This window comes from Ciconia boyciana, chromosome 11, assembly GCF_034638445.1.
Source record: "Ciconia boyciana chromosome 11, ASM3463844v1, whole genome shotgun sequence".
NCBI lineage: Eukaryota > Metazoa > Chordata > Aves > Ciconiiformes > Ciconiidae > Ciconia > Ciconia boyciana.
The window spans coordinates 22,398,597-22,521,992 of NC_132944.1; the positions used below are offsets into that span (position 1 = coordinate 22,398,597).

The following is a 123,396-nucleotide window of genomic DNA, read 5'->3' on the forward strand; positions in this document are numbered from 1 at the left end:
GGCTGCGTCCCCTCGTGTGAGGGACACCCCGTCCCCGTGTGAGGGCTGCGTCCCCTCGTGTGAGGGCTGCGTCCCCTCGTGTGAGGGACACCCCGTCCCCATGTGAGGGGTGCGTCCCCTTGTGTGAGGTCACCCCTGTCCCCGTGTGAGGGGTGCGTCCCCTCGTGTAAGGGCTGCGTCCCCTTGTGTGAGGGACACCCCGTCCCCATGTGAGGGCTGCGTCCCCTCATGTGAGGTCACCCCTGTCCCCGTGTGAGGGGTGCGTCCCCTCGTATGAGGGACACCCCATCCCCGTGTGAGGGTGCGTTCCCTCGTGCGAGGGCTGTCCCCATCCCCACGTGAGGGTCCCGTCCCTTTGTGTGAGGGTGGTGCCCATCTCCGCGTGAGGGACGCATCAGCCGTGCCAGGCACTGCATGGGGTTGCTGCCACCACGTGTGGCACACCTGCCCCGGTGCGCGGTGTGCCCACCCTCATGTGAGACGTGCCTGCCATTGCGCAGAGCGCGCTGGCCCTTACAGGAGGTGCGCCAAGCCATCGCGCAGGGCGCAGGCGCTGCCAGGCAGGGCACGCCAGCCTGTATCGGAGGGGCAGCCGGCAAGCTGCCTGCCGGCACAACCCGCCTCCTCCAGCCGGCTCGTGACCCCCCTCCATGGCCACCCCTCCAGGCACGCAGAGCCCAGCGGTGCCAGCTCTGGCGATGGCTGCCGGTGACACGTCCCAGCCTCCCCTTGCCCTGGCACGCCATGGTGCAGGCTGGTGCTTGGCCGCTGGGACGTGATGAGGGGCCGCGTTCCAGCCAGCCCCTAGTCCCGCCTAGTGCCGCAGGGACGCTCGTCTGTGCCTCAGGTGGGGGTCCCGCGGCTTCTGGACGCCGGTCCTCAGCGCACACCTCCGCTTACACCCACCGCCGCCCCTGCTGTGGCACCACCGACGTGCCCGGTGGCAAGCAGCGCCCCTGTGCCACCGCCAGCATCCCCAGGGCCAGGCTGCTTCGCCAAGGCCACCAAGAAGAGACCGTGGGGTCAGCCGTCCTGCCGCTAGCAGAAAGGGCGAGGCAGGAGAGCACCAGCGTTTTGGCAAGAGGCGCTGCCGATGCTTTGCAGCCCTAACGGCTCCCTCTGCCCGCTCGTGTCCATCTGCAAGCGGCACCAAGTTCGGCGTCTTCAGGGGTGGCTTTTTGACGCGTGCATGAGAAAGGGCTTCTCCTTGCCCCACAGCGCCGGGCGGTAGCTCTCCCAGGCGCTGCCCAGGCACCTGCAGCAGCGTCACAGCCCCTGCCGCTCGGCTCCACCACCCACGGGCACCCGTCCGTGTGGCAGGGATTTAGCTGGCCCGCTCCTGTGCCCCGATGCAGACCTCAGCCACCAGGTGAGGCATCAGCACTGGGGAGAAAGCTGCAGGTTTTTCTTCCAGCATCCATGAAAAAAACCCCCATTTTTCCAAGGAAAATTCAGTTTGGGGCCCTTGCATCGGGATGGTTCATTAGTGCATCAGCCTTGCAACTTAGCCGTTGGTTTGATCTCAATCAACTCATATCGCAGTCTAATCCACCGAAGCTTGTAATAGGTTTAGGAATAACAGGGGTTTACGTCCTCGTTAGCCTTCAGTGCGCTGCAGCGGCGGAAACGTCCTCACCCGCGTCCTGTTGAAGAAGAGGGGAGCCCGAGGCACGGCGGCTGGGGGGCGTGCTAGGGAAGAAAGAGCCATGTCGGGGAGGAAAATAGAGTAAATCTGGGAGATGGGGGAATTTAGGATGGGGTAGGGAAGGCAGGGAGTACACAGGACACGCAGCGCCTCCATGCACATCCCAGCTCCAAGGGGGCTGCGGGAGTCCCCCGTGCCGCTGTGCTGGAGGGACTGCGGTTTAGGGTGGGTGGGTTGGGGAGCAGGGGGACACCCCCTGCCAACACCGCAGCCAGGCTGGGCACCGCCAGCACCCCTTGTGCAGCACCTAGGTAGCTCCCAAAAAGACACACGGGTGAACAGCAGGATGGATTCGCACCGGAGACGGCGCTCCTCTGCTTGCTCAGCCCTCGCTCCCGGCACCGCAGGAACCACGCGTGCTCTCCGACACTCCTGGGGAGCCGAACACGCTCCCACCCTGCGGGAAACCTAACGAGGCTGTGCAAGGTCCCTCGGCAGAAATTTGAGTGGGTGCTTTGGACAGCGCAGGCCATCTGCATAGCGAGGAGGTCAGAGGAGACGTGTTGACCCCTGGGCACGGCGGGTCTGGGGACCTCGAGGCGGTCCAGCCACCACTGCTGCGGCAGTGCCAGGGCATCCCAAACGCTGCTGCCGCAGCGCTGAATCCTGGCATCACCAGTGCTTTGCCTCTGCCCAGTGCCCTGTGTTCCTGTGCTCCCCCGCCAACCGTGACCGCCACCGGCTCTCACCCGGCTTCGGTTCCACCGATGGTGACAGACGGTCCCCTATCAATTATCGTTAGTGTAAACCGGGGTGGGGAGAGCGCATGCTGCCTACTGATTTAGGGTTTGACTGCAAGCAAGCTCCCACTCCCACGGAAACGGGGCGAGCACGGAGTCCAAGTGCAGGGTGCGCAAATGCACCCGACGGGTCCCCAAACCACCTTGCGCCATCCTCCTGGCCGGTGCCTCCCTTCCATCACCGTCACCCGTGCAGGAGCTGAGGCCTGGCCGCCGCCTGGGCAGCGGCAGGGTGGGCAGAGCAGGCAGGGCTCATCCTTGCCCCGGTGCCTGGGCTGGGCACACATCTCAGGGTCACCATGGGAAGTAGCAAGTGGGCCCTAAAGCGCAGCTCGGCACGTGCCGGAGAGAAGTTCCCGTGGTGCCTACACAATGCCGAGGGCTGACACCTGGTGGGTGTGGATTTCTAAGCCTCCGGAGAAGCTGGCGTGTTAATTTATAAACCCCGTAGGATTCCTGAACATCGATAATCTGCTGTGATTAACTCCTCAGCCACCACAAAACGCCTCCGGCTTGGCCGGTCCAGCACCAGCACCGATGGGGCTGTGGCTGTGCCAGCCGTGCCCTGCGGGGATTTACGTTCTCCCCCTCCAGGCCCTCGTGCACCCACCTGAGCCCTCCCGGCACCGTTAGGCTAATGCCGACCGGCAGAGCGGCCTCAGCCCTGCGCGCAGCTCACCCAAGAAACCTCATCTAATAAAGGGCAGAGCAGCACCCGCGTGTGACAGGAACACGCCGGCTTCGCACGAGTCCCCGCCGCTGGCTGGGTTATACATCCCACCTCCTCAAACTGGGGATTTGCCGTCAAGAAACCCAATCAGGAGAGAGGCGATGCTTTTAAAAAATTATGAAGGCTTTCAAGTTTATTTGTTCTAATTACCCATCTGACAGCTCAGAGGAGGAGGAGAAAATCATCAGGGTATTACTGCCACAAAATAGTTGTAATCGAATCATTCCAGACAATAAAGCAGAGGCGCAGGTCACAGGCAGCGCATCGCTCCCCCCGTGCCAGCCCCCCAACACCCCTCACTGCCACACCACAATAAAAACACACCGATACAGGGAGATACGGCTCTAATAGCGGCCTGTTACGGCTAACGGCAACACAAGCGTGTTATCTGTGCCTGTCACCCGTGCGCAGAGCAGGAACCGCTGAGCAGGCTTGGGGATAATGAGTTTACACGCTGCAGTTTGATTCCCTGCGACGTGCGAAGGCTTCTCCTGGGCAGGGGGTGCAGCTCTCCCCCGGGACCCCCCACGGCAGGCTGCCCCCCAGCTCTTCCAGCCCTGGCTGCGGTGACAGCACAGCGGTGGAGCAGACGGGGTGACGCTCACTGTGTAGCTGGGACGTGGGGTGAGCAACCCCCAGGGACAGCGATGGCTCAGGGATGCTGAAGGGAGCCGCCAGCTCTGCCCACCCAGGTGCAGCCCGGCCGGGGCTCTGCCATCCCCCCGTGGCACGCAGGGTGCTGTCACGAAAGGCTTTGCTCCCGGCTAGCAGAGCCACGGGTCATGCCCGCTTGCCCCAGCCTGGCACAGCGAAGCCTGGGCTGCGTCACCGAGAGCAAGCGCCGGAGGAACATCCCACCGCTGCCGTGGGGCACAAGCCGAAAACAAGCCCCGGCAGCACGCAGAGGCAAGCCGAGGCTGGCTCGGGGGGATGCGTAACCACGCACTGCACAGAGCGAGGGGCACAGGAGAGCCACCGCAGAGTGGGCACCCGTGACTGTTGGCAGCCCTCACGTAGCGCGATTCCCCCCTTCAGGTGTGCAGCCTGACACGCTGCAAGGTCACAAGCCCGGCCTCTGAAGGACACTGGCCAAAGAGGCAGGAGCTGGGACACAGCCCTGGCCCCGTTTCTGCAGGCAGCTGTGCTTGATGCAGCCCCCATGTCTGCGGGGGGCACAGCCTGTGCCTGGCATTTACGCCCCTACTCTTGGCCGGGGCTGTAGCCCCCCGCCCGGCTGGCTGCCCCCAGCACGCAGCCAGGAGCGGAGACCGACTTCCCGGCTCGGCACAGGGAATCGTGCTGACCGACTCAGTGCTTTACCAAGCACCCGCTGCCCTGCCACCGTACGCACCCCCCGGCCATCCAAGGGAACCCCCAAAGCAGCACGCGCGGGGCTGAGGTTTGGGAACAGACATCCGCAGCCAAAGCGTGATTCATTAGCACTCGATACAGACCGTTAAACCCTTGCCGTGGGGCTTGCTGCCTCGGCAGCTCTGCTGGGAGCCAGCCGAGGCTGCGCGTGCCTTGCGGGAAGCAAACTGCTGAGCCCCGCTCTGCCAGACCCTTAATCTGGAGCAGCAACGCTGGGCAGGCCCACGGCGGTGATGGCTGTGCCCCTTGCAGGGGCTGCTGCCCTCCAGCACTCCTCGTCTGCCAGCAACGTGGTAGGAAAATGCAAGGCAAGAAGCTGCGCGTGGGAAAACGGCTGCGTTGATCCCACGCGAGGGCCAGCACCCAGTGCTTTGCCTTCGTGGGTAGCAAGCACCCGAGCCGCCCCCACCCCTTCGGTCCCCCCACAACAGGACGGGGCAGGCAGGTCTACGTTCACAGAAGTCCAGTTTAAGACATCTTTATTCCTCTGCACGTTACACTTAGTGTTTAAGAAAATACAGGATCCCTTTTGCCATTCATACATTTTTACAGGGGAAAAAAAATAGGTTTCTCTGCGAGGGCGGTTATTAAGCTTTGGGTGTTCCCAGGCGGACTTCAGGGGGTCCTCGCCCCCTCTGGCTGCCAGGCCAACCCCCTCCGTTCCTGAGCATCACTGCCCCAGTGCCCAGAGCCCAGGCCTGCAGAGCAGAGCTTGTGTCATCGCCTCAAGCTAAAAAAAAAAAAAAAAATAATACAGTGCCCAGTATTTCCAGTTCCACTTTCCAAGAGCTCCTACACTGGATACTGCGAAGGAAGAGCTGGGGACAGGGAGTGAGCAGACTGCGCGCACGAATATCTAAGAGACCTACGTTAGTGTGTGACTACCTGTAACAGGGAAACAGGTTAATCCCGTTTGCTAGAAACCTAGAGGAAATATAACTAAGGGTTCCCCACACTCGTGCATAGTCACAAACAGCTACTGGACACCAGGCTCACGCTGCCTCTGAGCGCTGCTACGTGGAGAGGGAGGGCAGCGAGGCAGAGCTACTATGAAGCTGAAGGCAAGAAATCCACACGCTTCACGAACAGAGCGCGCCTGCCCGCACGCAGCCCCTCGGCTCGGGGCCCCAGGGCAACGCTGCGAGAGAGGTGGCGAGCGGCAGCTTTCGCTTGGCAGGACAGGTCTTTGCGCCGTGTCCGGGCCAAAGGCTTCCTAAGGGCAGCGTCACCCACGCGGTCATAACTTCTAGGCTGCCACAGTGTGCAAGAAATTCGGATTTAAACGTCACTATAGAAAGCAGATTGATAAAAGCAGCTGTTGGGATAAGACCTCTGTGACCCTAGGTGGGCTGCTACCCAGAGGCAGAGCTGAGGGCCAGGAGGGAGCGAAGGGCTCACTAGACAAGGCGTTAGACGGCGAGCGAGCTACCTCCCCTTGGCAGGGCTGCAGCACATTGGCACTAGCAGCAGAAAACAAAACGGATGTTACGAAAGCTTCTTCCAAGCACCAGCGGACTCCACTTGGTCACTGCGGGGAGAGATGCACATGGAAAAGAAGTGATACTCTAAGGCAAAGGCCTTTCGCTTCGGGACCTCGGGACACCAGCGCGGCTAAACACCCCCTCCCACCCCGGCTGCTAAGTCCCTCGCAAGCTCTCTGCCCTTCCCGCTGACACCAGCTGCCTCAATACCTCCTGCCCGAGTCTTGCAGGCAAACCACGCGCCAGCGCCCACCCCCTCCGACTTCCCCCGAGCACCAGGCCCCGGGGGCACCCCTGCCCTTTCTGCTGCTGGCCTCTCTAAAGGGCCGGTGAACGCTGTCCCAACCTTAGGCCTCGCACGGAGGGATATAAGGTATGAGCTGTACTGGAAGGGAATGGGGAGAAAGTGTCAACAAGAGACATCGTTGATCCAAGTGGTTCAAACTCCAGTCCAAGCCGAGGGGCGGTTAGCTGGTACCGGGAGAGATTTCTGGGAACTCCTTATAAATCTCCAAGATGATCAGTTTGTCCATCTGGCACTGCTGGCCCTCCTCCTCCTCCCCCAGGATGCGCTGCAAGATGCCCTGCAGGTCGGAGAGGCGGTGCTGGTGCTGCAGATAGGGCGTGGAGCGGATGATGGCGTGCATCAGAGAGAGATACTCCATCCTCAGCTGCCAAGTGGGAGGGGAGACAAAACACAGAGCACAATGAAAGATTTAAAGTGAGATAAACAAGCGTGCCAGCCTCCATTACAGCATGAGCGCAGGAACAGCTGCTGCTGCACCACCAGCCAGAGCGCGACTCCGGGGGCACCTGCTTTTCCTTGAGGCTCATTAGTAGCTATGGAAAACTCTGCTTTTCCCACAGCAACCCAGTGCTGCCCTTCGCCTGCTCTCAAACACGCGCACGTCCCCTGCCTCTGGCGATACCAAGACAGAGAGATCCCTCCTACTTCTGTTACTCACAGAGGGTCCCTCTTCCCAAAGGTCCCTGGACAGAAGGGTGCAGACCACCAGAAGCCTGGCAGATCTTTCTTCAAACACGCCTTTCTACTGCTGTGTGGCGGCCAGGATAAATCTCCCCTTCCTCCTCAGCCCCCAAGGTTGATTTGAGCACCCAGAAATGTCATGCCCACCCCAGGACTCCACTCTTGCCTGCACCAGCAGGCCCCATGGAGGGCCAGGAGAAAGACCGCTGCTTTGGGACTGTGCTCCCTTCCCCAGTGCCTATGGGTTACTGTGAGCACCTTATCTCCTGGGGAGAGATCAGCAATCTGCCGCACCAGGATGTCTATCAGGACCATCATGTCCGTGTGGTAGAAGATGCTGGCCGTATCCTTGCTGGCAAAGATGTCCTGCAGAAACTTCAGCACTGAGTGCGGCGGCTGAGGCTGGTGCTTGAAGATACAAACTGGATCATCTGGGGGAGGCAGAGAGACCGTGCTAAGCCACAAGCTCCCCGCTGCTCACCTCCTCCATCCCTTCATTACACCCTACAGGCTTTGGAGAGGAGGGCTGCCCCTGGCCTCGGCCAGCCTCTCCCTGCCCGGGGCTGGCTTTTGTGCCTTGCACAAAGCTGCGTAATCAAGACGGCAGCTCTGCAGGGTACCAAGCAGAGACCAAACTCATTAGCATTAGCATTAATCATTGTTTATGTTTCACCTACCATCCCAGGTGAGAGCTCATTAGCACATTGCCTCTCAGTGCCTCTCAGTGCCTCCCCTTTTTGCTCAACAGCTACCACTCGTTTTCTCCCTGGTTTATTAAGTCTGGTCCAATGACCCCTCTGAAAAGCCCACCAGAGCCTGTACCAGAAACGAGCTTTCACCACAGAGACCAGGCTAGTACCATCCCGGAAACAAGGAAAGAAACACCTCCAAGTTTAAATGAGCCATCACATCCTCTTCTCTTCCAAAACATGTCCCTGCAGACCCCAAGAGGGGCTTGGGACACTGCAGGCCCCCCCAGCAGTTGTCAGGAAGGCGGGCAAAAGAGAAGCATCTTCATTAGGTTGTGCCCCCCCCCTTTCTTCCCCTAGCCCCTCGCAGTAAGGTGATCCCTGCAGGGAATCTGGCAGGGAAAGGGCTAAACAAAGGCTTTGGGAGGAGGCCAGACCGAAGAGCACTGAGATGCCGGCTGTCCTCGAGCTGATACAGTGTGGAGACAGTGATTTGCAACCCCAAAGAGAACTAAAGCCAGAGTAAGATGAGCTGCGAGCATCACAGGATGAGTTATTTACCAGCAAATCAACAAAGTGAATCTCAGGCAGCAAAGCTCCTGTGCTCCAGAAGGTATTAGAAAGCACAATAGTGGCATGCAGCACAGGCAGAAATACCTGGCGCCGCTCTTCCTGCGGAGATCTCCAGCTTTCTAGCAATCTGCTTTGCAAAAGCTCTACACATACAGTGGATTTCATTCTACGCCTGGAGCAGACACAAAGCTAACCCTCTGCCGGCAATTCTGAAATGGGAAGTTCCACTCTAAGCAGCATTTTGGAAGGCAAGACCTCCCTCCGGATCCGTCCCCCGGGGCAGATAATTGCCAGCACAGGCTGAGGTTTGTGTGCCAGCGCTGATGGAGCCCTGTCTGTCCAAGGACAGAAGTGGCCCAGGACCAGCTTTCCCCCCAGACAAGAGCTTGCCTACATTGCAGCCGGCCATGCCACAAGATGGGGCTGATCTGACCCAGAAGTACAAGGGGACCAGTTTGCATGGAAATGCCAACCCAGAGGCCCCTTCTCTCTTCCTAGATGCCACCAGCATCACTTTATTCTTTGTGCAGCTCCATCCTCAGCAATGCAGCCTGTCACCCCCACAAACTCACCAGGAAGCAGCACGTCCTGCCTGAGCCGACAGCTCCTCGGCTGCCGGCATCCCCGACACATCCCAGCCCTTAACTCCCCGAGCCACCATTAGCTGCACCCCCTGCCAGGCGTGTAACGGTGCTGCAAACACTCACCTCCCCTGTTCAGCAGCAGCAGCAGCTTTTCTGTGAAAGTCTTGACATTCGAGTGCTTGCTTATTGTAGTCATGATCACACTGTGTTCTGGAACTAAGGGAGAAACCTGTTCAGCACATCCCTTTGTTTCCCAAAGACCACAGTAAGAAGAAATAGCGGAGGGCTCCTCTTTCCTATCAGTGCTCTGGGGAGTTTTGCAGAACCACAGTCTTTAGGGCTATGAAAAGTTTCAGCCCCACAGAGTGGGTGGGCAGGGAGAGGGAAGATGAAATAAATCGGGAAACAACACATGAAGCACTTGGGACTTCGTGCTTTCTATGTGCATCTGATTGACAGGCAGGATCCAGTCCAGCCAGCCAAATACTGCGAAATACCTTACAAAAGCTTTATGTTGTAAACTCCACTCTCTAGTATCTTCATACTTCGTATCGGCAGCGCCCTGCTGGAATCTACTACCTTCTCACAAGAAGGGACGGCCAGGTCCCAGGAGCATGCCAAGTTGTTCTTCTTGGCACTCGGGATGGGGCTGTGCAAGGGGAGGTGCTGAAGACTTCTTCTAGGAGATGTCCCCTAGCTGCTTTGGGGGTGATTTCTCGTAATTAAAATATGTTCACCGAATCAGGCTTTATGCATGTGTGTGAGTGCGCATGCTCAGAAACATCCAAACAGCACAGCGTGGCTATTTCTATGGCAGAGGGTTGGCAACCCTGTGATATTTCACAGGGTGTGAAGTGCTTTAGGATCCTTCACATTGAAAAGCATCAACATAATATGTTTTTAAGAGAGTTTTTGAACTAACGCTGCATCACCGAACTGTACGATAGATGAATCTTGCAGACAGAGGAATAAAAATTCGATCCACTAATAAGCAATCTGAACATCATTTACCATGTTCTTAGCATCAGAGAACAAGTCACTGCTCTCGGCTGCACCCCAGGTGGGCAATAATCCCCCAGAAACACACTGCCTGTCATGCGTTATCGCCTAATTACTGCAGCCAGGAGGTATATGGGTAACTGTGAGAAGGGGTAAGGAATGAAAGCAGCAGAGACCATACTTAATCTCTGTGCAATCAACTTGCACATGAAATAAGAAACTTTCACATAAATTTTAATGAAGCGCGACTCAAAATAACAGGTAAATTATTGGACACGTCCTTGGTGCTTTATCCTCCCCTCTCTCCACGAAGCCAAGGATAAAGCCATGAAGCAGAACAAGAGGAAGTAATTAACTAAAGACAATTGGCGCAACAGGAGATTTGGGGTTAAGGAGTGGCCTCTCTCAGCAGGACCTGGAACTACTCTCCAGTCTTCCAACAACAGGCTTCAAAACTCGCAGGCAGCAAACGCCCTTCTCTGGGGACCAGCCGTGCGGTCTGTTCTCAGGGAGCTCAGCAGGGGAGGGAGGACAGAGAACGAGGGCGCTCAGGAGAGAGCCCAGCTCAAGCCAACACTGAAGAGCCTGGCCCCAACACATGGGCATTGAATGAGCTTCAAAAGGTGCAGCTGGGAAGCAGAAGGTTTGTCAAGACCTACAGAAGGCAGAGGACTTTCCTTCTGGACTGGTACCGAGAAATGCCTGCTGAAGCATTTTCTTCTCCCAAATCAGCTGTGCCTACGAGTTAACCCCACTCATGTTCTGCAAGTGCAGCCCAGCAACTGCTTTGATCCAGGCAGTGTGGAAGTACAGAGAGAAATCCGCTGGGCTTCACCGAGCTGCTGTGCCCCAGAGGGTCAGCTGGTTGAACACAGGCTCTCAGGCTGTTTTTTTCCCCAGGGTTTTGCACAATATTTAAACGCAGTGTATTGCCAGAGGCTAGGGGAGCCGGAGAGGTTATCGCAGCACCATGAAGTTCCAGTGAGATTCTCCCTCCCCATTCTTCACATCGTTGCTGCTCAAGACCACTGAAATCCTGCCAGGGCAGAGCAGCACCAAACTGACCTGGAATGTGGAGATTGAAGGCCAGAAGGACGTTGACAAATAAGTCAGGCAGCTGGTCGGTGGTGTCCGAGGGCAGCCCGTCCTCAATCACATCCAGCAGGAACTGCACAAACTGAGAGTTGAGATGTTCTGCGCAAGGAGAAAGAGGAGCATTTACAGCACAGGGAAAATAACCCCAGCAACAAGGGACCACGCAAGCCACTTCTCTGTGCTTTTATGCTTAAAAACCATTAGTGGAGTGCCAGTGTCAGCCTCCAAGGAGTTAAAAACCTTGCAAGCAGACTAGACAGACCACTGAAGTGTCTTTGTGCAAGAGACAAGCGGCTCGGAGAACTATCCACAGTGCAGGCGAACGCTGAAAGTTGGTCCCCAACTGTCAATGTTTTTTGGAGACCAAATCCTGCTCTAGCTGTTGTTCCAGCACCACTGCTGCCAACGAAGGCTTCAGGTAGGAAGAGATTTGTATTCTTGACCACTGGTTTAATCCATCTATTTGAAAAAAAAGTAATCATCCAGATCATTAGTAATAACCCATTTTTCAATTCAGCTATTAGGAAAGCTCAGGAGCTCATGCAAATAAGTCCACCTGCAGGAAATAATGGCCAGGGTTACATGAGGAGAGAAAAGCAGGCGGCATGGCAGGCTCATTCCACAGTCTCTACTGCACCGGCTTAAATCTTGTATGTGTTTACCAGGGTGTTACGGTGAAGCTGCTGAGGAGATGCTTATAACAATCTCCACTGCATTTCTAGGAAAACTGAGCCCGGAGTGTCCCAAATATGGGGAATCCAACATGGCCAGGGGAAGCAGCAGGCAGGCAGTGCTTTCTGGCTGAAGGTTGGAATGAAAGGACAACGGATAAACGAGGTAGGTCTGGCACGTCCGCACTTCCCTGTTGACTGCAATACCCTTAATCACCTCCACCTTCCTTAAGAGCTTGAAATACACAGGGCTGCACCGTCCCGTTAGAAAGGAGACCAGAAAGAGGCCACATTATACAGCTGATGGCTTTAGTGGGTGTTCATGGAGTGACCTGGGCTCTCAGCCTCATCGGCAGACAGAACGTCTCCGAGGCAAGTAAGAGGTGCGTGCTTTCACATAGGGCAGAGGTAAAACAAAATGCCCCTTAGCCACGGCAATGGGCAAATCCACCTCTTCTGCAGCGTGCCATCAGTCCTCCACCGCTCTAACCCAGATCTGTGCTGCTCTCTCTGGAAATCTGGCATCTCAGCCCAGTGTTTCAGCAGCCAGGCTCTGTTGATGAAGAGCAGACCCTACTCTTGCCCTGCTCATGCTGGGCTTTCCCCTAGCTGTCCCTTCCCTTAGCTGTCCCCACCTTGGCCACCAGGAAAGGTCCCCTCCCCAGGTGTCCCACCATCATGTCTGCTGTCCCACCAAGCCGTAAGCATAAGCTGCTCTTACCATAGTGATGATATGGCAGGGGCTCCCCCATGGAGAACATCATGGCCAGCACCAGTGCGGAGTAGCACATCTTTTGATGATCTGCAAGATAAAGGTCCTGCCATTAGTTCTTCTGAGGATGCAAAACACTGTTCCCCAGCTGCAGCTGGGAAGTCACACATTTAATACAGACATTTAACACTGGTTAGACTGCTCCTCGTTTCTGTATTTACGGAGCTATAAGGGTGGTTTTCCCCCTGTTTAAGCACACGGCACACCTTCTGTGCCATGCGTTTCCAAAGCGATTTAAAAATAATCACAACAAGAATGCTCGATGATTTTTTTTTTTTTTTTCCCCCCTCCACTTATGAGGATGTGGGCAAACTTGATCTGAATGATTAAAAGCCTCCCCTGCGCAGTCCCAGGACACATCCCATAGTTATGTAATTACTGAACCCAGAAAAAGCATCCATCTGGCCACCTTGAAATACCGCCTGTTCCAACCTACACCACCCCCGGACAGTTATGCTGCTTGTTACCGTCTCTGCACTGCTCTACTTTTGCTACCTCAGCTCTGCCTGGAGGTAGAAGAGGTCTCTGGGGGGACCAGATCCCTGCTCATGACTCAGGCCGTGCATCTGCCCACCTCCCAGGCCACACGTCTCCAGCATTAATACGTCCCGCAGCCTGCTAGTCCAACACAATTTTTGCTGGCAGCAGCTATACGTGAATACTCCCCAGAACCACAGCCGGTGCCTTTCCTGAATTTTAATTAATGGATACACCTCAGTAGATATTTGCAGAAGAAAAAAAGAAAAAAAAAAGTCATGGAATAGGATCTATGTCATAATAAAATGTAGTCTCTGTCCAGTTCGGCAAGTCCGAGGACAATAGGAAAAGGAGTATTATTTTTATGAAGTAGGTTACCACACATACTGGGTAAATAAAGTTCCAGCTACATCCGCCGGAAAGAGCGTGGGGGCACTCGTTACAAGAAACTGAGGGTGCATTTATAAAAGCCTGACCACTTTTCATTAGAGGAGAAAGTCCCTTCAACGTACGATGCTTCTCCCAGCAGTACTGCTTCCCTGGACAACACGTGCTGGTTCCAGTTCCCCCTCCAACCCTTTAAGACATTTTTCACTTCTCTATGCACAAATCGATCCATCTCTAAGCACCTGCACCCTGCAGTTTGCTTTTACTGCACAGGCTGACGCCTTCGCTGTCACCGGATACTCCCGGACTTGGCCAAAGGGCTTGTAACACTTGGCAGCTCTCAGGTTTACTGTTAGCGCGGGGGAAAAAATGCTAGAGAATCATTCCAGCCTCGTGCCCCTGGAAAGTCAGCTCTGCGAGCAAAGCCTCTATAAAAAAAAGAACATGCAGACTTTGTCAGAACTCCTCAGATGCCTGAGTTTTCAAACAGCAAATACTTTGAGTAAAAACAGACCATTTGGGGCTTAACTAGAGATACTACAGCATTAACAAGATTAAGAGTTTGTAGGAGAGCACTCTAGACCATGTGGCAGCAAAGGAAAGCTGGAAACTGCTGTTTACTCTTGGTAAACAAAGAGTGAGGATATTCAATGACTTAAATATAATTCATCCTTATATAAGCAGCTCTCAGCTATAAGGCGTCAGTGATGCCAAAGCTCACTGTAACAGAAAAAGAACCTGACAAACTGTTCACCCCACGATTTCTTCATTCTTTCCTCCACAGCTTCAGGAGCTGGGTATCAGAGGCAGCGTACTGCGGTAGGTAGGCATAGGGCCCTGCCGTTCCCACGTTCCTAGAAACCCTTTCGTGAACAAAACATTTTCTCTCATCACATCAGGAGCAATGAAATAATGGTCTGAGAACCAGAAGCCAGTGAGAAACATGGGGTTGTAGCAAATACGGAAGAAGAGGTTAGAGATGGGAGGGGGGAGGGTAGTTTTACACACCCTTGGCCCATCTGCCGTGAACTGATGTCCGTTCATCTTGGTTGACAGCAGACTCCACTACGAGGTGGCAAATCTTGTCGGATTTGCCTAAGGACGCCAAATCAAAGGATGCTGAAACCAGTCAGAAAGCTGAACTCGGCGAAAATCTGGATTAACCCCATGCACTCGCTCAGCACAGCACAAACTCTACAAGCTTTTGGAGTCTCCCGCCTGCAGCCAGACTCATCCAGGACTCACCATGCTGAAGAGCAGAGCAATTGCCAGTCAAAGCACAGCTTTTTTTCCTTCCAGAGCAGCACCAGTGGCTGCAAAAAAGTAAATAGCACTAATACAACTCTCCTGAAGCAGAGGGACTCTGCTGACGACAGACTGATGAGCATCACTCAAGTGGCCGTGAAGGGCAAGAGAGATGCGGCTGTTTGCTCACCAGCCTGCATTTCCGAAGCCTGCTGAGGTACTGGTAAGAAAGCTGCTATTATGTATGAAAGGTATTTCTCAGAGGCCTTCAAAGACCTTCCTTCCAACCTCTAAACACAGCAGTGCAAAATCTGGGCACTGGGAGCAGACACAACTGTCTACAACTCAAGTAAAAAGAGCCCAACAGCTGACTTGCACGTACACTGAGCTGCGACAAGGGAGAAAGTCACGATTACAGAGCGGATTATCCCCGTCTGTTTTCTTTGGAATTGTTCTGGCTAATTCTGCCTCGCTGTGGCTTATTATAAGCTCTTCTAACACTGATAGATGTGCAGGCCGGCCGCAGCAGAGGGAAGTGGCTGCCCAGAAGCAATAAGACCCAAGCATCTGGCAGAAGAACTGGCCAGCAGCCAACACGCCTGCATCAGCCCCAGGGTAAAGCGCCTTCTCATCAAAGGCGCCCAGCATCCACAGACAGAGCTCCTGCCTCGGCTGCTCTTCAGTAACAAGCCAGGAGGGATCCCACAGAGCTGCTGCAGCCGGTTCAACGCTCCCCAGTTGCTGAGTGCTGGCACCAATTGCTCTGGCCCCTGCCACCCGTAGAAGGGATTAGCTATTCCACGGCATGTCACGGATCAGCTGCTATTCCCCAGTTTCTAGTACTAAAATAAGCTCAAGTCATTCTAGGATTCAAGGTCATGTTTTCACTCAAGGTACCGCTTGCCATTTGCTGGCAGGACATGGAGCAGTAAGCACCGGAATGGCAGGAGGGAACTACTAATGCCCTAAAACACCTCTGAAGGACAGAGGCGTTTGGGTCAAGGATGGTTACTTCTCTGCAGCCCCGCTGCAAAGGCCAAGGGGACTGGATGCTGCACAGACGACATTTGCGCAAGCGCCTGCCATAAGCTGAGCACAAGGAGGGCAGCGTGGGATCGGGACACGGATTTGGGAGGCTCCTGTAACCAAAAGCAATCTGTCAGCAAAGGAGGAGCAGCTCTTCACCCTTCAACTGCACTACCTACGTATTACAGCAAGGAAGGAAAAAAACCCTCACCTTGAGACGAAGCAAGGGAGAGAAGGGACGCTGCAGAGCTGCAGCTTGGCCGTTCAGAGGACGTAGCAGAGCCACTTTTCACTCACTTCCACCGCGATGCTTTTTAGGTCCCCAAAGCAGAGCTAGCACTTGGTGGGAGATAGCCCTGCTTCAACCAGAAGCGCTACGTGGAGATCAGCAAAGGTGTGCTGAAGTCACCTAAGTCAGGGCTCGATGCCCCGCCGCGGGCAAGAGGCCGAGTTAGCTGTGCTATCTGGGACAACGCAGCACCTGGGAAAATGCCCTGGACAGCAACACGGCGACAGGCAGGGAGTGACAAGGGGCCCCGTGAATGCCCAGGACCAGCCCGCCCTGCCTGCACAAAGGCAGCTCGGGGAACAGAGCCGGAGGCTGAAGCCTGTTTGAGCATGGTGCAGAAAACGCTCACCAGAAGACAATCTTTATGAATTAGTGATGGATGCACAATTAAGTTTATTTTTGGCAGCACAAAATCAGGAGTAATGTTGTCACAGAAGCACAGTCATAGTCCCATAACCAAGTATTATTTGCTTCTTGGGCAGTAAAACCTCAGCCTAGAGAAGAGGCTTCTCGTGCATAGCCAGATGAAACACCATCAGCGTGGTAAGTTCACTGCATGGAATCGATAAGCAGCGGTAGCACAAAGAGAAAGCGTAGCCAACACAGGCGTAATGCGCTCAGTCCCTCTCCACACCACAGTGCGTTGCCCTGCCCTGAGCTGAAACATGATTTTTCAGGCACTCCCCACCTTTGAAATGCCCACACTTCAAAGCGTCTAAGCAAAGGCGAGCGCAAAGCCTTCTGCAACAGGCTTGATTTTCACCTCTCGCACCCCCTTCCAGACACCAGTTGAGCCCCATTAGTCCTGTCCACCACGCAGTCGGGCTGGCACAGTCTGTGGTGGGATGCTGGGGACAGGGACATCTATTATGCACGTCCAAGGTTGTCGTCTTGGACATTTACTTGGCTCACATGAAATGGATGTGACGGTCCCTGTTCTGCGCAGACTTGTCAATCCCTACACGATCTCATCACCAGATTAAGCTTCTCCACAGCTCCACCACACTCACAGCAAACCAACAGGCTACAGACTGCAATCAGGGCAGCGAGGCTCCAAATACGGGGCTCCAGATATTGGGATTTGATCCACATGGTCACTCAACTGTAGTTGTTGGCTGTGATTAGCACAAACCAATGGATTTTCAATATCCCTTTAAGAGAAAATGTAGTGTATGCCACTGCCAGCGCTGGTGGCTACAGGTTGACTTCAAAATGGGAAGCAAAGCTGTGACTGCTCAGGGCCGGGCACGCACGGGCGGCTGGAAGGTAACGGCAGGGGATATTACTACATGTTCACCTTGTCCTTAGGTTCTTCCTCAGCATCTGCTCCTGGCTGCTGGGAGATACAGGACACTGGGCTAAGCATGAGCTCTGAGGCACAGCGCTAGCAAAATCTGACGGCACCACCACCACCGAGCTTTCGAGTACGTGGAGCTCAAAGGGCAGGGAGGATGTTCCTGTTAATAGCAGGGACAGGTCATCCTAACAAAAGGGAGCAGGAGCATGAAGTAGAAGGAACGTGAGGGCAAAGCCTGGGTATGGAAAGCAAAGAGCAGGAGAAAGCAGGGCTGTGGCACTATCCTGCAGAGGACCAAGACCGCAACTTTGTTAACAGCACTACCATCTCCCTTGGTACAGTGGTGGAGAGAAGGTCCTTTCCTTTAACCAGCACACATCTCATTCACCAGCAACAAACACTGCAAAGATCTTGTGTAAAGTATCAAGAAAAACTGCCTATAAGAGGCTGCAGAGATCTTGCGATCTGCAGGTGTCTCCCGTCAACATCATGAAACAAACTAGAACAGCTCAAAATGTGCTTTAATGCATCTACAAGCAGCCATGCAGATCACTAATGGCATGTTCAAGAGCTAGAGGGCCTTGCATCATTGGACTGAAACATCCCCTCCCATGCGTTCTCCACTTACAGCTGTAACAACCCGGATAACTTCAAAACCAGACACCCTTCTCCCCAGCGCACTGGGCAAGCAGAGCAGTCAGGCAGCGAGGGCCCACCAGTGCCGCTGTAAATCATCGAATGGAAAGACGCGTCCCTGGGGACCCGGGTACAGCAGCTCTGGCTCACCTTGGGTGTGAGTCTGCATGTCCCGGGCCAGCTCCATCGGCAGCACAGAGTTTACAAGCGTTGAGATGACTGCAGCATCCAAGTTGCACATGGCTCCAAAGCACTTCAACAGCAGCAGCCGTAACGGCACCCTGTGTTCCTGCAAAAACAATTTATTAGATCGAATGATGTTCCCGATGAGGGCTTGCTCTATGGCAGACACATAACTGGCTAAAAGTTCCCCCTGTTGGGAAGCTACAGACCCTCCCAGGGTGACGGTGAACCCAGCAGCTCTACCAGCTTTTAACAACAGCGTAGGAGTCCTTTTACAGTGACTTCACAACTGGGCTGGCTACAGGCTGTTAGCACGTGCGGTCAGATGGCAGGCGGCAGCCAGAGCTCAGATCTGAAATGCCCCACTTAATATAATACAAATCAACAACCTGCACCCATCCCCAGCAAACAGAGATTTAATTTTCTGGGTAGCCAGGATTCTCTGAGCACACTGAGTTTTGCAAACGCTGCTCTGAAGGATGTTTCCTCACAACACAATATTTGCAAACCCTCTTCAGCACGTGATGGTTAACGGGCAGGATGGGAGCAGCTCCTCCACTGTGAAGCTGTCGGGTTTGTGCTGGGAGCAGAGGGTACAACCAGAAAGTTTTGGGACATGCAGGGATTCCAGCGAAGGCAACGCTCATCCTGCAGCTCCCACGCAGGAGCTCTGGTGCTGGGGTAACCTTCATACTCCAGCCTCAGCCAACAGCCCCAGGGTTCAGAGCAGGAGTGAGCCAAGCCCTGGCACTGGACATGACCAGCCAGGACAGGAGACCCAACTGCTCTCCACCCGGCCAGGCTTCCTTGAAACGCTGGTCAGAGAAGAGCAGGCAGTGAAAGCCAGCAGGCTGCGTTAAGCCTGCCTTTCCACTGCTCTCAGATACGCTACAGCACCCCGATGCTGAGCTCTGGGTTCAGACACGCAAGTGCCAGATGAAAGCTAAATGCCACAAGGCTTGATGTGCTGTAGCTGGGGACTTAGGGACAAGATGGGGACAAGTTTCCAACTCCTGCAGAGTCCTACAACAGCGAGTTCCAGGAAGGAGAGGGGCAAAGCAACGCTGCGTAGGCACTGCAGGCAAAAATTCCATTTCTTCCTCTGAATACTGATTTCCTTCCTCATTCCCAGGGCTTCTACTCACAACCTACTTTCCTAAGCAAAGCTATTTACTAACGCACAGGAGTGCATCAATTAGAAGAGCAGCAGTCACAGCCTGTCAGCTTTCCCAAGGCATCCTCGGAAATCCTTCCTCTAGACATTACCGATGCCGATTCTGTCCCTCAACGGAGCTAATAAAAGCAGCAAGCTTTATCCTCCACAGTGCTAGCTACCGCTTCCAAGTCTACAGCATCCTCTGCTCTTCCGTACAGCTTGCATGCATAGCACTGACATTAGCCACCATGCAAAAGGGATGTGCTGCAACTCCGCCTCGTTCACAGAACTGCCCTATCCAGCGGGAACGTCTTACATATTCATCATAGCACCGTTGCTCTTTTACATCTTCATGGAAACCTCAAAAAGAAGAGATATTAGATGCATTCTGCCACCTTACCATCTGATAATACGCCACAAGGGACAGGACGGATTCAAACTCATTCTTCTTGCACATTTTCTTGCAAACTTCTGGGTCTGCATCTGTCTGGAAGCAGGAATGAACAGGTCAGCCCAGCGGCACATCAAAGCAGCAAGGTGCCTGCTGCAGGGACCTCGAGGGAGGCCAGCTGCTTTCAGATCTCAGTAGCCCCAACCCAACCATCTCACAGAGAAACTGAAGGCAGAGCACAAAACCAGCTCAATAACAGCTACCCTGCAGATTCTGCATCAAAGTGAATTCTTGAGAAACGTCTCTGCCATACAGCATGTCTTGGGCTGAAAACATCTAAAAAACAGTGCCCATGACCCGAGCAGCAGCTTGATCAGTGCATCACGCAGTCGCACGCGGCAGCTCCAGCGCCGTTCCCACCCTGAGAAGTATTGTACATCTCCTCCCACCCCTAAACTATGAGGAAATGGTTGCACAAAATCCCCCTCTGCCTTGCCCTGCAGGCCCACAGCGAGGTGGCAGGCCATACGTTGACTGACAAAGACACTGGCATTTATTACGCAAAAAAATATCTGTTCCGCTTATGCCAGAGCTGGAGAGGAATATGAAACGAGCGCCAGAGCAAACCTCACACCAGCGCTCATAACACAGACCACGTCACTGCGCTGAGCGGCAGCTCCCGTACCATCACGCTCCCAGTACACGTATGGGACTGGATGCGCTAGTGACAGCACTGGGACAGGATCTCCCACTGCTGCGCTACGGGGATGTACCTCTCCTACACGCACAGATGTGGTGAGCCACTTTATACTTGCTCACAAAAATAGCTCTGAAGCTCACGTTCAAGACAAGCAAAGAGTTTTCTTTGCATTTAATGGGCCTCACCCCGCAGGTACTTCCCAGCCACAGAGGACATTTTAAATGGAAGACATTTTATATGGGCCTAGGAGTGCAACAACACTCCCAGCAAACTTCTAGGTTTGCTGCGGGACGACAGTTTTTAGTTTTGGAGGTGAGGGTTTATATTCTCCTGTGACAGGTAAACACCACAGCTACCACGAAGAACAGGCCTACGACTGTTTTCAGAAGAGCTCTGCAAGGTGGAGCGGAAGGCAGTTCAAGAGCACTGCAGACCCCGTACACGAGGGCAGGGCTTCACATTGATAGGGATGCACAAGAAACCTACGCCCTCCGAAACAGCAGATCCGATGGCAACGCAGCGGCGAAGGAGGTCAGAAAAAAAGAACTTCACTGGGACCGCCTGCTCTGCCTATAACGGGAGAAAGGTACTCACCAGGATGCGCAGCAGCTCCTCCAGGTAGCAGCAGATGACATTCTCATCCTCGTAGAGCGCCCAGCTGCGCTGCTGAGCATCGTCCTTGTGCCTGGCCAGATCTGCGAAGATCACCTCCAGCCGCTGCTCGTCGTGGCAGATCTGTCCCGAGGGCAGCCCCGCGCTCAGGTTCTGCACGATAGCAAAACCACTGGTTAGCGGGGCCCTGACAGCTAGCTGTTGTTTGGGTGCCCGTTTCCTCTAATCTTTGTCTCGGGACTGGCAGTTGGCCTCATTCAGTCAAGAGCTGGCAGCAAAAAGACAGCAAGTTTAAGACACATGTGTTATTTCAGCTCTCATACTTTTGGAGCCTCTACCCGCCTCCTTTCCTTGCACAGCTAATGCAGTGAATGAATGAAAATAGGTGCCAGAACTGGTGCGTGGTCAGAAAGTCTTCAAATCCAAGCTGCCACCATCCTGCTGGAGCATTAACTGTCTTCTGAGGATGTTGAAGAACCCAAGAAACCTCACTCAGACAGAGCTACACCCCTTTTTTCTTACTGCTTTTAGTACCTTAAGGCTGATCCTGGCAAACCGATGATCCCGAAGCTGCGGGAATTTGTACCTGAGTCTCTCCTAGGTCACATAATTGTAACCTCTTAGCGCACACGCACACCGCAAACTTCCCCACCTCCCTTCGCAGCAAACCAGAGGGCGTTTGCAGAACCCCACCGGCTGCCCGCCCGCCCTGGGGAGGCGAACGCTGCGGTAAGGGAATGCCCGTTTCCTGTAAGAGAGGAACTTAAGGCGAGAAGCCAACTCAGATGACCACAGCCCTCTGCACATTTCAACACACTTACAGGAAAAACCAAAATGCTTGGCCAGAGAACTACGCTCGGTACCAGCTAAACCCTCATGAGCCCTTCCCACAGGGCAGCCAAACACGCCACATCCTTCACAAAAGCAGCCCAGCACGCCAAGAGCACGGGGCGACCCAACCTCAGTGAGCCCAAAGGTACTCTATTACCTCCCCACAAAACAAGGAAAACCCTGGTTTTCCTTCTGGGTGCGGGCATCGGGCAGGCGTTCAGAAGCCCTTCGGAGGACACACTGTAGACTCTGAAAATCATCCTGAGAACAGGGAAAGCCAAACCAGCCCGGCACGGGCCAGGACCGCTGCCAGGCAGCGGCCGAGCACAGCTCCAGGCTCACGTCCAGTAAAACGGATGTGTGCTGGGACGCAAAACCACCACGCTGCACAGCTGCCTCCAGGAAGGAGAAGCTCCCTTCACTGCCCCGTCCCTCCAGCCTGAAAGGGACAGATGTTCCTTTAATCCTTGACTCGGAGCAAACACTTGGGTGGGTGCCCTGGTTTCAGCTGAGATAGAGTTAATTTTCTTTATAGTGGCTGGTATGGGGCTGTGTTTTGGATTTGTGCTGAAAACGGTGTTGATAATACAGAGATGTTTTAGTCGTTGCTGCACTCGTCAAGGGCTTTTCAGCTCCCCGTGCTCTGCCGGGTGCAGAAGAAGCTGGGAGGGGGCACAGCCAGGACAGCTGACCCCAACTGCCCAAAGGGACATCCCACACCATATGGGGTCATGCTCCGTGTATAAAGCTGGGAAGAAGAAGGAAGGGGGGGACGTTGGGAGCGATGGCGTTTGTCTTCCCAAGTCACCGTTACGCGTGATGGAGCCCTGCTGTCCTGGAGATGGCTGAGCACCTGCCTGCCCGTGGGAAGGAGCGAAGGAATGCCTTGGTTTGCTTGGCTTGCATGTGCGGCTTTTGCTTTTCCTATTAAGCTGTCTTTATCTCAGCCCAGGAGTTTTCTCACTTTTACTCTTCTGATTCTCTCCCGCATCCCACCGGGGGGGAGCGAGCGAGCGGCCGCGTGGTGCTTAGTTGCCGGCTGGAGTTAAACCATCCCAGTGGGACTCTACGTGCCAACTGCTCAATACTAGGTCTGCCATCTTCCGCAGCAAGGATGGGAACCAATTCATCTTGGGCTGCTTTGGTTCTGCTTTCTTCCAAACAGCAGAGCTCAACCACCGTTCACAGCAGCTCTGAAGCCTGTGGCTACGATGCAGACTAACCCAGCAAATCTTACTGCACGTACTCCTTTCTCAAATTGCTGTCATCTGCATCCCCACCACTTCCACCTCATACATAACCCTTGCCATGCAGGCTTCACTCTTCCGTTGTCTTTCTGACACTTCTCCTCTCCTTGGAGAAAGAGAGAGGAGTAGTCAGGCAGCAGTTAACCTGCCCCGGCAGCTGCTGCAGCCTGCGATTTAGGATAACCCTCTAGGACCTCAGTGTATCATATGAACTACCTGGTTTCCTGAGATCAGGGCAAGAGGGGGGACCAGCACAAGGAACCAGGCTGATTACAGGTGACGAGGCCAGGCACCATTAAGAGGACTAATTAGTAAGGACTAATTTGGAGAACTTAAATTATATACACGAGGGTTTGGCAGCAGTGACAACAAGCAGCAGGAGATCAGCAAGGTGGAAGAAAACGGAGCTGAGAAATTCAAGCAAGAGGGAGAACCCACTTACTGAGACCAAGCCCTTACCAATTTTTGGATGAAGCCGTCTTGCAGCGTGCAGTGACAAGTCACGATCACTCAGTGTGAAAACGCCTTTACTGCTACCAGCCAGGACACCCAGCTACTGCACAGTGTCTTCTCCTCCTGGAAACCTGGAGAAGACTTAGCTCTGTCCTGGACTTCCAACAGGCCGGCTGTGCGGCCGGGGGCAGCGAGCCTGTAAGCAGACCCTCACATTACAAGCAGAGCAGAATGCTTTTGTTCGGAGACACAAGCCCACGTCTTGTGTCAGTGGCGATGCACACAGTCGCACACCCGCACCGCCAAGTGCGGGAGCAGCACCTGCCCTGCACATCTTCAACCCTCCAGCCCTTTCTGGGAAAACCACTGCAGGTTTAACATAACGTCTCGCCTGCTTTATTAGAGACAGAATTGTTAGTAATTTGCTTTGGGTGTGAACTAATTAGGACTTCAATTCAGTGCTTCAATTATATAATTAAAAAAGTGTTCTTTTTGTCGCTGCTCATTACATCATCTTTGTCAGGCAGGTAACGAAGGAAGGAGCGTGCTCGTTTAACACAAGCCTCTGTATGCTCTTAAAATTTTGGGAAGCTGTGGATGGCCAAGGTAAAACCAGGCAGAAAACCAGGTAACCAGCTCTGAGAGAGGACGGCAGCTTTCAGGAGCTGAGCACAAACGCAGGAGAATCTCCCACTGAATGGTGATTTATCACGTTGGTGAAAAAGACTCCTTGGTCTCGCCGTCTCCTCCTCTCTTCAGGAGGACCTACAACCCTGCACCATCGCCTGCCTGTCCCCACGTGTCCCAGCTGCTTGGGAGAGGGTTCTCCGTTTATGTACCATACTCACATCCCCCTCACCGGAGCAGCACAGGGCTGGTCCTACCTCTGTCCACTGCTGGGATGTCTTTTTGGATGAGCATTTTAATGAGTACTCATTTTAACGATCACTCTATTCAGCCTCTTATCACTAATCTGCTTCCTCCAATCCTTCATCTGCAGCCGCTACGACTCCACCGAGCATCAAGCTCCTAATGGACTTGGATGAGATCAATCCATTAAGAAGCCCTTCAATCCGACTGCTGTAACTACACCGCGCACCGTCTCAATGCACTCTCAGCACCATTCTCAGCCCGCCCACCACCGGGGTCAGGTCTCTGCTTATTAAACATCCTGGCAGCTACTTCAACCTGCAGCCTCGTCATACGGTCGTTTCCAGGAATCTGCTGGAGAGTCCATAAGCAGGAGGATGTTTCGGTATTTCTAACAACGCCACTTTGCATTATCTTGCTGCTTCAAATAGTTCCCTCCCCTCAGCCCAGCACAACAAACTGCTGCAGGGATTTTGTTCCTCCTGAGCCACTCAAAAACATTCTGGGAACCTCATCGCACCGACACCGCTCAGAGATGGTCATGTTTGCCATGCAAACCCAGCTGCCGTCCTGCCGAGCTCTTCCTCCTATTTCTTCCTCGCCCCCTTCCGATGCCTCCCTCCCCACCACCACGCCAGCAAGCACGGCAGACCCGCAGTGCCGTGGGTGTGCACACCTACCAGCAGTCTCCCTCCAGATGAGCCCAGATCCCCCTTGGGTAAACCCTACAGCAGGTTTTTATGCACATTTCAGGGGGCTTCCCTCCTCCTCTGGGGCAGCAAACTCTTCCCAGTACAGCAGCATCTCTAAAAACCAAGTGGCTAACACTGCTCTCGACACACGCAGACTGCCAGGCACCTCGGCGGCCGCTAAACCACATTAAACGTGGTGCAAGAGAGACACCTGACTTCAGCCCAGCCAAGCTCCCCAGGGCAGGCCCTTCGCATGAACTCCTTCCGCAGCGGCAGGTCTGCTGCTGGCTGGGCACCCCAGGGACACAGCCCCATCGCGGGGCAGGTCGGCTCTGCAGGGAGGCAACGCCTGCCCTGCACAGACCTGCAAGGTGTCACGGGGAGAAGAGGAGCGCTTGGCTTTCAACCACCATGTTAGCTATGCTTCAGTAAGGTCTCCAAAGCCTTCGCTTTCCAGGTGTCCCGGCCATCTGCAGCCCTACGCATGTTTGCTCTGCCGAGGTACTCAGCAGCAGCTCTCTCTGGATGAACGTGGCCCATCTACAGCTGCGCCGAGATGGCTGCCTGTGAAGACTCTGGCACAGACCTTCATAAAGGTTCCTCAAGCAATTAGCGAGCAAAGGACTTGCCTAAGCACTAATGCATTCCTCCCCGCCTCCAGATTCACATTTCTTACAATATTTCACGCTAAGGAGGAGCCCTACGTAGGCACGCTAACAGCCCAGTCAAAGGAGTCAGCCTTGAAAGCGCTCACCCTGCTGACCTTCCCATTGTCCCAGGCGAGCAGAGGGACAAAGCTCCCACGGGGAAAAGCCGAGCCCCAGAGCAGCATTTGTGTCTTGTCAAAAGCAATTCTCCTTTAAGCAAAGCCGAATCAATGAATGAACGGGACCTGCACGCGAGAGGCGGCCTGTGTGGATCCGGGGGAAGCAGAGGGAGCTCGGCCACGTTAGCCACGAGGTTGGTCAGGGCTCGTTGGTGACAACAGGCGGCCATTGGGCGCTGGTGAGGGGCAGCTGGGAGCCGGTCACAGCCCAGCACTGCACAAGGGAAACCCCCTCCAGAAATCCATCACCTCCCACACCAACTTCCTAGCTTGTTCCTCCATCTCCAACACATCCAAGAACCGTTCGACCCCACCCAGCAGCCTGGGCTGATCTATAAGACTGAACTGAATTACAGACCTTTGTCAGCAGTTTTCAAGCTTAAATTTAAGGCAACCGGAGATGGTCTGAGTCACACGTGGAACACAGCAATGCTAATTTAATAAAAAGCAGATAAGTGATTTCTGAGCGCTCCCTCTCAAGGTGTAGCTAGCTTGCGTATGAGGCAATTTTTCTTGCCTCACACTCAGTTTAATAAATCCTGAAGTCGACCTCCCTAGACAAGACATTTTCAGTGCTACCCCCTCCTCTCAGATGGGAGATAATTCAGCAGAGCTGAAGGCAATCACATATCACCAATACACACTAATCCAAGTGATTCTCTAGATGCTTGAAAAGCAGGCAGCATCTATATTATCTTCAGTTACGTCCAAATTTCAAATGAGTTCCCATGAAAGCCAGCTCCAGTTTAGACGGTCGCTGCAGCAGCTCCCTTGAAAAGAGGGTTCATTTCCCTTTGCACATCTTGCCCGGTCACCATGCCGCTCAGCAGAACTGGCTCAAGGACAAGAAGAGGGGCCATTTCCAAGGCCAGACCAAATCCTGCCACGGGGAAGCCAACTCAGCACATTTCCTCCTGCAGATCAGGCTTCCCCAAGCACTACGGTACCTCTGAAGCATCTTTCCTAAGGCGTGAGCACCTCAGCACCCTCCTTGTCTTTGCTGTTCCCCCGGCGTAGCCTTATGTCACCTCTCTAAAAGCAGGAGCATGACGCTGTCCCAGCAGAAGGGTCTTTTGTCCTCTTGAAACCACGTGCCTGGGCAGACTCCAGGCTGGAGGAGCAGCAAGGTAGACAAGAGGGAAGTGCCACTGCAATTCAACCTTCAGAAGGCACTGGGGACAGGAGCGAGGTAATGGATTCCGGAATTGATTTTGTAAACTGGTGATCTGACTTCAAATTAAGACTGGAAGAGGAATAGAAAGGATATAACTCATTAAAGAATTAATGTGATACAAAAGGTTGAAGCAGGTATGATATGTACTATGAGCAGACCAACGCTTTAAATCAAAGCTGATCTCTCGCTCTGTTTTAGGAGGTGGAAGAAAAACCTTGAAAAATATGCAAAAGAAGAATTGACCACGTATTTGCATGGATTGGGGTCTAGAGGGATTTCAGAAGTTACAAACTAAAGAAAAAAAAAGCCCTTGGCCTAGAACTGATGACTCAGCAACAATTCTACACAGAAACCCCTGAGATCGTGGAACGATTTGGTATAACGAACAACACAAAGTCAACGATAATAATTTGTCCCAATAAACTATGCCAGCGAAGCTACGGCAGTACAGCCACCCTACGACCACACGTGACTGCCCTTATAACTGTTAGAGCTGGTCGTCTACACCAGGTGAACAACCTCACCTGGGACCAGGCACCCGCGTTATCAGCAGAGCTACGTCTTCCCCGTGGGACATTCTGGAAAAACGCACACCACAACCACAACATTTACACCTGAGCACCGTGCAAGTCCACCCAGGCCCTCCGGAAAGCAGTACCGCTCAAGACAGGTAATGAGGAGGTATTAGGAGATGGGACAGGACCACCTTCTGTGTCTCCAGACTGTACCAGGCATTTTTAAGTCCTGCGGATGTCCTAGATGACGGACACCGTATCAGTTGTGGGTAGATCCATACTCGCCCCTGCACCAGCATCAGAATTTCTTCCCATCTTTTTCAGGCTGGTCTGCAGCAATGGCCACGAAATTGAGGTTTTCAAATCCCCTCTGCAGAAACCTGGCACTAAATGACTTCTGTGGAATTAAGCTTATTGTATCCCAAGAACAGGTATTAAAGACAAAAATAACATTCAAATCTCATCCAAGGTCCAAATAACAGAAAACTGCACTTCCTAGCATGCAAGGCAGAGCCAGAGCATTTGCTTGAAACAGCTAAATTTTTGTGCTGAATCTAGATCGCACATCGACACGGTATTGTTACAGAAGTAGGAAGCAATTAACTGTTGGGTTACGGCCACAAACTGAGACTTGATGATTGCTTATAGGACCCTCTATTCAGCACAAACAGTTAACCAGATTATGATTTGATCTAAAATTTGAATGCCATTAGTTTTCCATATTCAAATGCCTCTGAACAGTTCATTATAATCTTGCCATTAGCAATGGAACTCCAGTCTTAGATGTTGATATGAAACGTACTCCTCGGGGCTGTATTCAGCAAGTGGGAGCTGAAATGTATTATCCCTGGAGCTGAAGCGGAGGGCTGCCCAGGTGCACTTTGCCATTTCAATGACTGCTGCAAGAAGCATCCTTTTATCTCCCTCCTTGCGTATCTGCAGCAGAGGAAGAAGGAATATACGACCGTTTTGGCATAAGGTTTATTTAGAACAAGCTCAAGATAATGCTCTTCCTCCAGTGGCTGAAAAACTACTTTTCCATGATTTTTTAAAAAAAGACAGGGCTGAAGCGTGTGTTATAGAATAGAGAGGTTTGCATCTATGGAAAACTATTTTTCCTCACTTTGATGAAAGACCAGGCCAGACATACAGAAGTCTTGGAGGCTCCATCGTCAAAAGGTACGAGAATCCGTGCAGATTTATAGTGTGCGTAGGCATGCTGAATCTACATGGAGGACGTGCAGCACCCCAGAAGAAAACAAGTTTATACAAGGCATTATTTTATAAAAGGTTTCTATAAAGAAGCACTTATTGCGAAGCCTCCATTTTCCTCAGCTTCTATTTGTCGCATTCATAACGGAAAATACCTCTTTAAAAAGTCACTATTCATTTCTTTCTCTGATTCTATGCTGCCACAATGGTTCTCCGCCAGCCTTCACAATCAGCGGTCAACAACTCACGTCAGAGCTTTCTCAGCGTGCCTCAAGCCCCGCTGCATCCCTTCCCACCACTGCTCTGTCACCAGCGCTGTCCTGGGGACCTGGAAGGCCGTCACCTCCTACCTGATGGGCTCCCTGGTTCCATTCACTGCCGTCCATCTCATCACCCTCTCCCCAAACCGCAGGCTCATCTGAGACACCCACCCCTCCACCACAGCCCACCAGTGCTTCCCAGCACCAAGGGCCCTCTCAGCTGGTCTCGCCTCTCACCCCCAGCTCCAAACTCAAGGTTATGCCGTACATCCGCAGCTCACTCGGGGAAGAAACTCACCTGTTTTCCACTTTCCTGCTACCAGTCCTCGGACCTGGTTTAAACCCCTGGTTCCCTTGGCTAGACATCTACCCCATCTAGCATCCCTCCCCTTTCCTTTAGGATCCCACTGCACTTCTCATCCCAAACGTCAGGAGAGCTCACTGAGCTCGTAACATGCTCTGCCTGATGCTAGGAGGTGCTTTGCAGCAGCCCCCCGGCCCAGCCCCACACGTGTTACCTTACTCTCCACCACGGAGATGAGAATCTGCTCCATGATGCTGCTGGTTGCTGGAATGGAGGTCTGGATGTGGCCGATGACCACGCCGATGGCCACACGGGACAGCTCGTAGCTGAGGTGGGTGTTCCTGCGCACCAGCTCGATCAGTTCGGCACCTATCGTCTTGGGCACGGACGCCGCCAGACCACTGGGTTCTGGTGGCACCGGCTCCACCACAGCCACGTTCTTATCCTCCAGGCAGAGGGAGTTGAAGGCATCCAGGCTTGCAGGGGGGGCCGGGGCAGCTTTCTTCACCTGAGAAGTCTTCTCCCCATCCACAGTGTGGGACCTCTGGGTCCCCCCTTCAGCCGGCGGTGCCAGGGCAGCCCTCTTGGTCTGGGGAGATTTGCTGGCCCCATCCTTTGGGGAAGTCCCGTAGCGGGAGTGGGCCACAGAGCCGGCGTCCAAATTACGCGTTATCGTGGTGTGGACACTCCGGCTGGGGACAGGGGGTGGGGTGTTGGCAGGACTGGAGGTGGCCGTCGGGAGAGCAGCCTCCGACGCAGAAGAAGCGGTGTACAAGGTATCCAGGGATGTCGTGCTTATAGAGGAGGTGCTAGAAGCTGACCCAGGGATAATTTCAATAGCATCTGAAAGGGAACAATTAAAAATGCCTTAGCAACAGCATCAAAGGAAAAAAGAAAAAAAAAAACAAGCCCAAAACAAATTGCTACAGTGCAGTCCATTAAAAGGCTCATTGTGCATGCGACCAGAGCAGTTTAACTCCTCTTCCTGCCTCGCTTATCTCAAAGCAAAATTGTACCAGTTCTCTCTGGAGCATTCACGCACAATCACCTCTTTAGAAAGGGGAAAACTACTCTATTGAGATGAATACCCTTCAAAGGGCTCAGTGTTTTACCAGGGGAAGGGAGGGAGGGAGGGACAGGACTAAGGGACAGGAAAGTCTTTTCCCCCTGGCTTAGCAACGGCCTTTTTCTGCATTCAGGATCTAAGCCCGCACTTTTGAACGATGGTGCCTGAGAATTGCAAGACACCGAAGGCTTCACACGCCAGCCCACGCCTCCTTCTTGCACGAACCTCACCGACTGCACACCACGGTTAGCACCAACGGTGAAGGAAACATTTGGCTGACAACAGCCCTAGTCTCTCCCTTTCAGCGCTCTCCAACATTTGATCACGAGCCCCGCAGCCCTGCTAGCATCCACCGCTTTCACAAGCCTCCACGTTATCTGCTCTACTGTATTTCTCCCCCCACATCTAGTTCCGACTAGCTCTCGCAGTGGTAGCTGCCCCACCTTCCAAGGAGAAAAATCCACTACAAGCAAAGAGGTGTTAAGATTTTTTTCTCTCCTTTTGCCTGGTCCAATATATATTTTTGGTAAACCTTATCCATTCATTTCTAGGGGGCAGAAATGTATCCAAGTCCTTCCCCGACTATGAAAACAGCTACTTGGGCAAACACTGGGCTACCTTCATCTAGAGCTTCACGAGAGGAGCTGATGTTGGTGCTGGAAGAGAAGGCACGCACCCCACGGGGAGCCCAGCTCGCGGGGAAGGCAGCTTCCCCCACACCCAAGGAAGGGCCGGTGGGACAGACGTGCGAAACGCCTCTGCTGCGCCTCTGCAGGCAACTCCAGCCCCTCCTGCCCCACTGGTCCTGGGAGCCCTCCACCGCTCCATCCACCGCTCCATCCACCGCTCCATCCACCGGCAGGCACAAGCTAGGCAGAAGAACAGGGCCCTTCCCTCCCACAGTGGTTCAGCATCCCGCTTTTTTCCTCCTCCTCCTCCTCACAGAGCAGCATTCACAGAATCACAGCTCCCACCATGCTTCATTAAATCAAGATACGGAGTTGAAGGAAACTAACCTTTGCGAATTCTCACCACCACAGTGAAAAATGGCTCTATACCATTACGTACCATTAAGCAAGCTGGTGCCAGCCCCAAGTTCCAGTTGACTCCCTGCAAGTCAACAGCTCTGCCCTGCTCCTCGCAAGGGGACACGGGGGGGGCTTGAGATGGGCTGTGTCACTAATGGCGTGACTGTCACGGCACGGGAGAGCACTTGGGCAAGCTGACAGCAGCTCAGCAGGACGACCGCTGCCCCTGCCAGCCCAACCGTGCCGAAGCCGGAGAAGCTCCTGCCTTGGCCTGCTCTGCTCTGAAGTGCCCAGGACCAGCAGCTCCCCTGCCTGCGGGCAGTGTATACACGGCCGTGCCCCTGGTATTATTTCTGCTCCTTACAGACCCCAGCCACCGATTTTATGGAAACCTCATCCGAGCACCGTACAAAGAGAGCACCTGACAGCCTGGGGGCCAAAAGCAGACTTGGGCCTGTCCTAAAACTGCTACCAGCGAGCTCCCCCAGTGAACTACCGCACTCTGCGCTGCCAGGGAAAACTCCCTCTGCCTTGCTGGGAGACGGCCGTGGTGTCTGTGGGAGTAAAACACCCGCACAGATCTTAAATCACCAAGGTTGCGTGCTGGCCGGATTAGCCACACGAGCAGGCAGAGAGTTTGCTCCCAGGAGACCACCACGTTTCCCAGGGCCACAGGCACCGGAGGACCAGGAGGATGCTGTACCTGGCATCCCTCCGCAGGGGCCAGGCTGCCCAGACCCTCCCGGATCAGAGAGGACATGAAGGAGCACTGGCCACTAGCCCATGATCATAAGTGTTAAAACCTATAGGAATTTAGGATATATATAAGGATGCCCTTCTAAGCACAAAGCAAAAGCATCCGGGCACCGTGACTTATATTGCCCAGCGTCGGTTTCACGCCCGAGATCTAGACAGCAGTTCGTCCTTACTTTTAACGGGAGCGGCGATCTGCGCGTTCTTGCGTTTCTCTGGAGGTGGGGGGGTGATAGGAGCAGCACGCCGGGGCTGTGGTGGGATCTATAAGGAAAGATTTCAGAGCAATCAAAGGAGGTTGACAATAAAGACATTCTCTGTTATGAAACCTTCTTTCTCGCGTGCACGTGTAGATTTGTCCTTACATCTCTCTCATCATTCAGGGAAGTTTTCTCAGGAGGACAGATATTAATAGGCGGCTTCCTAGAAGAACAAAGCAGGACTCAAGCTTGCTTCATCCCCTCCCTGTGACAGGCAAAGCAGCCCTTGTTTAATTGCTGTGTTCAGCAGCACACAGCACACACGTCGTGTAGACCTGTCAAGCAGTTACTCCTCCTTTATTCCAAATGCGATCCCACACACTCACCATGACTCCACATTACTCCCAACAGCTCCACAGAGGCTGCAAACACAGTGCGTATTTAGACACTCTTCTGGAGAGATCCATTACATCAGCTACAAATACCCTTGCAGAAAGACAAAGCCCAGGACTGGAGACACGTACATGCCTTTTACGTGCTTTCAGAGCTATTTCTGCTCATGCAGGGAGGGAGAAAATAGGGCTAGACCCTCTGTGCAATCCCACACTACCTGCTGCAAGACCCGCTGGGAAAAGCTTTTGCCAGGGAGTTGCCCTGACTCTCAGCATCCGGGATCTCTCCTGAAAGTCTCCTCCACTAGGAATGCCGAGCCAGCCGTGTATGAGCTACAGACCCGGATTCCCGCACTCATCTTTTCCTGTCAGATCCAGACAGCACGATCGCCGACATCGCTTTCACCCAGAATTACGCGTAACCTCAGGGTTAACCTCTGATCAGTAGGACACTGCTGAACACAGCGGCCAAGCTAGGTGGGAGCACGTTGCATCAATACTCTTCTCCTCACATCCCACCGGCTCGGGGCCAGGAGCCTCTTAGGGGTCTCTTAGGACTTCTGCGGTTCAGAGCCCGCTGCCTGAAACGCACCTCTGTTTTTATGGGATATTGCAATCGCTGCCTGCAGCAAAACCGCCCAGGGCAGCACGGGAAGGGAAAGGAGGTGATGGCCTGAATGTCTCAGCCAGGCTGAAGCCAGCTGGAATCTACCTACCACAGTGACATCCAGACCATCACATGGTGCCAGCTTCCCAGGTTTCTTTAGCCCTGGAAAAGAAGTTTTGCTGTGACCTGTCAGTGCTGCACAGCCCCATAACGCTGCACAGAGCGCTGCCAGTCCCCGCAGCGAAAAACTGAGACAGGCCCCTGAAAGCTCTCTATTTTAAATAGCTCAGAACAAGGAGAATGAAAAATGTACTTTTTTTCCCTGGATCCAGGAAGGGCAGAAACTTCCTCTGAAATGGGAGCAAAGATACTCCTGGAAATAAGACACCTTCAGGAGCCACCTCAAATGTTCAAGACCCGATGCCATAAGCTGACAGTACGGTGCTCACAGCCCACGTCTGGAGCCCCCCAGACAAGTGAAGACACAGGGGTTTGCACAGCTTACAAAGACTCATAAAAAGGGGTCTCTCAGTCCCTTTCTCCCACCCAACACCTGATACATCCAACCTTTTACCATGTCCCATAACAAGTCGCTTCTTTACAAGCGCCTTCAGCTGGTGGATTAGTACGAGATACCGCTGCAGGCTCCCAGCCTGAGCTCTTCTGCTCTTGTCAATCCATCCCACATTGTTCTCTGGGTAAAACGCTATACGATACTTGCATACAGCTTCAAAAATGATCCATGTCGGTCCAAAAAGAGACTGCACAGCTGAGAGAGGCCAAAGAGATCAGGAGGGGTCTCTGCATCGCGTGGCTGGAAGGCTGGTCCCAAATCCGGAAAGCTCAGCTGTGCTAAAAGCAGAGCCCTCTCTGCAGCGCGACGGAGCTAACGGCACGAGTCGGAGCTGCTTGGCACGGCACGGCCACGGTTACCGAAGCAGCAGGATTTAGCAGACAGGCAGGCTCAGAGCTTAGAGCAGCAGCACGACGTTATTTGGAGACAGCTAGGGCTGGGTCATTCCGAAGTATTTCCATGGCTTCATTAGCCCTTCCAAATTTACCATGCAAGTTTAACACAGCTATTACAGACTAGTGCTTAAATTAATAGATGTACAGCTAATGTTAGCTCAGAGCCCTGCCAGCCTCATTTAGACATGAAGCATCAGATGAATTTCCCCGTGCTGGTGCCTGCCTGAGCTGTGAGCTGCCCCACGGTCAGGAGTTGCGACGGCCATCCCCTCCCTCCGCCCCACGTCCCAGCCGCTGCGTGGGGCCAAGCGGAGGACGTACAACATCGAAACCCCCAAGGGAAGGGCAGGAAAGGGGAGAAAACATCCTCTGTCCAGCTGCCGTGGGGAAGGTGACCGTGCAGGAGTCCTTGTGGCTCAGACCCCTCCTGGCCAGAGGGGAGAAGAGGAGGGACCTTACCAAGGGTCCAGAGAGAAGCGCCTATACATGTGTCGAAAGCTCCCTTTCCCCAGGCCTCTACAAGGGGGCTGTGAACTTCCCCAAATCCACAGATTTTACCGTGTGCTTCCTCTCCTTTTCCATTCTGCAGGGACTGCTAGCAGGGGCTCTGCTCCCCGCGCTGCTTGAGACGAGAGCCGACTCCATCACAGCGCTCCCATCCCCTTCCCAGCCGGGCAGGCAGAGATCACCACCACTCCTTCAACTCTAACTCCTGGGAATTATGCTAGTATAGTAGGAATCTTTAAACAAACAAAAAAGCCAAAACAAAAAACCAAACCAATAATCCCACACCCACCACCTCCTCTAGGCAAACTCTGCCAAGCCAGACACACACTGGTCTGCAGCAAAGGCTTCTGGAGACGAGCATCACAAACCCACTGAGCACACACAAATGCAGCAGACTGTGACTGAAATACTCTGAGAGCCCAACCTCCTCCCCTGGCAGCGGGTACGTAACTTCCCCACCTTGCCACCTCACGCTAACTACGGAGGAGCTGGGGAGAGGCTCGGCACGGGTGCCATCGCCAAGTACTTCAGCCCGTTCAGCCCCGGGAGCAAAGGCACCGACAGGAAATTGGCACTTCAAATTTTACTTAAGTTTTCAGATGCAAACATTGAACGCACCCGAAAATCCCAAGCAGGGAAAAGCACGTCCCGAGACCTCTGCTTCTCCGGAGTTGGTGAGGAAGTTTAGATTTCAGTAAGTCTCTTAGGCAGCTGCATAACCAATGGAAGAAAGCGCTGCTGCTTCCTCTGGTTTAGATTCTCAAAGCGCACAGGAAATCCCTCGACTGAGCTGTTAAAATCTCAAGGAGCCCTTTCAGCATAGGGCAAAGCTGGAAGCCCTTTGACTCCGTCCTCAGAGCCACCCGGACAGAAACTGTTCTTTGTCAGCCAAGGAATCTGTCTTGCTCCTTTTAGGCAAGCGACCAAACCACAGACCAGATAAAGACAGGGAATCGGCACGGAGAATGGGCCGTAAGGGGCTCCATCCTCTTAGCCTGTCATGCATGGGCTTGAGAACGGAGCTGGTTTGGCTGCCCAGAAAAGAAAACGAATACCAAGGAGAAAAATGGGGTTTGTGAGGATTGCTGTGTTCCGCATGAGCCAGAGCTACCTTTCATCTCTGCAGACTCGCCGTTCTTCAAGTGTAAAACAAGCCTCATCTGCTAGGACTGACAGGGTATCAGTACCCTATAAACACTGCCTCCGCTTATCCCAGAGAGATGAAGAAAAACTACAGTGCATGTGTTCATCTACAGGGAAAAAAAAAAATCTCCGTGCTCATCCTTGCTTGGCGCCTTTAGCCCCAACACCCAGCTACGCCTACACAGCGTAATCGGCCGCATCAGTCATCCCCAGCAACTGCTGCATCTCTCCCGGGCCGCTACATTGAAGCCTCGCTGGCGCCGCGCAGTAACCTTGGAACTGCGTGCCGCCGAGAGAAAAAAAAATCTGCTCTAAATCATATTTCCTGCAATTTACCTTTAATTCATCATGACAAGCAACATTCAGACAAAGCAGGATCTTTGGGTTTTGTTTTTTTTTTTAATGTTTTGAGTAGTAAAAATAGGCAGCCACAGCAGATAAAATGCTTCAGGACCAAAGATTTTGTGCAGATTTAACAAGGGGGAAACAAAGCAGTGCTGAGTACTCGGAGGGAGTTCTGCTGCTCACGTCAAAACTGTTTTTCAAAGTATTCTCTGGGGAGCTTGCAACTCTTCTAGAAAGTTGTCAAGAGAGTCACACAATATAGAACGGATCTCCCACGTCACCGTAAAACCACGGACCCTCAAGCATGCCAAAAAGCATCACAAGTGTAAACGGCAGAGGGACTGTTCCAGACTTCTTAGAGACAGCATCAATTTACACTGCAGTAATCCCAGGTAAGCAGCACAAACACGCGATTTGTGACTTCAGCTGCAACGGCATTTTATTAAACAGGACAAGTGACGTCACACCACCAAAGCAGGAACCTAGAAAGCGTCCAGCTGCTGTTACCTGATAGAGACCTTCATCCTCCTCCTCAAACTCGGTGTTTGGAAGACTGTGATGGCGCTCGTATCCTGTCCGGCACACCCCGTTGGGCTGCCGTGCCACATCCAGATGGTGATCGCTGGAGGACTGCGTCATAACCATCCCCTGCGGGGTGGGAGAGTGACCTTTGCGGGACACGGTCTCCTTCCGGTGATGGATCAGTTTTCTGAAACGGAACGACATCAGGAACAACAAAGCTAAAGGAAGGGAGCGACTGCGCCGCAACATTTAAATTATATTTTTAAATGATTTATTGCATTTGGGCTATATATACCAGAATGGGTCACGTTACTCTGAACACCAACTCCAGTTTCATTAAGAACTAAGGAAGCACTTCTGGGGGAGGAAGGAAGAGGCTTTGCAAGAGCCCATGATTTATTCATCAATTCGCTGGAGAAAAATGCCTCTTCCTTGGGGGAGAGTCACATATTGCATTGCGAGCTTCAGAAATTGCCTGCGCTTTAGAATCGCTGTTCAACTGAGATTAAACCAGCGTGCCTCAGCGCAGAGCGTGAGGTGTCAGAGAAAAACAAAAAATCTCCTCACAAGCAATTATTTGAGAACGTATTAAGGACCTTGTGCCACGGGCCAACAACCTCTACAGTTCCTGGCTGGTAGAGAGGAGAAAATGCATTGGGAAAGGTTTTGGATTTCTCCTCCAAGCCTACAGAAGAGAGCTTTCTCTTCTTTGCATGCGCAGGGATAGAGGGGGGAGACCGAGGCACCGCTTCGCTGGACCCAGTTGACAGAGGAGCAGCCCCGGCTACCAGCTCAAACGCTGGGAAGCTCTCCGAGTGCATGAGCACTCTGCAGCGCAGGGACTCAAATCGACGACGTCCAACTTGACCCCCAAGAACAGAAAAGCCACCAGCATCACACGCTGACCACCCTCCATCTGCCATCTCTCCCAGACGCCCGTCATACTTACTGGAGGACATCTCTCTGCTCCAGGTTGTACTTTCCCCCGTTCTTCATTGCCGCGTTGTGCACAGCTTCAATGGCACGGTCAATAGACTGGAGAACCACATCTTGCTCCAGCACCTGAGGAACACAACATCCCGCACGTTATTGCGCTGCTTCAGCTGCGGTTCTTTTGCACCAGAGCTTACGGCAGGCGAGCCCGCGGTGCGTGAAACCCGCAGAGCAGGCACCGCACGAGCCAAACGGCCAACAAACAGCTCCCAGAGCCGGAACCCCATCTCAGCACCATCTCACTTTTCCCTCCTTCCTCCAAAGGAAGGATATTTGAAGCTGTGCTTCAAACTGAGCCTGCCCATTCGAGGTTTACGTTTGGAAAAGAACGTCACTGTTACAAGCACCCAAGTCCAGCGATCACTACAAGAAGACCAGAGGCAGAGCTTCAGACCCATGCAGCAGCTCTGAATATTCAGCCTGCTGCAGGGAGCTTTCAAGATCCCACTGCAAAGCCCAGCTTATCCCAAGCTCAAGTCTTTCTGCTCTCGATGCCCTGCTATGGAGCAAATACACAGCTGTGAGTGTTACAGACCTAGTCAAAATCTGGTGACCTTCAGAGTCCGTTGGCTCTGGGTTTGCATTTTTGCTCACTTTTTTCTCGGTGGTTTTTATATTTGTTTTGCAACTTGAAGTGCCTTTTCCAGATCTCCACCCAAACTGTCATAGCAACATTTATTCCTCCTGCCAGCCAGTTTAGCACTCGTAACTGCAGCTGAAATAAACACCAGCCTTGAAGCAAGAAATACCAAAGACGTCATTCCCCGGGCTGACACAGGAGGCTGGGAGAGCTGTGGCGAAGGGGCACGGGAAGGTAAAGCAGGTTTCCATGCTTAGGACATTCTTCAAGGCTTTGTTGATCGACAGCGGACATGCCCTCAGAAGAAAAGACCTTTTTACAGGACGAAGGCTGAAGGCAAAGGACATGCTACCGAGCCTTTGCCCCGGATCCAGCAGACCCACAGGTCTTCCATAAACTGCTGCTGGTGCCTGCACCGTCCGTTCGGTGCCACCGCCGGCAGCCCCAGCCCGTGCACGCCGGGGAGGAGCAGGAGAGGAGAGGAATGGTCGGACTCCAGCGCTCACCGCAGCTGTTTGAACGCTAAAACCCCCTTCACTTTCGCTCGCTTTTCCCCCCTCCCTGCATCAGAGCAACCATTTATCCAGCCAAGGAGCGGCTGGAATCTCATCAAGGATGCACCTTAATTGGCCTTCGGAGGCTGCAGAGCAGCAGAAGGCAAGCCCTCCCCGCCGGGGCTGAAAGTGCCTGCCTCCATCGCACCGGCATGCAGTTTTCTGATAACATGCTATGTATTATTTATATCCTGATTAATTACTAAACCAAATGTGAATTAACAGCAACTGCAGACTCTGGGGAAAAAACAAAACAGAACAAAACAACAAAACCCACCTCCAAACAAGGTGAGGATGAGAGGCCCCCTCTGCAATACTCAGCTTTAAAAAAGAAAAATTTAGGAGGGTTTTTTTTTTGTTGGTTTGTTTTCCCAAGAAAGAGAGAGAGGGAGAAAAGCAACTGGGAACAACTTTAAAAATAAAACCAGGTATGTTAAAATACATCTACCGAATTCATTAAAGTATCAGATCAAGGACAAAACCAACGCTCAGAGCCCAACTTTGGGATGCAGCCTCCAAGCAGCCCCGCATGGCCGAGGGAGCGTTTCACCAGCTCCAACTACAGACCTGAGTACGGAAATGGAGCAAAGCTCATTTGAACACCTTTAAAGGAGCACTGGAAGGAAAGGCAAGTTACTTCAGGGAACGCACCTCATTTTCTGAGGAAATAAGAGAAAACTATGGCAAGCTGCACCCTTTCTCTGCAAAAGGGGAGCAGCGCAGAAGTCTCCAGCGCTGCTGTCCCCAGGGCAGTGCCCGCGCCGCCTGCCCGCCCTCGTGCCGCTCCCACCCCAAAACTCGACACAGCTCCTGCTACGGCCTCCAAACTCCCGCCCTGGCACGCTCCCCGATCCCCCGCTTGTAGTCCCCCCGCATCCTCCACCGTCCCCTCCAAAGCCACCCCTCCGCAAGACGCACCCCTTCGTGCCGCCTTCTCTCACGCTCCCCAGCCTGCCAGGCTTTCACCCATATGGGTTTCCACCTTTCTCAGTCTGATCTTCCCAGGGAAGATCACGGAACGGAGCGCCGAATCCTACTGAACGGCTCAGCGTCTCTCCCCGAGAGCCTGGCGATGTCATCCGCAGGAATCCACGGGCTGGAGCTGCTACTCGCTGCGCGATGCCATTTGTTACGGAGAGGGCGCTTCTTTTCTGATAAAACACAGCATTTTCACACTAACACAGCAGCGCTGTGACAACCGGCTTTTAGCTGCTGTGAGCCTTCCTTTGTCGCCGCTCCCCAACCCTCTATTAACAGGGCCCTGTCAAAAGGGCTGGAATAAAAAAAGCAGCGTTAACTTGCCACTTGCACTTTATGACATTGTGGACGCTGCTCATAAATCACCTCCTTCTCCCTTGCTCAGCTGAGCTGGTCAGGGGACAGGGTCTTCAGCACAGGGGCCGCCTCGCATTCGGGGTTTGTAGGACGTCCAGCATTGGGGATCCCCTGTGCTATAGTCATAAACTTAAAAAATTAGAAATCAGTATCCTGGATAAATCATGTGATTAGAAGGAATCCGCACGTTCCTTGGGTTAACCAAAATGGCACTGTCTGTTTGAAGAGATGGACAAAAAAAAGCACGATGCGGTTAAAAGGAGCATGGGTTGCGCGGGGGCAAAAGTCAGGTTTGCCAATGTCTCCCCTACAATCTCACAGAATCACAGAGTTGTAGAGGTTGGAAAAGACCTTTAAGATCATCGAGTCCAACTGTAAACCTAACACTGCCAAGCCCACCACTACACCATGTCCCTGAGCACCTCATCCAAACGTCTTTTAAATCCCTCCAGGGATGGCGACTCAACCCCTTCCCTGGGCAGCCTGTTCCAGTGCTTGAGAACCCTTTCGGTGAAGTAAAATTTCCTAATATCCAGTCTAAACCTCCCCTGGCGCAACTTGAGGCCGTTTCCTCTTGTCCTATCACTTGTTACCTGGGAGAAGAGACCGACCCCACCTCTCTACACCCTCCTTTCAGGCAGCTGTAGAGAGCGATGAGGTCTCCCCTCAGCCTCCTTCTCTCCAGGCTGAACAACCCCAGGTCCCTCAGCCGCTCCCCATCAGCCTTGTGCTCCAGACCCTTCCCCAGCTCCGTTGCCCTTCTCTGGACACGCTCCAGCCCCTCCATGTCTCTCTGGGAGTGAGGGGCCCAACACTGAACACAGCATTCGAGGTGCGGCCTCACCAGTGCCCAGCACAGGGGCACGATCACTGCCCTGCTCCTGTTGGCCACACGACTTCTGATCCAAGCCAGGATGCCATTGGCCTTCTTGGCCACCTGGGCACACTGCTGGCTCATGTTCAGCCGGCTGTCGACCAACGCCCCCAGGTCCTTTTCCGCCGGGCAGCTTTCCAGCCACTCTTCCCCAAGCCTGCAGCGTTGTACGGGGTTGTTGTGGCCCAAGTGCAGGACCTTGCACTTGGCCTTGTTGAACCCCATACAATTGACCTCGGCCCATGGATCCAGCCTGTCCAGGTCCCTCTGCAGAGCCTTCCTCCCCTCCAGCAGATCAACACTCCCGCCCAGCTTGGTGTCATCTGCAGACTGACTGAGGGTGCACTCGATCCCCTTGTCCAGATCATCGATAAAGATATCGAACAGAACTGTTCCCCAGGGCTCTGTGCTGGGGCCAATCTCTCCTCCCTAGGACTCAGGGGAGGACCAGCTCACAGCAGTTCAGGATAACGCACGTGCCTCGCCGTTCTCCCCACGCAGCCTAGGGAGAGCAGTCACTCCGCAGCGCTGGCAGGGGACCCCTGCCCGCATCCAGCATCCGAGGATGCTCGCGGCTGGGACACGGGCGGGCAGAGATCCCGAGCGGCGCGGCCGGGCAGCGCACGCGCTCGCAGGCAATCCTGGCAACGCGCGGCTCTACGGCCCGCGAAAGAGAGGGGTCACAACCCGGCACCAAGGTGACGGAGCTGAGGCAGGAGAGGTTGGTGCCCAGAAGCCTGCTCTCGCCCCTGCGCTGGGATCCAGCCCCTGCCCCCTCCCACGCCCCGGGATACAGAGATGAAACCCTGCTCATGGCGGGCTAAGCCGAGGCTCACACGGCAGCAGGGGAGCGCATGAAAAGAGCATCGCTGTACAGCGTGCTGTCAGAGGAGACGTACCAAGTAAAGCCCAGGAATTCGGCGGGATTTACTGAGGCTGTGCCGGTAACCGCAGGGGTGGGGGCTGGCAGAGCCCCGAGCAACCACTGCAGCACACTGGCTGTTAACTACCTCCGTCACCAGTTACCAGCTCGCCGGCGGCACAGCCACGCCAGCGGCTCCCGAAACGTGGAGAAGGCGGCAGGGAAAGGGTAATGGCGGTGGTGGAAGGTGCCGGCCACGCGTGCCCGCCCTTACAGGGCGAGGGCAGGGGTCTCCTGGGTCGGTGCGGGGTGGCACAGGTACCAGGCTGCGGCCAAGAGGCATCAACGGGACACCAGCTTCTGCCCAACAGTCCACGAAAACAGAGGGGTATTTTGGTGAGGTATTGATCCACGTTCACATGGCATCTCACCCCAGAAAGGAGTGGCCGCTACTCCCTCTATCAGATATTTCTGGTTTAATCAAATAAAACGCTGCAGCAGAGAAACGCTGGGCTCTATAAACAGCCCGTCACGGCCAGCCTGGCTACACCAAGAGGCAGGGGAAGAGCAGAGCAGCGACCCGGACGATCACAGGCTAGGCTGGCTGTTGGGGTGCCATGCCAGAGAACCGGCGGCACCGCCGGCACCCTGCAGGAACACGTTACAGCTCAATTAGAGCCATGCATATCAGCCGGGAAATAGAATTTCTTCCTTCATAGCCCAGTGTAGGAGAATCACAGAAGCATCAATAAATCATTACTTCCTCCCTCCTTGCTAATAACACGAGCAAACAAAGGGCTTCCCCAGAGCCCGCTGCCGATTTCCTCCTGCCCCTGTCCGCAGGATGGGGCTCCCCACCCGACGAGGGACAGAGCCAGACCGCAGCACGGTCCTGGGGTGCTCCGCATGCCCCCCGGCCCGAGGCAGGCGGGGAAGGGACGCCTTTCCCAGGGCCAAAGCCAGGCTTTTAAGCAGCATCCTTCTAGGATGTCTCTAAGCATCTAAGGGTACCTAAGCGTGGCCAACGGGAGGCACGGCCGTGCACAGGCAGGAATGCATTCACCCCCACGGCTCACATTGCTCTCATCTTCACTGCCGCGAGAGCAGCCTCCCCAAAGAGAGCGCGCGTGCACGGGACGCGTCAGACACCTCTGCTTCCCCACGAACGGGCTGATGAGAGACCCGAGCGTTTCGGAAAACGCTATCGGTGTCCTTGCTGCGCAGGCAGCACGACCTCCTCTCCTGCTCTGCCGCGGCTATCGAAAACATCGCCCTCCTCCCTCTTCATTTTGAGTCCTTCCACAAGTACCGCCGGCGTTGTTTAAATGCACTCGCACAGAAGAACTTGCTCAACAGTCTAGAATAATCATACCTTTCGGAAAAGCGTTTTCTAGACAAACAGGCTGACAGCTACATCAGCGCAGACAGGCTGAGCCACCCTGCGCGTGCGAGACTCCCACGTTTATGACAGTGGCCCATTAAGGTACGGCAGGCTTTTCTTTGCCTCCGCAGGGGGCTGATCCAAGAAAACATGGCATTTTTTTTCCTCCTGCTTCCCCAGTTTTCAGTGATCAAAGGCGTTCGCTCTTCTGCGTGCGCAGGCCCCGGTGCCCTCATGCCAGCAGCTGCTTTTGCGGCCGTAGGGGTGCCCAGGCAGGGCTGCTGATTTTCACCCTCATGTCATCGCTCCGGCTCTCGCAACACAAAAACAAAAGACAGACAAAGTTTTGTCTCCAGTGACAGCTCAGTTTTCATGCAGCTGCACCGACACGGACCACTGCTGAAATGAGGATATTTATCCCGCTGGCGTACACAGGCACAGGCTGGTTCTTTGTTAACTCAAATCAGAGACGAACGCCACCTCTTAGGTCACACGCCGTTCGTCCCCAGTCACCGTTAGGCTGTCTGCACGCTGTATTCCTTCCAGATTTAAATGATTGCTGCAGCAATTTACAAAAATCAACCAGCCTTTGTCCGCGGCAGAGCGATGTACCAGATAGGGGTCCCCCCTTCTGAACCACCCAGCTCAAACAAACGGGCTGAGTTTTGGTTTTTGCATTGCTGTTGGAAATTCAGCTCCTTTCTTTTCCCCTTTTTGCAGCCCCAATGAGAAATTTTTAGTCCCCAGGCTGCTGGCTAAGAGCTATGCATTAACTTATTCTTGTCGGCATGAAGATATTGTGCCTTGTAGCGCTTAAAAATGCACGATAAAAACGCAAGTGAAACAATGGGCAACTGTCCTGGTTACCGAGCAAATAAGATGAGAAAAGCTCCAAACAAACCTGCACCATCTCTGAGTCACTACCGAGCTAACAAAGACATGGCTGAGCTCTTCTGACAAAGAGGCAGCCCAGAAACAGAGCTGGCATTCCTGCTGCTATGCTATAGCGGGTTTCTAACAGATCGGTGTTTTTCCACTGTGCGCTGACAGCGGCCGCTCGAGCGGAGAGCCTGCACGAATGAGAAACGCAGAGCAAGAATAGCCGGGGAAAGGGCTGAAGTTGCGCAAATCGTGCTAAAGCAAAAGGCAGAGTTCCTGGCAAAAGAGCTACGCTAACTAGGGACAGTACAGGCAGGAGCAGCATTTGGAATAACCAAAACCCTGAAGGCAGAGGGATGCACAACCACCAAACTTCAAATAATTTCTCTCCCGGGAGCAGGCAGCTTCGCAGTCAGAGAGAAGGGGGCAGAGACACGCTGAGGAGCAACGCGGAAATTTCCAAGCTGGAAATGCTTCGTCCTGGGTCTCTCCAGCCACGCTCAGACCCTGTTGACTGGCCACGATGATCAGAATCGGCCACCGATTCCTTCCCCTCGTAATTCTGCACCCTCCAGTAACCAGAACACGTCTCTTAAGCCAAAACACGCTAAGAGGATAAAAGCGGAGACAGAAGTTTTTAAAATAAAGCAGTCCACACATCCTTCCATACCTTGCCGTTCTCTGCTGCCTTAATTCTTACCGCTCTCGGTGCTTCGGGGGCCTTTGGCTCAGCCTGTCGCAGGTGAACGGCCGCCAAAGAGAGCTGCCCCTCTCTTTAGGGTTACCTGTCCGGCATCCTTTGGACACATCGTCGTCAAGCCAAGCCAATATCAGACACGATCAGCACTGCATCTGTGCAGGGGAAACTCATGTTTCTACTTACATATATGTATATCTAAATTATACACACACACACATATATTAGAGCTACGATCTACACTGAAAAAGAAAACTGCAGATAGCCTCTACTTTGATGAAAGCTCAGGATTATGAACCAGGATATATCAAGGTGGAAAGGAAAGACGCTGCAGTGAAGCGCTAGCAGTTATTCTAGGACTTTTGACATATTAGCATTAAACGTTGCAAAAAAAGAAGGGGTCGTGCCAGTCTGCACAATCTTCAGTTTGGTAGCCCAAAAAAACCCAGTACAGATGCCCTTTGCTCACTGAGATTCAGCACAGCTCCTAGATCACTTGCATGCAATTAGCACAGGTACATAAGAAAGCCCCTATATTAAGTATGATGAAAAATGCAACTAATTTCTAACTTCCCAGAGTGCTGGGTAGACTACAAGGTGCTAGCCTCAGCCCATCTTTGACTGAACTGGCAAAAACATGGATGTGGGCTGAAGACCCAGCCACAGAAACAGTCTCTGCAGTTAATCAGGTTTGCCAAGCGTTGCCGGGACAAGGGGCAAGGACAGAGCCCAGAGGAAGAAACGAGCCTGGGAAACCGTGCAAGTTCTGGCTCCTCCTCTGGCATTCAAGGAGGAAGGTTTGGTTTTCCCCAAAATCTATTTCCATAGCAGAGATTGTAGCAAAATGCTGGAAAGGTGACAGTCATACAAGAGGCAGGACCAAGAAATTCCAATTTCTGCCATGTTCAAGAGAACTCTCTCCTTTCCCATTCGCCTCTGCCCTGGAGCACATTTCCAGCACGTGAGGATCGAGTAAGTAAAGTCTCCAGGGGTCAAGCAGGAAAAACTGCAAGTGGGTTTGCAATTCCACCGATGCGCAAAGACAGATGCAAGAGAAGAGCACGTATGGACGTGTTAACCGAAAGGGACTTTCCTCCTGCGTGCCAGACTGGCATTGCTTTAACAGCGTGCAGTTACGCGTTTGAGAAAGAGGTAATAACTCGAGATTCATCTCGCAACAGAATTTGCGATTTATCAGCTTTTCTTCCAAAATCCTCCCTCTCCCGTGAGCAACCTTCCGGCAAGGGACAGAAGGCAGCAAACCGCAGCTACGACGCTCGTTGAGCACGATTACCGTGTTGCCCGAACCCAAAACGATGGACAAATTGTAAAGCGTCTCTTATTGACTTAAGAGGAAAGGGGAGACTGGAAAAGAAAACCGACCTGCCGTCTCGGCCCCAGTGAACACGGGAAAGCAGAGCCCGCAGCAGGCACAGGCGCACAACCCGGGAACGCTGGCCAGGCACGAAGGAGAAGGGCAAGGAGGGTGGACAGGTCTCCATCCGAGGGAGCGCAGAGCCTCTGGGCTTGGGCACAAACGATTCGAGTTTGCCACCCAGCGAACAAGTGCAGCTTTCTGGTATCCGCTGCAAAAACAGCCATATGTACTTTATTAAAGCCACTAACGAGGGAAAAGAGCTTCCATCCTCACGGGGCAAACACAGGGAAGTCACCAGCTAGTTTTATTCCTGGACAGATGTAAATTGCACAAAATTGTAAACCAGACGCGAATCCCCAGGATCTTTTCAGCAGCACCGGGACCAGAGCTGCCAGGCCCGGCACAGCCGGTGCTCCTTCCCGCAAAGCTGCCACTGCGACGACGAAAACCTGCCTTGCATTACCATGAGCAAACCTGAGAGAGGCCTTGGAAAGTTCTCCCCAGATAAAGATGATTCCAGTCGGAAGGATCAAAGGCAGCTTGCTTGCTGCAGGATCAGTTAATAGTCTGGCTAGAAAATAATTTTCCTGTGTCCTGGGCTCTGCACACAGCGTAAACGCTGCTTCTTCTGCCATAAAGGGATGCAGCTCCCCCCGCACACCCCAACATAAAAAGAAAGCCAGCAGGGCAGGACCAGAAACCACATTAACTCATACAGAAAACCCAGTGCTTTCCTCTGTAATGAGCATTTCTCTTCTTCAAGCTACTTGCTCATCCTACCCGAAACGCAGCTCATTGCAGTGATGCGATCAGATCGTATCTGCGACCTACTGAAATAAAACGACCCCCAAACCACCCTATGGAAAAGCCCGAGTATTTGGTATCAGGAGTAGAATTGCTCCAAGCAACCGCAGAGTAACAGCAAGCAGAAAGGCTGGGTTTATGCTCAAAGAGAGCAGCTCCACGCTCCCACGGAGAAAACCTTGTTCCAAGGTGGAGGGATCACTTACAAACAGCCCTTTCACCATCATCCCCTCACACAGCTCCCAGGCACATCAGACAGACCAAGATCCTTGAGGACTTCTCCCTCTAATGATGTTCCAGGCCAGGGACCCAGGAGAGCAAGCACACTTACAAAGTTCCTCCAAAGTAGGCGCCCAAAAAACCCCTCATTTCTATATAATGTTCCCATAATATGGATCTCACCAGCAATTTCTCTTCTGTCCACAGCCCCCCCCAGGTCACAGGCACAGGAATCTGAAATATCAGTACTAGGGAACCCCAGGATACCCAACCACCTCCTCCCCAACATTTTCAGGCTGTACAGACCAGCCCCCCTGTGCTGGGCAGGTACTTCCCAGCATGGGAATCCCAAACGAGTCTTCCACCCGAGCAGAACGGCACGTCCAGTGCCGGCAACCTCCCTCCGGCTGCCAGCAGCCTTCACGACTTCAACCTGGGTACAAAATACTCATTAAGGGATTTAAACACCAAGTATGACAGCCAGGCTCCCAGTCAAAGATAACCCTCCATTGGCTTTCAGGTGGGCCATTGCAAAGCTAAGGCAAGAAGGAACAGCTCCTTCTGAAAGAAAACAGGCATCTTCCTCGCTCCCCTACCACGGCTTTTGGTCGCTCTACATTTCGACACGTTCAGAGCAGGGCTACCAAACAGGGGATGCTATTCATGCTTCTGGCTTATTAGCGCTATACACAAAAATTACATGGTTAGGTGTGCTGGCTCATTATAGCAAAGCCATTTAAAGACTGTTGAGGGTGCAGGTGCAGGGGGTGTCCGACGGGCTGAAATACTCCACGCGGGCTGCGCTGTCAAGAGGTAGATCATGTTAATTGACCGCAGACAAAATCCCCAAGTATGCCAGCGTGCTTGTTAGCTGAGAGCTGCTCCTGCAAGCAGATTTATTCCTGGTGAAGTGGATGTTTCTGCTGAAGTAATCAGCACCCAGACACTCCCCAAAATCCAGGGAGTCAATGCAGTCGAGCTTTATTGGGACAATGATAAAGCTAATGCTAACTCATGCCCGAAAATAAATGAAGATACACCGAGATCTATAGCGGTGTCTTACAACTACCACTGTTACATGCGTGATCATAAAGACAGAGCATTATCCAAAAAACCCCCCCAGAAAATTGTGAACTAAAGAGCCTGCAGCCTCCCAAGCTGCTTTTTGGCTGGCAGACAGCGGGAGCGGACAGCACGCGATTTTTCTGTGCTACAAAACTTAGACTGACAGTTTCCATTGACCTACAAAAGTACCTTGAGAACTGCAAGTTTAGCTATGTTTATCAGAGGAATGAGGCTAACTTGCTGTTATCTCCAGATTCAGTTCAAGAACAAATTCTGGGGTTTGTTTAGTGGGCTTTTTTACCTTAAAAAAAAAAGATTAAAGGGTTCAAGTGGATTTGCTGACATTTCACCTATGAGGAAGTAGGAGGTGAGTCACGGAAGAAAAGCAATTTATTAGTGTCCCATGCTATCTGCAGGGAAAAAATAGCCTACTGCTCTCCCTGCAAGTTATAATCCCATCTCCTATCGCAGCTTAGAGTGGCACAGGCTCCCCAGAAAACACGAAGAAATGGGAACAGGAGGGGAATGTCCTCTCAGGACATTGTGCTACAGGCAGCAGAACAGCCATAATCCTGTTTTCCTCACTTCCCGAGGCGGTGAACAAGAAAACCTGCATTTGTTGGACTGTTCACTTCTCACGCGCAAAACTTTCACCCAGCTCACGCCTCATTACAGCATCGCTCGCTCGCATCCGCCTCTTCACGTGCCACATCCACCCACGCCAGCATCCGCCTCGCTCAGCGGCATCGGCGAGAGCGAATTGCCGTATCTCAGGAAATCTTCCCAGCCCATCTCCAGTGGGACAAATCCCGCAGGAAAGGAGATGGCCAGGACTCGGCTCACCCCCACCCGACCCAGGGAGGAGGTCCGGAGCAGGACCTCTCCGGTGCACAAGGGGCAGAGGAGGTGGTGGAAGCTGCACGACAGCAAGCGAGGGGCTACAGTACCTCTCGAGCTGTGTGGGTTGCACAACCCACGGGCACGCTGCCTCTCTTCCCCCACCCCAAACTCCTCCAGGTCGAGGCCGATCACCCTTTGCCACTCGTAACTCCCCACGGCCCAGCTACGAGAGGGTTGGGTGGTCCTCCACCTCTGAAGAGTCACACAAGACCAAACATTGCCAACAGTGGCTTTGTTGGGAGAACTTTTTTGCTCAGCCATTAATAGTATAGTAACAGTGTTTAAAAGCTTTTAAAGTGATCAGAGCTCAATATCATTTTGAGATCTTAAGCTTCTGAACGAGAGCTCAAGAATACAGCCAGTTCACGCGTGTTCGTGCATGTAAAAGCCTCAGATGCCGGCCCATATCACTGGGCAATGCTTCTAAGGGAGCCCGAGACCACAGACAAGATGATGTTTCCCAAAACTGGATGTTGGAGGGGTTTCTTTCCATCCCTGATGCAAAGAATTATACTGTGCAGGCCCCTTGATAATAACTGCACAATTATTTCAACGCTGCTGCTATCTCTTGTCATCAAGCTAATGGAAGACAGACATATGAAATCAATTCAAAAAACAAATTAAAGGAGATGCATTTTTCAGTTTAAGTCAATAAAGGTGATTCTGGGGCGGGCAAAAACTTCATTACTCAGAACCCAGCACTTCAAGGGATGTTGTTGTTTTTTTGATGTCAAATAGAAAGTCTTCAGCTACAACACTTTGAATCGGCCAGGCTCAGGGAAATCCCTAAGCTTCTGCATTAAGTAGGTAATGAATTTTTATGATCATCCTTCTTACTTGAGGTACTCGGTTTTCATGCAATTATTCTTTACATGCTAAAAACGTGGGCTTCCCTGATACTTGAGCTTCTCCCCACATATTCCTCGGGGACAGCCAAGCCCGGGCACGGAGGGAAAGGGACTGCGGACCTGCCTTCCGGGTGCGATTTATCATCTGGGCATAGCACACTCGATGTTCAAACCATGGTACCCCTCCATCCCCCTGCAAACACACACCCTTTCCTCAGGAGGAGAGGGAAAAAGGGTATCTCCAAGCAGCCTGGAAAACCACAACATTCACTGAGTTTACCCAAAAAGGAATTGTCACCACAACAGACCGAGAGGCCACGGAGGCTTGCATTCATCTGCTCGGTGGGGAGCTTCAACTTGATCTCTTTAGGCAGCCATCTGGTTTGTACAAGAGCTGCCACGGTTCCCCGTACAACCATCGCTGCACACAGACACCGCACTGAACTCGACTGACGGAGAGCCCTCCGCCCTGAAAACCTGTCCACCATCGCTTCCATCTTCCACGTGCAAGTGGGTGAAAGTCGCCTGCGTGGTCCACCAAGGCTTCTTCCCACCTCCAGAGGAGGACGCAACTCGGCGGCTGAGCTGTCGCTGGCAGCACGGGCAGAGGAGCTCGAGGGCAGAGGAGCTGGAACAGGCAGCAGGAACGGTGGGAAGTAACCCGACCGCAGCAGCAGCTGTGGGTCTATCGCCCCACGCGCAAACCCAGCAGATGAGAATTCAAGACCTTTTCATCAAGGCATCATCCCAGCTTCCAGGTGATCCCCTCCTCCTCGTGGGCGAGTGCCTATTTTTGCAGCTCTTGCCTCATCTTCTCCCTCATCCCTTTGTTTTTAATTCAATATAATAGAAGGTTTGGAGCTGGGGCCTGCCCTCAGGTTTCCATACTACAAGGCACTGTCCCCACTTGTACTAGAAAAAAACCCAAGAAATAATTAATAGCTATTACTTAGAAGAGATCTAATCTGAACCTCAAACCAATGATTTAGCAAGAAGCGATCTGCAGCCTGGAATTATCTAGCATGCATAGTCCAACAGCTTTTTTTTTTTTTTTTTTTTTTTTTTTAAATTGAACCTCTTGAGTAGCTAAACAAACTAAAACATCAGCCTATGCTGGCATTTCCAGATCACAGGCACAAAAATCACTGTCTCGCAGACCGCCTTCGTGCACACCAGCCTCAGCAGGAAAGGGGGACGAAGCAGGGTAGGTGGGACCCCATCGGCAGGACAGCACGGACAGACACCTATTCAAAAGCACCTCTTGCTAGCAGGAAAGGCAGTCTGAGCCCGGGGAACGGGCTCACCACGCTCACAGCTGGGTGACATTGCCCCTTCGGCTGTACCAGACGGACAGGAGGAAGGACACAGGCTTCACAACTCGGTCATCAAGAAGTAAGCAGCTTCCAAGGAGGAAGAGAGCGACAACTTCTTCTAAACAACTTCAACAGGTAAACAAATAACCAGGAAAAACAAACCCATGAACTTCCCACCTCATTCTAAAAAGCCCACGCTGCCAAAACGTTACTTCCCCTTCTCGCTTAAGCGTTACGATAGAAGAGGACAAGCATTAGTACTTTGTTCCCTTGCAAGGGAAGCAAACGGCTCTGCCAAGTGAGCTCTGCATCGCAGGGCACGAAGACAGAAGAGCTGAAATGAAGCCAACGCTCCTCTCCTGCTGCCGTGGGTCTTGTCTTTGGGACAACGCTATTTCTGCGTTAGCGTCAACGGAGCTTTGCCCAGAACAGTGCTCAACAGCCCCGTGGCAGGAAAGGGAAGGGGAGTGGAGAGAAACAGTCATGACATGCAGTCATGAATCGGGTCCTCTGTTCCACTTCTCACACAGCAAGCTTCAAAGCTCTTTAAAAAAAAACACACCAAAGGTTTTGCCATGTGATAAAAATCAAGACAAATTAGGCTTGACAAGTAAAGGTCAAAACTTTATTTGTGAGCCACCGGCCAGGAAAGCAAAGCGATGCTCCTCCAGAAGCAGGACCAGGACCCACCACAATTCCCACAGCTCAAGACCAGAGGCAACAAGGGTGATCAGGCTCCGCAGAAAGAATTTCCAGCGGACCTAAACAGACTGTTACTTCAAATGAGATTTTTTTCCTCTAAATACAACGAGCATTTTGCAGCTCCAGATGCCAACTCACGGAGAAAGCACCAAGCGGGGTCCTCCCGTAGGGCCGGCTCCCTGCCACCGCGCAGGGACCAAACTGATTCTTGCGCCCCGTTAGCAGGAGCACTCAGGAGCAGCCCCAGCAGCGAGCTCAATTGTTCCTCCTGGGCCTTGTGACGCTGCTTTGTCATCTCCACTCACCAGGCCAGCCCTGGAAATGGGACCTCCTTCCCCATCAGAGGTTAACGTCCATCAGCACGGTAGTCTGCACGCACAGCCTCAGCAAAGGCAACAACAGCAAGCACGAGCAGCAGCGTACCACCAGCCCAGCTGGACCAGCATCTCTCCCCAGCCAGCCCAGCTGGACCAGCATCTCTCCCCAACGGCACCACAGCAGTCTCCACCACGTTTTCTCATCACCGAACACCGTCCGGTGCAGGCAGCGAGCGGCACAGGCAGCCCTGCCCCGTCCTCCTCAGCACGGCACCAGGCGGCAAGCCATTCGAAAGAGATCAGACGTGAAAAACCGGGGCAGGTCTGCGAGAGCCTGTGAACCGGGGCTGATCTCCCAGTCCAACAGCAAACACTTCCAGCGCTCGCAAGTCCGCATACAAATGTGCCTCTTTAGTGAAATAAATTGAACCAACTGTTACTGCCACGGCCAAGAAGAAAGCCTCAATTTAAGGTTTTCTCTCTGGAACAAAGGCAATGCACATGCATTTTAATTTCAAAATCTCTGCACACAGAGCTCTGTTAGAACCTGTGGCTTGTAAAATTTTGGTTAGAGCATTGACCACGTAGGATGTCAGCATCTGTGAAGTCTAGTCTTGCGGACTATCTAGTGCTAGAGTTGCATGCTAAGGCTGCTTGTACTTCGCTCCTTATAAACCCCTCCTGGAATTTACCCCTTTTCCAGCGCCCAGGCTGACAGCTTATATGCTGAATACATAATCCTGGCTGGGAATGACAAAGTTTAAATCCTTCATGAGGGAGTGAAGCTGGGATGCTCTTTAAAATTCTGTTTGGTTTTATGTACATCTGAGCTATACAAGTAAGGAAGAAAAAGAGGAGGCTGCCTCTGTGCCAGAACCAGAGCTCTCCTAACAATGACCTCGACAGACAGGTTCAGCTGTTTCCCGTGTTTCAGCCACTGGCAGATGAAAATACCCATTTTACACCATGGGATTTGACTTTCCCCACAGGCATTAATATGCTGCAGAATTTGCAAGGGATCTTCTTAGGCCAGCCAGTGACCACGATACAGTCTGCTTTTGCCAAAGCCTTTCCTAGTGCGCAGCCTGCTCCCAGCACGGAGGTTACTCTTCTCTTGCAAGGAGAGTCCTTCACGATGTTTTCCCATCATCACTAACACCAGCACATCTTCCTCCAAGGACAAGCAATATGAATTCCTTCTCCCTGCTCTTCAGTGTCTTGCTCCCTTTGAACTTCACACAGAGCAACAATCACAAAAAAAACCCCAAAACCCAAACAATTTCCATGAACTTTCTGTTTTATTGGTTTCAATACAAATCTCTCCTCCTGTTTTCTTTTCTACTAAGAGTTTATCTGATGAGATGCTGGAAATCCTGGAAGGAACCACAAGAGTGGGATCATGAGAAGGGGTGCACAAACACAAGCACAGAGCAGGCGCAGCTCGGCAAGCCCAGAGACGTTCAGGCTTCGCGCTTGAAGACATATGCCAACCCCCTTTGGCTCAGAAAGAGCCCTGCTCAAGGTGAGGACAGCGTAAGACGGATCTTCTGCAGCATCAGAAGACAGCGATGGCTGAAGGTGGGTCACCTTTCAGCAGACCTGTTGCGTAGCACATCCACCGGCTTGACTTGACGTCAGCGCTGTTACTTTAGAGACGTACCTACGCTGCTGGGCAGCCACCAACAACTTCCTTTCCCATGGGCTGACAGCAGCGTTGATCAGCTTAAGTTTGCATCCACTCAATTTCAACATTAATGAGAGATTCAGCTGAGCCACAAGCCTCTTGTGGGGCCTCTTGCCCCTGTCCTCGCTCACAGGCAGGGGGACAAGGTCTGGCGAAGAAAGCCGCTTGCGTGGAGTCCCATAGCGAGCTGGTGGCAGACTTGAGGAGAATCCAGATTCCCGTATGTTCATCACAGAAGCACCTTGCTCAATAACCATACGCAATTCAGTCGTTACTAGGCTTTTTCCTGCAAATGGGGCGAGAGGAAGGGTGCCTGCGTTTGCTCTCCTCCGGGGTCAGCACCTCGCTAGCCATTTGGAATGAATACTCCTAGTCCAAAACTGGCCGTTCTTCCCTTTGCAACGAGATGTTGATCATCTTCCAGATGTAACCTGGGGAAGGAAGTCTAGCCATCTTCTCCTGATGAAAAGCAGTCAAAAACCATACAGCAGGCAGCCCGAAAAACACAAATTCGGTCAGTAAAGCTGCAGGATAACAGCGCTGTGCAACACAGTGAAATGAAATGCTCACGGCAAGGCCAGCGCTAGAAAGCATGGGTGCAAATGACCTGGCAGACGCCGCAATCCCGCAGGGACGCTGGAACCCCAGCTGGGTCTGTCAGCTCCGGGCAAGCGCCTCTGCGAAGGCCTAGAAGAAAGTGGCACGCTGCTTCTTTCCAGTCTGCTCCCTCCCCTTGCCCTTCCTCCAAGGCGAACAGAGCCACAGCCACATGGCTCAAGAGCGGACGTGGGCTCTCAGACATCTCCCTACTGCTTGCTCGCTTCTGACCGAGACACGGCGTTCAACCCTCAAACAGGCTTAACGTTTCCAGCCCCACGCAAAGCCACCGGGACCACCCAAGCGCCCACCAGTGCCGCTCCACCCGGGCTCAGCCATTACGCGGCTGCGGGAGCAATAAGCACAGGCTGCCAACGACGCTCGTACATGGGCGCCCAGGTCACAAAGGCAATTTTTCTCTGATATCAAAAAGCCTAATTATTTTTAATCAGAGTAAAAGTGAGAAGAACATGCCTTCATAGCCAAGCAAAAATAGAGGCTAAAGATCATTAGCGTATTTCTACTTTAATCATTCTGAACTGTGAAAGACTGCAGAACTTCTGGCTAAAATTTCAAGTCTTTAGCTACACTAATTAGAAATGGTTATAATTCCCCTGACTGTGTAATTTAGTCTCAAGAATAAAACTTCATCTCAAAGCATTAGCAGCTCTGACATGATAGCATCTCTGTTATTGCACCAGCCCAAAGAAAAACGCTTCATTCTCTCAGTTTCTTGCATGTGTCAAGAAACGCAGCCTCAGCTGCAAAGTGCTACCAGCTGCTTATTCTCCAAAATAAAACTTTATTTTTAGCCTAAGCGCTTATTCAGGATCTGTGCGAGTATTGCGATTAAGCTCTTACGCTCATTGTAAGCTCCGTCAAATCTGCAGCAGATGACAAATAACGATGCAGGCTCCAGCGCAGGAGACGGTCTGTACGACGGTCTGCACGATTGTCACCTTCTGGTCAGGAGCAACAAGAGGAACTCTGCCAGGGGTCAGGACAACCGAGTTTAAAGCTGGATTTTATACAGATGGAGGGAGAAACTCTTACAGCAAAGCACAATCGCCAAAGCTCAGTTCCCAGCGACCGGGGATTTGCTATCAGAACATCTGATCATTTGATGGACACCGTACAACCGGCTCCGTGCTCCACAACCATCGTCGTCTCCACGCTAGCATGGAAGGTTTGACAGTACCTGAGCTACCGCAGCTCGCTGCTTCCCCAGCAGTCCTCCCCCGGCACAGCCTCACCTCGTGCTGCTCCGACACCGAACCCATGCATTTGCTACCCTGGCAGAAAAGCAACCAGATCAGAAACAATGAGTTTTCTAGCAAGCCAGTGAACTGAATTAATCGAGAGCGGGGCTGACAAAAGCAGAGGCAGCACGGGGAAGGCCGGACGGCGAGGCCGGGTGCGGGATGTGGGATCAGGCTCGAGGAGCGGCCACGAGCTGTCAGACCCATGCTTTGAGCCCTGGCATGCCCCGGTCTGCAAGGAAAGCAGCTCCTACGCTGCCTCACTCCGCACGACGCGCTCCAATCCTGAACCCGTGTCAATGCTGCAACACGAACCCGGACGAAGGGGTCTGCAGCAAACAGAGAGCGCTCAAAATTCACTCCTTCGCAGAAACCTCTCTTCTCTTTGCGGCTTGGGAGGTGAAATACCATTCCTGCGCCTGCCCGGCCAGGACTACCTGTACTCTGCCGCTGTGCACTTGCTCACGCTGCAGAAGAATTTTAAGTTGTTGCTAGGCTGCACGAAGCAGTCTCTTATTTTTATCACATGCCTGTTTATTCTTGTAGAAAAAATATGGCAAACAGCAATCCAAGGCATCCTCAAAACGCTCATTATGCTCTCGGCTGGGTCTGTTTTCTCACCAGACGGTCCAAAGCTTCTTGCCCATCAGCATAAGCACCTTCCCACCCAGACAGCCCCCTTCTCGCTCCTCCAGAGGTACAGCGAGAAAGTGTGACCGACCAGAGAAGGCTTCAGCTGAGCAGAGAATCTAAACCCACATTTCAAACAATTTTTCAGTTATTCCAAATAAATTTAAAGTAATTTTGAAGAGGCTATTAATAGTAATTCCAAAGCTATTTCCTAACGGCTTAATACAGCTGAGCAGCTGATTTGCCTCTTCAGTGCAGCAGCCAGCGTGCTAAACCATTCCCACTTCACCAAGAAACATCCCCCTGCAACTCCACACTTATTTTTGCACCCCTGACATTTACCAATACAGCATTTTATGGCTGCCATTCCCCTCCCCGGCGCGTAATATTAACACTTCCACTGACGGGGAATACAGCCTGGGTCAGCGCAGACAAGAGACGAGGCAAGACCAGTCATGGTGCCCAGCGAAGACGAGAGCTGAAGCAGACTGCTGCTCCCGTACGTGGGTCCCACAGCCAGGAGCAAACCACCGCGGCCAGCCCCTGCCCCGCTCCTGCCCCACCGGGAGCAGAGCAGATAAGCTTTCCTGGCAGCCCAAGCATCACCCGTAGGTTTGGCATCCTCCAGGACAGCCACTCGCTTTGTGCTCCTCGTGCTGCCGCGGCACAGCCCAAAACCTTCATCCAAAGCTGGAGTAACTCCGGACTCCTGTTACGAAATCACGTGTTCCATCATAACGATAGCAATATATGGGCTATTTAACCCAAAGGAAGGACCCTTGTTATTTGCTAGGCTTGGCATTTGTCCCTTCCTGACACCGAGTGAAGCTCCTGCTCCTAAGGACGCTTTCTAAGTTGATCTTTTTACTGCTCCATATAAAGCTTTGAAAGGCCTGCCTTCTGCAGTGACCGTCTGACTCCAGAGGACACCCTAAGCTCCAATTTAACCTCTACATTTTTCTGCCACTCACACATCGCTTAAGCATCAGCACACAGCTGGAGACAAAAGACCAACCTCGTGCCGACGGGCACCTTTCCATTCAACCAGAAGCCACGGCACTCATGCCGACCGCCTCGCTGCAGCAGTATTTGCCTGGCATGAGATATTAGCATTTGTCTCTTGCTCCATCGATAGCTGGAGGCAACTATCCTACGTGCTGTTACCGGCCAGCACAGCGCTGGGTACGCGTTTTCACTCATCTCAGCAGCAGCACGGTCAGCCCCCGAGTTCGTTATGGCTTTGCTGGCTACCGCCGTGCCTGCCGGCGTCACCACTCGAGATCTCCACCGCGGGCATGCAGAGCCGGGGTTCAGCCACGTGCGAGGCCGGCATTTCGGCAAGGAGCTCGCTCTGCTTGCGGTTCACCAGCTGTCCCTGTTCAGCGGCACACGGCCCGGTCCTTCCCTCTCACTGCTTGACAGCTTCAGTATCTACCCCCCGAATGGCACTCGACTTGAAATGACTCTTAATAACCCACAACGGAGCTAAAAGGGAACTAAGGAAGAGTAAAATCAGCAGGAATATCAGCTGAAGTTGGGCGTTTCTAATTGACCCAAATTAACTTCACATCATCTGTACCTTCTGGTGCCCTGGCTTGGCCCTGACTTGTTTCTCAGAGGCATTATCTATTTCTAAGAAGGATTTGTTGGTTGGTTCCCCCCCCAATGAACCCTCTTTTAACAGCAAGACTGAGCCACAAGGATTTCAGTACAAAATTCTGCCGCATTTGCGATGCAAAGACATCAGCCAAGAATAAGCTTTAAATAATAAATGGGAATTATTTCCTCCACTAGAGAAGCCAAGGCATGAATTTCCCATATCTATCAAAGCTGAGCAAAAAAAAAAAAAGAAAATCAAGAGGAGCTGGGAAGGAAGCTAACGCTCCTAATAGCGGACGGCAGCAGCAACAGCAGCCCAAGCCTCTCCCGTGAGCATCCCCTCAGCGGCCTGCTGCGAGGGGCTTTCGGGAGATTTGCTGCTGTTGGTTGCGACTGGTGTGCAACCTATTGCTCACCTGGAACCTGACTGCACTGCGAACGCAGCCCAAGGCTTACTTTTACAATGGTGACTCCTGTTGGCCACTCTCTCTCCCTGCTAACCACGCCAACGCTCATCATTAGCTGTGGGTTTTTTCCCTGTTGTGATTGGGGCAGCATTAATTGTCTCCCAAATCGCTGTCACTAATTAGTCTCAGTGCCCTTATTAAACCGAAACTGGGTGACAAATTGTTTGCATTCTCGTCCCAGACAGTCAGCAAACAAGCCTTCAGCGAGCAGATGCCTTCTCCCATGAATAAAAAGCAGGTTTTGACTTCAGATCAGCTCTTCGGAGCTGGCAGGATGCAACAGCAGAAAGAAAGTCCCGGACACAGAGCACTACTGCAACCGCAGAGCAGCAAATTAGATCCTGCTGCCTCATGCATCATTAGGCAAGTTCTGGTGCAGGAAACTTAATGGCCAAAAAAAGATGAGCGGATGCAGGGAAGGCTCTTCTGTTTCCTGCTACCAGGTCTAAGGGCATTGGGGAAAGTTACATCTGAACTAGAGGAGAGAGCTCACAAAGTCACCAGCAACGCTGCTTTAGTATTAGGGCATTACTAATGGACTGTCAGGAGGCGGCCTGGCAGGCTGCAAGCTATCTTAAGGCTGTAGCAAAATATAACCCGAAAAATGAATGTAAAGTCATCAAAAAAACGCTTTTCCTGGAAGATTTTGGAAGTGGTACGAGCAAGGTGGAGAGATGCAGGAAGGCTGCTCCAGAAGGCAGCCTGGGAGAAGGCTTCCCACGCCCACGGCAGCGAGAAGACGTCATGCCACACAAGCAAATGAAGCAGGGGACTGCAGAGAGGAAACTCATGAGCAGCAGCCCAGAGCTATGCCACCGTGGGGTTTTAAAATCTAGTAGTTTAATAAGGTCTTTGCTCTGTAACTAAATAGCTCCTCTAAATAGCTTAAGGGCTTATTGATACACAAGATGTCCCCTCCTGTCAGGCCATTCTGCCAGGCTGCAGAAGAGCCCCAGCCTCGCAGGGAGGCCGGCTCCTGAACCAAGCAGCCGGCAGAGAGACCCGGCGTTGCCCTGACCCACGCACGGGCTCCCCAGGTAACGCTCGTCTCGCTGAAGTGTTCTGCAAAGCACACACCCACGCTTACTTACGGGCTGAGTTACAGCTAATCAGAAATTCAGTGGCATCTGAAGGAGCATCAGCAGCGCACTGAAGTAAAGGGGTCGGTCACTGTTTTCAGCCAGACGTTAAGAGGCCCATTGGTAACGTTCGTGTGCGTTTGCGCGCAGTTACCCATCCTCCGGTGCAAAGAGTTTTCAGCGTGCGGTTCCCACCGCTATCCCCTGAGGCCCAGAAGTATAAACCCCCCCCAAGTTAGCCTTATATGAAAAGCTTATTTTAATTTCAGAAGCCACGTTGTCCCTCAGAAGCCCCCACTAACCAGCCCCCTGCACTGTGCAAGCCACGAGCAACCTCTCTCCCAGGGGCACGGGGCTCACACCCGCAGCTGCCGAAAGGTGCCCTCCCTCCTCCGACCCCAGCTGGGGCCGCAGCCGCCCGGACTTTCTGCAATGTCCAGTATCACCAGCTTGGCTGGCATTACTGTCCCCGCAGGCGCAGGCAGCTGCCGCGGCTTCTCCCGGGCCCCAGGACGGCACAGGTCTGCTGTCGGTGTCACGGTGCGTTGGTGGAGGGAGGTGGGCGATCACCCCCTCGCTGCCCTCACGGTGCCGGGGTGCTGAGCAAGCAGAAACCCCCGTGCCGAACAGCTCGCACGGCGGTGGCCACACCGGCGCTGCGTACTGACAGCAACTGGGGCTGGCAGCCTCCAGGGCGATCCGGCCATCACGGATGCCCCTGGGAGGGGGATGCCCCTCACCGTCTCCCCCGGGCATCGCCTCGGCATTTTTCTGCCTCCCTCTCACGCCGAAGCGGGTGACCGCGTCCGCAGGGGCCGCACACCCCGCTCCTCCCAACTGCGGCCAGCAGCGCCCGGAAGGGCCCGAGAAGGGGCCGAGGCAGCGCACCGGGCCGCTCCGGCCCCCCCAGCTGCTCCTCCACCGCCCGCCTCAGCGCAGACCCGGGCCGGGGGCGGTCTTCAGCAGGAAAGCCCCGCTGCCCGCCCCACGGCCCCGCTACCCGCCCGCCTGCGAGGGGCGGAGGGAAGAGGTGCCCAGCCCCGGGACCCCCAGCCCCGGGACCCCCAGCCCCGGGACCCCCAGCCCCGGGACCCCCAGCCCCGGGACCCCCAGCCCCGGGACCCCCAGCCCCGGGACCCCCAGCCCCCAGCGGTGCACACGACGGCCGGCACGGCCGCCTCCCCCGCCAGCCCGCACCCTGCCGGGTCTGGGCCCCGCGGCCCGGCCCACCTGCAGCCGCTGGAGGTAGGAGGCCGGCGCGTAGCCCGTCTCGCCGGAGCCGGCGCGGGTGACGAGCCACCAGTGCTGGTTGCTGCGCTCCAGCAGCAGGAACGTCTCCCCGGCGGCGAAGGGCAGCGAGTTGGGCTCGGCCGAGCGGAAGCTGTACAGGGCCCGGTACATGGCGGCACCGGCACCGGCACCTCCGACCGCCGCGGCCCGGCCCGCCGCGCCCCGCCCCCGGCGCCGCCGCGCCCCCGGCCGTCACGGCCGCGCCACGCCCCCGCCCCGCGCCGCCCCGCACCGCCCCTGGCGGCGCGGCGGCGCCGCTCCCGCCGCCTCCGCCCGCCCCGAGGGCGCGGCCCCGCCCCGCCGCCCGCTGCGCCCCGCCCCCCCGAGCGCGGGTGCCGCCGGCAGGGGGCGCCAGCGGCCCGCGGAGCGCGGGCGGGGCCCGGCGGGCGGGGGCGGGGCCCGGGCGGCGGCGGGGCCCGGGCGGCGGGGGCGGGGCCCGGGCGGCGGGGGCGGGGCCAGGCGGCGGGGGCGGGGCCCGGGCGGCGGGGCGGGGCCCTGCCTGGGCCACGGCCGGGCCCGCGCTGGCCCGCAGCCCGCTCGCCGCTGCCGCCTCCGCCCGTCGCCCCCCCCGCGCCCGCCCCCCCCCCCGCCCGGGCAGGCTGAACGCCCTCCCTCGCCACAAACGCATCGCTTCCCCGGCCCGAGCTCTGCCCCTCTCCTCCGCCCGCCCTCCCGCTGCGCCCCGCTCCCGGCCCGGCCGGGTCCCCCCGAGAAGGCCCCTCTTCCGCCGGTCCCCCATTCAGCAAGCCCTGCCGCCGGATCCGCGAAGTCCCCGCCTGCCCCCCGCCCCGGGCACCCCGCTCTGCTCCCGGCACGTGGCGGGCTTCACCCCGGCGAGGTCCCCGGGGCAGGTCCCTTCGCCCTGCGGAGAGCGGCCGTGCCCCGGCCCCCCCCCGGCGCGGAAGGAGGGCACAGGCAGAGCGGGGACCCGGCCCCCAGCTGTGCCCCACGCCGGACACGGTGACCTGGCGCGTGGCCGTGGGGACACGGGGCACTGCCCGTCGGGCCAGGCACTCCCGGAGAGGAAACGGCCGCCCCCGGCCCCGGGCATCGCTCTGCCTCGTTGCCCCGTTCCAGGAGAACCACCCCTCGGGCCACCACCCCAAGACCTCAGCGGCTCCCCCCAGGTCCCGCTGCCCTTGCCGGGGGCCCAGGCCCCTCCTGCTGCCCTGGGCGGGCGGGTGGCAGCCCTGCAGCACGTCACCCCCACACACCCCCTTCCCCAGGCAGGGCTTTCTCCCGGCTGCCACAGGGACAAGAGGAATTTTCCAGCTGGCACAGCCAGCACCGAGAGCCCCGGCACGGGCCTGGCCTGACAGCAGCAAGGCGGGGGGAGCTGGGGTTACGGCATTCCAGCGGGCCTGGTACACATGCTCCTGCAGGCAAGCCCACCGCAGCGATGCCCCGCTCTGGTCCTGTCCTCCCCTGCATCCCGCTGGGATGCAGGGATGAAGGGATGCAGGGGTGGAACCAGTCCACAGACACCCCCCCCCATCCCAGCAATGGGGGAGTTTAATTCATCCAGAACCCACCAACAATCAAATCCAGGCAGTGGTTATACAATAAAAGCCAGGTTTGCGGCTGCCACGGCCCCCTACCCGCTCCCAGCACAGCCCCCCGGTTTTCCCAGCGCTGCCGGTGAGGTAATTCTGGCCGAGCCTGGTTACGGCGGTGAAGATGGAGGATGGACCGGGAGCGAGCGGTTGCCCAGGCTCCCCTGCTGCCAGCACCGTACTGGGAATCACCGCGGTGAGCTGGAGCTGGGCACATTCGGGCTGGAAAGGTGACGGGGCGCTTTGAACGGGAACTGTGAGATGCAGCGGGGGCTGAGTCCTTCAGGAGTCTTTTGGGGTCTGGGCTTTGTGCCTGGTCACGGACCTTTCCAGAAGCCCGGTGGGGGCACGGTGTGATGGTGGGCAAGGCGTGAGCAGCCGGGATCAGCGCTGCAGGAGGGCAAACCTTCCCGCTTGTGGGGTTATTACTCTTGGTATTATCCGGATCCCGCGGGGCCGGGTTGCCTCCCCCCTGCCCGTCCCCTGCCTGCAGCACCGCAGCCCGTCCCCGTTTTGGCTGCAGTGTTTGCCCTGCCTCGAGCTCCGCTGGCAGCTGTGTCCCGGCCCCAGGCGAGCCCCAGCCGCTCCCTGGTGCGAGCCCAGCTCCTGTTTGCACTGGGATAATGGCGCTTTATTTCCATGAAGTCAGCAGCACAGGCTGTGCCGGGAGGCGAAGGCAGCCGATGGCGATGGAGGGACCCACCTCCCACACACACGGTGGCGGCACCCCGGCCTCTCCCTCCGCTCAGCACAGCGTACCGGCTCTGCCGGCCCAGATTTCCTCTGCGAGGGCTCCTGCAAACCCTCGTGCGCCCGGGTACGACGCACCGGGGGCAAAGAGCCTCCGAGGGCGCTGGGAGCCCAGGATGGATTCCTGCTGCTGAGGAATCGGCTCCGAATCGCAAGCGCCGGGTGATTTATCTTGGACAGGGAGGGGCAATGAGCGAGGATCCCGCTGCACCGTTTGCGGGGGACTTTTAAAGCCGAACGTGAGACCTCAGATAATAACGCTTGCATCCCTTGACCTGAGAGCTGTGGGGACCGGGATCACCATAAGCACTTGAAGGGCTCGGCGCATGCACGGCAGCCTCTGCCGAAGCACTGGCAGCCCCCACGCACCCGCTTTCCTCCGGGGCCGCGGAGGGGAAGCGTTGCACAAGAGCACTCATATGATTGAAACACAAACTTGCCAGCTCCACGTACACTTATACAATTCTGCACCGCCCGGTCGTCAACACGTTACAAAACAGCAGCGGGATCAATCGTTCTACTTTTAGGTATACAAATATTATTGTACTCCCACCAGCCCTCTCTGGGCGAAAAGTCATACGGGCTGGGAGGTGCTGCGGGCCCACGGCTCTGGGGACAACGCTGCCAGCATGTCCCGTGGGGACTGGGGGTGGGATGGGGAGGCACTGGGATGTGTCTTGGGCATGCCCCTATTTCCCGATGTCCTAGCAGCTCTCCCTCCTGCAAAGCCTCATTAAAAGGCTGTAGACGGGACACCCCCCCACCCGCCCCACCGGCATCAGCCCTGGCCACCCTGCTGAGGTGAGCGGGGCCACCGGGGAGGGGATGGCACCCTGCCTGTGTTACAGGTCGCTCCTGCGATCTCAGGGCGCAGCTGGCAGGGTGGGACGGCCCCAGCCCCTCCACAGCAGTGCCATGTGCTCCAGGGATGCTGGAGCCCGAAGCGTGAAGGAGCCGAAGCCATCGGGGCGGTGGGTGGCTCTGGGACCCGCTCCGCTCCACCTGCCAGCAGCTCCCGCGGCTCTGCTGGAAGCTGGTCCAGCCGCCTCCTCTCGGGAAGGAGGTTTGCAGGTGGGAGAGCTGCCACTGCTGCCCATGGGCCAGAGGCAGCTCCGCAGCAGAGCAGGAGGGCAAGCCGCACGAGGCACAGCGCTGCGCTCTGCCCGCTCGCCCACGGCCGGGCCAGCCCAGACCGCGGCGCACGCTGCAGCTGGGCACTGCACGGGGTCGGGCGGCTGCGCCAGGGCGGCCGGCACTCCCTGCAGGACACGTGCATGTCCCTGCTGCCGAGCGAGACATGGAGCTGGGCACGCACACGAGAGGCAGGGGCAGGTTTGGGCAGCTCTGCGCCCCGTGCCATGTGCACGGCCCTGAGCGAGCCGGAGCAGCTGGTGGCCATGAGCGCAGCCCCATATCCAGCCTGCACAGTGCACGCACTGGCATCGCTTCGGGGGATCTCACCCCTACAGCTACAGCTGCTCCCTTACGGAAGAAGCCCCAAAACCATCGCTGCCTGCCAGCAGCAGGAAAGGGCGTTCTGCCAGGCAGGAGCAAACCTCGCTGCCGCCTCTCGCCGGGGACGCGGCGCTCCGTGCTGAGCCCAAAAACACCGGTGAGGGGCTGCTCTGCCGGCGGCTGCTCCGTCACAGAGCCCGAAGCACGAAGGAGCCGAAGCCATCGGGGCAGTGGGCGGCTCTGGGACCCGCTCCGCTCCACCTGCCCGTGGGGCCGGGGTGTCCGCAGGGCTCCTTGCGCAACCGGCTGCACAAAGCCCACAGCGGGGCTGGCGGGGGCCCAGGCCCCTCCTGTGGCCGGGAAGAAGGAGCAGCCAGTGGCTGCCAACAGCTGCTCTTCCTGGAAAGGAAGAAGACAGAAGGTCGGGCGAGTTGAGGGATGGTGGCGGGGGGGCCGGGATGCTGCGGGAAGGACTGAGGTGCTGCAAGTTGCAAGGCAAGCAACACACAGCCCCGCCTGCGCTGTAGCTCCACTTCGGGAAAACAAGCCCTTTGGCTTCACTCAGCGGTGCCCTGTTCTTCGTTAAGCTCTCCGCTTGCCTCCTGGCCTGGCGAGCCCCTCGCCGGCCCGCACGCTCCCCTGCCTGGGCAGCCCCTGCCCGGCTCCCCCCTGCCCGGGCAGCTCTGCGGGCTGCAACGCCGCGTTGCGGGAACGGCCGTTTCACGGGAATGCCACTTTTTCTGCCGTCAGCTCAGCAGCCAAGCACCTCGCCTGCGGTGTAAAACCTGGGTGCAAGCAGAAGGCATTTGCACGGTGAGAGAAGAGAGGGGGGGACCTGGGATAAGGTGCTTGGCAGGGAGAGCTCAGGGTGCAGCGCTGTGCTCTGGGCTCCCCGCGCCCTCCTTCCTGCCGCACAGCTGCCAGGGTGAAGGAGACAAGCTCGCGGGTTCATGTTTTTCTACCCAAGCCAATGCTGCATTGCCCAGCCTCACCCTTCTCACACCCTTTCCCCATTGCACATGTGCCAGCCGGGGAAGAGCTGCAAAGCCAGGCGTTGCCTGGGGTGCAGCAGCAGATCCTGGCCCTGCAGGTTGGAGGAGCTCCCCTGGTCCCCTTTCAGAGAGAGACTGAAAAGACCCCGCGGGGCCAGCACAGCCCGTCACGGCTCAGCCGGCGGGGACATTGCAAACCCAGGAAAAAAAAGAGGACAGAGCCCATGGCCCCATCCGGAGCTGGCAGCCCGGCACGGCGGACACCAGCCTGCATCAAGTGAGGCTGCCTGCCAGCATCACCCTTTGCTGCCCACGCTGTCCGTGGGGCGCGGGGGCCAGGGACAGCGTCCCTGCTTGCACCCCTCGCCTGAGGGACAGCCCTGGGCAGGGGGTGGGTGCAGCAGGCAAGGGGTGCCAGGACGGGGATCCCCGCCAGAGGAGCGGGGTGCTCGGCATGGTGGGGGCTGGCACCGGGCACCCCGCCGGGGTTTGCTCTGCCCTCATGCAGGCGTCGGCGTCCGGGGCGAGAGGCAGCTGCAGGAGGCCCCTTATAGCCACCCCTCGTTTCCATACAATTCAGGGAAGGCGGCTTCGCCCCCCGCCAGCAGCTCCCAGCCAGGGACTCAGGCTGTTCCTGAGCCCCTCTGCCCGCCCTGTGTGGCTCCAGGCTGGGGCACCGCTCAGCTGGCCAAGTGCCAGCGCTGGACCCTTGCACCCTGCGCCAGGGACAGACCCACGCATGGGATGGACAGACACCCGCCCCCAGCCCCACTATGGCATCGCCACAGAAATGGCTTAAAAAGAGTTTTATCACTCGGTTACGCAAACTCGAACCCACCGCCGTTAGAAACAGCGAAGGCACGGCTGCTCGGCCACACGCAGCGCCTGCCATCGTCCCTGAGGCAGTGGGTGCCACGGAGCCACGAGGGCACCGGGTGTCTCTGCCCCCGCGCACCGGGTGCCACCGTGTCCCCGGCAAGGCACGGGGCAGCGGGACGTGCCCTCTGCCCTGCTGGGCCCCGAGCACTTTGCAGCCCCGGGGCCATGGGGTGAGCGGGGTACACCGCTTTCCCTTGGGCAGGGGTCACAGCCATGTCGTGCCACTGCCCTGCGGGGATGCTGCTGCCCAGCCGCGAGAAAATATTTTGCTCTTGCTCCATAAAAGCCATTTGTGTGTCCCTCCCCGCTGGCAGGGGCCCAGCTCGGGGGAATAAGTCCAGCAGCTACTCAAGAGGCAGCAGCACAGGATGGGGACAGCACGGGGACGGGGGTGTCCTCTCCTCTGGGGGGACCACGGGCTGTCCCTTGCCTCTTCTTTCTCCTGCCCTGCCCAGCCCCAATGCCGGGGAGGCCACCTGCCAAAACGCCCTGGCCATGGGGGCAAGTCCCGGCCGGTCCCGGGCTCCTTCCCCGTGCCAGCACCAGCACCACGCACGGGGCTAGCGCTGGCCAGACCTCCCCTCACCTCCCCAGCAGCGTGAGCCCGGACCCTCGCCTCCTCACAGGCCCTGGGTGACGAGCGCAGGGGCAGCAGGGCTGGCAGGTCCACGGACCCCCGCTCAGCCCCCCGCCCCGGTCCCCAGCGCCTTGCCATCAAAGCGGAGCTCAATTCACCGGAGAAGCCGGCGCCGGCCACAGGAATGCGTTTCATCTCCGGCCAGCTGACCGGTGGCGATTCCCGGCAGCCGCCCCAGTTTTGGGCTAGAAGTGACCTATTTACATAAGGCCAGCTCCCTGCGAGCCCGGGCCGGCCCAGCATCGCCCAGGGGAGGCTGCGGAGAAGCAGGGCTGCGGGCACCCGGGCCCAGCCAGGCTGGACCACGCGCTGCCACCCATCCAGCCCCGGCCGAGCCCCCGGTGCGGGGTCAGGCCCAGCACGTTGCAGCCACCCTGGGCGAGGGCCTTGCTCCTTGCTGGGGCCGGGCTGGCAGGAAAAGGTGGGTCCTCTCTGAGCATCAGGAAGCAGCGGCCAGGGAGGAGACCAGACACAGGGGAGCCGTGAGGAAGGGAGACGTGCGCTCAGCGTCGTCCTCCACGGAGCAGGGGCTGCGGCGACCGCAGAGCGGGGTGTCGTGCCCGAGCGCAGGCTGCCCCAGCTCCCCGTCCCCTGCCCGGCTGCAGGGCTGGCCCTTGGATGGAGGTGCCTGTGCCGGGGCTCGGTGCTCCCCGGGGCCGGCTGGGGAGAGCCAGCCCGCTGCCCCGTCCCAGCGCTCCTGCTCCCTGCCCTGGGGGGAACAGAGCCGTGGGAGCCGTGCTCAGGGCACGCACAGCAAGGGCAGGATTTGTCCCCAGAGGGGAGAGCGCTTTCTGCAGAGGCAGAAGTGCCGGTTCCTGCGGCACGCACGCCCCGGAGCTTGCTGGAGGTTTTCTCCCCATACCTGCCGCTGCCGCCCAAGGCTGCTTCGCCACTGCCAGCCCCAGCCGGGGCGGGGGACGACACACATCTCCGGAGCATCTGGCTCCAAGGGCAACCTGGCACCGCCTGCCAGCAGTGGCCCTGCGCCGGTGGAGGAAACCCAGGAACAGAAAGGCCCTCGAGTCTCTTCCCCAGCGCGGCTGCTGCTCTCCCGTTATCCGGTCACCCCGTCCTTGGCCATCCTCCGAGAGGCAGGCAACCCCCGGGCCCCCGGTGACTGCACACCCCCCAAGAGCTTTGAGCTGCTCGTCCCGGTCCTGTTCCCCAAGCAGCCCAGGCGCAGGGGTGATGGGCGGCCGTTCGCAGGCGGGGAGCCGCAGGAGCCCTGCTCCCGGCCCAGCGTGTCCCAGGCTGGCAGTTACACAATGGCCTTTCCACAAACAGAAGGAATTGCTCGGAGGGATTTGTGCAGAACAGCATGGAAGGAAAACAAACCTGCTCTTGAACTTTGCAAGATAATATGTCATTCAGAGCAACTTGCCAGCTGGGTCACCCCCTCTTTAACCCTTGAGGACACGGTCTGGGCCGGCATGCCTGTGGTTTAGGTCAACGTGCAGGTAAGACAGAGTTCTTCCTCCTGACATTTTGCTCCTGCACCCTTTAAAGCCACTAATAAAAAGGGTCATCGCTGTCCCCGCTCCCCCCTCCCACCGCTGCAGGCCCAGGAAGCTCCAGCCACCTCCTTGTTGCTGCGCGGCGCTGGCACAGCCCCCGCTAATCCTCAGACAATATTGGCAAAAGGATTTGAGCGGCGCAGGCCAGGGCCCGCAGGGGCGAGGTGCGTCCCCCGGCCTTCCTACAGCAGCCCCGCTGCCACCTGGGTTCCGTCGCTGTCGTACACGCACCCCCAGCGCTCCGCGTGCCGACACCACGCTGGCCACCAGACCCAAGCTTGCGCCGCTGGCAGCGTTACCGAGAGGGCAGCTCCCTGCCTGTACCCAGGGCCCCGTCTGCAGGCAGCAGAACAAAGAGGACTTGTTCTGGAGGCAGCTTGCATCAGAGCAAATGCGATTGTTCTCATCGGATTTTATGAATTCCCTCCAGAGTTCCTACGTAACTCAAGTACATTAGAGGACTTTATCCCTGCTAATTTCAGACTACAAAGTCAACCCGTGTATCAGATGAATCTGCACAGGCTTATTTATATGCAGCACCAGCGACAGGCGACCGCAGCGCCTGCCAAGAGCCCGATGGTTAGCTCATTAGCAGAGGGCATCGCATCCCAAGCAGGAGAATGGAAAAGGAAACCGCGACCCCGCTCTGCGTTCCGGGCGCTCTGCCTCACACCTACGGCCCCCCTCGGGGACAGCAGGCAGGAGGTGTCATCGATCCCTGCCCAAAGCATTTTGCAGCTGGAAGTGCCAAGAATAAATAGCCCCATCCTCCTCCCCAAGGGTTTTTACAGCCAGTGCCAGGAGCCGCTCCGGGACAGCTCATGGGATGCTCGGCCGCACGCGGCACCGGAGACTCATGAAGCAGCAACGAATGGCAAGGTAAGGATGGACAAACCTACCTCATGGGGAAGTGCCCCACATGCAGACATAAAACAGTGAGGTGAGCGCAAGATGTAAAAATACCTGTTTAATACTGGCATCAGTTTGTGCCCGAACACTACGGAACAAACAAAAAAGCAACCACAAACTAATGTTGTCAGAGCAAAGGTAAAAAAACCTCTTCAAAAAGTACAGAAGAGCACAGAACAGCCATCAGAGAGACTTTGATCAGGAGAACTTGACAGCAACAGCCAGGGAATATGAAGCTAAAGCTGCAGGGCTACAGCCGATTGAAGGTGACCTTCCACCAGCGACCTGCAGCCTTCCCCTTCCACCCCACCTCTCCCAGGCAGGCCTGCGGGAAGCCGAAGGATGGGCCGGGGAGATGGTCCCGGCCTCACCCGCCTCCCCAAACTCTTCATTTCCGCACAAGCTTGCCGCTTTATCCTGGGCAACCGTAACAAGCAACAACATTCCCACCCTGACCTCAGCACTTCCACGCCAGTTTTCTTTTGCACCATCGCGATGACTTACAAGCTTCACACGGGGAGAAGTCATTTACCTAGAAATGGTTAGATAAATAAATGTTCCTCTTCAAAGAGGAACCAGTGGTTTGGAGTTTTCTATTTCAGTTATTCACTGTCCTCTCACTTTCTGACACTTCCTTCCGGTCTATTTGTCCCGGGTAAGATTTTAAGCTGCTTAGGATACCTTTCAGGCTCTGCAGCTCTCCCCTAGTCGCTGCCACCGCAGCTAATCCTGCAGGAGTTTCTTACGCATGTTTTGGCTCAGCTCAGATTAAAAACCATCAATAGCTCTCTAGAAATGGGTTACACAGCATGAGGTCTAGTTTCCAACCTCCTGAAACAGGGAATAGGCTGTTGGAGACTTGAAGAGACAAGTTCTCACGTGAAGTCACAACATCATTCCGGTTGGAAGGGACCTCCGGAGGTCTCTCATCCAACCTTCTGCTGTTTGGTCCCGCTGAGCCGTCTTTTCCCCCGTCCACGCAGGCCCTGTCACCTCAGCCTCTCCTCCAGGGCAGGTGCTCCGGCCCCGGGCCAGCTTGGTGGCTCTCTGTTGGACTTGCTCATGGCTCTTGATGGGAGGCCCAGACCAGATGTGCTATTCCACGCGGTCCCACAAGGCAGGTCAAGCCTTGCTGTTTATACGCCGCTTTTGCATTACACCACCAGGAAGATCTCCGAGCTTCATCTCTTCCTCAGTCACCAGCAACAACAGAAGCATCACTTACAATGAACAAAAAGAGTTTTATTGGAACGTATACACACAGGGATAACAGAGGTATCTGAGTAATCAAATATGGAATGTTTAAGAAAGTTAAAATAAATAAGGATACCAAGTTTTGCCAGTGCTAGGTCCAGCACCAATGTAAGTAAATGCCCTCTGAACACGTCTGGCTCTGACGGGACCATCCCCGCAGAGCCTGTAAAGATTCCTACCACCAGAAAGTGGCCAATAATTTTGGAATACAAAGAGTCACAATAGTGCTTTCTACTGATGTGCATTCACACTGTTTATTCACTACTTTCGTCTCTTATTTCTTTAATAATATCTATTAAATTCTGAAGTCCAAAAACATAACCCGTGTCTTGGCCCTCATGCACCACGCTATCTTCTCCATAGTACTTGCAGGTTGTGTGGGCAAAGTCTATCATACGGACATCAACAGTACTAGCAGTCGGTTTGTAGGCATATGCTCCTGCTGACTCATCTGAAGACTCCTCTGACAGGTCCTCTAAGTCCTCTGGGTCCGAGTCGACAGCAACTTCCTGCCTTTCCTTTCCATCATAAATGATCAGCAAGGAGCTCGAATAGAAGCGGTAAGACTCCTGTTTCTCTAGAACAGACTTGAGTTCAGTCAGTTTTTTAATAACAGATTCAAAGAGTTCCCTGCGCAGGTATTTGCCATTATGAAAGAACTGGTAAAGTGCTTCTTTAAATCCTTGGACTGAGAGTTTTCTTCCATGGTATTTATTCATGAACATGAGCTGGCCAGTGCCTGCCTGGTAGACCTGCACATAAACACACACAAGACAAGACAAAAGGAATAGTTAAAATTGCTGGTAATACCGACTCAAAGCCTTGAAGGGGAAAGAAAAAAAAAAAGACATGCTACAGAAAGCTTTTACAAGATGACATACTACTCTCTTAAAATTGCTCTTGCACAGTTACAGAAATTGCTAACAACAGATCCAGCAGTGTCTGTGGAACTTGGAGGCACAGAGGAAATGGAAAAGTCCTTCAGTTTAGCTTTGAGCTTTTCCACTTGGAATGTAAGAATGAGGAGTTTCAGTGAGATTAGGAAAGCTGTGGCCAAGATCCCCAAAGCCAAGCTACAATTTGTACCACAGCCACTCATTCAGCTCATGATCTGCCTCTGCTCACAGGCGTACCGGTTGATTCCCAGAATGCTGAGCTCCAAGCGACAGCAAACACTCCTATATAAAACTAAGGTGTGCCCCATAATCCCCTGTATTTAAAGAAGTCAGAGGTGCTCCTGCAGGAAGATTCCTTCCTACAGGAGAGGAGTCTATACACCACACAGCTCGATAACACCTAAACATCTGGGTCAAGTAAGGATTGCAGGTGCCTCCAAAGCTCCTCCTTGTTTTCCAGCACAGGTCTATACTGGAAGGTGAACAATGAGCAGGCCCCGCTCCAATCCCAGCACACTGTGGTTAGAAATGCAGCTCCCACACTTCCATTTCTGCCCCGTGCTTTTCTCCGAAGTTAAACAGTGAGCTGAACACCAAACACACCAATAGTCATGCTGTGGAACAAGTCCTAGCAAACACTCCTGGCATTCCTGGAATCTACTGGATGGGAGGAGAGAGGCTTCAGAAAAGCCTCAAATACAAACAAATTGTTTCCCATTTGTCACTCTAGGAATACAGAAACAAGCAAACAAAAAACTCAGGTGAAAGTCCATGCAACTCTCTCCTTATTTGACCACAAGTCTTATCACATTTACCAAGCCACTTCTTGTCTGCACTTTGCAACAAGTCTACTTTAAGCAGTGAATGCTCTGTGGTTTTTCAAAGCTGACAAGACAGAACCGATTGCTTAATATTCTGGCAAATTTCCACATGCTTTATTCAAAATGCATGTACTGGCAGACCCTCCTTTTCAATTGTTTCCTACGCTACCCTGAAATGTTAACCAAATCAGTAATTTTACTACACAGTTTTGAATTGCTGCTATTGTGCAAGAAACTGTTTTTGTGCTCAGAGAACACGCTCACGGACACAGAGCATGTGCTGCAGGTTGCTCCAGCAGATGCTGCCACCTTCAACTGGCAAGTGATACTCAAAAGCTTCATTCCCCTCACTGAAGGAAATGAAGCTGGGGAAGGGTCTGGAGCACAAGTCCTATGAGGAGCGGCTGAGGGAGCTGGGGTTGTTCAGCCTGGAGAAAAGGAGGCTCAGGGGAGACCTCATCGCTCTCTACAACTGCCTGAAAGGAGGCTGGAGAGAGGTGGTGTTGGTCTCTTCTCCCAGGTAACAAGTGATAGGACGAGAAGAAATGGCCTCAAGTTGCGCCAGGGGAGGTTTAGACTGGATATTAGGAAAAATTTCTTCACCAAAAGGGCTGTCAAGCACTGGAACAGGCTGCCCAGGGAAGTGGTGGAGTCCCCATCCCTGGAGGGATTTAAAAAGACATGTAGATGTGGTGCTTAGGGACATGGTGTAGTGGTGGACTTGGTAGTGTTAGGTTAACGGTTGGACTTGATGATCTTAAAGGTCTTTTCTAACCTAAACAGTTATATGATCTCAAGGATAGCAACACATGGGATGACTACATAAGTCAAAAACCCCACCAGCAGAAATGGGTGCAAGTCTGTTGCCCTACACATAATTAGTTTTCCTCTCACCTGCATGCCACAAACTCGGACTCCAATAACAGCTGATGTACTCTGCTGACACTTGCGAATCTGATTAGCTTTTTTCTCTTCTGACGCATCATCTCCATGCTGTCGGGTTCCCATCTTAAGGTCCAACACACATGGTACTTCGTATCGAGACGTTAGGTTTTCCAGCAAAATGAATTCTGATTAGTTAAGGAACAATCCTCACAATGAGGAATACAGGTTTTAAAGCCATTAGCACAGATTTTATAGCCACAGTCTTAACTTAAGCATACCCAAAACATGCCCAGTACATAGCAGCCTACCAAAAATGACAGTTAAGTGAACTTGGCATAAAGCAGAGAGGGTACCTAATTCCCGTTTCATTGGTCTCTAGAGAAGACAGGTGAATTTCCACATTAAGTGGAAAAAAAAAAGTAACCGGGGTCATACAGAAATATACTGTGGCACTTGAGGCACAGACTTGGAGTTATGAAGTATTTCCTGCCTAGCAAGAAACATTTTCTCTTGGGAAATAAAGATTTTGTGTGCTTCAGTTACCATTCAAAAAACAGTGAAGCATTTTCACACCACCTCTGAAACAGAGAACTTAAAAAGCATCTCAGAACACCTGCAGTAATACTGTTCCAGAGATATCGCAGACTTCTACTTCGATAATTTAATAATCCTCTACAGTGAAAGGGTGAAGATACCAGCCATGAAATGCTTTCTATTGTTTTGAGCAGTTTATTAGTCAGAGATGTTCTAGTAATCCATTCACCAAACCTCCTCACACACGAGGAATTTGTTTACCTCAGTATATAGATATTAATATTTTTGCAGGATGTATCGGTTACATCCAAGCCTGCGTACAGCAAGATCTTTTTTCCACAGAATGCATAGGGTGGAGATGTTTGCCTACAGTTCCAGAGCACAGAAACAGCGTGCTTCAGCTTTCATGGATTTGATCACTGTTTTTGTGTTTCTCATGCTCCAATCCTACAGGACAGTTTATATTCAGCTTTTCTTCATCAAAAAGGCTCACTAAAAAGAGACTACTAGAAGCAGACAATTCCAGGTATTGGAATAGCCTCTGTATTTAAGTCAATGTTAAGAAGTTGCTGAAAAGGGAAAGACGATGCTAGTTTTTAAGATCACCAATACCAAAACAGTAACAAAAAGTGACAGAGCTCTTCTCCTTTGAAAGCTGACATTAGTGGACTGGTTTTGTGGAAGATTCCAAACACAGTATGCTGTAAAACCTTTCCACTAAATAATCCACAACTTGTAGATTTGAATTAAGTTATCTGAATTTCCTAGCCTAGCTGCTTTATTACACACTGGAAAAGCCCATGTTCTGGAAATTGCTGGCAATCTCTTCAAAGTCACCAAATAAATCATGGCTTCAGAGAGTCTCTCTGGACTGCAGTTAAGCCTGCGCTGTACTTTTATCTGGTGTGTTCAAGAAATAAAAAGCAGACCCCTACTCATGCCATTGTTATGAGGTATTTTCAGGAAAGGATACTATATTGATTGCGGTGTTTTGCATTTTCCTTCATCCGCTGTAATTGCTGCTGGTGACATTTCATGCTCCAAGGATTATGGTGTTTAAACTGTGAACTGACATTTCCTTTTTTCTCTACAGTATAATACAAGACTTCAGATTTCTTCAGCCACTCAAATTCTTCCTCTAGTTTGTGACTAGAAAACAGAACAAAGCAGCAAATTAGAGGTCAAGTAGAAAAATAAGCACTTAAGGAGCTGACAGTGGATTTAACTTTACAAACTATTTTGCTCACCTTCACTAAGCGCTAGCATAAGCTTTATTTTGCTTTCTGTACAACTGGACAAGTTGTCCATCAGTAATATTTTGACCTTTATAAACCTACTTCCACATTAATATAAAGTAGCATATAGCCAAATATGTTACAAAACATGTCGTAATTCTATTTATATATGCTCTACCTGTGTGAATTACTTCCACAGAAGTAATGCAGCCAGTAGCGATATGCCTTAAGATTTATCCTTTGCTAAGGTCATTGGTTTTTAGCACAGTACATCACAGCTCACAGTTTACAGTGGGCACAATTAATATAAATGAATGAGGGGAAAATCATCACTAACAGGGATAAAGCAGGATTCCTACAAAAGTATGCCATATATAGTAACACTGAAATATTTGTTTTGTTTTTATACAACTATTGTGCTTTTGCAAGTGGTTGCTTTTTTTCTTTCTTTGTGGAAGCTTCAAAAGTAACATTGGGGAACCTTTTTCCAGTGACCACAGCAAAAAAATAATGAAAAGATTCAACACACTACTGGGCTGAGGACATATTAGTTTCACTACTGAACCTGTCTGCACTGAAGACGTCAGGAAAAACAAAAGAAACAAGAAGAAAATGAAAGTTAATAGTCCTGAAGAATTGTCTGGAATTCTGGAGACCAGATCCTAATTTGACAGCAAAAAATGTTATGCTTCAACACTCTGCCTCCCAGTTCCCCCAACCTTACCTTTTCATTTTTTCCTCTTTCCTGTGCTGTCGGACCCATTCCTTAGATATCTTCTCATTTTCTAACAACATTGTCTTTTTGTTAGTCCATCGCAACAGCTTACTTTTAGGTTCACAGTCTGAATTATCTAAGTTTTCTAAGTTATCGTGGTCCCCACTTAATGGATATGCTATTAGACATAAGTTTCCATCTTCATCCTCTTCAAAGCTCACTGACACCACACCTGAAGAGAGAAAGGACAGACAGTTATGAATTGATGAAGTGACAAGCAAGCCTTTTAGAACGCATGATTTTACACTAAGAATATAGCAACTTTTGTTTTTTTTCTCTTACCCTGGTCCTTAGTTTCTATCTTGCCACAGGCCAAACCTCATCTGCCAACCTAACAAATATCAAAAGACCTAGACAAAAATGACACCTCACAAAAGACAATTTATCATATTGACAAAACAATGATACAAAAGGTTCTTTTCTCTCTCTGATGCAGTCAAATGACAATCAAATAATAACAGGAGACAATTTCAATTAATAAAAGTTTTTATTAATTTAAAAAACCTGACTGGGCTGACCCTAAGCGAGATGTAAAACATTTGTTAACATCTTGCAGTGAAGTGACCTACACACAAAAAAAACTTCCACACCAAAAGCTTTAAGTTTTGCATGACAGCAAAGCAAAAAGCACTTATCCAAACAAGATTTGGTTAATAGATCCCCAGGGGAAAGGAAAGATTTGAAAGTAGAGCAAAACAAGGAAAATGTCACATTACAATAGAAACTAGTCCAAAAGCTTCCACTTAATCACCACGTTTAATTATACATTTTCTTCTCCTTTTTGGAATATATTTTATTGATACTGGTTATGCAGCAATCTTGTGAAATAAGTAACAAAAATGCAATACAAAACAAATCTGTTTGTTGTACAGAAACATGGTGAACCCTGAAAGTATTTTTTTCTCATCCTCCCCTCAATAGTCTCTAGAGCACTGCATTGCATTTTAAGAGTCTTAGTGGAGCGCTCTGACAGATGCGCTCAGTGCTACATTAGCAAGTTTCAGTGGTTAATGAAGCCATAGCAATCATCTGAATTGGTTTTTAATTTTGTTTTTCAGTCCTCTCTCTTTATTCTCATATCAACCAGTCTGCACAGTTCTTGCAGCTCATCACTAGGCCAGAGGGGAGAGGTCTCGGCGAGAGAATGGCACTTCTGAGCTGGGCAGGCGGCTCCGAGACCTACAGTAGCTGGGGCAGGGAGCGCAGCAGCTCTGACTGACAGTCCTGCTGCCACAAAGGAAAGGACAACAGGAAAAAGGGGGGAGCCAGCTAGCAAATGGCCTTTGGCTTTATCCTGGAACAAAATAACAGAGACTGACCAAGTGAGGCCCTTTACCCCTAAGTCCCTCCCCACACTCCCCAAAAAGCCATATACACTAGTACAATTGTTCTATTACATTTTGAGAAGTATCATTCAAAGACCACATCTTCTTCCAGTCCAACAGAACTCGTAGTTAGACATGTCAAAAAGTCTCTGTAAGTGTGCAGGGAACGTAACTTTGAAACATCTCCTCTGAAGTCTTCCGCCAGTTTCACAAACAGTATGCAAAAACTTCATCACCCTTATGGTTGTTAAAATCAATGTGCTTTAAAAAGCAACTCCATTTTAAAAAGTGCTTCAGACATATTATTTATTAAATCACCAGGCAGCAGTTGATGGAATAGCAAAGAGAAAGAAAAGTGTTTCTGTTAACTAACGCAATGCTTAGGAGAACGGGAATTTCCACTCCTACGTAACATCTGACTCAGTCTCATCACAGCTACTTGATCCTTGCCTACTGAAATGCCATGAATTTTCATTTCCTTAATGGCAGAAACAACACTGCAAATATTCAACAAGACACCTTGCTGACATGTATTTATTGTCATCAAAATCAGAGTCAGGGGAGAAATCCAAAAACAAAAGAGACCACAACTAAGCTTACACAAAACACTGTCAACCGATCTTACCAAGTCCCTGTAAACAAACATTAAACAAGCGACAAAAAAAAAAAGTAGAAATCCACACAAAAGCAGCAGAGAATTACTGAAAACATTCACAAGCTGTTAGCTACTTACCTGTGCCTAAGGGAGATATATGGGCTATCACCAGCAGAGCTGCTCTACTCTAATGCTGTTAGTCAGCCCAAACACCAACTTGGCAAGCATTTCCACCCTGCATCTCCACAGCCTGCCTCAGACAACATCAAAATACATGAAAAGAAAACCCTAAAATCTCTTCTAGACAGAAGAGATTTCAGAGATAACAGAGAGCACAGCACGCTTGCATTTACAGAAAGAAAAAGCCCAACGCCATCCTAAGGTTTGGTAACTTACCCTCATACTGCGGAGTGAATTTACGCATTTCTGTTGGGAGAGTCTCATAGAACTGGTGTTCCCTCTGAATAAGGGGTTTACAGATGGTCTTGTCATTAAACCGGAGGACACAGGAGTGTCCTCCAACCTGGTGGACAAAAGGCTCCAGCAGGACTCCCTTGGAATAGTGCTCCACTTCCATAGCTCCAAATGCTGGGCTCATCCTTGTAGCACATTAGACAGAAGGCGGCGACAGCAGTGAAGGCAGTTCAGAGCCAGAAGCCTCCGAGACCTGAAGGTGTCCGTTCCGATTCAAAAGTCTGTTAACACAAACACAAGAGAGCGCCGGGCCGTCAGTCCGTCAGTCTCCCGGCACGCCCGGGCCTGGGTGAGCGAGGCGGAGCGCCGCTGCCGCGCAGTGCCGCTACCAAAGCCGGCCGCGAAGGCGCCTCCGAGCCGAGCCGAGCCGAGCCGAGGGGAGCCGAGGGGAGCCGAGGGGAGCCGAGCGCGGCGCCGCTCGCGGGACGCAGGCGGCCGACTGCGGGCCGGCTCGGGGCGCAGCCAGGCAGGCACGCCGCGGCCCCGCCCCTCGGCGCGCCGCAGCCAATGGGAGCCTCCGCGGGGCGGGGCGTGAGCGCCTATCGGCGGCCCCGCCCGGCCCGGCCGCGCATGCGTATCGGCGGCGCTGGTCAGAGTTGCGGATAAAACTCCTGGCTTTTTTTTTTTTTTTAAATTCAGAAATACTGATGGTAAGTCCTGGCGAGTCCTACTTCAAGTTACGCCTCACGCCCTCCAGCGTCCGTTCATAGAGCCAGACGCATGAGCGTGCCCGCCGAGCCCTGCCTCCTCCGCGCTGAAGCCCACAGCGGACACCCCGAGGCAGCCGGGGCCACCCCTCATTACCCCGGGGCCACCCTTCAGACAACGACAGCGGCCACGGACACCTGCCGGGGTCCAAGCTGGACACTTATCTCCCCAGCTCATTCACAACAACTTGTCAGCTATTTAAAATATTCCATAGATGCTAACTTTTGAGGTGAAAAACATAAGGCTAATAAGCCATTTTCCAAGAACCTATCTTGGTTCTTGGCGCCGATACGGCGGAAGGCAGCGTGCCGTGCCACCCGCATCCAAGGGATCTGGTACTGTCCCCCCGCCACTCCACACCGCTCAGTTCTGGGCAGCCTCCAGCCCCACGCAACTTGCACTTCCAGACGCAATTAAAGGAGCAAAGCTAAAAAACGAAACATGACTGTCTTGGTCTCTACCTTCCAGTAAATTTTTAAGTTGAGTTGCTCTAATTTTAGACCTGAGCTTTAATGATTAACTTTTTGCAGCTAAAAACAACCTCATACTTATTCTGTCTGAAGATCATTACACGAACAATAATGCACTTAATTCAAAAAGACTACAAAGTGTTCTAGGTCACAGGTCTATTTTTATTTGTCCTCCTTAGATATTTAACAGCTTTACATTAACTGGAAAAGCAGAGACCTAGACCTGCAGGCTTAAAGCAGTGGCGGTAACAGAACTACAGACGCCTACAGCATGCCCTGTACGCAAGGGCATTAATTGAATTAAACAACTAAACTGCTTAAAGAAACAACAGATCGATCAACTGAACTCCAGCTCCTGGAATGTTTACCTGCACCCAAGAATAACAGGTCAATAGTTTTACTCACTACACACCAGTTTGCCTTTTTATTTTCTCCTTTCTTTCAAGAGCCTTATTTGACAAAAATTTACCAGCTTTTTTTTTTTTAAATGTATTATTTAATACAGAAAACAAAACTCAACCTCTGCAAGAGTACGTAATATTTAATCTGGAATACTATTTCCCAGAAACAATACTCTCTTCTGATACTCTATTTATATTTTAAGATTAGAGCAAAGTCAGTAAACTTTCAATTTCTATTTGTACTACTTTTAATTTCCTAGTATTTTTTTAATAATGCCACTACTGCATCCCCAGAGAAGTTTCTCATCTACCTCAACACCGTGACAACTCAGAGACACACAGGTAAAAACCTCTCAGTTCCACCCTGGACAAAAACCACTGCCAAAAACCTATTTAACCGCAACCAAGCTGAGCCACGCTGCGGTGCCGGGCAGCGCGGACCCCGCGTGCCCCGGCCTGACCCCCAGTGCCGGGCAGTCCAACCACCTCCGCAGCCGCCGCAGTCGGAAGGTGGCACTGTCAGTGCTGTGGAGTCACAGCTTTGCTCGATGCCACCCCAGTACCCCCCGCCCCGTGCAGGGCCATACTGCTCCTCACGTTAGACTCGACTTTAAGCTGGCTGACCAGCAGATGTGTAACACACTTCAAGCTTTCAAAAGCAGGCTTAGCAAGCCACACCAGTTCCCCAGTACAGCTCTGACTGAGAGTTGCTTTCCTTTTTTATTAGAGAAATTTTAGTCTCCCAGGGAAACCCAGAAGACTGCTGGCTTTCACTGGGAGGCACAGTTACCTATGTACAAGCTCCTGTGGTGACAGAGCTTTACGCTGGCACAGCCACTTTTAATAGCACCACAGTACATCACCATTACAAGAGCCACCCTTTCCAAGGCAGCATTACCATTCTGTGGACATCTTCCTAATTACCCCTGATGTAGAGACATTGATTGGCAGCTGCAGTGATTCAAACTGAGAAAGTTCCTTGCAACATCCCCTGATCTCAAGCACCTAGTTAGTCCTAGTCCTACTGCATCAGAGTTGCATCAGGAGTTAAGCCTTGAAGATGTTTACGCTATAGAAATTACTCTCTAGCAAAAAGCACCTCCAACACAGACAATTCCCAACACCTTGCTTACCCAACCCATCTTCGGGGAGCTCATTAGTAGCAGCTCAACTTGTTTGCTTTCATATATACCCAAGTGGTCTGGGCACTACTTGCACATGGTGCACCACATTCACTCGGTAATGGAACTGCCGAGCACAGAATTGGACAGGACTACTCGTGCTACTTCACCATTTCCTGAAAAAGTAAGATCTGGCAGCACATCACACAGTGTAACTTCCCATTCGAGGGATAACAAAGCAAGTTTTTTATAGCTCTGATATTATAAAAATATCAGTTATGAAACATTCAGGCAGGGTTGGTTTGGTTTTAAGAGAGAAATGTTAGAAGCATCTATACCTAGTCAGACACTGTCTACCCAGTCTGCATGGCCACAAATGTGGATCTACCAGAGATAAAGGGGGAAACTCACACAAGTAAAGATGAGCTTACTGTGCCTGTATTAGTAAGCTCTCCTTCTGTTTTTATCTTCCAAAACCACAGTGCAACTCCCACATGTTCTGTTTCTACTATGAGAGTTCTGTAGTATGCGCCCCTGCTGAAAAAGCTGTATTAACAGAGCTATGCAGTATAAAACTGCGTGCAACAGGACTGTTGAGCAGTGTCAGCAAGAAGTTCCTTGCTATAAAGCCTTTAACCAAGCTCCTTATTTGTGCAAAGCAATTTACTGCCCTCTTACAAACCTATAATGCATATGATTTGAGCAGAGCAACAGTGCTCAAGGCGGCAGCAGCAAGCCTGCACAATCTTGTAAATCATTTAGATTTTAATGAATCCAGAGGTTTTAGTTTGCACTTTGAACAATTGATATATTTTAGCCTTTCAAGAAAAGAAGCACTGTTTACCCAATAAATTCAGTTTGTTTTCATCCAATGGAGGAGTTCTCACGTGCAAAAAAATTCTGAGTAAGATCTTGAGGTTTTTTTCTGCTGCATGCTTTAACATTACCACTACAAACAATCAGGATTTGTTTGTCATTTTGGCTCGACTTAATATTGGGAATCTTGCCACTCAAATTAACAACAGGACCTGGAGCACAACTGCAATGCCCATCAAGAAATGCTTTGCGCCATTTCCTTTAAAAATACTAAGTATGTCAAATTGGTTCCACTCCTTAGAAATAAAAACTTTAACCTAAGACCAACAGCTCCAAGTGGCACTGATGTCGACTAGCATAAGCACAATACAGTTCTTCACTGCCTTTCCTCTGATTCTACACCCAGTTTGTTTTCCATGCTCTTTGGGCAAGAAAGAGCACAGAACAGTTGTTTTTAGGCAGTTTTCCCAGATATCAAACCCAGGCCCAGTGTACCCTGCCCTTTCCCTCCTAAGTGCTTTTAACTGCCTTTGGCTAAGATCTTTTGTTCAAAGGACACATCAGCAAAAAAAAAAAGCAGATGTACTATTCCTTCACATGTCAAGCATTTTAAGAGAAAAATCTGACGTAACTCGAAGGAAGCAAATAAAAACTCATCTAGACACAATAACAATAGCTTGAGCCATGTGATTCTTACAGTAAGTAGCAAAAGATGTTTAAAGCCCAAATCTGTAAAACAGAAGTGACGCGTACAGACATCTTATTCTCATTCACGTGTGACAATGACCACGAAAGAATACTGCAATGAACTCATGTTTTCAGACTTTTAATATTAATCTCAGCTGACGGCATTCTTTGGAAGGTATTTCATGTCATTACAGATTCTTGACTTAGTCCCACATGTAACCGCATTAACAAACATCCTCTGGAAAGCACTGCTCTCAATTAAGCAGCAGCTCCTTCCTTCATAACAATCTCAAAAACAACACCTATTCCCAAAACTTTGCAATAGCAGAATTACTGATGCAGAGCTGTCCGCCTAAGCAATCTGTTAAAACTGGGTTCTCTCAAGTGCAGACTTTTTACTTTGGGTGGTCAATATCTGCAGCTCCAAATAGCCATAAAGCAGCTTTACAGCGACAGAAATAGCAAGGCAGCAAAGCTTTCTGCCCGTCCTTTTCTCACTTCACTGGGTAGTGCAAAGGGGAAGCTGACAGAGCAGAGCTGCTGCAGGACTCTATAACCCCACTGAACCAGACAATGCTAAGCCCCTTCCCGAGGGTCCAAGGAAACAGAGGAATGGCACAGCCAGGCAACAGGAGGAAAAAAAAGAATATCAGTGACCCATTAGAGAAGCCAAAGAGAAAGCTGCTTCAACCCGAAGAATACTCAGGAAGAAACAAATACCAGCTGAAAAAGGGCATGGGAACATGCAAATATCAATGTGGAAAGCGTATGGTCTGTTTGTGAGAGCCCACCACCTGTTTCATGGACAAAATTGAAAAGGTACCTCAGGTCTGAGTTGATAAGTAATTACAATGCTCAAAGAGAATGACCCTTCACGACTGAAGCAGAACAAACATACTTTAAGAACCTACAATACACCTATCGAGCTGGAATAGTTACAGGAATTTTACAAGTCCTTATGTGACCAAACTACACATTCCATTACCAGTATTCTGTTACTTTACAAATAGCAAGGTACATTCCTTGAATCTAAGAACACAAAATACAAAGCAGAGGATGCAACATCAGAATATTAAAAACATTAGGTATGTTAAACATGCTCGGGCTTCAAGTTCTTGCACAACTTGTGATTCATTTTGAAGAAAACCAATGCCATTCCTCTACACGTAACACTATTTTATTAGCAAATTTGTGCAGTCTAACATTGGTAAGGGATTGCTTCTAACATACACTTTAGTTGCTGCTTGGCTCGTGAATTGAAGTTACTCTGGTGTGTTCTGCTACAGAAGTTCTTAAAGACTAGAATGGAGATACTCAAATTCTCTAGGGTCCAGTCACCTGCCTTAAAACAGTATTAGAAATACAAAATTACATTTTAAAGATGAACCGCATATAGATTAGGAAGCAAACCCTGCTTCCTAAAAGGAAAAAAATATCTGTGTTCATTTATCACAACTGTTTTAATAGATTCCTAACTCTGAGGATGCATTATACCTCTAAATATAATGCATTATACCTCTAAATATAATAAAAGTCCCTCACTAGGATGCTTTTGAAGCCTTTTGTATCTTCAATAGTAACAATATAACTAAGTTTAACTAATAAAAGCTATAATTTCTAGCATTTTCTCTCATTAAGGTAGAAATACAGAGCCCGCATAATAACATGCTCATATGAATCCTAAGGTTTTGGAAGAAGCCTTAAGAGCAGCCTTAAAATCTGCATGATTACAGGAAGCAAACACTTATTCTGGTAACTAATTTTAAGGAAAGAGTTTATCTTGAGTACAAGAGTGCATTGGCAAAAAAACCCCATCCCCTATACTACAAGTAATGCAAATTTAATACAGCAGACTTACTAGCTTTCAACATCGTGGGGCAATGAGGGGCAGTGCCACAGCATCAAGTGGAGGAGGGAGACATCACACAGGTGACCATACTGCTTTTTAACTGTCTTATTTTCTGTTTTCCCTAAATGCAAGTACAAAATATGACACAAGGCAGCAGCACACTGTAGGTCTTTGCAACATTCGCTAACAAATCTGGCTAGTGTCTGGAAATACCCAGACCCATAAGGTATTTCAGAAAACTACTCCATTGAGCTTACCTTAAAAGAAAGACTAGAGTGGAAAAAACAACTTCCTTTTCATTAAATATAGCTTTAAACCAAGTGGTTGTGATGGCCAAAAAAAAAAGGATGCTGAGCTGTAAGTTTCTACACTAGTCAAGGTTATTTAAGCTCTTCTGCAGCAAATCAATCAATGTGATAATCACTAAGTTATCTCCACATGACCTGTACTCAGAAACTAGTAAGCATGAGGTTTTGTAAAAATACTCAGCAGGAACACTTACAAATCCAAGAGTAAAATACCAACTCCTCCACACCTACATATTGAGACTACACGTGCATTCCCTTTCCAAACAGAAATATTTTTGCTATAGCTTTCACTGGGAAATCACGAGGGTGATGGGAGACTCATCTCTACAGTGCCTGACTATCTCACCACCTACAGACACAAAAAGCCAAAAAAAGCAAATTCTTCTTGTTGAATGTAGGGTGCTTGGACTAGACCAATACAAGAAACCACCTGCTTGTTAAAAGTGCTGATAAAGTAATATTTTTTTAATCTGTCTTTATTAAATGGCATCGTTTGGAAAAACAAAATAACTTCTCCAGATAAAAGAAAAAAATCCTCAAATTTATTTAATTAATCACACAAAACAGACTGAATCTAGGAACCCAGAATTATACATGAACTCATGCACAAAGTTTCTACAAAACATGTTTGCAAAACCCTTTGGGAAAGTGACAGAGCTAACTGGATAGCAGTCTTGGCCCATCAGGGTAGAAAGCTAATCCTATTTTTAACATTAGACTGTGAACAAAGGATTCCCACCAAGAAAAAAACGCATGCTTATTATCAGGTGGAAAGTATCTGTTCATCAGTTCAATAAATTAAAGCAGCAGCAGCCCTTGCCCTTCTCCATACCAATTACAGGAACTCCCTGTATCAAGTTGTATACATTTTTCCTGCTGTGTTATTGGAGGAATTTAACAATAAAATTGAGTGACACCCACCGGCATTAGATTTTAAGAAAATTCTCTGCTCTGTGCCAGAGCTCATCTATCACTGGCACATGACAAGCCAAACACAGCTGACACAGTATTCAGTTTTTTTAAAAAATGTTCCAACATTTTTGTAAACATTTAACAGTTTAACATATCTTCAAAAACACTAAGTAATTCAAAAAACCTCTAGGCAGTTTAAAACTACAGTGCAGAAAAACATCCTGAAATGCCCTAGGTTCTTCCGAGGACCTCAGGTCAGGTATGTCACACCTCGAGGTGCTACTCCTCTAAATCTTTCTTCCCCTCCACTGAAAGCAGAGGGAGGAGAGTCCAACATTGGCTACAATGGCGAAGGACTCCCAACCAAGTGCTACGTGCAAGATCTTGTTCTGCTATTAACTTCTGAAGAGTGTAAGCCTGCACCCTTTGTAGAGATCACTTTTTGTAAAGAGGGAATCAGGCCTATCCAGTAGCAATTTTGTCTGTAATATAGAAATGAAAGACAATGCACTCAGATGCTGACAAATGTACAGAAATGTGCACTTTTTCAACACAAACCATTTTTTTGGAAGTAGCAACATTTTTATGCTATCTCCTTTTACTCTCTAAACATGGAGTTCTAGCTTTGTCTTCCTTTAAGTATAACCCAAACACAGCAGCAGTTACTATGAGAAAAAAAAACCATTGCCACAGGGGTTAAGACATGCATTTACACCTGTAAATTTAACACCACAGCTGCAGAGCCACCTCTTGTAGCAAATATCAAAGACTTTTGAATACAACTTCAACAGATGAAACTAAGAATTATGGAACACTGATGTATCTAAGCATAGCATATGAAGGGAGCAAACCATAAACAAAAAAAATCTGAAGTTGCATAATGTTCTATTATTGTTCTTCATGCACAATCATTATCCCCGTCTTCCTTAAACCAGCTCTACATTACTAGGAGAAACCCAGCTCCCCAGTCCTTTTGTCTTGGAAAGCAAGGCAGTAACCGAGGTCATCTCCAAGAGCTTCTAGCTTTTTCTTAACAGAAGCATGCACAGAAACCCCTCAGCTGCAATTTCTTAAACCTCAATGAGGAGGTTATGTGCTCAGTACAACTAATATTTCAACTTCCCAAAAAGGAACAGCTTTCAGCTTTCTCTACACCATTTGTAATCTGTAAATTTAACTACATATACAAAGCTCTGGAGAAATGCCAGAGTTTTACCTCTCAAGTAAAGCTATTTTATCTCCCTAGAACCAAAATAAAGCCAAGTTACAGGTTACTAAGCATATTCAGCCAGAAAAGAGCATGCAATTCTGACCCATGCAGTTTTTCCAGGGATTGTGTAATTTAAGAACTAGCCTCTTTTCCAAGCAAAAATGCCATGGAAACTAAGAAACCTGAACCACCTAAAACTAAGCTACTTAAACTTCCTATTTAGAAACTGATCCATCTTAAAACAGTATTCTGGCACCAGTGGCTAAAAACACCAGTTGCTACAAAAAGACAATACTGCCATTTATTGTGGAGAAACCAAAATAGCATTCAGCCTTTAATCTTCTCAAAATATGACAGCAAGAGCTAACTGTGTGGATTACACACTTGAAAGTGTTATTCAAGATACCAAACCCCCCAGAAATTCCATCATTAAGATTAAAATAAATCCAAGGCTATGCTTTTCTCATTACCATGAATTTAGCAGTCTGGGAATTGTATTTCTAGCCACTCAATAAAATAACATGGTATCTTTGTGACTGGCCCTTGAGTTGTGACCAATTTGTCACATATGAGAAGGTGCTCAAGAGGACAACTGTTCAAAGGACTTAACTTCAGAGTCTTAACTACACAAAGATTTTCTCTGTATTCCCTTCAGAAATCTGAATCTCTAATACTTTTTAAACCATAAGCACTAGCGGCCCACAGGACAAGACTAAAATTTAAGCTTAGATGCCCAAATCCTACAGTCCAGAGAAGCACAACGCAAAGATCATCTATAAATAAACTATTGCAGGAAGAATAGTGCCCAAAACTCAGTTACGTATTTCATGCATCTCATTTATGTGTATATTCATCTATACCATCAACATACTGCAAATGAAGAAGCTTAGTCCCTTTTTGTATAAACTGGTAGAAAAGTAGCCAGAAGGAGACAGACAGACTTGAAATGCCCATCCACATTTTTAACCATAATTCTTCAAGTGTACGTTCCAAGACTTTACTTCCGATTAGCATGACAGATGGAGTTTTTGCTCCAGAACAGCTCAAGTTCATGAGATGCATTTAACATATCTTTAAAAATTGTATTTATGTTTCAAAACATTTCAAACTACTGAAAACATATCTTAAATCAGATAACACAACCCAGACTTGCATCTTAAAGGGAAGAATGTATACAATTTGGGGACCTCTACATGCTCTTTCCCTAAAGAGTTATGAAAATAACTGGGTCCTAAGACCTTGAACGTATAGCTCCTTCCAGGTTGGTTGAGCAATTCTAGAAGTTCAAACCCCCAAAATACAAAAGAATAATTTCAATGTGCTTCTTGCTAAACTGCAGCAGATTGGACACGAGGGAGTAAGGACAGGAGAGCAGTCTTACAAGACAGACTGATGTGGCACAACAAAACCAAGAGGAAGTTGTGAATTTTTCCCTGGTAAATGTAACTCATTTCAAGCAGTTTCTCCCTAGTAAAAGGGACAAAGACCTTTTGTACAAGCACACCTGCACAGTACTTCAAACATGTTTTTTTTAAAAAAATATTATTTACATATTTCATGCTTCATCTTTCAGTGATCTCATAGTACACCATCTGGGGCCAATTACAGGCTCACCATAATAATTACTGTCAAAGAATTAATCCATTTTAATCTCATACAGTTTACATATTCAAACAGCAGTACAAAACCCCTTGAAAAAAATCCTTTTCAGTAATCTATAAAAGGAAGTTTTAGCAGGAGCTTGGCTGTATTGCTCTCATGCCCCTGCAGACTGAAATACATTTAATGATGCAAAAGAGCCAGTTTTATTAGCCCAGGTAATGGGACACAACTATAGTAAGTCTTACTCCCTTAAACACATCTGTTACTTTACAGGCAATTTTTATAGCAGCCAGGGACTCTACAGCACAAGCAAGTGTGGTTTGCACAACTGTCTTCAAAGCAAAACCATCACTAACCAAAAAGCGAAGACTCAGACAGGATGATTGCCAAAAACGCACTTTCTCTTCAAAAACCTGCAATACAGCACCACCATCCACACCGTGGTCATGTTCCAGTTCTGTATTTCTAAAAAACAGCATACTGTCAGGAAAAAAATTTTTCAAGGAGAAGTCAAGTTTATGAAAGACCATTTTATTTTTTTGAAGCAAACTGTGCATACTGATGTCAAATCATTATTTGCACTTTAAAACAAGAAATCACCATTCAGCACTTACATTTAAATACATGAAAGGTTTTGTTTCAACAGAACTGGAAGACACTGCAGCTCCATCAGCATTTACTTCATCTATCCCTCATCCTTGAGGGACTACTTGTTTCCACAAATTCTGAAATGATTCTCCAAAAACATTTTGTTCCCTCCCCATCTAGAGCTATACCCTCAACTTTAATATTCACAGATGTCGCTTCAGAAAACTGATCGGTTATATTAAGCCAGATCCAAATTTTTTCCTAAGTTAGCTTGAACAGATTCCCAGTTACAATGCTAGTTATTTCAGTATGAGCACATCCACCCATCAATTTAACTTTATAACTTCAGTTAAATTGAATCAATCTTCTAAAAGAGCTAACACCTCAGACACATCAAGATGATGCCTATCATGTCAGCAGTTTCACTCCTCACCTTTGTAACAAGGAACTACATTAATCTAACTGATGTCACTGTAAAAAAAAAAAATCAATTGCCATCACAGTCTCCCCATATATCCACAACGTTCTTCTGAAAAAAGATATGAAAAAGGAAAAGAGCAAATGTCAAAAGGAAGAGGTCATCTTCAAGAAGCATAAAATTAGGCAGCACCCACAATCCCCGATAAGGTTTCAGGCACTGTAGAAAATTTCCGCATCACAGCACTGCACAGCTATTTGGCTATGCTCAAAGCCCTGTGTGCTTCAAGAAAATAAAATCAACATTTTTGCTGGGCTTATTCTAATACAGATTCTGGCATAAATTCCCCCAGACTCTCACTTCTTCTAAGCGTGATTTTCTGAGGAGAAATAGACTAAATAATTGTATCTTCTGTCCTTGAGCTTGTCACTGTAAGTCTCAACAACCTGAGGCATCATTAACCAGTTTCAGCAAGTCATCCAAATTTATTTTTTTTTTCAGTTCCTTCCAACTTTTTGGATGACAACACAGCAGGACAGAAGACAGGGACGAAGAGAGGCAGTACAGCTGAAAAGCTACTGCGTGAATTCAGTACTCACCTCTTCTGTTTGGGCTATTAACTGGCTGATGAGCATGTACGCAGCTCCAACCCAGCCACCGCCTGTGCACTGCCTCTTGCCCAACCGTTCATCGTGGCACACGCACAGAGTTTGTCTTCATAAAGGAGGACTCAGTGGCTAAAAGCATTTTATGAGCAAGCTTTTCTTTTTCCAGTAAAACAATGCAAAACTGGGCACTAACTGGTTCCAACTAGCTCCAATAGACAATCTTCCATATGCACCAGCAACCCAAACACAGGGTCTTCAAAGACTGCAGGTTCAGTATCTGATAAGCAGGAGAGTGAAAGAGAACTTTCTGTACCTATTACGAAGATTATCATTACCTTATTCTAACACAGCCCATCTTCCTGAAACAGAGTCAGGACTTCAAAGACTTAGTGCTACACAAGTCAAGAAGCTGCAAAAGCTTTCAGCAATGATTTTAAGCTCCTAAACACCTGGTTAAACATAACCCACCAATGTCAGACCTTCATTTGAACAAACAATTTTGCTTCCATTATGTCTGCAGTATTTCAGACTTTGCAGGAGGAGAAATTTCTAGCTACTTACAGCACACAATATTGTGCCATAGAGTTTTTTGCAAAAGGGGGGAAACGAAAGAATTATTTTGGAACGAAGTAGTTATTATGAAAGGCCCAAAAACAATGTTCTGATGAGATATTTCTAACAAAAGCTATAGAAACGCACATCTGTGGTTATACCTTAAAACTCCAAAATATAGCCTCTTCATATTTGAAAGCTATCCCTATATTGTTTCAAAGATACAATAACCTTGTGCAAGATAGAAAGCCAGATAAAAGAATTAGTGACAGAGGAAAAATCCTCACCCTGCAGTGGAAAATTTTCCTCTCTTCAAGCAAGGCACAGAGATGCTCAGCCGGACCCGCGTTGCCTGGAGACCAACTGCAGCTTCTTGCCAAGAGGGACGAGCTAAGCATCAGCAAATTCAACAACTCCTAAGCAGATGAACTGAATGAGAGGCAGCAAGTTTTTCCACACACCAGTGTAAAAACCTGCTAACTTTCAGAGAATGGGTCTAGTGCATGCTCACTAGACACACGAGAATTATTATGAATATAAAATATCAGCCTAATAAAGCTTCAAACTCCACAGCTTAGCTCTTACCCCCACACTTCTGGGTACAGCTAGCGCAGCAGACTACATTCAAGTCAAAATTTTCAGTCACAACTCAATTTTTGCCCTTTCAATCTTTCGATGCAGTATCTTAACTGTTGGAATACATTCCTACTCATTAAAGAAGTTCTGTGTCTAAGCATCGGTGCAGAAATATTAGGGAAACCAATGAACTACATCAAAAAGGAAGAAGCGACACCTCGGCTTAGTGTTATAAACCACATCAAATCATGCTTCGCTTCAAACCCCTGCCTTTGCCCCCAGCCTTTCCCACCTGAAGCACCGGGCAGGACAGCATCAGAAGCGGTACCGAGGAGACGCTTGTTCTGCCTGTTCTGGATCTGGAACGGCTCTGGAGCTCAGGCAGGCACCGTCTTGGCTGCGGGAGCAGCTCTCCTGACCCCGCAGAGCAACGCCTCAGCTGTCTCCCAATTTCCAAACACCATCAGATGAGAATCACCAAAAGTAACTGACATTCAGTACCAGTTACGCCAGAATTCCCCCAGACCTTATCTAATTCAATTCACTAAAAGTAATCAGGCAGTAAAGAATTAAAGATTAAGAATGACTATTTATTTTATCCCTTTAGATACAATATCCTTGTGGAACTTTTGTTGCTAGCGAAGTAGGTTTTTCACCATCACCCTGATGGCATACACTTCCCTGCCTCCACCTATTCCTAAACCAGAAAGGCGGGTATTTGTGTCTCTAGCGCCATAGCTGACAGACTGAGTTATGACAAGGTTTACACCCTTCCCCTACCCTTTAGAAGAAAAAAACATCCCCCCAAAAAACTCCTACACTCCCCAGCTGATCAGAGAACAACTGAAGTACCGCCACACCAGTGACCTGGCTGGAAGCCCATCCACTGACAGGCAGCTCAGAGTTTCATTCTTTAACATCTTTTCTCATCCCATTTTTTCCAAAATTGCACGCCTGACAAATCTGAAGTCTTCCTTGCAAGCAACTGGTAGGGACAGAATTTTTGAGAGCACAAAGCCCAGCATTCATATGACTGACCACTATCCAGTTTTCCAGCTCCTTCCCAAGTTACCGTACAGCATGGTTATGATGGCTCTGATCTACCTTCCCTCAAAAAGAAACAGCAACATAAAGCTTACGTTACTTGTATGACCAAAGTACCACAGACGAGATAACAGATTATTACTTCAGAAAGGTATAAACAGCAAAGACAGAAAAGGTAGGAAAACAGCTTTTCAATTAAATGAATTAACATCAATTTATGAGAAGCTACCTGGCCAAGTTTAAGGTCTGAGATTTTTACAAACAAGTACCTATGAATGGCTGTAATCCTTCCCTGAAATCCTTCCTGCAACCCTTAACCAGGAGACACTACTTCTGAGCACTTAAGACTATTCTTTTTTGAAGAAATATTCCTGAATTCTGGCAGTTAAATCACTGGGTTCTTCCTCATTTAGTAATATACTTTAATCAAGAAAAAATTGTAACAAGCTGGAAGATGCTAAACAGGCCAAATGTAAACAAATTAAGCAGTCCATTTTTAAAATACACATATTTGTGTGTGGATGCATGTGTATATAAGCCCAGCTTCCATTCCTCAATGTTATAATTAAGTCCTGAAAAATATGCAAATTAATTTAAACTTAAAGACAATTTTAAGTTTTACAAATAGTTTTTATCTTATATAAGCAGAGTTACAAGCAAAGACACCAACTCTTAGACATTTAAAAGCCAAAATAATAATTGATGGCCTTGCATCAAATTTGAACTGCTCTACTCTCATTTCAGTGTTACATGTCGAATAATGATCAATAACACGCCATCTGACTGAAAACTTAAAACAAACTCACATTAGCTTTAATGTTCCAGAACTAAATATTAAAGCAAAACTCGAATTACAGTATTTGACAGAGAACTGCCCCCTTAGATGTTCATGAGTCTAAAAAAGCATATGGGCACTGGATGTATTTCTGAAACACCTGAGTATATGGGACACATAAAGCACTGTGTCAAAGAAATAAATAGGCCAGAAGTAGAGGGCAGTTAAATTCCAGCATATATCAGGAAAGACATCAGTGTTAAACACGCATACTTTTCACAGTGGAATTAAGGCCAAGGACATATCAGGGTGTAACTACCAACAGGCTGTTATTCTATCAACAACGATAACATTTATTTTCTTAAGCAGTATGCCGATTTCCAAAGCCTCAACCGTAAATGTTTTTGTTTAAGAACCTGGGGGCCCCAAGCCACGTTAACAAGGTATTATAAATCTGTGATGCTCAAAACAGCTCGTAACAAGACATCACCCAGTATTTCCGTTTTACACAGAAAAAGGGTGTTCGTGAGCAGCGCGTCCAATTATGCAATACCTCCCGAAGCACTCTTTTTGCATCTTGTAACATCACCGAGCGTACGAAACAGTCGTCAAACCCGCAGGACATCCATCGCCCAGGCAAAACGGAAAAGCAACGTCTTATGATTCAGACAGATGAGGGGCGACAACCAGCTCCGGGGTCACCCAGCCGCCTAAGACCGCCCAACTGCGGGCCCCCCGCGCTGAGCCAGGGCCGGCGCTGCCGAAAGCCGCCCGCCCCGTAACCCCACCGCCGCCCTGCACAGCCCGCGGGGGCAGGGCAAGGCCCGGCAGGAAGCGCGGTGCGGTGTGCGAACGGCGATGCTCCGTGAACGTTGTCACCCGCCCCCCCCCCCTGCATCCCGGAACGAACCCGCACACCCCGGGGGTGATGCGAGGCCAGAGCCCGGCTCCCTCTCCCCCGGGGAGAAACCAGGGCAGTGTGGTCCCCCCTCCCCCTGCCCGAAGCTGCCCCAGCGGGAAGCCGGGCAGCCGCCTCTCCCCGCCTCCGCCGGTCCGGGCACCGACCTCCCGCGCCGGGCGGGGCTGGGGCCTGCAGAGGGAGGGCCCCGCCGCGCCTCACACGCCAGCGGCAGCCCCCGGCCACCCCCTCAGAGCCGACCGCAACGCGGGGGAGGGGGGACCGGCGGCAGGTTCGCCGAGAGCCCGCGGCGCCGAGCGGGCCGCCCGGCAGGCCCGGGGGAGCGGCGGGACGCGCCCGTTACCTGATGTCAGGCCGGCAGCGGCGGCGGCTTCGCCTCTTTTGTTCCTCAGACGTCAAAATGGCGGCGCGGCGCGGGGCCGGCCCTCCCCCACCCCGGCACGCCCCGCCCTCCCGCCCGCCTCCCCATTGGCTCGGCCCGCACCGCCGCGCGCTGATTGGGCGGCCGCCAGCGCCGCTGTTGCTAGGGGAGCCGGGGCGGGCGGCGGTGCCGCAGACCCGGGCAGCGCTCGGGCCCTGGGGGCTTCCTCGTCCTCGCTCCGCGGCCCGGCCGGGCTGCGCACCCCTTCCACGGGGGCCACGAGGAGTCGGGGATGGCCGGCCCGCTCCCTAGAGTCCGGGCCCTGGAAGCAGGGCCGCGGGGAGAAGCAGCCCCTCCGTGGCTCCCGGCCCCCACACGGGACCTGCCTCAGCTTTGCGAGGGAAACGCAGGACGTGGCCTCCACCTTTGCGAGGTGAACGCCTCTGCCTGAGCCGGCCCCGCCGTGCGCCCTGCCTTGTCCCCAGGCTTCGAGCCCACACCCAGGCCTGGTGCCAGCCCTGTGCGGGGTGGGGTGGGTTTCCTCTTCCTGCACCCTTAACGGTCTTCGGAGTTACGCCTCTTGACTTGCAGGCCGCAGCAGCCGTAGACAGGGCTCTCGTTAGCTTTGCCTCAGTGCCTGCTTGAAAACGGTTTGTCTCTCTTCGTGTGCGATGCGTGCCATTACTTTGGAGGTGACTGGGGCCTGGCTGCGGGGCCTTCGGCCGCTCGCCCCGCTGAAGAGGCAGAGGAAGAGCATCTGTGGAGTCCTTGAAGCAGAGGAGGCTCATAGGGCCGAATGCCTGAGCTCACCCGTTACTTCTGCGTTTCTGTTTCTATACCACCAGAAATCTCATTCAGGCGTACGCAGCCGAGAGTCCCGGAGGCTCCCCCTACTCAGCTTTACCCTGAATGACTTCTCAGAGCCTGTGGCCTGATGTTTTAAATGCCATCGCAGCTGTCGGGGTTTGCATGCAAACCCATGAATGCGCCTTTAACAACAGAGCCACCATCGTTGTAAGGAAAAAAGACTGAATAATGAGATTATTGCAGTTTAAATTACTAAGCAACAGTCTCTCTGACAATGAACTTAGTAACGCTCTGCCACCTATTTAATCACGCTAATGAGACAGAACAACTCCACTTAGATACAAATTACTCTGCATTTCATTTAAATAAAGGTCAGAAAGCTAAAAGCCACACAAGCCGCCACAATCCTGCTGTACAACACACCCAGCAAAAGGCATCCTTTGTTTCCAGAAGGGATCCAGCCTTTTCTGGCCATGGGCTGCCGAGGCAGGGCTGCGCGCACAGGGCATCTCGCTCAAACCTCCCACCTCTGCTCCCCGACCGCCCGGCCCTGCGTGGGCCCAGGGCCTCTCTGGCTTGGGAACGGCTCCTTGGTGTGGGGAGGTGAGCATCGGTTCACCAAAGAGATTCAGAGGGTGAGAGATCTCTGATTTCTCCTTGTTCTGAAGTACAAGCACACGTACAGTCTTGTGTAAGAAACAATTATACCCCTTGGTTCTCACTGCTTAAAATATGCCTCTTGTGTCCATCAGGCTGACAGTCGAAGCCAAGCAGGGCTGCCTGTTGACAGTCTCCTCATTTATCTGGCTGGCGCCATCATGACTATCTTAATTTCAAAATCTGGTTTTGTATGTGTCCCTCACCATTTAAAACTGGTGACTTTCCTTGGATATTTAAAGATTTTGTTTTAAATCCATGCCTCTTTGGGCTGAAGCTGGTCGTGGGAGAGCAGGTCTGTAATTTACTGAAGAGACTGGCAGTTATGGCTGGAGATTATCGACACATGCTACTAGTTTCAATCTTCGTCTGCAAGCCCAGAGCTGGTCCAGGGCTCATGTCTGATTTACGTTCCCCAGCCGCAGGGAGAGGGGAGCGGAGGTGCCACCCCATGGGACGCCTCCCCCATGGGTGGCTGCATGATCCCTCCAGAAGCTGGGAATATTCCGCATGCGTTAGGTTTCCTCAAGCCTTGCTCCTCGCTGTGCTTCTTTCCATTCCTCTTAATTAGTGGGGGAGCAATTCCAGGCTATGCGAGTCACTCCGCCATCTCCTACCGCCCCCGTGATCAGCTTCCCTGATGCAGTTCATGCCTTTAATAAGACGTCAACATCGAGCTCAGCTTGGCAAGATTTTCATTCCACCACTGCCCTTGCCCGCACACGGCTCATGGCCACTTCCTAAACTTCCAGCCCACCGTCCCATCGGCTCTAGGAGGAGCCTCCAGCTAGCCGTGTTCCCAGACGCGCAAGCAAGGCTGATCCTTCGGCTGCCTGGCACTCCAGGTGACCCCGCACCACTTCTTGAGAACATTTCACCCTGAGCAATGGCGTGAGGCTGTTGAATATAAGTCGCGTAGCTCTAGGAGTCACTGCAACAGCAATGCTCCTCCACCCTCCTCCTCCTCGCCAAGACAAAGGAGATGCAGCGTTTAAGCCGGTGAGGCAGTCGGAAAGGTGGCTGTTTCTCCCACTGCCAAAATCATTCACAAAATAAATAGGGAATAAACACCCCGCTTCCACAAACACCTTCCTCTCCCTTGTGTGCACTGTGTGTGCATGTATATATATATACATATATATATATATACACACACACGTTTTTACAGAGCTGGTGAAAAGTGCCAGACTGACAGTTTAAAGGAACAAGCACTTCCCGTTATTTCCAGAACTGGTACAATATAGGAAACGGCAGAGCAAACTTCTCCCTCTTGGGCTGTGTCAAATCCACAATCCAGAGGGAACACCCTTGAGCATAAAGTTCATGTATATTCATTTTTTTGTCTCCCCTGCTAAGGATCTAGGAGTTGTTCCTTTTACAGGGAGCAGAGGACTGTTACGAAGTTCCCTAGTTCAATATTATTCTTGCCGTGATGAGGGTTGCAAAATTTCATTTACATAAAAACTGAGACCCTGAATCAAAAAATGTAACCCCCCAAAATTCAGCCACTTCTCACCAAATCGGCCCAGTTCCAACCCAATACAGTTTTCTAACTGCATAGCCCTCACCTACAATCTTAATCCCGTGCTCTGTCTGCATGATGTGGTCCGTGCCATTTTTACTGTGCCTGTGGTCGTTCAAATTAGTGCACATAGTTCTAGTTATTATTTACTTGCAAAACATTTCGTCAGACAATGTGTCTGATTCAGGACTCAAAAAGCCAGGCCACTAAAGGAGGACAGCTCTTAATTTAATGAAGTAGCAGGGAAATGTCATGCTTTAAAGATGTCTTGCACGGAAATAGATTCCATGCTCTGTCCTCAGTCCTCTCAGGGTCAAAAATAATAATTATGAGAACGGAGCTGGAAGAAGAAGGATAACGATGGGGTTTTTTTGCACAGGACAGCAGCAAAGCCAGCTGCCTGAGCCCCAGCAGTTCAGCCGCCCGCCGGGCAGGCCTGTCCCTTGCCAGGCACTTTCTATTAGTCCTGAGCAATTACAAACTGATGGATGAGTCACAGAAGAAAAACACAACCGGACTTTGTTTACTGGGATGGAAGCTCAGCTCTGGGATTTCTCAAGAGCTGCAGAGATGGAGAGCTGACAGCTGCTGCTCGGCCAGCCAGGGCGCGAGGATCGCAGGTGAAGGATCTGCACTTTCCTGCAAAAGGCTGTGATTCCCAGAAAGGTTTTTCTCCGCCCCAGGTTCCTTTTAACTGATCTGACCAGACCCAGGAACCCCAAGCAAAAACATCTGTAACTTATGGCTTAAGGTTTAATTTGTTGGCGATGCTTCAGGCAAGCGGCGAGCACACGTGATCCACGGTGCAGTGAAAACGGGGCCGGGGCAGTGCCCAGCCAGGCGGGCTGCTTACCTGCCGGGAAAGGGCTGAATGCCCCGGCCCAGCCCGCTGCGCTGCTGGGGTCTCTGCAGAGGCCCTGGACCGACTGCGTGTGCCCGCAGCGATGCACCGGGAAGATGCAGGAGAACAGCCAGAGAAGAGGGCAGCAACAAAGAGCTGCCTCTGAGCCAGCAACGCATGCAAACCACTCCCTGGCCCGTCCCGGGAAGATTTCAGCCTCTTCAGAGAGCAAGGACTCTTGCCAGACCCACTCCTGGGGGTCCCGGATGAGCCCCCCAGCCCCAGAAATCCTGCCTTGCCCACTCAGCCGTACTGAGCCCTGGAGACGGTGTCCGTGGGCTGCTAACGGAAATCCGGCTTGGGCTCCCGATAACAAAACGCCGGTTACTGCTGTGTCCCCTCGCTCTCCTCCCTCCATCGCTCCTGTCTGCTGAGGCTGTAACTCTCCAGCAGGACTCTCTCTTACCTAGGGAACTGCTGCCACAGCAGAATTCATGTGTTATTGTAGGATAAAACAATCACTTGCCAAAATACACACAAGAAGAACAATACCGAGATAGCAAGTGCCCAAACGTTAGGAGAGGCCAGAGGGTTTTTTCCATACAATCTTTTCTGAGTTTTCCTGCGGGGCAAGGCAGAGCCTTTAAATGCACAGGCGGGACCCCACCTCCCGGTGCGCGCTGATAACGCCGGTGGGACACAGCCATGGCCGCTCCGGCACAGTGGCATCCCCCACACGTGGTCTTCCAGCTCTTCTGGGAGCGTGCGCTGGGAATCTGTCAGGCTGGTGGGGTGCGTGTTTGGGGCAGCTCACAGCCCTGCTGCAGACTCTGCAGCCAGAGCGAAAACCCAAGTCCCCAAGTGTGGGTCAGCCCCTCGCTCCTGCCTTCCGTGTCAGTGCTGCCGTGCTCTGTGGGCAACCATCTCAGCCGCGGCCGAAGCCAGAAGGAGCCGGCAGTTTTGGTTTCCTCCTGAGCTTGTAGGCTGCAGCAGCTCCATCCCCCAGTGCCTGCCCTCCTGCAGCTTCGCCATCTGATTCTCCTTTTTCTGAGCCTCCCTCAGGTGCTCCTCGGTGAATAAATCCCCCTGCTCTTTTCCCCATCCCACAGCGGCACAAGGGCTGCTCCAGCAGGCTGGAATATTTATCTCTATCTGTGTTATTGTTTGTGGAATAATTATGTTTGTCATGGCGGTGCTTGGGGCCAGGCTCCCGTGTCTGGGATTGCGCTTCCTGCTCCAGGCTTTGCCCAGAAACCCTCGGTCGTTGTTGGCGCACCCAGACCTCGCCGCGGAGCAGCTCACGTGCTCGCCCCGAGGCACTGCTCTCTGCCCTCTGTTACGATCACAATTTCATGGCTTCGCCTTCAGCGAAACAGCCCCAACTCCCCAGCCTGCAGAGAGGAGCACAACTCAGAGCTGAAACTCCTCCAGGGAACATTTTGGGAACTTCCCAAGCTGGGCGATACTGGGGTTTGGCTGGCGTCCCACGGCCGCGCACCCCGCCACACCTACCCGACTGGCACTGCCGAAATGTCATCGGCGCTGCTCAGCGCAGCGCAGCAGTGCAGGCTATTTAGGGCAGGGAAAAGCCAGTTCAGATATAAATATCAATCAAAATAAGTCAGCTTGTCCTTCAGCTGCTTTAAACCTGCCACCCCCACCCTTCGATTTCCATTTTCACTTCTGCGGCCGCTTTGCACAGCCTGGTTTTGCCCAGAGGTACACCCCAAATCCTGCTCTCGCTGCATTTCTGTGGAATCAGGGTCAGTGCCAGCAGACCCTTTCAGAGGTGTTTGCAGGCAAGAGACGGTCAGAAGCTTTGGCTCGGCGGCTGCAGACATCCCTCACCAAGTCCCCGCGGGTGAAGAAGTGATTACAGAAAACTTCTCGTCCGCATTCAGCCAATTTAATGCTTGCAAGATTTTGCACCAGTAAGTCAAACGAAAGAAATGCTGGCAAAAATAGCTATTGGGAGGGGACTGTCTGTATTTCACACATCACAGGGCGCCTTTTGCGCAGGAAGGAAAGGGCTCGTGACGCCTCACTCGCCGCCATCCATCTCGCTGCAGATGGGCCAGGTGCTGTCCGCGATACCTGCTTCCTCGCAGAAATCAAGCGTGACTCCAGCTCGGGACAGCACGGACTCAGCAACAGCTCCGTTCCCTGCCCACCAAGCCTGCAGCGACAGAATAACCGCAGGCTCGTGCTGCAGGTGCTCCGGCACTAAGCCCACGCCGCAGGAACCAGAGCCTCCCTCCCTTTCCCTTGCTGGCCTGTCCCTGGAGGCAGCCCCCCACCTCTCCTCCGTTTTCTCTCCCATGGAGGAGCCTGGATGTGGTTTTCCTCCTCTTCCTTCCCCTTGCCTGCTCCTCCTGTTAGCATTCCTCTGAGCAGCCACCTTACTGCAGCCATCAGGGAGGAGATGATGCTGTAGGAGCCAGAACATACCCCTGTGTATCTTTTAGCTTTGCAAACGAGCCTTTTCATCCCACTTTGAAAGGGAAAACTTAACCAGGTTCTCCTAAAAGAGGAGGTCCAGCTCCTCTCAGAATAAATCCTCTTTATTAATGGAAGAGCAAAATCATTCCCCTCAATGGAGTTGTCCCCACTGAGGAGCTGACAGTGCTCGTGGCAGAGCCCACGGTGCCGTGGGGCAGGCCGGCAGCGGCTGCGAGCTCCAGGGCTACAAGCCCCCTCAGGGCGATGGCCATGCAGGGAAGCTCAGCCTCGTGTGATGAGCACCAAGGAGGAACGGGCTCAGCTACTGCAGATTTCCTAGTTATTTCACGGGGAACTTCCCAAGCAGATTGCTCCACTCAATAGCAGACCTGTCCTCTGCCAAAAAATGTAACGTGCGTGTCCGTATCTGGGACCTGCAGCCTCCCGCCCCTTGCTGCAGGCTCTCCGTCCTGCCCACCACCCGGCTATAGTTTTCCACACCAGCTCTCCATGGCTGAGGGTGCAAACCAGAAGACCCACACGAGACCTGGGAAGGATAGAGACGAGCGGTGCCCTCTCCCAGCTGGGATGAACACGCTCCGTCAGGTCTCCAGGGCCCAGGGAGCCCGCAGCAGCCGGCGCTCCTGGCCCATCGCCCCTGGAGCACCAGCGCTCTGGGCAATGCCAAGAGGACGGACTGAATCAGCATCGATTGGGAATGTCATTTCTTATGAAATATATCCCATGTATCCCTTCCCTGCAGTTTCTCCTGCTGCTTCAGGGACTCTTCCCCAGGCTATTTTTAGTGCCGGGTTACATCACTGCCAGCTTCTGCTGCTTTGAAACAGGCACCGGCTGCCAACATCCAGGCATCAGCGACCGCGAGCCGCAGGGCTGTAAGGACGGGAACTTTATCACTCGGCCAGCAGACGACCAGGCTGCACTCGCGAGCTGCCGGATGGAGCTTGGTTTGGGAGAGCAAACAAGGAGCAACTGTGGTGGTTTAGCCCCAGCCGGCAATGAAGCCCCCCCAGCCGCTCGCTCACTCCCCCACAGTGGGATGGGGGAGAGAATCAGAAGGGTAGAAGTGAGAAAACTCCTGGGCTGAGATAAAGACAGTTTAATAGGGAAAGCAAAAGCCGCACAAGCACAGCAAACCAAGGCATTCCTTCACTGCCTCCCATGGGCAGGCAGGTGCTCAGCCATCTCCAGGACAGCAGGGCTCCATCACGTGTAATGGTGACTTGGGAAGACAAATGCCATCGCTCCCAACGTCCCCCCCTTCCTTCTTCTTCCCCAGCTTTATACACGGAGCATGACGCCATATGGCATGGAATAGCCCTTTGGCCAGTTTGGATCAACTGTCCTGGCTGTGCCCCCTCCCAACTTCTGCACCCGGCAGAGCACGGGAAGCTGAAAAGCCCTTGATGAGTGCAGCAACAACTAAAACATCTCTGTATTATCAACACCGTTTTCAGCACAAATCCAAAACACAGCCCCATACCAGCCACTATAAAGAAAATTAACTCTATCTCAGCTGAAACCAGGACAGCATCTCAATCATGCTGGTGCCCGACAAGGAGGAGGAGGAGGAAGGCCCTGCCGTGGAGCCCCTGCTTCCCCCGGGACCGGGGGATGCTTTCCGGCAGTACTGCCATTGCCTGGCTGTGCAATACCAAGCAAGTTAATTAATCCTCTGTGCTTCTCTTTCCAAAGAGAAGGTTTATGCTGACCTACTTCTTACAGGAAAATTTGCAAAGAGCTTCAACGTCTGTGATGAGCAAGTGGCACTGAAAGCGCTAATTATGCTGGCTGTTCCCAGTGCCCAGACCACTGTGGAGCCGAAACAGCAGCAAGCAAAAGCAGAACATCACGGCTCTGGAGCGAGTAACAGAGAGAGCTGCTCCTGCAGGGAGGTCACGATTTCCAGCCTGGCAACCGGCTCTTGCTTTTGGGCAAGAGCAACTCACGTGCTGGCTGGCCACACGGAAGGGCGGCTCAGGCCGTGCGATGGCACCAGCAGCCACATGGCAAGGAGGAAGATTCGCCTTGCACCTCTTTGCAGAGATGCTGTGCATCGGGCACGGGGGTCCCAGCAGCCCCCGGGTGGAGAGCTGCGGGCAGCTAGCCCGGGGCGAGCGATGCAGGCCCTGGGCAGCGAGGAGAGGCAGGGGATCTCCGCAGGGAGCCCTTGGCATGCCTGCGAGCCTGCGAATGCTTCGCGTGCCGCCCCAGGCCAGTCTGACCCTGTCACCGCGTACCAGCACCTCCGGGGCCCCGTGGGGGCTGCCCAAGCCACGGCCGCTTTTAATCTCTCTCCTCCCCACCTCTGAGCCTCCCCTGGTAGCCAGGGCTACAGAAACCTGTGCAGGAGAGATTGGCAGAAATGAGGAAATAGGGGGATCTGAACTGGCCGAGCGCTCTTCCCCAGCGGCATCCCGGCCCCCACAGCCACCCCTGCCCTCCCCTGCATCCCAGCTGGCCAAAATCCCTCTCCCAGACAACTCTGCCCAGAACAAGGGCCGGAGCTCTTAATGAGGAAATTCTGAGTTAAATTCCTTCCTCCCGAGTCATTTGCAGAAGGGAACAGCGTGTGCTCCCAGCACAGAGATGACGTCTTGCTGGCCTCCTGCCGCTCCTCGGCTGCCCGTCACCGCGGGGCCAAGGCTCTCTCAGCGAGGCAGCGGGAGGGTTTGGCTGACGGAGAAGGACTGGAGGGTGTCTTTGCGGTGCCTCTGCCCAGAGAAGGGCTGGCAGGGGGTGCATTGCTGGAGGTGCAGGGCGAACGCCTCGCCAGAAAAGCCCTGCATCCCCTGGAGGGAGGAGGATGCAGAAGGGCACGGGAGAGCTGCAAAGATCCCCTCCGTCCGCCACGGGAAAACCGCAGAGTTTGTTACTGCAGGAGTGACACTGTTATGCTGCAGATCGTACGTGAGCCCGGCGTAAAGCAGTTACTAGTGAGGGCTCAATAACCAAACCCAGGATTAAGTAGAAAGACCAAAGCCTCATCCGGTGCAAACGGCCGCAGCTGCATGGAGGCCGTAAGCCCCATACTAATTCATCCTCAATTCCTCAGCAGGAATAATGAAACAGTTAAAGCAGCCCAAGGGAGCTGTTAATTTTGTATTTGTGTTGAGCTGCTTAAAAAGTAAACATGGCGTAAGGCCGGGCCTGCCAGCAGCTGTCACTGACCTCGAAATCAAAGATGTTGTGGGCTGATCCGAAGCAGGGCAGGCTCGTGAGCAGAGCGGCTGCAGCAGCCACGCTAGAGATGGGAGGAACGTGAGCTGCGGCTGGCACGGAGCAAAGGCTGCTGCTCCCCTTCCTAGGAGAAATCTGTCAGCAGGGTCACAGAGCTGGCAAAGTTATCTGAAAAAATATTCCTGATGATTCTCTCTCTCTCCCTCATCTCAGAGATGAGGCAAACGCTGCCCTGATCTGGGCAATCTGTAGGGATTATTAAACCAAACTGTATCTGGGCCAAGGTTAATGAAAAAGCCTACAAAATCCTCCCGGCCACAGCGTTTTGGTTCCCTCATCACAGGCAGCTTGGCACCGTGCCGGCGGCGAGGCACGAGGCCAGCGGCGTGCACACACGCCGTGAGCCGCGGCGAGCCGACCAGGGCTCGCGCTGCGTTTCCCATCCTTGCAAAGGCGACGAGAGGCTCACTTCATGCTTGCCTGTGAAGCCCGCGGAGCACTTCTGCTGACAGCTGGCAGGGATTTTTGTCATCTGTTCCCATCGCCGCCCCGCGGGGACACGCTTCGTGCCGCTCAGCGAGGGCTGCAGCCCCCTCGGAGCAGCTCCAGCCCTGCTTGCCCCATTCAGGGCTTTCGGGGCAGGGCTTGTGCCACCCTGCTGCGGCCGGTGCCACGCAGGAGAGCCACAGCCCGTCGGCATCGCGGGCAGAGCCGGACCGTGCCTGTGTGATGTGCAGGTACCCATCCAGGAGAGTTCTCCTTACCCACCTGCAAAGCCCCAAAACCCACGTCTCTCCTTGGGCAGCTTCAAGGCAGCCCCGCCGCTGCGGGCTGTCCCAGGGAAGATGGGGAAGGTGCTCAGGGTCTTTCCCCCATTTCTTTTAGGTGAACAGAGAAGTTCTTCAAAGTGTGGGTTTGTGGGTCTTTCATTTTCCTGCCTTTCTTACCACCCAGGGCTATGGAAATGGAGAACTGGGGGCATCACAGCATAAGCTCACACATCCCTGCCCTGACAGGCTCCTTATCGCTGGAGCAGTTTCCAACATCTCGGTCCTGATGTTAAAACCATTATGTCTCTGGCCATCAATGCAAAGAAAGACTAGCAGCCATGGCATGGCGCAGTAATCAGGACAATTAAGTCTTCTGCTTCCACCGGCTTGAGGCTGCCCAGATCCTGCTGCCTAAATCTGCTGGGAAACCCAGCCTCTCCGGTCCCAGCTGCCTCCCTGGGGCTCTCACCGGGGTGCTTCCCTTCCAGTGCCAGCTCCCTAACAAATACTGGTTGTTCCCGTCACGTTTCCCTCACGCCAGCCAGTGACGCCAGCCCTGCTGGCGAGTGATCAATTCCCTTATTCACCGAGTCACGCAACTTCATTAAAGATCACCCCGAATCCGTGGAGCCTTGCTCCTCAAAGTGTTGGAGGAGGCTGAGGGCAGAGCTGCAGCGGTGGCCCGTGGTCTGGAGATGCAGCACCATGCAAAAGACTTGGCACCGGCCATCCGTCCTCATCCTGCACGGCAGGGCCAGGAGGAGCCGCTGCAAATGAGGGAAGCAGAGCCCATACCCCATCTTTTGTCCCTTCCACATCCACCCCTCAATAAGGCACAATTATCTGTTTACTTAAGAGCAAGGGTAACGAACCACCCGAAATGGTTACCAAGGAATGTGAGAGGCACAACAGTCCCTATTACGGAGCAGATCCGCTCAACGGAGATCGTTGTTCTTCCTGGCCTTAAAAGCCTGGCAATGCACCCCAGCACCTTCACCCATGGCAGGCTGGCACCGAAAACACGCGGGGAACTGGTATCCCTCAAGGGCAGCGCTGGGAAGCAAGGCCAGCCGGGTCCACGCTCTCCGTGGCAGGACTGGACCTGCCCGCAGCCCCCGGCCCGCAGCCCCCGGCCCGCCTGGAGCGGGGCAAAGCCTCCAGCTTGCGAACATTTCTGTGCGACGTAGAAATCCGTGTGCGAGGATTTGAATGCTGTAAATATTTGACTTTCATTTGCAATTTAACCTCGCCTGCCTTCAGCTGAGAGTAATTTCCCAGTAAATGGCTGACTTCGCTGCGCCTCGGGGGATGTGAGCCGCATCGCCAGCCCCCAAACCCCAAACTCTGCAGAGACCACTACCCCAGCAAACGTCCCCGGGCACTGCAGGGCTCGCAGTCGGGGTCAGCTCAATCCCTGCCGGGACTTTCAATGTCCGTAACTTCCCAGGGGTGGATCTTGATGGAGGAGGAGGAGGCTGAAGGTCCCCATCAGCCCTGCTGACTCCGACTGCCATCCCAGCAGGGCTGCGGGCTCTGCCGGCGCCTTCGTCCCGCTCCCCACCTCACAGCCACGCTGGGGATATTTGTGTCACCGGGCCACGCCTGTGGGACACCAGTTGTGTCACTGAGCTGCATTTTGGGAGGGACCCATTTGGCGGACGCAGCAGCCACCTGTGTTTACCCGCTCCCATCTCGTGCTGGCACACACAATTACAGCTTTCGGTTTCAGCCTCCCATCTATTTATATCAAATGCCTTTGAGTGATGTGCCACCGCCTCCCGGAGCATTGCTGTGTCGGGCCAGCCTGCCCGGCACCTCCGCATCAGAGATGGCTGCAGGGTGACTCGATCGCAGCCTGAGAGCACCTACGCAGGGAATAAAGCCCCTGCGATGGTCCCCCTGCCATCCCCGGCACTGTTACAGGACTCTGACACTGCGTTCAGGAAATGTGTTGGATCCTGCCGAGATGCAACCGAAGTGCGGGGTGCCAAGTGGCTGCATTGTCCCCGTCCCCGGGGACAGGGACCTGCCGTGCTGCCCGGCCGCTCACGGCTACTGAGGAGCAAGGCCGCAGCCTGGATGGTTCTGCTCGGCAGCCCCAGGACAGCGGGAGCGAGTCAGTGGGGCCCCGGCACGCGGCAGCGGGATTTTGGGGTCAGCACTTGGAGGACAGAAGACATGCGGGTGAGCAGCAGAAAGGGATGCTGCCATGAGATTCAGTCGGAGGCACCCGCAGAGCTGCTGCCATCAAAAATAAAAGAGGAGGTAGCCCCGGACAAGTCCACCCGCCCACTCCCGTTCCCGCAGCCGTAACGAAGCGTTACGCATCCCTGCCGGGAGGCTATCTGCTCACGTCACGCCCGGGCGAGAAACAGCAATAGCTGGGGACATGTAATCAGGAGCAAACCCTATTTATAGCCCCATATAATAAGCTACATCTGAGAGAAGATGAAAGGGAAGAAGATGAGTCAACAGGGTGAATGGGGCTGAACTTTCCCGCTCGCGGGGCAGTTGGTTCATGTAAAGAGAGAGGTGACTGGGAGAGCTCTCCCCAGCAGCATCGCTCTTCCAGCGGGGAAAGGCTGACAGCCACGTCCTACGCAGGAGGCATCCAGCTCCCGCGGAGGCAGCCCTCGGTGCACCTCCGGGGACAGAGGCCGGGGCTGGGCAGACCCGGCTACTGAATTATGGCCCTTTAGCTTCATCCTGCTCATCAGCTCCGGGCTTTCTCCTTCCTGGCATTGGGGGGAGGCTGGGGGCCTCAGCACCCCTCGCTGGCACTGCCCCGGCTGCCTTGCGCGCTCTGTGCCATCAGCGATGGTCCCGTGGGGACTCTCCGTGTCCTCGCCCATCCAACAAGGGCTCGCACCGGGAGCGGGGATGTCTCTGCCCCAAACGCAGCATAACCAAGCCTAGCTCCAGAGAAAAGCGACCCAGAGCTCGGCCCGTGAACCAGCCCACGTGCTCCGGTGCGGGAGGGTTAACCATCGGGCAGGGTCCCCATGGTCCCAGCCCCGGGGACCACCAGGTCCCCTCCCTCGCTCAGCAGGCGGGCAGCCCCTGCCCAGCCCAGTGGCTCAGGCAGCCAGCGGCTCAGGCAGGGCTATTTTTAGCCTCCTCGCTCAGCCTTTCATTTTAAAGCCACCCACGGGAAACATTTCCATTTTATCACGAAAACAACTCTGCTGCAAAAATAAATTATAAGGACATCAAAACGCTAAAATAAAGGGGGAAAAGAAAGGCCTCTGTACGCCAGGGAGCAGGCAAAGCGGAGGGGCGGCCCTGCTTCCTCCCAGCAGGTCGGATGCAAAGCGGCCTCCTAAAGCTCTTTCAGAACAAAATAACAATGCAGCATACGAGAAAAGCAAATTAAAATAGAAGAGGAGAGCTGCAGCGGTGAGCGGACGCACCAGCAGCAATGCAGTGAGCCCTCACAGGGCAGCCGGCTCTCCTCCATCCCGGCTGGCCTGGGCCTTCCCCAGCCACCTCGGCCGGGATTTCATCGGGACGCGTCCCAGGGAAAGCCTGGCTGCACATCACCCCTGCTCCATGCGTGGGCTCTGGGTCCCAACATCTAATGAGGCTGCGGGACCCCCCCGGTGTCCTCAGAGCCCCCCAGCGCCAGCCCTTGGCTCCCTGCACCTTTCCAGGTCATGAGGAAGCTGCTCTCGTTCATCTGATCCATCCCAGTACCTTTGCTAACCCAAGGCATGGGGAGCGCCATCTTTCTGGGCTGTAAAAATAGCTGTGGGCTTGCTGGGAACGGGGCTGGGCCACGGCCGGCGCTGCCATCCCGCTGCTGTGCCAGCCGGCAGCACACGCTCCCTCCCTCGCCCGGCAAAACCGGCAACACCCTGAGCGTGGGGCGATGCCAGAGGCACCCTGACCTCCGTGCGGTCCCCCACGCCTCAAACCCGGGTCCTGGGGGACGTCCTGGAGACCATCCGTGCCCCTTCCCCATTCCTGAGACTGAGGAGGAGCTTCTGCACCGCAAACAGCCGTACCAACACGTGCCCGTGCCAAGCACGGGGCAGGCGGCAGAGGTGCCCGTGCTGCCCGCGCGGCGGCTGCGGGGAGCACGGCCGTTAAACGACGGCAGGCAGGGCAGGGGACGAGCCAAGAGCCTGACCTCCGTTTGACATCACGGCGGGCGAAACCCAAACCTCGACTGACAGTGTCTGTTACCTAATTAATAGATTATAATATGCCCGAGGAAACGAACCTTTCCCAGCCCAGCGGCGAGGGCTCTCGCAGGCGGGAGGAGGCAGCGGCCCGTGCTCCCGCTCTAGCATTCGCTTGTGCACGCAGCCCAGCTGGGCAGGAGCAATTTCTGGGTTTGACTCTGCTGGTTTCAGCGACTCAGAGCCCTCAGCCCTCTGCAGAAACCGCACGGGGAGAAATCCAGAGAGGAACAAGCCACGGGGCAGCCCTTCTCCCCTGCCTGGACTCCCACGGCGGCCACCGCCACCCTCGCAGTGCCCAGGGCACAGTGGGGGGGGACAGGCAGAACTGGCCGTCATCTGCCAGCGCGCTGGGGAGAAGCCACAGAGAGGTCCCCCCCCGGGCTGGTGACGCACAGAGCAAAACCCAAACCTCTTCCCTCTGGCTGGGCGCGCTCCCAACTCCTGCCGGTGTGGGGTCCTGTGGCCGGGAACCGAGCAGGTTACAGGGACCATTTAATTGCGGTTGGCGAGGCATCCCCCTGCGCTGACGCCACGGGAAGCAGCGGTGTCCCGCACGGGGGGTGACCCCAACATATGTGCCATCACCTCCCCGCTGTGCAGCTCAGCCGGGACGGAGCTGTGCTCGCTTCCCCTGGGAACCGACTGGAGTCGAACATTTAATGATTTTCCAGGAAAAAGCCCTGCGCTGATGCTCCCCCTCTGCAGCCATCCGACGCCGGAGCCAGCCGATGACTTTTCTAAGAGACCCACCTGCCGCAGAGTGCTGCTGTCCCGGCAGCCGGGCAGGGCTGATCCGCGCCGCCCCGGCAGCAGCTCGGGGTTACGCCAGCTCCAGCAGCCGCCCCACAGCATCCCCATGGGATGCATCGCTGCCCCACAGCATCCCCATGGGATGCATCGCTGTCGCTCAGGCCTGCCGGGCAGCCCTGGTCCGGGGCATGCTCCCTCACACCCCGCACCCGGGGGGTCTCCTCTTGGGGTCTGTAGGAGCGATCGTCACCCCAACCGCCACCATCAGCTCTTTGCCAGCCACGGAGCCACATTAGCTGCTACAAGCCTGGGCACGGCCGGCTGCAGTAACCGCCACGGGCGAGAGCGGCAGCATGTCCTCCCCGGGACACCCACAGCTTTGCCGTCCCCCCGGGGGTCTGCACTGTCCCCCTCTCTGCCAGCTGGCCCCGGCGCGTGACAGGGCTTGCCAAGGACGTGCCCAGGGCAGGCGGCCACGCTGCTGCAGGCCACGCTGGCACAGAGAGGGGCTGCACCACCATCTGGTCCCTGCCACATGCCGGGGGCTCTCGGGGGCTGCGCACCCAGCAAGGAGCAGCAGGGCTCATGCACTGCAAAACCGCTCCCTACGGCCGAGCAGCCAGCATGGCTGCGTGCCACCACGGGTCCCCCGTGCTCGCCGGCAGCAGTTATGCCTCAACCCAGCTTTCAAGAGGCTCCCCAAGGGCATAGGCAGCATCCTCCTTTTTATTTTCTTTTTTTTTTTTTTTTTTAAGTGTTGCCAGTTTACCTGGATAGGAAGGGAGTGCCGAATTACCCTGGCTCCCTTCCTCCTTCCCTGTGTCGGGGCTGGCACCCCACGAACTCCCTGCTCCTGTTAGCAACTAACTGCACTTGGTGGAAGGTTTCTCCTCAGCCCAATTTTTCAATTAAAGAAATACCCTTGGGGGGAGAAACCCATGTGTCATATCATCACCGATGACATCAGCCTACATTCGCCCCAGGTGAGAAAGCCGGGGTGGCACGGGCAGCCGTCGGAGCGGCGTGTGCGGTTCAGCCTCGCAAAATGTCTCGGTCCATGGTGAGATGGGTGAGGCGATGCTGCGGCTCAGCTGGCACGCCTGCACGGCTCTCCCGGAGCCCTCGCCTTCGGGATCATGCCAAAGAGAAACTGCCTTTGGTTTAGTCTCCTTGCGCTAAACACGCTTGCTATGTGATTATTTTAGGAAGCTGGCATGGACCGACGCACACGGGCTTTCTTTGGAGCACCGACCTGCGCCAGCTGCCCCGGGAGCCAGCCGGCCCCGTCATTAGCAGAGGTGCAGATTTCGGGGGTGTGGGTGGCTTTGTTTGCTTTGGGTTTTGCACATGCACGTCTTTTCCTTGGTATTCGCTCCTGCAGCTCCAGCTGGGCACGTTACCCTGGGGCCCAGCTCAGCCAGCAACCCCTGCGGTCCTGACCTCCCCGCCGCCGCATTCCCCTTTGCTCCAATTTCAGATAATTTCAGGCTTTGCTGGCTAAAAATACTGACAAGCTATTAATCCCTTTCTGCGAGATGGGACTTTCCCCCCTCCATGGAGAGCAGGTGGGGAGGTGAAGCCAACCCGTGCCAAGTTACAAAACCCCAAGCGGGCGAGGAGGTGAGAAGGCGGCCGGCGAGGCAGCGCGTTTCTGCTTGAAAAAACAGGGCTGAAGGTCGTCCCTTCCCAGGGACACGCGTCCCCCGTGGCTCAAAACCCCAGCAGAGCCCTTCCGCCAGCTGAACCCCCATCCCTGCACGGCCGCGACTCAGCTCCACCATTAATTTGGAAAACTTTGGAGGGAAACGATTCCCAGTGCTGCTGACATGGCGTTTCTGTGGCCCCTAGTGCCGGGTACCTCGGTGCCCCATCATCGCAGGTTATTTAGTCCTGACGACAGCCAGCGCCACGGGCAGGACCATGCCCATGTCCCCGGAGGGTGCGGATGAGAGCAGGGTGCTGTTATTAAGTGCCTGACCCCACGAGCAACTTTTAAATTGCATTTGGCTCCAGGAAAGCTGCAGTGGGGCCGGAGCCGAGCAGGGCCGAGCCGAGCTCAGTGCCCTCCCTAACAGAGAACATTCCCGCGGCTGCACGGCAGCAGCCCCAGCAAACCCGCTGGCTGGTCGTCCATCCCCGTCCTGCCCCAGCAGAAACTACGGATGTCCCACCCTCTCTGATGCACCGTGGGGGGCTTCCTTCCGTGCTCTGCAGCGCTGGGGAGTCCCTTGTCATGGGGCTGGCACCGGGGGTGTTTCCCAGGTCCCCCCCTGGAGCGTATGGAAACCTGCCGGAACAGGTTGTCTGTGCAGCCGGGACAGCCTGTGCTGTTCCCACGGCAGGTACGGATTTCACACGCACCCATCCACGCCTCCCCGCTGCCCAAACAAACACAGCACCGCGCTCACAGAACCAGCTGGTTTTCTTATCTGGTCACACCTCCGCACACAGTGGGTGCTAGCGGCACGGTGACACACCAGAGGCCATTCGGTAGCCACGCAGTGACACACCGGAGGCCATTCAGTAGCCGCGTGGTGGCACACCAGAGGCCATTCGGTAGCCGCACGGTGACACACCGGAGGCCTTTCAGTAGCTGTGCGGTGCTGCTCGGCATCAATCGGAGGCAGCGATTGCCGCCACCTCACCCGGCTGCCCCGGGAGCTGGAGCCACCGCCTCTGCTTCAGCTCAGCCGCATGCTCTGCATCACCCAGCGGCGTTTCCCAGCTCGGGGCTTCCCCCGGTTGCCCGGGGCGCGCAGAGGAGCTGCAGCAGAAACACGGTCGAAGGGGATGCCCCGCAGCAGCAGCAGCACCCACACCCCTCCCAACGGCACATCTGCTGCCAGACTGGGGGTGCCGGCACCTCGCACCCTCCTGCAGCCTTGCAGGGGGGTTCCCGGGGTACGCAGACCTCGGGGTCACTGCTGCCGGGGGCAGTGACGCACGTTGCCGGTGCCAGCGTCCATGCCGGGGACACCGGCAGCCGTTGAGGGTCTCATGAGAGGCGGGGTGATAGGAGGTGGCACTTCTCTCCTGCCATCCTGGCCGCGCACGTTAGCTCCTGGGGGGTTTGTGTCTCGTGTGACGGCCTGCTTAGGTCCCCAGCCTCAGCCCCAGGTGGAGCAGGCGCACACACACCCCACCGCCCCCCCGTATACGTATTTATAGAATTCTTGTATACAAACACGAGCAGAAGCCCCCACGCAGCACCGCGGCCCTGCCCTGCCCGCCCGGGGCTGCAGGCTGGCCTTGGCTGCTGGCACGGGGCTCGGCACGGGGTGACGCTGTGTTTTATTGCCCAGTGCTGGGGTGCAGCGGGTGTGCCTCCCTCCCGCTGCCCTGGACTTCACCCCATCTTCCCTGCCCTTCCCTAGCTCCTCCAGATCGAGCTGACTGGCATCTACGGCTCTATTTTAGCACGAGAGACCGGTTGTTTCCCTGTCACAGGTTCATGTTTTTATTTAACTCCCTTTCGGCTTCCCAAATTAGCACGGACAGGCTCCCGCTCTGTTTGCCTTGGAAGAAGATGTGTTGCCACAAATTATTTTAAATTCAAGTAAACAAAGCCTCTACCTCTCTTTTTTTTCCCCCGCTCCTCTTTGATGTCGGTGGCTAATTTCAGCGCTCAGAGAAGCGAGTGCGAGGGTGCTGGCCAGGGCCCGGCACAGGGCACCGGGGACGCTGTGGGCTCCCTGCCCTGCCCAGGCACCGCTGCAAAGCCAGCGCAGCTCCAGCCCCGCTGCAACGGGCTGCTTGTGCTCCCGAGCCCCGAAACAGTCCCAGGCTGGGGGCTCACCCCCGCAGCGGCACCCGGAGCACCAGTTTCCAAACCCGCTAGCAGGCGGCACGGTGGCTGGTGCGGTGCCAGGCTGCACCAGGTCCCTCCTGCCCGCTGCCGCCTGCGCCTGCCGATGCCAGGAAAAGGGCCGGGCTCCCCGCCGGCACGCTGCAGACCTCTGCATCATTTCTCCCACCCAGCGTGCCACCGCGAGGGCTTCCCGGTCCCGAAGCAGCTGGGGAGAGCCGCGGGCGGGCGGGCAGCTGCCAGCACCAGCGGGCATCCTCCATCCGGGCCAGAGGAAACCGCCCTGGGACCTGTGTGAAATGTGCCAGCTTGACATTGCTGCCCGATGATGGGGACGAGGGCAGGTGGCCATGCTGTGAGGCAACAGCAGCCCATTCCCAGCACGTACGGGCGGTTGTGAACGCAGGGATTTTCCCAGTTCAGCTGTTCCCAGTGGCTGAGCCAAGGGATTAACCGGTACAGTTATTCCTCCTTAACCTGCGGACGCGGACGGCAGTGCAGGTCCCCATTCCTACTTCCCAGCTGGGCGCTCGCCCCTCGTCGCTGACCCACCCGGCCCCACCGCTCTCCCCTCGCAGGAAGGGTTTCTTTTGCTGCCTCCCTCCCAAAGCTTCCTCTGTGTTTGCAGCTGGGAGAAGGCACAGCTCCCTGGGGGGGAACGGCACAGGGGAGCAGGCAAGCCTGGGTGCAGGTATTAAATCAGGGGCCACCCGCAGCCTGCCCTTGGCCATTGTGGGGCACCGCAGGGGCTGCAGCAAGCCCTGGGTGGCATGGCATGGCATGGCATGGCGTGGCATGGCGTGGCGTGGCAAGCCAGCACAGGATGAGCCTGCGGGCAGGATGAGGCCGGGTAGGACCCCCGCAGTGGCCCCTCGGGCAGGGTCCTGCAGCCCTAACGGCGCTGGGGGATTTTCAGGTGACGAGCTGCACGAGGCCCCACGTCAGCAAGGGCGCAGCGGGGCAGTGTTTGTTCAGTGCTCATCCCAGACTATTTTTGGGACCTGTTTTGCAACGAGACGGAACCTCCTCGCCCATCGGCACGCGGTTACCTCGGGGGCATGGCCCTTCCCGGCATGGCGAGCGCCTCGGGCCTGCAGTGGGGGCAAAGCAGCGACTTTGCAGCCTGGTGCAGAGACCCCCCTGCAGCGGGGCCAGCCCCTCGGGGGACAGTGATCCCCCCGAGCCCCCATGCCTTGCAACCCACCCTTGCAGCCTCCGCGGACAGCCCTTCTCCCGACATCAATCCACCTAGACACACACATGGCTATTTATATCTGGGGCTGATGTTGATTTGGATCAAGTGGAAGATAACAAGGTTATTTTTAGGTTTATCTCTCAGCCCGTGAAGGGGAATAGGCTTTGCTGGCTTAGGCAGGCTCTGCCCAACCCATCGGGGCTCGGCTGGGTGCCGGGACGAGTGGCTCCCGCGGTGGGGATGGAGGGAGGGATGCACCTCGGATGCACCGAGGGCACAGTGGATGCAGCAGGACGAGCCCTGACGCGCTGGTCCCCGTCGTGCCACCCTGCCTGCCTGGCGCGTCTGCTCCCGCCGCGGCTGCTGGGGGAGCAGCGGCACAGGAAGCCCACAGCTCCAGATTTGCAGGGCTCAAAAAAAAAAATGGAGCCCACCCTGGCTGTCAGCCCTGAGCCTCTTCATCCCTCCTGGCAGGGTGGGCATCCACGGGAGTCCTGTCCCTCGCCGGCACATGGCACCGGTGTCACGCATCCTTCTGCGGGAAGGTTTCAAACCAAGAGCTCCAGCTTGGCAACATCCGACTGCCAAAATGCTTGCTTTAATTATAAAGTCCTGAGCGCTTGTGTTTGCTGTGCCGAGCGGCATCTAAAAATATCAAAAAATGCTAACTCACCCCATAATGAGACATTTAGCAGAGGGAGCCACCACAGAAACCAAACCAATGGCGCCGGGAGGCTTTTCCCATCGGGAAAGCTCACGGAGCCACCACGCGCTCCTCCAAAACGCTCCGGTGAAACCTTGGCTTTGGAGGGAGAGGAGACAGCTTGCTCACGGCCGCGTTTCCCCTTCGCTCCAGCTCCCTGTGTGAACCCCAGGGACAGGGGGTCCTGGCGGGACAGGGTCCGGGAGAGGTGTGGGGATGCCCCAGGTCAGGCCAGGCGTGCCCAGACTCATTCCGCAGCGCCCGTAATGCCGTAATATCTTATATTTTATTTAGATTTTATATTTCCTTTCTGATTATGCAGAGATGATGATGTGACTGGGTTTGGCCACATCTAAAACAATTTCAGCAACAGCCGCCTCGGGCGGGTGACTTCTGTACGGTGCCAAGCCCCACGGCCGAGGTGGGGTAAAGCAGCGAGCTGTTGAGAACAAAGTTTAAAAAGGGAATTTTAACACTAAGCAGTGCTGGTCAGCCCAGCCTGTGACAGCCAGATTGCTTCGCAAGCGCTCAGGCAGACTTTAATGGCCAAAATTTGGCCGCGCTGGCAGGGCTGCAGCGGGGCAGGGGTCCGGCACCAGCTCTTGGGTGCCCTGGGCTCCGGCACGCCTGCAGCCGCGGGCGGGCCGGCACAGGACCGTAATTACCTTGGGGCACGTTACTGAGGGGCATGGGGATCGTTAAGGACGGGAGGTGGCGCGGAGCCTGGACATGGGGACCCAACTCCCACTGGTGACAAACTGCGGGGGGAATCACTCCAGCCGTGGTAATGGTCCCGGGGAGTGACCCCCACCCCCAGTGATTAAATCTTAGACAAACTGCTCCCAGTTTTCCCGGAGGAGCTGTGAAAACCTCATTGCTCCTGGTATCTGGGAGGGGAACAGGGAGGCCCTGCTCCCACCACCCACCAACCTTTGTCCCTCCAGGCATTAGGGGCTGGGACGCCAGCCGTGGCCCTGGCACGGGGAGAGGTGCAAGTACGATGGGAGCAAGCTTTGGCCGTGACCACGCTGCAGAGCAGCGCCGGTGTCACATCCCATCCCCGCCGGTGTCACATCCCATCCCCGCTGGTGTCACATCCCATCCCCGCTGGCTGGGACACGAGGACGTCCCGGGCACATCTCCTGGCACGTCCCAGGAGAGCTCCTGGTTGTGGTTCAGCTTCTGATTTACAGCAGCTCTTATCAAGAAAGCTTTCTGCACTCTTTATAACGGGGAACAAAGCAGCTGGGACTGTACAAAGGTTTCTGCCACTCTTCCAGTCGCTCCCAGCACCGCTGGTGAGAGGCTGGTGCTTCCCAGTGCCACCTGCATCCTCACGCTCGTCCCCCTCGGGGCTGGCCCTCCCCGGAGCGGGGCGATGCTCCCATCCCAGGGCTTGGCCGCCGCCGCTGTGGTGGCTTTGCCCCCTTTCCCAGGGATCCCTGGGTTTCTTGGAGCAACGTGGACGACTTTGGCTGAACCCGCTGGCGCGGCCAACAACCTTCCAGGTTACAGGAGCGACCCACAACCCCCGTGCTGACGGGTTTTAAATACGCGGTCCTGCCCGTGCAGCTCAGAGCGGGCAGGAGGGTGCTGCCTGGGCACGCCGCCCGCGCGCCCTCGGTGGCCTTTCGCACGCCAGCCTCCCTCGATCAGCAGGGCGAGATGTCGGCCTCGCTCCGCCCGCGCCTGGCATGGGATCGCACCCAGGAAAGCTGGAGCCGACCCCGAGCTGCAATTTTGGCAGGCACCTCGCTCGCTCGATTAAAGGCAAACCCACCGAGAGCAGCATCCCCGGGCTGCGGTGAAGTCAAGTGACAAGTGTCCGGTTTCTAGCGTGCCCAGCGCGAGGGCACGGTCACCCAGCTCCTGGGGGCCGTGGGGATGAGTCTGAAATGGATGAAACGACCGTTTGAAAAAGCAGAGGGATTTTTTGCAGGCAGCTGCTCTCTGCCTCAGCTGACCCACTGCCTCCCACCCCAACCCTGGACGCTTTTCGTGAGCTGACTGCCTTTCGCTGGTGGACCACTGGCGTGGCGGGGGGGCTGGAGGCGGTGGGAGGAGAGCGATCCTCCTCCGCAGCGCCCACCCAAAAGCGAGAGGCCGAGGAGAGCGCCCACCCCACCCCACCCACCCTGCTGCCAGCCACGCGCGGGCTGCTCTCGGCAGCTGCTGTTCATGCCACCGGCTCCGGGTGCCCAGCACAGGGAGATGGGGAGAGGGCTGCCCCGCGCCCCGCTGCCGGCAGAGCACCCTGCCTCGGGGACGCACACGTGCCAACGGCACCGCGAGCAGCAGCGCTTCATCCCGCAAAGGCCAGGACACCGGCGGCACTGGGCCCCCGGCAGCGTTCGCGTCTCTCCCGTGCTTGCTTTTCTAAATGCTGCCCGTGCCCCAGCACCCCCTGAACCACGGACGGCGTGTCAGCCGCCCCCCTCATGCTCTGGCCCCCGCCCTGTTTTTTGCGACTTTTTCCCTGCCTTTTTTCCCGATGCGTCGCGGGCGGCTTCGCCCTGGAAAGCCCAATGGCCAGGGCAGCCAGTTCTGCACCCCACGCGTGCCTGGGCACGCGCTGCCTGCACCCCCGCTGCCTGCACCCCCGCTGCCTGCACCCTCCCTGCCCTGCACCCCCGTGCCTGCTCCGGGAGCCGCAAGCAGAAACGCAGCAAGGTCAGGGGTGCGCCCGGGCTGAGCTGTTGTATAAGGGCAGGAACACGTGTGGGCTGCCGGGCGAGACCGTAAATAACGTTTGTGCCAGAATCCCCGCTCCAGAGCCAGCGGGACCGGGGAGCCGCGCTCGGGGGAAGCCGGAGCTGGGTGGGCAAGAGCTGCTGGGGGACGCGGTAGGGTGGGCATGGGGAGCCCCCGGGGCGGGACACGGCGCTTCGGGGAAGACTAGCCAAGGTTTGTGCCCCCTCTCAGCCTGTGCTATTTAAATCCCTCGCTTGTGAAAGCAAGACCCGAAACAAGCAAATAAATATTATCTGGAAACACAAAAGCCCTGACAAATCTCCCAAAAATTCCCTACGTGGGCTGCGCGGCAGTTGCACAACAGGAAGAGGCTGTTGATCCCATTTGCTCTGTGCCGGCGCCGCGCCGGCCTCCACCCAGAGCCGCCTGCTCGGGCTTCACACGTAGCTAAACCCAAAGTCAGGCAGCGAGACAGATATTTCCAGGTAGCCCGTGGCCGGGTGTCTCGCGCTAACCGAATCCGGGCAGCTCCCGAGCACGGCAGGAGGATTTGCAGGAGCCCTCCTGGCCGCGGCGGACTGGTTGCATGGCTGGGAAACGCTGGCAGGGGAGCAAGCGCCGAACAGAGATGCGGAGGGGAGAGGATGCTGCTGCATGGGCTCTCCTGAGCTGCACGGGGTGGGAGGCCTGACATCTCACTTCTCCGGGGGTACAGGGGGCTTGATCCCGCATGCATTGCCCCCATCTCCTCCAGCCCCCCCAGGGAAGGCGGTGCACGCACCAACGCCGCTCCTGGCAGTGGTGCAACCCCCAGTTTTCTCCTTTCGCATCCCTCACGTCACCCCCTCTCTGGGCCAGAGCTCAGAAAGAGTCTTCCTCAGCTGGTGAGAGCATCCCCAGGAGCACGGAGGGGTTTGCTTTCAGTCGCAGCAGGCCAGATCAAGGCTCTTGCAAAACAAGTTAATGATTTAACCCCTTTCAGGGCTGACTTGCCCTTGCCCTTAAACTTCAAAGTCTGGCCATCTTATGGAAGGAAAGAATTTGACCCCAAGAGCACCCAGCTCTGAACACGAGACAGGAACGCTGGGCTTTGCCCCTGGAAGGTGACACACGGGTTGGGGACACACAGCGCACCCAGCTCTGGGGGGAGAGAGCGGCCGGACCTTGCTCGGGCATCAGCCCAAAGCAAGGAGCAGGATCCCAGTGGGATGCTGGGCTCTGCTGGGTGCAGGCTGGAGTGGGGGGGTGCAGCATCAGGGCTCCTCTCTGCTCCCCCCAGGGTGCTGCAGCATCTCCCCATGCTGGTCACTTGCTGCCACCTGGTGCCACCTCGCCATAAGTGCTGGGGACCTGGGGTGTTGAAAATGGGGAGGCCACGGGTGTCAAGGATGGGGACCCCACGGGCGCTTTGCGCCCGTGGGGTCCCCATCCTTGACACCCGTGGCCCCAAGCAGCCCCACTTGTCCTCCAAAGGACAACCTTCACCTGGTTCTCCAAACAAGCCAGTGACCGCTCTCCTGCCTACGGGGTCAAAGCCAGGACTCCAAATATTTCCCAACCTCTCGGACACCACCCCGGGTTATTTCCCCTAAGGCAGGTGGCTCTTCCAGGCATCGGCCCTGGAGGTGGCCCCCATGGTGTCCCAGAACAGCTTGGGAAAGGGAATGCAAAGCACCTAGAAACCAGCAGGGTGGTAGATAACGAGAATTATTCACGTTACTTCACTTTTTTTTTTTTTCCAATAGGGTAACAGGCTCCCGGGGCAAAGAGAGCGCAGTCGGGACTGTATTTCTTTAGTTGAGTTTTTGGCAAGGGAGATGGTGTCATTTCCAATGAAAGAAGAAGGAAATTTGAGATTAACCCAACCTGCAAGGTGGCTGCAAAACATGTGGCAAAATTGTTCTTGCTTATTACCGGTGATTCCCTGTGGCAGCGGAAGGAGATAGGCTGCTTCCCGCAGCTCCATCAGTAGCTCACTAATTGAGCTGGAGAGCGGGGACAGGGTGCTTAATGAATACACAGCTGAGACCACCCCAAGGGGATGCACGGGAGAGCTGGGGTAGGATACAGATGAATTTGGCAAATAGACCAAAAAAAGGGGAAACGAAAGGAGGGTGTAATTCCAGAAAGACCGATGCAGGATTCTGCTCTTGGGTATGAATAATTGGTTGTGCAAAGGCAGGCTAGAGAGCGAGACTGCGGGAAAGGGTGAATCACAGCCTGAGCAACGTCACTCGGGGGGGGAGTGTTGTTGTTATTGTTGCTATTTATTTATTTTAAAGCCAAGCTGACTGGGATGTTTGCTCTTAACACACTCGTGAAGCAAGACACCCAGCGTTTGGAGCCAGCAAAGCCCGAGCCCAGAGTTTGTGCCCAGCTGCCTGCATTACCCCTCCGGGTACAGGAGGAGCGGCTGGCAGAGCCCGCAGGATTTTGTCCTGGACACAGCGAGTCCGCGAACACGCAAGAGGGTGCTGCAGGGAGTTATGAACCGCTCCCAGCTCTCCGACGGAGACAGGAGAAGTGATAAGCTTAAATTTCAGCAGAGATACAGGCTGCTCATCGGGATGCCCTGCAAGGCCAGCAGCTCCCAGGAGCTGTGGTGGGATGTCCCAGACCAGCGGGGTCATTCGGGGCTGAGGCGGGAGTCGCTCTAGGGATGGCCCGGATGACCGCGCAAGGCTTCTCCCAGCCCTGCGTTGCTACCGTCCCGTGACATGGCCGTGGAGCAGCACAGGCTGTTCCTTCAGGGCACGGGCACAGCCTCTGCCCCGGTGCCCGAGCTCTCCTGGCCTTCCCCAGCGCTTGGGTGGCAAAGGCAGAGGCCAAGGCAAACCTGCGCGAAGCCTCCCCTGCAGCTGCATTTGCCGCTGCCCTGCAAGGGCTTTGTGCTGTCCGCCCGGGGAATGCCGGTTGCGGGCCCCGAGGCAGTCCAGAGCCCAGGCCAAGGGAACGTCCCGCAGACCCAGGGGAGAAGCACAAATCCCCGTGCCCTTACCGAAAACCTGCCACCTCGCCCAATGCTCCCATCCAGCTTCTCCCGGAATGCAAGAAAAAACAAAACCAAATCAATAGAGCAGCACAGCAAGGCCGTGCGTGGCTCCTGCCCTCCAGAATGAAATAGGGGTTTCTGGGGAAGAGTGGGTTCAGAAAGCGGCACGATGCCATCGTCTCTGCCGGGCACCCGGCTTCACGCAACAGCCAAAGCCCTTGTCAGGCTCAGCAATATTTGCTGGGCATTAAAAAAAAAAGAAAAAGGCAGTGACCCTGTTGAGATGGCTGAAGACGAAGTTTTTCCTGTAGGCGCAGGAAGGCGAAGGCTCGCTCTGTCGCACGCTGCGGGCAGGAGGCAGCAGGCAGCGCTGTCGGGCAGGGAATGGCAGGGCAGGGAGAAGCCCTCGAGTCCGAATGGCCCAGGAAGGCTGCAAGGGATAATCCCAAACCGCCTCCGAGAGGCCGGTGTTCGGAAAAGGGCCTCCCAGAAGGAAAGACCACCAACTCCCCCCCGATCCTATATGTTTCCCTTGCACCCGCCATAAATCTCAGCTGGAGGGTCCAGGCAAGGGGACGCGTGCCTCCGCTGCGCCCCGGCGTGCAGGGCCACGGGTGGGGAGGCTGCCGTGCCCCCTCCCACAGCGGGGGAGAGGGGCCGTGCCCCAGGCTGCTCCCACGCAGGCTTCCGTGGGAAGAAACACAGTTTGTGTCCGAGAGGCTCGTGAAACGCACCGAGTCAGGGGACGGTTCGGCTGGGTGAGGGGCTGCTGGGGTGGGGGGCACCCGCACCCAAGCCACAGTGCCAGACACCCTGAGCATCGCTCCGCCTGTCAGAGGACGCTCTGCACAGGGCTGCGCTGGCGAAACCCCCCCGCCAGGCAGCAGATGCTGTTATTCTTTGCTGGAAAAAGGGGAGAAAGATGCTACCGCGCTGCAGACAAACATCTGGCTCCAGCTGTGCGCAGCGGGACCCAGCCCAGGTTTCCCACGTCTCAGGGGCACTGCGTTTTCCCCTCCAGCAGCAGCTGGGCACGTACCGAGTGCCGGGGAGCAGCTGCCGCCAGCCCTGTCCCTCCTGCTCCCACCGGCACCCCGGGAGCAGCGTGACGGGCACCACCACGGACCCGGACGCTCAGCGGCCAAACAACTTGCTCACCGGCATCGTTAGGTTTATTAGCAAGCCAGCCCCGCTGTGTTTTGCAACCTGTTTTCAGGACACAGTGAATCAACCTTGGCAAGACCCATAACACTCAAGGGCTGACTCCTTACTTAGCTTTTACACGAGCCTCCGCTGCCCTGTGCCTTGCCTCCCACCCCAGCCCCAGCCCCAGACCTGGTTGATTCACATAATTACAAGAAAAGCAACACTTAAAATACCGGGCAACAAACCAAAAGGCAAACTCCCTCCCTCCTGCCACACCAGGATGCTCAGGCTACGTGCCGGTTCCCAGTGCCCAGGCTCCCTGTGCCTGGCACGCACTGGTTTCTCCATGGTTCCCCCAGCCCTGCCCACAGGACAGACAAACCCGCCGGGAGCAGCAGGAGCCCCTGTCCCTTCCCGAGCCCCGCGCACAGCCCAGGGACGCAGCCTTACCCGGGGGTCCGTGCCAAGGGGGCAGCAGCTGAAAACGTGGGAGCAGCCCTTGCCCTGCAGCCAGGGCCGCGGTGTGGGGCTTTTCTGGCTCCCGGTCGGAAATGGGGGTTAGTGGGAACAGCGACCGGCCTTACCGGGTGTGCTTTCAGGTGTGTTTCCAGGTGCAGGCAGCTTCTCTCCCTGCCTCGTCTCAGTGGGCTCAGCTGCTGCTGCGGGGCTGGCTTGGGCATGGGCACAGCCGGAGCAAGCGGCAGCCGCCCTCGACTGCGCAGCCAGGACGAGCAGGGCCAGCACCCAGACCCCCCCTCCCAAACAGACCTGGGATTTTTATTACCGAACCATGAGAGGCTGCAACGCGGGACGCAGATGCCCTGAGCCGCCCCGGCCCCTGCCCGGAGGCGCGAGGCCCCTGCGCTGCAGCCGGGGACAGGTTTCCTGCGGGCCCCGGCACCTCGACCCGTGCATTGCAGCGCAGCCGCAGCAGGGCCCGGGCAGGGGACGAGGTGCCGGGAGGATGCTCCTCAACCTTCCCTGCAGCTCCTGTCACGCGAAGCAGCCTCCTGGGGAAAGCAGAAATGCAAATATTTTTGCCTGGATCTTGATGTAAGGCTATTCCCAGCACGCTGTATGGATTCAGTAAGACTTGTAATTACAGCGGAAATTGGTATTTAAGACACTTTCAAGATTCTTAAGAGGAATCTTTGTGCTTAAAACCTAACTCCCCTGCCCCTTGAGGTTTTATTTTGCTTCTTGAGTGTTTGGGGCCACCTCCTCTTAATAAGAAGGAAAAAAGGAAAACTCCTGTTGTCTTTGACA

The 123,396-nt window shown here is 53.6% G+C and overlaps 2 protein-coding genes across 3 annotated transcripts; both read right to left on the reverse strand.

Moving 5' to 3' along the window:
- Positions 1-5,003: 5,003 nt before the first annotated feature.
- NCKIPSD (NCK interacting protein with SH3 domain) lies at positions 5,004-61,178 on the reverse strand. The gene is made up of 13 exons (XM_072876154.1): positions 60,960-61,178; positions 37,663-37,775; positions 36,699-36,900; positions 32,205-32,292; positions 29,396-30,024; positions 20,780-20,950; positions 19,495-19,581; positions 17,906-18,044; positions 12,348-12,428; positions 10,926-11,054; positions 8,985-9,077; positions 7,274-7,446; positions 5,004-6,698 (listed from the first exon to the last, which is right to left on the reverse strand). The coding sequence occupies exons 1-13, from the start codon at positions 61,128-61,130 to the stop codon at positions 6,495-6,497; spliced, it is 2,280 nt and encodes a 759-aa protein (XP_072732255.1). The 5' UTR covers positions 61,131-61,178; the 3' UTR covers positions 5,004-6,494.
- Positions 61,179-70,092: 8,914 nt separating this feature from the next.
- Positions 70,093-94,495, reverse strand: IP6K2 (inositol hexakisphosphate kinase 2). 2 transcript variants are annotated; one of them, XM_072875998.1, is made up of 6 exons: positions 94,410-94,495; positions 78,425-78,723; positions 76,058-76,280; positions 75,072-75,247; positions 73,574-73,749; positions 70,096-71,714 (listed from the first exon to the last, which is right to left on the reverse strand). In XM_072875998.1, exons 2-6 carry the CDS (start codon positions 78,624-78,626, stop codon positions 71,217-71,219), a joined length of 1,275 nt encoding a protein of 424 aa, XP_072732099.1. In that variant the 5' UTR covers positions 78,627-78,723; positions 94,410-94,495; the 3' UTR covers positions 70,096-71,216. The 2 variants fall into 2 exon arrangements, with proteins under 2 accessions (XP_072732100.1, XP_072732099.1); XM_072875999.1 differs by lacking the exon at positions 94,410-94,495 and having other exon boundaries at positions 70,093-71,714; positions 78,425-78,644.
- Positions 94,496-123,396: the final 28,901 nt, after the last annotated feature.

Bases quoted from the DNA above. Each gene is read 5' to 3' on its own strand.
- NCKIPSD (XM_072876154.1), bottom strand. From the start codon at position 61,130: ATGTACCGGGCCCTGTACAGCTTCCGCTCGGCCGAGCCCAACTCGCTG. The intron at 37,776-60,959 runs GTGGGCCGGGCC...TGTGTTCCTCAG, and splicing joins CCTACCTCCAGCGGCTGCAG to GTGCTGGAGCAAGATGTGGT. The intron at 30,025-32,204 runs GTAAGGACGAAC...GTTCCCTTTCAG, and splicing joins GATCGCCGCTCCCGTTAAAA to ATGCTATTGAAATTATCCCT.
- IP6K2 (XM_072875999.1), bottom strand. From the start codon at position 78,626: ATGAGCCCAGCATTTGGAGCTATGGAAGTGGAGCACTATTCCAAGGGA. The intron at 76,281-78,424 runs GTAAGTTACCAA...TTCTCTCTTCAG, and splicing joins ATTCACTCCGCAGTATGAGG to GTGTGGTGTCAGTGAGCTTT. The intron at 75,248-76,057 runs GTAAGGTTGGGG...TCTGTTTTCTAG, and splicing joins AAAGAGGAAAAAATGAAAAG to TCACAAACTAGAGGAAGAAT.